Source organism: Acipenser ruthenus, chromosome 25, assembly GCF_902713425.1.
Source record: "Acipenser ruthenus chromosome 25, fAciRut3.2 maternal haplotype, whole genome shotgun sequence".
In the NCBI taxonomy this organism is placed as follows: domain Eukaryota; kingdom Metazoa; phylum Chordata; class Actinopteri; order Acipenseriformes; family Acipenseridae; genus Acipenser; species Acipenser ruthenus.
In genome coordinates, this window is record NC_081213.1 from 9,848,747 (window position 1) to 9,992,925 (window position 144,179).

General features: G+C 46.0%; 3 protein-coding genes and 1 long non-coding RNA gene across 11 annotated transcripts; 2 read left to right on the forward strand and 2 right to left on the reverse strand.

Annotated features, from left to right (window-relative positions):
• Positions 1-404: 404 nt before the first annotated feature.
• LOC117413822 (proto-oncogene tyrosine-protein kinase Yrk) lies at positions 405-66,835 on the reverse strand. Of its 2 annotated transcripts, none has more exons than XM_034906476.2 (13): positions 66,398-66,835; positions 36,927-36,987; positions 13,423-13,686; positions 12,629-12,731; positions 12,181-12,279; positions 11,680-11,783; positions 9,434-9,583; positions 7,615-7,770; positions 5,945-6,124; positions 4,910-4,986; positions 4,644-4,797; positions 3,488-3,619; positions 405-3,225 (listed from the first exon to the last, which is right to left on the reverse strand). In XM_034906476.2, the coding sequence occupies exons 3-13, from the start codon at positions 13,676-13,678 to the stop codon at positions 3,017-3,019; spliced, it is 1,620 nt and encodes a 539-aa protein (XP_034762367.2). In that variant the 5' UTR covers positions 13,679-13,686; positions 36,927-36,987; positions 66,398-66,835; the 3' UTR covers positions 405-3,016. The 2 variants fall into 2 exon arrangements, with proteins under 2 accessions (XP_034762367.2, XP_034762365.2); XM_034906474.2 differs by lacking the exon at positions 7,615-7,770 and adding an exon at positions 8,376-8,540 and having other exon boundaries at positions 66,398-66,833.
• Positions 66,836-73,327: 6,492 nt separating this feature from the next.
• LOC117414093 (sestrin-1) lies at positions 73,328-112,489 on the forward strand. 7 transcript variants are annotated; one of them, XM_059000334.1, is made up of 10 exons: positions 73,328-74,083; positions 101,978-102,043; positions 103,684-103,872; positions 104,314-104,496; positions 104,785-105,018; positions 105,870-106,053; positions 106,709-106,824; positions 107,509-107,699; positions 108,026-108,170; positions 108,840-112,489. In XM_059000334.1, exons 1-10 carry the CDS (start codon positions 73,706-73,708, stop codon positions 108,924-108,926), a joined length of 1,773 nt encoding a protein of 590 aa, XP_058856317.1. In that variant the 5' UTR covers positions 73,328-73,705; the 3' UTR covers positions 108,927-112,489. The 7 variants fall into 7 exon arrangements, with proteins under 7 accessions (XP_058856317.1, XP_058856318.1, XP_033879661.2 ...); XM_059000335.1 differs by having other exon boundaries at positions 105,915-106,053; XM_034023770.3 differs by having other exon boundaries at positions 73,329-74,083; positions 104,806-105,018.
• A 2,205-nt stretch (positions 112,490-114,694) lies between these two features.
• Positions 114,695-138,879, reverse strand: LOC117413745 (cartilage matrix protein). Its single transcript, XM_059000341.1, has 8 exons — positions 138,655-138,879; positions 123,500-123,846; positions 121,700-121,922; positions 120,277-120,399; positions 119,280-119,684; positions 118,763-118,915; positions 117,490-117,570; positions 114,695-115,679 (listed from the first exon to the last, which is right to left on the reverse strand). Exons 1-8 carry the CDS (start codon positions 138,758-138,760, stop codon positions 115,630-115,632), a joined length of 1,488 nt encoding a protein of 495 aa, XP_058856324.1. The 5' UTR covers positions 138,761-138,879; the 3' UTR covers positions 114,695-115,629.
• Positions 124,858-136,506, forward strand: LOC131701581 (uncharacterized). Its single transcript, XR_009308892.1, has 3 exons — positions 124,858-124,943; positions 127,276-127,355; positions 134,056-136,506. It is a non-coding gene; the product is annotated as an uncharacterized LOC131701581 (long non-coding RNA).
• Positions 138,880-144,179: the final 5,300 nt, after the last annotated feature.

Consider the following 144,179-nt stretch of genomic DNA (forward strand, 5'->3'; position numbering starts at 1 on the left):
TGTAATAAAGATTTGTATTTGACCTACCTGTCTGTATGCTGGATATTGGGAAGTCAGTGCTGGGTTACTCTGGGATTACTGCCAAATAAATGAATCTCCGTAGCTGGTGGACCTCACATTCATGCTCAGAAGCACTATGTCTTCTGTGGACACGGGCTCCATATTTGTTGGGTTGTAACATATTACTATTGTGCATCATGAGCTGAATCCGATACGATCACGACAAAGGTCAGTAATACAAGACAAATCCATGTATTAAATGAAGTCAGTGGTAATTAGTAATAGGCTTGGTGGTCCAGTGTTTCACACTTCACAGTTCAGTGCCAGTTTGTGTGCTTCAAGAAATCACTGCCTGGTGAAAACCGGCCCCTCTCTTAAATACAGAAAATAAGGGAAAAGTCCCGTCTGTTAGAAAGTCTTTATTTCACTTTTATTTACACACTAGGAAAATAACAGAAAAAGATACGATGTTGCACTTTGCAAACGCTCAGAAACAAACAAAAAAGAGTACATTAAAAACAACGTTAAATAATAATGATAATCATAATAATAATAATAATGATAATAATAATAATAATAATAATAATAATAATGATAATGACAACAAGAAGAATAATAGGAGGAGTAATTCAGAAATAAGCTGTATTGACACTTTCTGTTTCATTCCACCCATTCTCAGGGCTTCACTGTGAATGAATTGAAACAAACACAGGGCACGGAGATCTTTCATTATTGAACTCAGCAGAGCACAGCCTTGTTCCAACCAGGGCTCGGTCCATTCAAGGCTTATAGAGGAGCCATAGCTATACTTTCTAATGGCTATGGCACTGCTGTGATTTGGATCTAACTGAACAAAGCAAAGCAAGTCAATTATTAAAGACCTGGTTTAAAAAGGACTTGACAGGACTAAGAGTCTCCACTGGGCTCAGTCCTGGTGCTCTCTTAAAAAAAGAAAATATACCTTGAATTCACACAAAGCGTGTTCAATTCAGGAAAGCACACATTTTGTGTTAAATCTCTGACTAAGACCAGAATTACATTTAACACTGCGTCCTTAAATCAAACACAGTTTAAAAACGCACACTTTTCTTTTCAGAGTGGAGCAATACATTATTGTTTAATTTAGGAGAATTATAAGAAAATAATGGGTTGGTTTGATCAACCTAAACTAGGTTTATTTAGAGCATTTTACAGCACTGGAGAATCACACTAGATTGTATAAACCATTCATCAGTGGTTATCCAAAAACTCACTCAAACTAAAACTAGAAGATACTTGCCCAACCATATATATCAGTGTGTACCTGAACATACATTATTCATGAACACATCACCATCTTAATGAGTGACATATCCATTCAAACTCAATCTCCATAGGGAGGGTTGACGCAAGTTACACATAATGTCCCAAACTCACACCGATGAAGGCATTAGACAACACAATTGTCAACTTGGTTTCTTCTAGTTTTACCGGAGTAACACTGATGAAGGCATTCAACATTTGTCTTAAGTTTTTGAATTTGTGATTGAGCCAGGGATGTGCTGAAGAAGTTCTGGATGACATCATCAGCTGTGAAATCGATGCTGGCTGATTGGTTGATCTTGTCTGATTGGGAGGGGTTGTGGGTCACTCTGATCGGGGAAGTAGGAAAAGGCAGCAGTCCTCCAGACTGTTCTACAGAGTTTAAAATTATTGTACAGATTTACAATTTCAAATGAAGAGTAAGTAGAAGTTATATACAGATGCATGATAACAGGGACCAGCCGAGAGATTTCCAATGCGAGATCCACCTGGAGGGTGACATTTCCTCTCATTAACCGACCTGCTGCTTCCCCTATTGACTGACATGCTTTCAGCCAGTAACATGCTTTGATCCAGAAGACACTGCTGAAGAAAATGCATGTGCAACACATGACCTGACAGAAGGGCAGAAAAACTGAACTTCCTTTAACCTCATGGAGTAGCAGATGTCAAGCTCTAAACAGAAAATCCATGTGTGCTATAACATGCATTCCTTTAGAAAGCGCACATTGGAGACCTGTGAAGCTAGTGGAAGTGCTGGATGACTGATGGAATTATTTTGTCAGCCACACTATCTTCAAGAGCTTTGTAGCTTTAAGAATCCTGGGCTGCTCAAAGCACTAACCCAATACTTTCACACACCGTGACCGAGCATCTTAGCGCCTCTCTGTTGCTGCAGAAACTCGTGATTTCAAGGTGGTGGTGGAGACGTATGACTTTTAAAATCTTTTTCTACATCCAGACATTCAAGCACAAAATACTTGGCTTAAAAAACAGAAGAAATAAAAAAAGTCTTCTAGTCATCTATTCCAGCGACTTTCAGGAAAAGCAGCTCCACAGAAAACACATTGCAGCCTGTGCAGATGCTGTTTATTTTGAAAACAAGTAATTTCTGTGCGATTAAAAAAACACAAGATGAGGAGCGGGACCTTCATTATTATTATTATTATTATTATTATTATTATTATTATTATTATTAATACAAAGAAAAATAATAGCAGTAATAATACAAATTATGATTGTAAAAAAAAGAGTTTGAGAGAGAATATTTATTTATGCACCCACACCCTCCCTGAAATAAAAAATAAAGTTCTCAGTTAGTAAATGAAGAAGTTGACAAAAATAAATGCGCTCAACAATGTCTTCGCTTGAATAAAAAGACCCCACTCTCCCTGCCTCTCAATGCACTGTCCAGGACCAGAGTCTCCTCACCGGTCATCTGCAGTCTACTGAAGAGAGGGCTGGTCCAGCAATGGCTGTACGTCCCTTTTTAAACCCCTCGATGGCACCTGAATGCAGCAAAAGCTAAAAAAAGAAATGCTTGTGGTTCTGTCTGGGTTTTGGTTGGGGTAGGTAGGTACAGTTGAAGCGAGACAAGTTTTCTGTTCTTTAAAAAGGAGTTGTCGAGAGAGGACCATGCTTGACGAAAGTAAAGCCCCTTTAATGTGTGTGTGTGTGCATGTGTGTGCGTGCACGCGTGCGTGTGTGTCTGTTCTCAGAGGTTCTCTCCTGGCTGGTACTGTTGCTCGGTGGCTGTGAAGTAGTCCTCCAGGAAGCCCTGCAGGTATTCGAAGGTGTGCCTCTCCTCTGCGTCCTTCCTCCAGCACTGCACCATGAGCTCGTGCAGCGAGGCCGGGCACCCCATCGGGCAGGGCATGCGGTACCCCCGTTCTACCTGCTCCAGCACCTCCCGGTTATTCATCCCTGGAAAGAAACGCAGGAGGGGAGAGAGGCAGTGAAGAGGGAATAAGAGTTGCAAGGAGAGGAAGGGGCAGACATGGTAGATGGAGAGAAATTTGGAAAGAGACAGGACAGAGAGAGAGAGAGAGAGAGAGAAGCATTGTTAATGTTTGTCAATAACATACATCCCCCCACAAAACTATAAATAGGAAATGAGAAGCATCAGTATCTTCAAAAAATATGTGACCATGACTACAGTGCACTGCGCTCTTGAGGAGTCCGTTACCTGGGTAGGGCACTCTGCCCTTGGTCACCAGCTCAATCAGCAGGATCCCGAAGGACCACACGTCCGACTTGATTGTGAACTTGCCGTACAGAGCTGCCTCGGGGGCCGTCCACTTGATGGGGAACTTGGCACCTGCAGGGGAAGCACAGCCCTGGTCAGAAACAGAAACACTGGAAGACCTGGACTCAATTCAGTTTCCACTAAAGTGTCTTCAATGAAGGGAAAATCACACCGGTCCTGAAACCCCTGCTTACTGGTGAAACCCTTTAGAGACCCTGCTTACTGGTGAAACTCTTCACAGAGACCCTGCTTACTGGTGAAACTCTTCACAGAGACCCTGCTTACTGGTGAAACTCTTCACAGAGACCCTGCTTACTGGTGAAACTCTTCACAGAGACCCTGCTTACTGGTGAAACTCTTCACAGAGACCCTGCTTACTGGTGAAACTCTTCAGAGACCCTGCTTACTGGTGAAACTCTTCAGAGACCCTGCTTACTGGTGAAACTCTTCAGAGAGACCCTGCTTACTGGTGAAACTCTTCACAGAGACCCTGCTTACTGGTGAAACCCTTCAGAGACCCTGCTTACTGGTGAAACCCTTCAGAGACCCTGCTTACTGGTGAAACCCTGGCATTGCTGTGGTGTACGCCTCTTGGAAAATGCAGCTCCCTTGAGTATAAAACACTCTGAATACGGATACATTTAGACATTTCGAATCCTCTCGATCTGCCCTGTATGTAAACCAGTTTGGAGCTGAAATCAGGCTGGTGGTTTCAATGGTACTAAAGATTGCACAGGTTCATCGATTCCTCCTAACCCCACTGCCTTTGGCTTGCAAACTCTGCAAAACCAAGTACAAAAGGCTCGATGCCTTGTGCAGAGCCCTTCTAAAAGTAACCACGGTACTTTTGCAGTTGTCCCATGCTTTTCCTAGGGTTATACTCTGAATTTGCCATAGCTTGCCCTGATTTGCCATGTTTATTAATATGCTTTACTCTACCTTGCTATTCTTTACAGTGCTTACCCATGCTTTCGGTATGCTTATTAAAGTTTGCTATGTTTTCACGCTGATGAATGTGTAGAAGGGTAATAGTGTAGCACACACTCTCTGCTCTGTGCTAAGCTGGGATCGGGGTGAGGGGGCAGTGCCCGCTCACCTTGGCGCGCGGTGTACTCGTTGTCCTCAATGAGTCTTGCCAGTCCGAAGTCGGCGATCTTGCACACAAGGTTGTCTCCCACCAGGATGTTGGCAGCTCGCAGGTCTCTGTGGATGTAGTTCATCTTCTCGATATAGGCCATCCCCGCGGCGATCTGAGCACAACACAGGAGCATACAGGTCAGTCCCAGTGGCCTCGGTACAGGTTTGAGATGTGCTGGCAGTGTGAACCCTGTTCCACTGGTCTCAAAACCCGCTGAACCGTACCTGTGCTGCCATGTCCACCAGCTGCGGCAGCTTCAGATACTGACCCTCTCCATCCTTCAAGAAATCCAGCAAGCTCCCTGAAACAGACACAGCAACGAGGTCAGGGCTTGGAAACCAAGGACTGGGATTGCTCAGGTAGGCAAGGAATCACAAGACTTTATAAGAAGGAAGTGAGGTCTAGTGCTTAGAGCTGAGGGACAGCTCTAGTGCACAGAGCAGAGTGACTGAGAGGGAGGGAGTCAGTGTGACTATAGTGTTCAGAGTGGAGTGACTGGGAGGGGGGCAGGGAGTCCGTGTGACTCTATAGTGTTCAGAGTGGAGTGACTGGGAGGGGGGCAGGGAGTCCGTGTGACTCTATAGTGTTCAGAGTGGAGTGACTGGGAGGGAGGGAGTCAGTGTGACTCTATAGTGTTCAGAGTGGAGTGACTGGGAGGGAGGGAGTCAGTGTGACTCTATAGTGTTCAGAGTGGAGTGACTGGGAGGGAGGGAGTCAGTGTGACTATAGTGTTCAGAGTGGAGTGACTGGGAGGGGGGGAGGGAGTCAGTGTGACTCTATAGTGTTCAGAGTGGAGTGACTGGGAGGGAGGGAGTCAGTGTGACTCTATAGTGTTCAGAGTGGAGTGACTGGGAGGGAGGGAGTCAGTGTGACTATAGTGTTCAGAGTGGAGTGACTGGGAGGGAGGGAGTCAGTGTGACTCTATAGTGTTCAGAGTGGAGTGACTGGGAGGGAGGGAGTCAGTGTGACTATAGTGTTCAGAGTGGAGTGACTGGGAGGGAGGGAGTCAGTGTGACTCTATAGTGTTCAGAGTGGAGTGACTGGGAGGGAGGGAGTCAGTGTGACTCTATAGTGTTCAGAGTGGAGTGACTGGGTGGGAGGGAGTCGGTGTGACTCTATAGTGTTCAGAGTGGAGTGACTGGGTGGGAGGGAGTCGGTGTGACTCTATAGTGTTCAGAGTGGAGTGACTGGGAGGGAGGGAGTCAGTGTGACTCTATAGTGTTTAGAGACTGGGAGGGAGGGCGGGTCTGCTTGTGTACCTTGGCTCATGAACTCGGTGACGATGTAGATGGGCTCCTCAGACACCACTGCGTAGAGCTGCACCAGCTTGTCGTGCCGCAGCCTCTTCATGATCTGGGCCTCCTCCAGGAAGGCCTCAGGGGACATGGTGCCCGGCTTCAGGGTCTTCACCGCCACCTTCGTGGTGCCGTTCCACATGCCTGAGCAAAAAACACCCCCGCCACAGAGGCAAAGGGAAAAAATGAGTATCCCACTTTCTCATAACACCCTGACTGACGCAGGCCAATGGAGATTTGTACCACTCATTCGCTTTTACATGTGTTATATTAACTGGGCAATGATTAGCAGGCATGCTAGAGTATATGAACTTTTAAAATTCAATGAGAAACGTTTCGACTACAAGTCTTTCTCAATGTTTCAGCGACAAAGACTTTTAGTCAAAACGTTCGTCACTGAGTTTCTGCAAAGTTTCTTTGAGTATTTCTAAACTGACCAATATTGAGTGTCTTAAAGTTTTAATAACTAGCGCCTGCTTCGTATTCTAAGTGGTAATATTATCAGCGTTAATTGCATTGAACACCACTGTGTGGAATACTAATAAATAAACCCAGTAGAGTACAGATTTGATTCAGTGTAGAGAATAATACCCCCCCCCTCATCTCCATTGACAGGGTCACTAACAATACAAGTCATTGAATAGAGGGGCTACACCAGTGGGTTAGTATGGGGGTGCTGTGAGGAATGGAGGAGGGGGTGTGAACATGCTGTGAGGGGTAGAAAGGAATTCATTCTCTTGTAATGAATATCAAGTCAAATGTTACTGTACTTACTGAAAATAGGCTCTGCCACTTTAAATCTTGACCACGCCCCTTTGATGTCAGTGAGGCGAAGTCTGTATAAGCGCCAGTGAGAGTGTGTGCTGGACCAGCATATCTTCCACAGCGTGGAAGTATTTCAGTGCTAATCCTTGTCTGGGATCTCACTTTATCCTAGACTGTTTCTCCATAGTGTTTCTGTACTCTACTGACTGTGGAGTAACTGCTAAGTGATTGAGATTCAGACAGCTGGGACTTGAGTGGAAAGATGAGCCCCACGCTCTCTTCTCTAGAGCTGGACACTGCGCACAAACAGGCCAGCACAACGCCCACTGCGTTCATGCATGACAGGAAGGCCACCATTCAAGAGAGTACAGAGGGTACATAGGGTGTTGCAGAATTATTTTTTTCAGTAATTTCTATGAAAAAATGTTAGCTCTGTGATTGCTGTACTTTTATTGGAGGTAACAAAATGATTTTGTAAATATAACCTGCTGTGTATTTTCATCTGTTACATAGGTCTCAAAAGTGTATACTTATTTATAACATGATCCTGTACAGCTTAGTTAAATAAACAGCACTTTGTAAGCCATGCTTTCAGTTCGGGTTGCACTAGGAGTGTGAAATGTCCCACCCCTTCAATAGCTGCTTCCCCTATTGACTGACATGACCCAGAACACATGCTTTTAACTTAAAGCAGCACCAGATATCATGTGTTGAAACGAACATTCTTCTTTCAAAACAGCCCATTTAAGACCTATGTACACAGTAGCGAATAGAGACGTGTCAAACAGGTAATATTGAATGAATTATTTGGATAGTGGTGTGCTTTAAATCCTGGGCAGGGGGAGTGAGCCTGGGAGCCGGGGTCTTACCCGTCCACACGTCCCCGAAGCAGCCCTGCCCCAGCTTGGTGTCCAGTCTCAGGGTGTCTCTCGAGATCTCCCAGGCATCATGGCTCAGACCTAGAGTCTGAGGGGTCGCGTTGAGGCAGGCCTTGAGCAGACAGCTGCACAGACCATCGTTACTGCCTGGGGAGGAGGGGTGCAATGGAGGAGAGGAGAGGAGAAGAGAGGAGAGGAGAGGAGGGGAGGGGAGGGGGTGGTGAGATGGATTTGCATGCAAGAGTTACCCCACCGGAGAACAGTGAGGAGGGATAGAGGCACCTTCCCTAACCCCAACCAGTGGCTGAATGTGTTGAGCTTATAAATGGAGATGTGAAAATGCTTCATCACTAGCAGCTGCATTGTCACAGGCGTACTTTTGTGTTTTTAACTTTTACAAAAAATACAAATTCCTAATACCTAATATCTTCTCATACTGTAGGTCAGATTCACCCGATATAGACCGCTGCAACCAGACCATGTAACCTACAGCACAGGAAGTGATTAGGTCCCTGGAATCTTTAACATTAATTGAAAAACCTACATATCCGAGATTTAAAAAAACAAAAACAAGTAAAAAGGTGCAAAATATATTGAGCACAGTTGCTACTAAAAGGCAAGACAGCACTCCTGCTAAGCTGTGTGTTCACTGCCACCCTGAGCCAGAGAGGCGATGCTCGTGCCACTGGTTGTGTAGGGAAGGGAACCCCACTTCCCCTCCTGTCCCGGGTCAGTATCTGGGAGGGTCCTACCCATCCACACTTCCCCGAACTGCCCGTTGCCCAGCTTCTTGATGAGCTGCAGTGACTCCCGCGGGATCTCCCACACGTCTTTGGTTTTGACTGACAGGTCAGCAAGCTTGGGCATCCCCTTGTGACACGCCACCACCAGGCGACAGCACAGCCCTGCAGAGCGCTCTGAGAGGAGGAGGAGGAGGAGGAGGGAGAGAGACATGGAGAAGAGGAGATGGGAGAGAGAGAGAGAGAGAGAGAGAGAGAGAGAGAGAGAGAGAGAGGAGGGTGGAGAGGTAGAGAGAGATATAGGAGGTAGACATGAAGAAGAGAGGAGACATGGGGTGAGGGGATAGGGAGCGAGAGAGAGAGAAAAGGGGAGGGTGGAGAGGTAGAGAGAGATATAGAGGTAGACATGGAGAAGAGAGGAGACGTGGAAGGAGAGAGGTGAAGAGAGACATTGAGAAGAGGGAGAGGAGACAGGGAAAAGAAGAGGGAGGAGATAGAGGTGGAAGGAGAAAAGAGGGTAGTAGATGAGAACAACAGGGAGAGCAAGGAAGAAGAGAAAAACAAAAGGGAGAAAGAGAAAAGTAAGGAGAAAGAAGATAAGACAGACAAAGAAAGGAAGGGGAGTGAATCAGCACATAGTTAATGCATTGCAGACACAGCAGCACTGAACACAAGCAGCAGCACAGGCCGGCTGGCTCTCAGCTTCTCGGCACCTTGGTTTGGACCGGTTCACCTGGTTAGATTTATTTGTTACTGTCATGGCTGGCTCTCAGCTCCTCGGTACCTCGGTTTGGACCGGTTCACCTGGTTAGATTTATTTGTTACTGTCATGGCTGGCTCTCAGCTCCTCGGTACCTCGGTTTGGACCGGTTCACCTGGTTAGATTTATTTGTTACTGTCACGGCTGGCTCTCAGCTCCTCGGCACCTCGGTTTGGACCGGTTCACCTGGTTAGATTTATTTGTTAATGCCAAAACATAATACCAGACAGAGGCATTGCTCTTTGACTGCTAATGTTGTGAACACTGGCTTTACCCAAGTCACAGTCCAGAGAACAAACCTGCGACTCACCTTTATAGTGCTTCACGAGCTGCGACACCGTGTCAAACTGCGAGCGCGTGGTGATATAATAGCCGCCATTGTCCAGCTTGCGGATCTTATAGTGCTTGACGTGGTCCCCCTTCGCCTCGTCCCAGTCGCGGATAGACAGGGAGTATGCTCCTGAGAGAGAAGAGGCAGGCAGGCAGGGAGGGGGCAAGTCAACCACAGACAAAAACTTCAAACTGGAAAAAACAGTTCAGGACTTGGAAAGCTTCTGCCTGTTTGTCAACTAGACCAGTGGGGAGCGACAGCGTGTCAGGTCTGTGTGTGAGGTGCTGTATTGAGGGTAGTGACAGCGTGTTTGGTCTGTGTGTGGGGTGCTGTATTGAGGGGAGTGGCAGCATGTCTGGTCTGTGTGTGAGATGCTGTATTGAGGGGAGTGACAGCGTGTCTGGTCTGTGTGTGAGGTGCTGTATTGAGGGGAGTGGCAGCATGTCTGGTCTGTGTGTGAGATGCTGTATTGAGGGGAGTGACAGCGTGTCTGGCCTGTGTGTGAGATGCTGTATTGAGGGGAGTGACAGCGTGTCTGGTCTGTGTGTGAGGTGCTGTATTGAGGGGAGTGGCAGCATGTCTGGTCTGTGTGTGAGGTGCTGTATTGAGGGGAGTGACAGCGTGTCTGGTCTGTGTGTGAGGTGCTGTATTGAGGGGAGTGACAGCGTGTCTGTTCTGTGTGTGAGGTGCTGTATTGAGGGGAGTGAGTGGAGGCTGGTCTGTGTGTGAGGTGCTGTATTGAGGGGAGTGACAGCGTGTCTGGTCTGTGTGTGAGATGCTGTATTGAGGGGAGTGACAGCGTGTCTGGTCTGTGTGTGAGGTGCTGTATTGAGGGGAGTGACAGCGTGTTTGGTCTGTGTGTGAGATGCTGTATTGAGGGGAGTGAGTGGAGGCTGGTCTGTGTGTGAGATGGTGTATGGAGGGGAGTGACAGCGTGTCTGGTCTGTGTTTGAGATGCTGTATTGAGGGGAGTGACAGCATGTCTGGTCTGTGTGTGAGGTGCTGTATTGAGGGGAGTGGCAGCATGTCTGGTCTGTGTGTGGGGTGCTGTATTGAGGGGAGTGGCAGCTTGTCTGGTCTGTGTGTGAGGTGCTGTATTGAGGGGAGTGGCAGCATGTCTGGTCTGTGTGTGAGATGCTGTATTGAGGGGAGTGACAGCGTGTCTGGTCTGTGTGTGAGGTGCTGTATTGAGGGGAGTGGCAGCATGTCTGGTCTGTGTGTGAGATGCTGTATTGAGGGGAGTGACAGCGTGTCTGGTCTGTGTGTGAGATGCTGTATTGAGGGGAGTGACAGCGTGTCTGGTCTGTGTGTGAGGTGCTGTATTGAGGGGAGTGACAGCGTGTCTGGTCTGTGTGTGAGGTGCTGTATTGAGGGGAGTGACAGCGTGTCTGGTCTGTGTGTGAGGTGCTGTATTGAGGGGAGTGGCAGCATGTCTGGTCTGTGTGTGGGGTGCTGTATTGAGGGGAGTGGCAGCTTGTCTGGTCTGTGTGTGAGGTGCTGTATTGAGGGGAGTGGCAGCATGTCTGGTCTGTGTGTGAGATGCTGTATTGAGGGGAGTGACAGCGTGTCTGGTCTGTGTGTGAGATGCTGTATTGAGGGGAGTGACAGCGTGTCTGGTCTGTGTGTGAGATGCTGTATTGAGGGGAGTGACAGCGTGTCTGGTCTGTGTGTGAGGTGCTGTATTGAGGGGAGTGGCAGCATGTCTGGTCTGTGTGTGAGATGCTGTATTGAGGGGAGTGGCAGCGTGTCTGGTCTGTGTGTGAGGTGCTGTATTGAGGGGAGTGGCAGCATGTCTGGTCTGTGTGTGAGATGCTGTATTGAGGGGAGTGACAGCGTGTCTGGTCTGTGTGTGAGATGCTGTATTGAGGGGAGTGACAGCGTGTCTGGTCTGTGTGTGAGATGCTGTATTGAGGGGAGTGACAGCGTGTCTGGTCTCTGTGTGAGATGCTGTATGGAGGGGAGTGACAGCGTGTCTGGTCTGTGTGTGAGGTGCTGTATTGAGGGGAGTGGCAGCTTGTCTGGTCTGTGTGTGAGATGCTGTATTGAGGGGAGTGACAGCGTGTCTGGTCTGTGTGTGAGATGCTGTATTGAGGGGAGTGACAGCGTGTCTGGTCTGTGTGTGAGATGCTGTATTGAGGGGAGTAACAGCGTGTCAGGTCTGTGTGTGAGATGCTGTATTGAGGGGAGTGACAGCAGGTTTCTCTGGGGGTCTCAGCTGCTCTTACCCTTGGTGGTCTCACTCTCTCGTATCAGGAAGGTGCCTCGGGGGTTCCCAATGCACAACAGCTGGCGCTCCGCATCCTTGCGCCCCATCTTCCCGAAATACCACCTGAGGGGTGCAGATACCCGTTACAGTGCATTGCTACACACACACACACACACACACTAGGGGGAGTAAACATCCAGGGAGGACAAAGGGGTATTATCAGAGGAATTGCCACCTTGTTTGCTTCGTCCAAAACTGAAAAATGAGTTTCCAAAAGTATACAATATAATTTCCTTTTGTATTTCCGCTTCAGTGAAGTCCTGTTTTACCCTCTAATAAATGACTTGGTGTGCTAAAACATTATCTGCAAGTACAGCTGGTAGGTACACCAGAGTGTAACCATTAACCCTTCCCCCTGCAACACTGCCCTAGTGGGTATAAGAAATACATCAGGAGGAAACACCACCAGAACTGATGCAGAAAACACATCAGCAGGGTGCTGGTGTGCTACAGTACTCACTCCTCAGCCTGGATGGAATCCACTGGGGCAACGTAGTTACTGGGAATGTACCCAGTCCTCCCAGTATCCAGAGATCGGGCCTCCCACCAGTCCCCCTCCCTGAAAAATCAAGTGTTAGTCAATGTTCCAGGCTCAGACCAGACACTGCACTGAAACACAGACACACACACACACACACACACACACACACACACACACACACACACACACTCTGCAGGCCAAAACACACCACATTCTACCTGTTTCATCACTGAACAATAGGTATTCTGTAGTAGTGGTTGAAGCATCGTAGTTTACTACAATATAGTCTATAGTGTTCATTCTATATAGCATACCAGAGACACTGGACATTGTGTTGCCACTAAACTAGAACACTGCTGTGTTTCTATATAGAAAATGACAAGTCAAAGACAGTTTAAAGTTGCTGGGCCTCCTCCCTGGTACCTACGCGTTGTTGATGATGTGGAATTTCTCCCCCTTCATGAAGCTGAGGTCATCTTCAGTGCGAGCGTCATACTCGTACAGTGCCAGGAACAGCGTCACCCCCCCGCCTGCACGGGACAGACACACAGACTCACCATCACTGTGACCTACAGCGAACACCTGCATCCACAGTGTGGCAAAAACTGACAGAGGCACTGCATGTACCCCCAGATTACAATACTCAAAAGAATGTCCTTACCAAGTTTCATCCCGATTGGATCAGCTGTTCCAAAATCTGGACAAGCCCCCAGATCTCCCTCAGATTTGAATAACATGTTCTAAAGAATGTCCTAACCAAGTTTCATCCCAATTGTACAAATTCTTCTCTAGGTATATCTAAAGTGTGAGATATGTACATACTGACATCCACCTCCACTATCTTACTATAGTATAGAAAACCAACGGCATCTTTAATCTGGACTTGATGAGGTTCATCACAAGTTCAGTAAAGCTCTTGAGAGTAAGGCTCATTGATGCATTTTCAGCTGCGATCTGAAGAGGATTGCACTGTCAGCTGTAATGTTAATATTCTCAAATACATAAAAACATCAAAGAAGTCCTATGGAAGGGACTGAAAATGTCACTTAAGCCATACTGAATCATTTGATCTAAACTGGAGGAAAATATAATGGCGTCCATGTCTGTGTGTGTGTGTGTGTGTGTCTGTGACAGCGTGTCTGAGTCTGTGTGGGTGTCGGTGTAGCAGCATGTCTGTGTGTGTGTGTGTGTCTGTGTCTGTGTGTGACAGCGTGTCCTCACCAGTGAAAGCCCCTCCTCCTCCCGTGGACTGAAGCGTTGCGGAGGGGAAGGGGGTGGAACCTCCAAAGGGCATTGCCGTGGAGACGGGCGTGTTCTGGAAGTTGTTGAAGTCGGGGATGCGGGCGAAGCTGCCCGGCTGGCTCGGATTGGTCGGGTCAGGTCCGTAGCGCGGTTGCGAGGGTTGCTGGCTCCCATCTGTCACCACCTCCTGAGACTTGGAGGAAGAGCGCTTCTCTTTACAATGCACGCAGCCCATAGTGAGATCTGAGAGGAGAGAGGAGAGAGTAAGACTGGAGAGAGGAGCCCTTCTCTTTACAATGCACACAGACCATGGTGAGGTCTGAGAGGAGAGGGGACAGGGAGACCTCCAGTATCTGAAGAGTGATATACAGACTGAGAGACAGCTCCACCACAGATATGCATCCCCAGCATGGTAAAGAACACTCCGAGAGCTCAGTGCACAACACTACACTGCACTGGTTCACTTTCACCAGGTGAGGGCAGCAAAGCTTCACAAACGGCTTCTGTTAACAGGACGTTCCAACTCTGTCAACACAAGCAGGAAGTAACGAGAAGGGCTGCTGTACTGGAGCACAAACACAGGGTGAGAGCCGAGCCTCTCAAACACAGGGTGAGAGTGGAGCCTCTCAAACACAGGGTGAGAGCCGAGCCTCTCAAACACAGGGTGAGAGCGGAGCCTCTCAAACACAGGGTGAGAGCCGAGCCTCTCAAACACAGGGTGAGAGCCGAGCCTCTCAAACACAGGGTGAGAGCCGAGCCTCTCAAACACAGGGTGAGAGCCGAGCCTCTCAAACACAGGGTGGGAGCCGAGCCTCTCAAACACAGGGTGAGAGCCGAGCCTCTCAAACACAGGGTGAGAGCCGAGCCTCTCAAACACAGGGTGAGAGCCGAGCCTCTCAAACACAGGGTGAGAGCCGAGTCTCTCAAACACAGGGTGAGAGCTGAGTCTCTCAAACACAGGGTGAGAGCCGAGCCTCTCAAACACAGGGTAAGAGCTGAGCCTTTTTCTGATGTTTTGCGTTATTACTCTACTTTGATTGGATAGGGCTCTCCTGTGTGCCACGCTGATTGGCCGAATTTACTTTTCTGGATTTTAATTCAGAGGGAGAAGGCTGCAGAGTGTACTGGAGTGCAGAGGAGTGGCAGAGCCCCTCCCGAGACCCTAAAGGGTTCATCTCAACTCTCCTACTCCGTACACTGAGAGAAACTGCTGCGCTCACGCAAGAGGACATGACATCAGCCAGGATACAGTACAGGAAATGCAGTGAGCTCGCCCCCCAGCCTGACTCACAGCACGCCTCCCTCCCTCCCTCCCTCCCTCTCTGTGCTGTGTAGGTCACTCACATGATGTACAGCACTGTAGTTTCAGCTGCAGGTACACCATCCATCCTCTTATTAGCACTAGCAACAGTGTCACTGGATCCCCTTTAAGGGGAGCTAACCAAGATTTTAACTCCCCTTTTCCACCTCATATTAGCACAAGCACATTTCACTTCAAATAAAAATAAATAAAATGCAAAGTAAAAGTTGCTGCTGCTTCCTGGTACCCAATCACTTCCTGTGTTGTAGGTCAAACTCACTCCAATGGTCTAGCTACAATCAGACCATGTGACCTACAGTAAAGGTACCAGGATGCAGCATTTTATCTAGCGTGTTGTATTTGAATTATGTAAACATACTGAATTAACTTGTAATAAGTGACCACTAAATTGTGACCGCGAGTACAACCGAACATTTAGTAAAAAAAGCACCTCAGAGAAACCCTAAATCACAGATGATTCCCTCTTTCCTTGGGGTATTGAACTCCACACAATCACCGATTAATTTGGTAATCTAAGCAGTCTCTCAGACGCAACAAAGCATTACGCTAAAATGACACCAAGGTCAAATTTACAAGACCCAAATTCAAATAGACAGATGTTGGAGCTGGTGCCTTCAGACTGAAGACGTTTGTCTGTTGATTTGATCAGCCTATACCCCAGAGGAGGTTTCTCAGGGGAGGCTATGGAGGCAGCGCCTCCCCATTTTTAAATTATATACACTACCGGTCAAAAGTTTTAGAACACCTCCATTTTTCCAGTTTTTATTGAAATTTACGCAGTTTAATGTCTCAATGTACTCTGAAATTAACGCATAGAACAAATAAACAATTGGAGATAAAAAAGAAATCATGGAATCATTTTGTTTAACAAAATTTAATCTAAATTTTTGACTCAAAGTAGCCACCTTTTGCAGATATAACAGCCGAACACACTCGTGGCATTCTTTCTACAATGGAAATCAAATATTGTTCGGAAAGTTCTTCCCAACACTGTTGCAGAAGTTCCCACAAATGTGTTGCACTTGTAGGTTGCTTTGCTTTCACCCTTCTGTCAATTTCATCCCAAACCAGCTCGATGGGGTTTAAGTCTGGAGACTGTGCTGGCCATTCCATGATTTGAAGCCTACTGTCTTGTTCTTTTCTTCTAAGGTAGTTCTGACATAGTCTGGAGGTATGTTTTGGGTCATTATCTTGCTGTAGGATGAACCCCTGACCAACTAGGCATATACCAGAGGGTACTGCATGGCGCTGCAAAATGCTGTGGTAGCAGTTTTGGTTCAGGGTGCCACTCACTCACTGTGCAAGTCGCCGACTCTGGATCCAGCAAAAGAGCCCCAGACCATCACGCTTCCTCCTCCATGTTTGACAGTTGGTGTCACACACCGAGGAACCATCCTTTCGCCTACTCGACGGCGTACAAAAACCCTGCGTGATGAACCGAAGATTTCAAATTTTGATTCATCGGTCCCCAAGACCTTCTTCTAGTCTTCAGTAGTCCAATGGCGGTGCTTCATGGCCCAGGCAAGCCTCTTTTTCTTATTTTGCCATCTTAGCAATGGCTTTCTTACTGTCACTCGACCTGTCAAACCTGCAGCTCAAAGTCTTCTCTTCACAGTTGAAACTGAGACTTGCTTACTTCGACCAGTGTTAAGCTGTGCTTGAAGCTGTTGTCCTGTGAGCCGCCTATCACGCAAGCTGTTGACTCTCAGAAACTTGTCTTCTGATTCTGTTGTGGCTTTGGGTCTGCCAGACCTCTTCCTGTCAGAGTTTCCTCCAGTTTCCAAGTGCCTTTTGATGGTGTAGGAAACTGTACTCACTGACACCTTGGCTTTCTTTGCAATTTCTCTAAAAGAAAGACCTACACTTTTAAGGGTTATAATGGTCTGTCTGTCTTCCTTTGTTAATTGCCTTTTTCTCGTCATTATGAGAGCAATATACTACTTCCTGCAGTACAATACTGTCCAAATAATGCTCAAGAGGGTGTAGTAACACAGTCTGTTCCAACACTGCTTTTATACAGCCAGAGGGTTTGTAAGTAATCAACAAAAGTTGGGACACCTGTAGGAATTGTTAGCATCAACTTTCAAGGCTTAATTTACTTCCATTGCTGCAGAACAGCTGTAAGTTGTTAACCCATTACTTGTTCCCTGAAAAAGGCCTTTTTGTATAACTCTGAAATGTACATTATTTTTCAGTTTTTGGTAACCGAAACTTTTTTTTTTAACCTCTGGCAGTTTACCGCTTACCTTTGTACCATTTCAGGTTATTCACTGGACTTGAACTGCTTAAATTTCAATAAAAACTGGAAAAATTGGGGTGTTCTAAAACTTTTGACCGGTAGTGTATATATATATATATATATATAAAACGTATAGTACAATTAATAATACAAATATAAGTCTGTGTGTGTATGTGTGTGTTAACAGTGCAAAAATAGAGATTGCAAGCAATATATATCGCCCTCTGCAGGTGCAATTCTAATGGTGGCGCTTCCTCCATGGGCTTTGCCTATCTCGGTTTCTTCCCATTAAAATTGAAGACACATGGTGCTTGAAAGCGTTCTCTTATTGGATTAAGCACAGTAAAAGGGAGACAGCGCCACCGACCCTGTATTGCACATGTGCGAGAGAGCGAGGATTGAGAACAGTGAGAGAGCGTGAGAGAGAGAGAGAGCGAGAGAGCGCGGAACAGTGAGAGAGCGAGAGAGAGCGGAACAGTGAGAGAGCGAGAGAGCGAGAGAGCGTGGAACAGTGAGAGAGCGAGAGAGCGCGGAACAGTGAGAGAGCGAGAGAGCGCGGAACAGTGAGAGCGAGAGAGAGTGGAACAGTGAGAGCAAGAGAGAGCGGAACAGTGAGAGAACAAGAGAGCGCGGAACACAGTGAGAGAGCGAGAGAGAGCGGAACAGTGAGAGAGCGAGAGAGGGTGCAACAGTGAGAGAGCGCGGAACAGTGAGAGAGCGAGAGAGCGTGGAACAGTGAGAGAGCGAGAGAGCGCGGAACAGTGAGAGAGCGAGAGAGCGCGGAACAGTGAGAGCGAGAGAGAGTGGAACAGTGAGAGCAAGAGAGAGCGGAACAGTGAGAGCAAGAGAGAGCGGAACAGTGAGAGAACAAGAGAGCGCGGAACACAGTGAGAGAGCGAGAGAGAGCGGAACAGTGAGAGAGCGAGAGAGCATGGAACAGTGAGAGAGCGCGGAACAGTGAGAGAGCGAGAGAGCGCGGAACAGTGAGAGAGCGAGAGAGCGAGAGAGCGCAGAACAGTGAGAGAGCGAGAGAGCGCGGAACAGTGAGAGAGCGAGAGAGCGCGGAACAGTGAGAGAGCGAGAGAGCGCGGAACAGTGAGAGAGCGAGAGAGCGCGGAACAGTGAGAGAGTGAGAGAGAGCGGAACAGTGAGAGAGCGAGAGAGAGCGGAACAGTTAGAGAGCGAGAGAGCGCGGAACAGTGAGAGAGTGAGAGAGAGCGGAACAGTGAGAGAGTGAGAGAGCGGAACAGTGAGAGAGCGAGAGAGAGCGGAACAGTGAGAGAGCGGAACAGTGAGAGAGCGAGAGAGAGCGGAACAGTGAGAGCGAGAGAGCATGGAACAGTGAGAGAGCGAGAGAGCGCGGAACAGTGAGAGAGCGAGAGAGCGCGGAACAGTGAGAGAGCGAGAGAGCGCGGAACAGTGAGAGAGCGAGAGAGAGCGGAACAGTGAGAGAGCGGAACAGTGAGAGAGCGAGAGAGAGCGGAACAGTGAGAGAGTGAGAGAGCGTGGAACAGTGAGAGAGCGAGAGAGCGCGGAACAGTGAGAGAGCGGAACAGTGAGAGCGAGAGAGAGCGCGGAACACAGCGAGAGAGAGCGGAACAGTGAGAGAGAGAGAGAGCGGAACAGTGAGAGAGCGAGAGAGCGCGGAACAGTGAGAGAGCGAGAGAGAGCGGAACAGTGAGAGAGCAGAACAGTGAGAGCGAGAGAGCGGAACAGTGAGAGAGTGAGAGAGCGTGGAACAGTGAGAGAGCGAGAGAGCGTGGAACAGTGAGAGAGCGGAACAGTGAGAGCGAGAGAGAGCGCGGAACACAGCGAGAGAGCGAGAGAGAGCGGAACAGTGAGAGAGCGAGAGAGAGCGGAACAGTGAGAGAGCGAGAGAGCGCGGAACAGTGAGAGAGCGAGAGAGAGCGGAACAGTGAGAGAGCGGAACAGTGAGAGCGAGAGAGAGCGAGAGAGCGTGGAACAGTGAGAGAGTGAGAGAGCGAGAGAGCACGGAACAGTGAGAGAGCGAGAGAGCGTGGAATAGTGAGAGAGCGAGAGAGCGCGGAACAGTGAGAGAGCGAGAGAGCGTGGAATAGTGAGAGAGCGAGAGAACGCGGAACAGTGAGAGAGCGAGACAGCGCGGAACAGTGAGAGCGAGAGAGAGCGAGAGAGCACGGAACAGTGAGAGAGCGAGAGAGCGTGGAACAGTGAGAGAGCGCGGAACACAGCGAGAGAGCGAGAGAGAGCGGAACAGTGAGAGAGCGAGAGCGCGGAACAGTGAGAGAGCGAGAGAGAGCGGAACAGTGAGAGAGCGAGAGAGCGGAACAGTGAGAGAGCGAGAGAGCGCGGAACAGTGAGAGAGCGAGAGAGCGCGGAACAGTGAGAGAGCGAGAGAGAGCGGAACAGTGAGAGAGCGGAACAGTGAGAGCGAGAGAGAGCGAGAGAGCGTGGAACAGTGAGAGAGCGAGAGAGCGCGGAACAGTGAGAGAGCGCGGAACAGTGAGAGTGAGAGAGAGCGAGAGAGCGTGGAACAGTGAGAGAGTGAGAGCGAGAGAGCGCGGAACAGTGAGAGAGTGAGAGAGCGAGAGAGCGTGGAACAGTGAGAGAGCGCGGAACAGTGAGAGAGTGAGAGCGAGAGAGCGCGGAACAGTGAGAGAGTGAGAGAGCGGAACAGTGAGAGAGCAGAACAGTGAGAGCGAGAGAGCGTGGAACAGTGAGAGAGTGAGAGAGCGAGAGAGCATGGAACAGTGAGAGAGCGCGGAACAGTGAGAGAGCGAGACAGCGTGGAACAGTGAGAGCGAGAGAGAGCGCGGAACAGTGAGAGCAAGAGATAGACAGAGTGAGCTCGATGCAGTTGGAATTTTGAACTTGACAATTTTAATTATTTATCGCAGTTACACCAATTAGGAAATATTAATATACTTGGAAGAAGCCTCAGTAATTAGGGAGGTAGGAGAGGCGCTCCTTGTTATTATTTTATTTTTAATCAACAACTATTATAAATTTAAAATTGTCATGTTTACTATTAAATTCTTAATAAAGCCAACTTTTGTTTGTATAAGTCAGTTAGTTTTTAGTGTTGCCGTAACATTTGTGCTTAATTGTTATGTTTATTATTTATTATGAAATTACTACAATTCTACTGAGATGATACATTATACAGTTGTATGCTTATTTCTGGACATTTGTATGTGATCTACATTATAGTTCAAATACATTTATAGCTGGGGGAGTCTCTTTTTTTTCTTCTAATTACATCATTGGTGGTTAAATGCAGAACAAGGAAGCACGAGCTGGTGTAGGTCATGTAATATTAATATATTATTTAATTATATTTAACTAACTATAATTCTCCAAAGAAACTATTTAAAACAAACAAGCAAACATGCCATTTTTTATTAATACAGTAGATTATATTACATTATTATCTTGTTTATTACAGTAGATTACCAGCAGTGAAACAGTAAAGACAGGGAGACAGACCAGAGAGAGAGAGAGAGAGGGAGAGAAAAGGAGGGATTGAAAAAGACAGAGCAGACCTCAAACAGCCATCCACCCAGTCTGCCCTGCTGTGTGACGCCCTGTGATCAGAGAAAGGGAGGGAGAATAATACGTCTTCAGCTAACCACCCACCTAGAGAGCCTTTTCCACACTAACACCATCAACCTGTGAGCTGCTCTGTGACACCCTTATATACACAGGTAGGCTCCTCTGACACACACACCGACACACATAAGAGTGCTGTACAGGTGGATTCAGCCACAACTCAAACTCACTAATTCTACACTCGCGCTCCCGCCTCCCCTGCCACAGACCTCACCAGCCGCCACTGCTATACCCAGCCAGGATGAGCCACAGCTGGATTGATTGTTTTGAGTATTTTATCTGGATTGCATCAATCAATTATTTTTATGGGTAACCCTGAGGTACAATCCAGGGTGACTCCCCAGTGCTGTACAGTGCTCTAAATAAATTCAGCTGTGTTTAGAAATGATGAACTCAAATTCCACTGTCTACAAGCAATACAGCACAGAGCAAGCCTGTCATGAAACTAGACTGCTCTCCCAGTCTCATTAAGAGAGTGCTAATCTTCCTTTTCTTCCTTGTTGAAGAGCAATCTCACTGAACTGCCACTTTGGAGCAAACTTCTTTGTATTGTGCTGGCACGACTCTGAGCTCCTCAAACCCACTGCCTTCCACACTGCAGCCCAGTCCGTTCTCCAACCACTGAGCTCCTCAAACCCACTGCCTTCCACACTGCAGCCCAGCCCGTTCTCCAACCACCGAGCTCCTCAAACCCACTGCCTTCCACACTGGGGACCAGCCTGTTCTTTCTCTCTTTCATGCATATGTTCTGCAATTTAGTTTCTTTTTAATGCTTCCTTTTTCATAGTATTTAACCGCCTCACACGCAGGACACGACAACTAAAAATAATTCGAAGCGTCTCTCGCAGAGCGCTTGCGAAGGCACTTTTACAAAAAATGCATCGATTTTAAAACTGCAGCACGCTGTGCAGCATGTAAAGTAACCAGAGTCATACTGCAGCCCAAAAATAGAATACCGAGACGCATATTAAACAACTTAGAATATACAGCATGCTTTTGTTTTACAGAATGAATTAGAAAATGTATTTCCAGGGGTCAGTACTAATGACAAACAACTACATGTATTTGATTGTTACATTTTTATTGATCAGTGCATTTTTTAAATATTTTTGGTATGGTGTTAGCACAGCAGTCCTGTATTACTGCATAGTTCAATCATTCAAAGACTCAGTACCCTCAATACACTATAAAACGTTTTAACAAAACAATCAAACAGCTTGTTTAAATGATTGTGTGTTCTCCACAGCCTAAGATGCAACCCTGTTTAATAATGCAAGCAGCTACAAATGACATATTGCCCTTACCTGACTGCGATTCTTGTAAGTGCTTCTTATTGCAATCACAAGAATATAAGAAAGTTTACAAACGAGAGGAGGCCATTCGGCCCATCTTGCTCGTTTGGTTGTTAGTAGCTTATTGATCCCAGAATCACATCAAGCAGCTTCTTGAAGGATCCCAGGGTCAGCTTCAACAACATTACTGGGGAGTTGGTTCCAGACTCCCACAATTCTCTCTGTGTAAAAAAAGTGCCTCCTATTTTCTGTTCTGAATGCCCCTTTATCTAATCTCCATTTGTGACCCCTGGTTTCTTTTTTTAGGTCGAAAAAGTCCCTTGGGTCGGCATTGTCAATACCTTTTAGAATTCTGAATGCTTGAATCAGATCACCGCGTAGTCTTCTTTGTTCAAGACTGAATAGATTCAATTCTTTTAGCCTGTCTGCATACGACATGCCTTTTAAACCCGGGATAATTCTGGTTGCTCTTCTTTGCACTCTTTCTAGAGCAGCAATATCCTTTTTGTAACGAGGTGACCAAAACTGAACACAATATTCTAGGTGAGGTCTTACTAATGCATTGTAAAGTTTTAACATTACTTCCCTTGATTTAAATTCAACACTTCTCACAATATATCCGAGCATCTTGTTGGCCTTTTTTTATACCTTCCCCACATTGTATACAGTGGCTCTCAAAAGTATTCACCCACCTTGGACTTTTCCACATTTTATTGTGTTACAACATGGAATCAAAATGGATTTAATTAGGAGTTTTTGCCAATGATCAACACAAAAAAAGTCCATAATATCAAAGTGAAAAATAAAATCTACAAATTGTTCTAAATTAATTACAAATATAAAACATAAAATAATTGATTGCATAAGTATTCACCCCCTTTGCTATGACACACCTAAATAAGTTCTGGTGCAACCAATTGTATTTAGAAGTCACATAATTAGTTGAATGGAGTCCCCTGTGTGCAATTAAGGTGTTTCACATGATTTCAGTTTAAATACACCTGTCTCTGGGAGGTCCCACAGTTGGTTAGTACATTTCCTAACAAAAACTACATCATGAAGACAAAAGAACATTCAAAGCAAATCCGGACAAAGGTTCTTCAAGAGCACCAATCAGGGGTAGGATATAAGAACATTTCCAAGGCATTGAATATCTCCTGGAGCACAGTAAAGTCCATTATTAAGAAATGGAGAGAATATGGCACAACTGTGACTCTGTCTAGAACAGGCCGTCCTCAAAAACTGAGTATCCGGGCGAGAAGGGCACTAGTCAGGGAGGCCACCAAGAGGCCTATGGCAACTCTAAAGGAGTTACAGTCGTCCACTGCTGAGCTGGGAGACACTGTGCATATGGCAACAATAGCCCGGGTGCTTCACAAAACTGGCCTTTATGGGAGAGTGGCAAAAAGAAAGCCACTATTGAAAAAAACTCACATCAAATCTCAGCTAGAGTTTGCCAGAAGGCATGTGGGAGACTCTGAGACCAAGTGGAAGAAGATTCTATGGTCTGATGAGACCAAAATAGAGCTTTTTGGCCTCAACGCCAAGCGCTAGGTTTGCCGCAAGCCTAACACCGCACATCATCCTGAGAACACCATCCCTACCGTGAAGCATGGTGGTGGCAGTATCATGCTATGGGGATGCTTCTCTGCTCGTGAAGATAGAGGGCAAAATGGATGCAGCAAAGTACAGAGAAATCCTGGAGGAAAACCTGCTGAAGTCTGCAAGAGACCTGGGACTTGGGAGAAGATTCATCTTCCAGCAGGACAATGAACCCAAACATACAGCTAAAGCCACACTGGACTGGCTTAAAAACAAAAAGGTCAATGTCCTGGAGTGGCCCAGTCAAAGCCCGGACCTCAAGCCAATTGAGAATATGTGGAAAGAGTTGAAAATTGCTGTTCACCAAAGGTCCCCATCCAACTTGACGGAGCTTGAGCAATTTTGCAAAGAATGGGCAAAAATTGCAGTTTCCAGATGTGCAAAGCTGGTAGAGACTTATCCAAACAGACTCATGCTGCCAAAGGTGCCTCTACCAAATATTGACTCAAATGGGTGAATACTTATGCAATCAATTATTTTCTGTTTTGTATTTGTAATTAAGTTAGAACAATCTGTAGATTTTATTTTTCACTTTGACATTACAGACTTTTTTTGTGTTGATCAGTGGCAAAAACTCCTAATTAAATCCATTTTGATTCCATGTTGTAACACAATGAAATGTGGAAAAAATACAAGGGGGTGAATACTTTTGAGAGCCACTGTAGATGAAGACATTTCTGAGTCAGCATAAACTCCTAGGTCTTTTTCATAGATTCCTTTTTCAATTTCAGTATCTCCCATATGATATTTATAATGCACATTTTTATTGCCTGCGTGCAATACCTTACACTTTTCTCTATTAAATTTGCCATGTGTCTGCTCAGTTCTGAATGCTGTCTAGATCATTTTGAATGACCTTTGCTGCTTCAACAGTGTTTGCCACTCCTCCTATTTTTGTGTCGTCTGCAAATTTAACGAGTTTGCTTACTATACCAGAATCTAAATCATTAATGTAGATTAGGAATAGAAGAGGACCTAATACTGATCCCTGTGGTACACCACTGGTTACCTCACTCCATTTTGAGGTTTCTCCTCTAATCAGTACTTTCTGTTTTCTACATGTTTACCACTCCCTAATCCATGTGCATGCATTTCCTTGAATCCCTACTGCGTTCAGTTTGAGAATTAATCTTTTATGCGGGTCTTTGTCAAAAGCTTTCTGGAAATCTAAATAAACCACGTCGTATGCTTTGCAATTATCCATTGTCGATGTTGCATCCTCAAAAAAATCAAGCAGGTTAGTTAGACACGATCTCCCTTTCCTAAAACCATGCTCACTGTCTCCCAGGATATTGTTACCATATAGGTAATTTTCCATTTTGGATCTTATTATAGTTTCCATAAGTTTACATATAATAGAAGTCAGGCTTATTGGTCTGTAGTTACCTGGTTCGGTTTTGTCTCCCTTTTTGTGGATTGGTATTACATTTGCAATTCTCCAGTCTGTCGGTACAACCCCTGTGTCAAGAGACTGTTGCATGATCTTAGTTAGCGGTTTGTAAATAACTTCTTTCATTTCTTTGAGTACTATTGGGAGGATCTCATCTGGCCCAGGGGATTTGTTTATTTTAAGAGCTCCTAGTCCCTTTAACACTTCTGCCTCTGTTATGCTAAAGTTATTTAAAATTGGATAGGAACAGGTCGACATGTGGGGCATGTTGTCCGTATCCTCCTTCGTAAAAATAATTTAATATGTTGCTATTTTCTTCTCTTCATCTATGATTTTGCCATTTGTATATCGTAGACATTTTACCTTGTCTTTGAATGTTCTCTTGCTGTTATGGAAAAACGTTTTGGAATTGGTTTTAGCCCCCTTAGCAATGTTAATTTCTCTCTCTCTCTCTCTCTTGGCCTTTCTAACTTCCTTTTTGACTTGTGTTTGCAGTTCCAAGTACTCTTTCTGTGTACTTTGTTTTTGGTCCCTTTTAAACGCTCTGTAAAGTGCCTTTTTTTCGCTGAATTTTTTTGTTTGTTTTTTTTAATTGATCTATTAAAACATTTTGGCCATTTTGTTTTAGATTTAGATTTGTCTACTTTTGGGATGTAATTGTTTTGCGCCTCTAGTACTACATTTTTAAAAAAACAGCCATCCTTTTTCTGTGGATGTTTGCTCTATTTTACTCCAATCTACTTCTGTTAGTCTCTGTTTCATACCTTCGTAGTTTGCTTTTCTAAAATTGTAAACCTTAGCTTTAGTCATTACTTTGGGGGTTTTAAAAAGCACTTCAAATGAGACCATGTTGTGGTCTGAGTTTGCCAATGGCTCTCTGACCTCTGTTTTAGTTATTCTGTCTTCGTTATTTAAAAAGACTAAATCAAGGCATGCCTCCCCTCTAGTCGGTGCCTTGACAAATTGCGTTAGGAAGCAGTCATTTGTCATTTCCACCATTTCAATTTCATCCGTCGTGCTCCCCACCGGGTTTTCCCATTTTATACGGGGGAAGTTGAAATCCCCCATTAGTATGGCTTCTCCTTTTCTACACGCATTTACAGATACTATGGCTGCTGTAGCCTGCGTTACATGTATCTACAGATACTGTGGCTGCTGTAGCCTGCGTTACATGTATCTACAGATACTGTGGCTGCTGTAGCCTGTGTTACATGTATCTACAGATACTGTGGCTGCTGTAGCCTGCGTTACATGTATCTACAGATACTGTGGCTGCTGTAGCCTGCGTTACATGTATCTACAGAGATACTGTGGCTGCTGTAGCCTGTGTTACATGTATCTACAGATACTGTGGCTGCTGTAGCCTGTGTTACATGTATCTACAGATACTGTGGCTGCTGTAGCCTGCGTTACATGTATCTACAGATACTGTGGCTGCTGTAGCCTGTGTTACATGTATCTACAGATACTGTGGCTGCTGTAGCCTGCGTTACATGTATCTACAGATACTGTGGCTGCTGTAGCCTGCGTTACATGTATCTACAGATACTGTGGCTGCTGTAGCCTTCGTTACATGTATCTACAGATACTGTGGCTGCTGTAGCCTGTGTTACATGTATCTACAGATACTGTGGCTGCTGTAGCCTGCGTTACATGTATCTACAGATACTGTGGCTGCTGTAGCCTTCGTTACATGTATCTACAGATACTGTGGCTGCTGTAGCCTTCGTTACATGTATCTACAGATACTGTGGCTGCTGTAGCCTGTGTTACATGTATCTACAGATACTGTGGCTGCTGTAGCCTTCGTTACATGTATCTACAGATACTGTGGCTGCTGTAGCCTTCGTTACATGTATCTACAGATACTGTGGCTGCTGTAGCCTTCGTTACATGTATCTACAGATACTGTGGCTGCTGTAGCCTGTGTTACATGTATCTACAGATACTGTGGCTGCTGTAGCCTTCGTTACATGTATCTACAGATACTGTGGCTGCTGTAGCCTTCGTTACATGTATCTACAGATACTGTGGCTGCTGTAGCCTGCGTTACATGTATCTACAGATACTGTGGCTGCTGTAGCCTGCGTTACATGTATCTACAGCAGCCAGATAGAACTGAAGAGATGCAACTAGATCACAAGTGTTTGCAATAAGAAGCAAGAAGGAATGATTGCAAACACCAGAACAAATGAAGCAGACTGTAAAAAATACAAACCAGAAATAAAATGTAAAGCTACTTGCAATTTAAACAAGTGTCTTTTGATGGATTAATATGCATTTCCTTTAATATTACATATGAGCATGTATGTATGTATCCATCACTGTAAACACAGCTGCTGTTTTAAAACATAAAGGAAACAACAGTTAACAGTTAGATACAGATACAGCAGATAGACTGAAAGAGAAATAGAGACAGACAGACAGACAGGCAGGCAGACAATAGAGACAGACAGACAGATAGACTGATTGAAAGAGAAATAGAGACAGACAGACAGGCAGGCAGACAGACAGACAGATAGATAAATAAATAAAGAGACCGACAGATACAGCAGATAGACAGATTGAAAGAGAAAGAGAGACAGACAGACAGACAGGCAGGCAGACAATAGAGACAGACAGACAGATAGACTGATTGAAAGAGAAATAGAGACAGACAGACAGGCAGGCAGACAGACAGACAGATAGATAAATAAATAAATAGAGACCGACAGATACAGCAGATAGACAGATTGAAAGAGAAAGAGAGACAGACAGACAGACAGGCAGGCAGACAATAGAGACAGACAGACAGATAGACTGATTGAAAGAGAAATAGAGACAGACAGACAGACAGGCAGGCAGGCAGACAGACAGACAGATAGATAAATAAATAAATAGAGACCGACAGATACAGCAGATAGACGGATTGAAAGAGAGAGAGACAGACAGACAGGCAGACAGATAAATAGAGACAGACAGACAGATACAGCAGATAGACAGATTGATAGAGAAATAGAGACAGACAGACAGACAGGCACCAGACAGACCTACAGCAGATAGACAAACAGATAGATAGAGACAGATAGATACTGTATGTAACCTGACAAGTTAGTATTATTATTTATTTCTTAGCAGGTCTGTTCAGGTTTTAGATGTTTAAAAGCTCGAGGTGCTAAGCAGTAAATAGAAAATATCAGTTCTGTGAATGCTGCACTCCCGCAGCCCTGCCAGGACTGGGATTTTTACAATAAAGCGGATCCTTAGTCATGAATTCTGCGTCCACTCCCTTCTGCAATATTTCTATCAACTCTTTGAGACAATCCCTATCTTGGAAACACCAGCGTGTGCGCTCGCCAGCCATTGTTCTGAACTCCCAGGGCAGCTGTGAAACACAGACTCATAATGTGAATGCTACGAATACAGAGAGGCAGCCCATACACCACACACAGCATTCAGAGGCAAAACTACACACTGTACGAGTACAGAGAGGCAGCCCATACACCACACACAGCATTCAGAGGCAAAACTACACGCTGTACGAGTACAGAGAGGCAGCCCATACACCACACACAGCATTCAGAGGCAAAACTACACACTGTACGAATACAGAGAGGCAGCCCATACACCTCACACAGCATTCAGAGGCAAAACTACACACTGTACGAATACAGAGAGACAGCCCATACACCTCACACAGCATTCAGAGGCAAAACTACACACTGTACGAATACAGAGAGACAGCCCATACACCACACACAGCATTCAGAGGCAAAACTACACACTGTACGAGTACAGAGAGGCAGCCCATACACCACACACAGCATTCAGAGGCAAAACTACACACTGTACGAATACAGAGAGACAGCCCATACACCACACACAGCATTCAGAGGTAAAACTACACACTGTACGAATACAGAGAGACAGCCCATACACCGCACACAGCATTCAGAGGTAAAACTACACACTGTACGAATACAGAGAGACAGCCCATACACCACACACAGCATTCAGAGGTAAAACTACACACTGTACGAATACAGAGAGACAGCCCATACACCACACACAGCATTCAGAGGCAAAACTACACACTGTACGAATACAGAGAGACAGCCCATACACCACACACAGCATTCAGAGGTAAAACTACACACTGTACGAATACAGAGAGACAGCCCATACACCACACACAGCATTCAGAGGCAAAACTACACACTGTACGAGTACAGAGAGACAGCCCATACACCACACACAGCATTCAGAGGCAAAACTACACACTGTACGAATACAGAGAGACAGCCCATACACCACACACAGCATTCAGAGGCAAAACTACACACTGTACGAATACAGAGAGACAGCCCATACACCACACACAGCATTCAGAGGTAAAACTACACACTGTACGAGTACAGAGAGACAGCCCATACACCACACACAGCATTCAGAGGCAAAACTACACACTGTACGAGTACAGAGAGACAGCCCATACACCACACACAGCATTCAGAGGCAAAACTACACACTGTACGAGTACAGAGAGGCAGCCCATACACCTCACACAGCATTCAGAGGCAAAACTACACACTGTACGAGTACAGAGAGACAGCCCATACACCTCACACAGCATTCAGAGGCAAAACTACACACTGTACGAATACAGAGAGACAGCCCATACACCTCACACAGCATTCAGAGGCAAAACTACACACTGTACGAATACAGAGAGACAGCCCATACACCTCACACAGCATTCAGAGGCAAAACTACACACTGTACGAATACAGAGAGACAGCCCATACACCTCACACAGCATTCAGAGGCAAAACTACACACTGTACGAGTACAGAGAGACAGCCCATACACCACACACAGCATTCAGAGGCAAAACTACACACTGTACGAGTACAGAGAGACAGCCCATACACCACACACAGCATTCAGAGGCAAAACTACACACTGTACGAGTACAGAGAGGCAGCCCATACACCTCACACAGCATTCAGAGGCAAAACTACACACTGTACGAGTACAGAGAGGCAGCCCATACACCACACACAGCATTCAGAGGCAAAACTACACACTGTACGAGTACAGAGAGGCAGCCCATACACCACACACAGCATTCAGAGGCAAAACTACACACTGTACGAGTACAGAGAGGCAGCCCATACACCTCACACAGCATTCAGAGGCAAAACTACACACTGTACGAATACAGAGAGACAGCCCATACACCACACACAGCATTCAGAGGTAAAACTACACACTGTACGAATACAGAGAGACAGCCCATACACCACACACAGCATTCAGAGGCAAAACTACACACTGTACGAGTACAGAGAGGCAGCCCATACACCACACACAGCATTCAGAGGCAAAACTACACACTGTACGAGTACAGAGAGGCAGCCCATACACCTCACACAGCATTCAGAGGCAAAACTACACACTGTACGAATACAGAGAGACAGCCCATACACCACACACAGCATTCAGAGGTAAAACTACACACTGTACGAATACAGAGAGACAGCCCATACACCACACACAGCATTCAGAGGCAAAACTACACACTGTACGACTACAGAGAGACAGCCCATACACCACACACAGCATTCAGAGGCAAAACTACACACTGTACGAGTACAGAGAGGCAGCCCATACACCACACACAGCATTCAGAGGCAAAACTACACACTGTACGAGTACAGAGAGACAGCCCATACACCACACACAGCATTCAGAGGCAAAACTACACACTGTACGAATACAGAGAGACAGCCCATACACCACACACAGCATTCAGAGGCAAAACTACACACTGTACGAGTACAGAGAGGCAGCCCATACACCACACACAGCATTCAGAGGCAAAACTACACACTGTACGAATACAGAGAGACAGCCCATACACCACACACAGCATTCAGAGGCAAAACTACACACTGTACGAGTACAGAGAGGCAGCCCATACACCACACACAGCATTCAGAGGCAAAACTACACACTGTACGAGTACAGAGAGGCAGCCCATACACCACACACAGCATTCAGAGGTAAAACTACACACTGTACGAGTACAGAGAGGCAGCCCATACACCACACACAGCATTCAGAGGCAAAACTACACACTGTACGAGTACAGAGAGGCAGCCCATACACCACACACAGCATTCAGAGGCAAAACTACACACTGTACGAGTACAGAGAGACAGCCCATACACCACACACAGCATTCAGAGACAAAACTACACACTGTACGAGTACAGAGAGGCAGCCCATACACCACACACAGCATTCAGAGGCAAAACTACACACTGTACGAGTACAGAGAGGCAGCCCATACACCACACACAGCATTCAGAGGCAAAACTACACACTGTACGAATACAGAGAGGCAGCCCATACACCACACACAGCATTCAGAGGCAAAACTACACACTGTACGAGTACAGAGAGGCAGCCCATACACCACACACAGCATTCAGAGGCAAAACTACACACTGTACGAGTACAGAGAGGCAGCCCATACACCTCACACAGCATTCAGAGGCAAAACTACACACTGTACGAGTACAGAGAGGCAGCCCATACACCTCACACAGCATTCAGAGGCAAAACTACACACTGTACGAGTACAGAGAGGCAGCCCATACACCACACACAGCATTCAGAGGTAAAACTACACACTGTACGAGTACAGAGAGGCAGCCCATACACCTCACACAGCATTCAGAGGCAAAACTACACACTGTACGAGTACAGAGAGGCAGCCCATACACCACACACAGCATTCAGAGGCAAAACTACACACTGTACGAGTACAGAGAGACAGCCCATACACCACACACAGCATTCAGAGGCAAAACTACACACTGTACGAGTACAGAGAGACAGCCCATACACCACACACAGCATTCAGAGGCAAAACTACACACTGTACGAGTACAGAGAGACAGCCCATACACCTCACACAGCATTCAGAGGCAAAACTACACACTGTACGAGTACAGAGAGGCAGCCCATACACCACACACAGCATTCAGAGGCAAAACTACACACTGTACGAGTACAGAGAGGCAGCCCATACACCACACACAGCATTCAGAGGCAAAACTACACACTGTACGAGTACAGAGAGGCAGCCCATACACCACACACAGCATTCAGAGGCAAAACTACACACTGTACGAGTACAGAGAGGCAGCCCATACACCACACACAGCATTCCGAGGCAAAACTACACACTGTACGAGTACAGAGAGGCAGCCCATACACCACACACAGCATTCAGAGGTAAAACTACACACTGTACGAATACAGAGAGACAGCCCATACACCTCACACAGCATTCAGAGGCAAAACTACACACTGTACGAATACAGAGAGACAGCCCATACACCTCACACAGCATTCAGAGGCAAAACTACACACTGTACGAATACAGAGAGACAGCCCATACACCGCACACAGCATTCAGAGGCAAAACTACACACTGTACGAGTACAGAGAGGCAGCCCATACACCACACACAGCATTCAGAGGTAAAACTACACACTGTACGAGTACAGAGAGGCAGCCCATACACCTCACACAGCATTCAGAGGCAAAACTACACACTGTACGAATACAGAGAGACAGCCCATACACCTCACACAGCATTCAGAGGCAAAACTACACACTGTACGAGTACAGAGAGGCAGCCCATACACCACACACAGCATTCAGAGGCAAAACTACACACTGTACGAGTACAGAGAGACAGCCCATACACCACACACAGCATTCAGAGGCAAAACTACACACTGTACGAGTACAGAGAGACAGCCCATACACCACACACAGCATTCAGAGGCAAAACTACACACTGTACGAGTACAGAGAGGCAGCCCATACACCACACACAGCATTCAGAGGCAAAACTACACACTGTACGAGTACAGAGAGGCAGCCCATACACCACACACAGCATTCAGAGGCAAAACTACACACTGTACGAGTACAGAGAGGCAGCCCATACACCTCACACAGCATTCAGAGGTAAAACTACACACTGTATGAATACAGAGAGACAGCCCATACACCACACACAGCATTCAGAGGCAAAACTACACACTGTACGAGTACAGAGAGGCAGCCCATACACCTCACACAGCATTCAGAGGCAAAACTACACACTGTACGAGTACAGAGAGGCAGCCCATACACCACACACAGCATTCAGAGGCAAAACTACACACTGTACGAATACAGAGAGACAGCCCATACACCACACACAGCATTCAGAGGCAAAACTACACACTGTACGAGTACAGAGAGGCAGCCCATACACCACACACAGCATTCATAGGCAAAACTACACACTGTACGAGTACAGAGAGGCAGCCCATACACCACACACAGCATTCAGAGGTAAAACTACACACTGTACGACTACAGAGAGGCAGCCCATACACCACACACAGCATTCAGAGGCAAAACTACACACTGTACGAGTACAGAGAGACAGCCCATACACCTCACACAGCATTCAGAGGCAAAACTACACACTGTACGAGTACAGAGAGGCAGCCCATACACCACACACAGCATTCAGAGGCAAAACTACACACTGTACGAGTACAGAGAGGCAGCCCATACACCTCACACAGCATTCAGAGGCAAAACTACACACTGTACGAGTACAGAGAGACAGCCCATACACCACACACAGCATTCAGAGGCAAAACTACACACTGTACGAGTACAGAGAGGCAGCCCATACACCACACACAGCATTCAGAGGCAAAACTACACACTGTACGAGTACAGAGAGGCAGCCCATACACCTCACACAGCATTCAGAGGCAAAACTACACACTGTACGAATACAGAGAGACAGCCCATACACCACACACAGCATTCAGAGGCAAAACTACACACTGTACGAGTACAGAGAGGCAGCCCATACACCACACACAGCATTCAGAGGCAAAACTACACACTGTACGAATACAGAGAGACAGCCCATACACCACACACAGCATTCAGAGGCAAAACTACACACTGTACGAGTACAGAGAGGCAGCCCATACACCACACACAGCATTCAGAGGCAAAACTACACACTGTACGAATACAGAGAGACAGCCCATACACCACACACAGCATTCAGAGGCAAAACTACACACTGTACGAGTACAGAGAGACAGCCCATACACCACACACAGCATTCAGAGGCAAAACTACACACTGTACGAGTACAGAGAGGCAGCCCATACACCTCACACAGCTTTCAGAGGTAAAACTACACACTGTACGAATACAGAGAGACAGCCCATACACCACACACAGCATTCAGAGGCAAAACTACACACTGTACGAGTACAGAGAGGCAGCCCATACACCTCACACAGCATTCAGAGGTAAAACTACATGTGGACCCGTGACGGCGCTGCCTGGGAAACAACATGGTAACAAATGCATTGGACAGGTTCACATGGCTAATTAAGCAATGTATGTGTAGGGTACAAAATACGCTAAACAGCATCATGAACCGAGGGGGGGGGGTCCTGTGTTCCTTCAGTGTTTAAAAGAGAAACATTCACATGTTTGTTTTGGGTTGTTTTTTTCTGTGCTTCAAATAAGCTGCGGATGTGTGAGATAGTTCATGAAACAACTGATTCCCATGTAATAACAGAGAGGGCTCGAGGGAAGAAGCTTTCAGTAGAGCTCTGTGATGCAGTGTGTGATCACATCTTTACCTGCCCCACAGTCAAGCTCAGCTGAATAAAAAAATAATGTGATGCCATGGCTTATTAAATGATTCTATAGTCCAGCCATCTGTACAGCCCCTGCTGGCTTTCCAGCTGGTGTATGTTTCTGCTGCAGACACACAGTGGTCTTTCTGAGACTCAAACTAAACACAAGGGCAATGAAACAGGGATGCAACAAGCTCTTTGCTTTACACTGATACTGCTCAACAGGAAATGCATATTGTCACTCTGCGTCCCTGATAGATTATGTTTCATAAAATAATATATTGAAAAAATTAATTATTCATTAAGTGACATTTAGGTTATTTTTCGGTTTCTTTTTGTTTTTAATTAATTCTGATGATTAACGATATTTGCAAACTGAAACAGTGTAAAGAGGAGAGTTCAGTAGCAATGCAAGACAGATTATAGTTCCAGTGCAAATCTGTCACTGTATTTCAAAAGCTAAAATCTCTACTGCGACACAGTGACTCAATACCTTTAGAATTCCAGGCCCCACCCAAGCAGGGGGCTAGATTTAAGATCTAAGCCCAGCCACTGACTCACTGGCAGGCAGAGCCCCTGGGAATGGTGAAGTCACTTCTCCGAGTCCCACCCTCCTCAGAATAAATAAATAAATAAATAAATTACATTTCCCCTTGGAAATCGCATGACTTAGCTTTCTCACTGTCCCAGCCCTGCCCAGGGTAGAGTAATGGTTTACATCTGAGGGGCTGGGGATAGGGGGAGAGTGTAGACTATTGGTTAGAGTGGAGGGACTGGGAGGGAGGGAGGCAGTGTGGTCTAGTGCAGCTGAGGAAGCCTGGCTCAATGTGAACAGATTGATTATCGCTACACTGGAGCCTCAATGTGAACAGATTGATCATAGCTACACTGGAGCCTCAATGTGAACAGATTGATCATAGCTACACTGGAGCCTCAATGTGAACAGGTTGATTACAGTACCCTGCGTATGGTCGGTAGTATTTTGTTGTCCTAATGTAGTGGAGCAGCCAAAGGCCAGAGAGGTCAGATTGCTCTCCAGTGAAAACCACTGGTGCCGAGCACCCCCTCCCCTCACTGGGGTGTACCGAGGCACTGGTAATCATACACAACACAGGAATCCCAGAAAAGATCCCTGACCTACTTCTGAGCTGCTAAACAAGAAGAGACTAGCAAGATAGACACGGAAAGAAAGAAAGAAAAAGAGAGAGAGAGAGAGAGACTGGGGCGGAACCTAATACATGCTGACCACGAGTACTGCCTTAATTCATATACAATGCGCTTAAAGCAGTCTCACAGTCACGTTTAGCTTCATCCTAACATACAAACACTGTTTACTTGATTCAGCCGTTTACACGGTTGTGACATGCAGGCCTTGTTGGCTCTCCAGTTTGTTCAGACAGAAGAAACTCAAAGTCAAGCCGAAGAACAAGAGTGTCTGATTCATGTCTTCATCAGGACCCAAGGAAACACAACACTGACCACGGCAGGAGCCAAACACTCGTCTGCTTGAGTTTTACACCCTGACTCTGAACACATCGCATCAGATATAAAGAGTGACCACACACTCAGAAAAGCAAAATCCATCTGAAGTTATGTTTCCTCTGCCTCAAACCCTGCTGTGAACCCTACCAAGCACTGTGCTGTTCCAGTGACTGTCCTCCCCTCCCTCTGCAAGCAGGTTCATTCAGGTCTCAGCGAGTATGGGTGGTAAAGCACTGTGCTGTTCCAGTGACTGCCCTCCCCTCCCTCTGCAAGCAGGTTCATTCAGGTCTCAGCGAGTATGGGTTGTAAAGCACTGTGCTGTTCCAGTGACTGCCCTCCCCTCCCTCTGCAAGCAGGTTCATTCAGGTCTCAGCGAGTATGGGTGGTAAAGCACTGTGCTGTTCCAGTGACTGCCCTCCCCTCTCTCTGCAAGCAGGTTCTTTCAGGTCTCAGTGTGGAGAATGGGTAGTAAAGCACTGTGCTGTTCCAGTGACTGCCCCCTCCCTCTGCAAGCAGGTTCATGGTTCAACTAGACCCCACCTGAGAACAGTAACATGAAGCAACTGAAACGCAGCTTGATATTCAGCTGGGGGTCCCTCTGGAGCTTTTGAGAAGGTTTCCCCAAGGAAAATATTTCAGTAACCCCCCCACCCTTACAGCTCAGGGATGGAAATCAGATTCCTATTGCATAGCAGTGTCACCCATTCCAGGCTTTACTACAAGTTTGATTAGCCACAGTGTGTATAAGTAACAAGGCTTTATTAAACTCCTAGTCACACCAGGAATGGATTAGACTGCTCTGCAATGGGAGTCTTACTTCCACCCCTGCAGGCTCACTTACCAGGGATGCGGTTCGACCATTCAGATCATCTGTGCAGTCCTGTCCCAGCAGACTGGAGCTCCTGAGGGCAGAGAGACAGGGAGAGGGTGTGTGAGTCTGCACAGCGAGGGGCTGAAGCTTCCCTTTCACAGAGCACAGCAGGAAGCATTTCGTCAGCCAGAGCAGTAACCGGACCGGGTCATTGCACAAGGAGCTGGGCTGTGCCACTAACTGCCACTAACATGCATCTCCTGCCAGCTGCAAATCCAAAACCAAATCAACAGCATGGACAGAACAGAATACATAAACAAAATGGTAATGGACAGTTACCTAGATGTCATGAGGTATGCAAACGAGGAGGAGTCAGTATTATGGTGAAGCAGATTCATTCAAATGACTGTTTTATGTGACTTTTGTGTTCTCAAGTTGCTTCTTAAAATGCAAGTGCGACATACAGACGGACAGAATTTCATAGAAATGGAAACAGACCAAGTATGATGCGTGTCTGACAGCCTCCACTACATCCCTGTCACCAGTGACGCGCTGGGATAGCTTACTGCATGTACAGCTGTGCAGGGGGAAGTACACTCGCAAATACAGGGTTTCTTTTTCTTGTGGGAATTCCACATGGACATTCTGAAGTGATTTCCACCGTGTGCAAAGCTCATGCAACACAGATCCACTCTCCCCATCTCAGCAGCTAGTGGAAAAAAATGTAAAATGTTGATAAGTTACTGCAACAGTTGCAACAAAGTGTCCTGAGCTTTACAGCACACAGGTGGGGCTAACATGTTACTGACAAGCTTAGTACTGTATATGAGAACCTTCATCACACAAGCAGCTACAATCCCACTCTGAACCAGAAAGCATCAGAATGCACTCCAAAGAATCCGAATGCACTCCAAAGAAGCAGAATGCACTCCAAAGGCACAGGACATTCAGGAGGCATAATGTGGATGATGACGTCACAGCAGTAATCGCCGGTGTCATCACCTGGATACGTGTCATTTCTGTTTTCTTATCTGCACTGTTAACACCCTGTTGATCGGATGAAACGTATCACCACAAGTGTTAAGTAAGTGTTCACGTGCTCCTGTCTGAACAATCTCAACTCAAAACCCTTCGAAAACCAGACAGGAGGGCCACACCTCAGCTGTCAGAAAGGGACAGTAAGAAACTTCTTCTCTACTCAAGAGCAGCAGGAGCCACAGTACAGTCTACAGTGTGCAGTCTAGTGTACAGTCTACAGTGTGCAGTCTAGTGCACAGTCTACAGTGTGCAGTCTAGTCTACAGTGTGCAGTCTACAATGTGCAGTGTGCAGTCTACAGTGTGCAGTCTAGTGTACAGTCTACAATGTGCAGTATACAGTGTGCAGTCTACAGTGTGCAGTCTAGTCTACAGTGTGCAGTCTACAGTGTGCAGTCTACAGTGTGCAGTCTAGTGTGCAGTCTACAGTGTGCAGTTTACAGTGTGCAGTTTGCAGTCTACAGTGTGCAGTCTAGTGTACAGTGTGCAGTCTATAGTGTGCAGTATACAGTGTGCAGTCTACAGTGTGCAGTGTGCAGTCTACAGCGTGCAGTCTGCAGTGTGCAGTCTAGTGTACAGTGTGCAGTGTGCTGTGTGCAGTCTACAGTGTGCAGTCTAGTGTACTGTGTGCAGTCTAGTGTGCAGTCTAGTGTACCGTGTACAGTGTGCTGTGTGCAGTCTACAGTGTACAGTCTAGTGTACAGTGTGCAGTGTGCAGTCTAGTGTACGGTCTACAGTGTGCAGTCTACAGTGTGCTGTGTGCAGTCTACAGTGTGCAGTCTAGTGTGCAGTGTACAGTCTACATTATGCAGTCTACAGTATACTCAGGGCTGATACAAGGCAGGTGTTAGACAGGATCGACACCCAGCCTAGACTTCAGTCAGGCTGTCTTTCAGCTGGTCAGAAACAACACCTACCTGGCCTCTGCCTTTACTGGCAAGCTGTGGCACAATGAACAGGATTTAATGATGTTTCACTGAAGAATCCAAGCTGGCTCAAAATAAACACAATACTATAATGCATTCCTCACACACACACACACCTCTCTCTGGGGGGAGGCTGTTTACTGGTGCGCCTCTATCTCTCCCCATTGAGGGTGTGACAGGAAGCCAGAGCAGGAATGTAAAACGCTGCGCTTCCTGTTTTCCTGGAGATCAAACACTTTCTACCAAAAGAGTGGGAGCCCAAGGACAGGAATCCCATGAACGGTGATGAACACAGCCCAGGCACGAGGCCGGCTGGAGAGCACAGTGTACATAGCAGCTGTCCCAGGAGACAAGGGCAGGCACTCTGTAATCACTGGAGGAAAGAAATTAACAGTGGAACCCAAACCATTTGGATTCCAGAAGCTTTAATTACAGCAATTTGAGTGTGTGTTTAAACAACAGTGTCTGTTTGGAGAGCAGCTTCAAAATGTCCTCCCTATTCTATTCAGTGGCATCTGCGGACCTGGCTTCAGTTACTCCAACACTGACTTCATTCTCTCAAAATCTTTACCTGGCTTCAATTTCCTTTTATTTGCATTCCAGTTTAAAGTCTCCTTTCTGCTTTGAGCTTGTCTGGAGAAACCTAACTGCGCTGCAAAGAACAGCCTTCCTCATTCAACCCATCCAGGGCCAGAAGACCCCTGGAGCAGTGCATAGACAATTTAAATACGCCAAAAAGTATTTACTTGCTTAGTCTACGGTACGTACTGTACTTCCTTCCTTTGCACAACTAAAATACATATAAACTTGTCTTGCGATATTCTTAAATTAAATTAAAGCACTGAAAAGCATAGGGAAGCTCAGGGTACAGACGAGTAAAAACACAGAAGCGACTGCAGAATTATCGTGCAAATGATGGTAAACTTCCATATATAGAAAGAGGTTTGTTTTATTCATGCGTTCTGTTTTTGTGGACCGTTTATTTTAGATCTACGGTTTTTCTTTTTTTTTCTTTTTACTGTGCCAGGGTCTGTTTGCGCTTCCCATAATTAAATTGTAATGTTTACTTTACTTCCGGAAGGACGTTCTAAATCGCTGCGAATTCCTTTATAATGAGATGCAAACTCCGCTCTCTCGTGTATAATGAGCAGTATTTTATGCTGTTCGTAAACTTGTGGTGATTTTACTGTAGGTGTTCACAAAAAATAGATGCTTAGTACATCGCACGCAGAAATTCTACAAAGGCCGGAGGCTACGAATTCGCAGTATTTAATACATAGAGCCCAAAATGAAGAAATTAATTTTAAACAGATTACAAATATGTCAACTAAAAATAAAGGTCCCCACATCCTCTTCCTCAGAGCAGTCCGTAGCGAGTCTACAGCTACAAAGGAGCGAGTGCCTCAAATCTCATGACAGCTCAATAATTAAATATAGGACATTTATTAATGTCACTGCAGTCAAAACACCACACAGAACATACCACTGCACCGCCACTCAGTCAGACAAACAGACAAATGCACACACAGATAGTGAATCAAGTGTGTTTGAATGTTTTAACCCTTTAAGGTACAAGGGACATTTGTGTCCCACAAATAAAATGATGCTACCTTTCTTATTTTTACAATGAGGTGTACGAAACAGGGTTTAAAATTCACTGACAGATTGGACCTGGTCATCCGAATCGTCCGTTTTCTCGTGATACTTGAGCCATATAATACATTACTCTTGAATGTATTTTCAGAAGAAATCATTTGAACAGGCGCTCAGTTCCTTGTGTACTATAAATAAGTAATTCTAAGGGTGATAACTAATACTGTGAGACAAGCAGAGTACTGGCTTTCATTTCATAATAACTCACTGGATTTGATAGCCTTTCTCAAACCCGTCTTACCCGTTGTGCACTTGCATTAGCTACAGACTCTCAAATGTCCAGTTTTGAAAAGAAACTACACTAGGTTAAATAAATCTTTCCTGTTAAGTGCTTTCGAACAGCAACATGCTTTCACCCAGAATGCACTGCTGAGGTAAAATTACCCAGGAAGTGCAAGTGTAAAAGATTTCTGAGAACATAGAACGGATAACTTTCTTTAACCTATAGCAGTACAGAGTATCATGTCTTGAAATAAGAAAATACAGGTGCTTCTTTCAGAACTGCACATCTGAGCCCTCTAGTGACTGGAGGTGCACCACAGGTAAGAATAATTAGCTACGTGACGAAGGCGGCGCACAGCGAGCTGGGGGGTCTGAGTTTGTGGTTTCAGAGCGGACAGGGAGGCGAGCGCTGTGTCACTCGCCAACTTGTCTGCTCAAATGGAGCTGACAGCAGCTGCCTTCACTTCCCTTGTATGAACATTTTGATACATTACGAAATGCATTGCTTCAGGCTGATGAGCCAAGTACACTCATGTTTTGGCCCGAGATGGAATTTACTAGCTAAGATGGCGGGGTTCTGAGATTGCTAACACAACCCTCAGTAACACCTCCTGACACAGCACTCAGTAACACCTCCTGCAGACACAGCCCTCAGTAACACCTCCTGCAAACACAGCCCTCAGTAACGCCTCCTGCAAACACAGCCCTCAGTAACACCTCCTGCAGACACAGCCCTCAGTAACACCTCCTGCAGACACAGCCCTCAGTAACGCCTCCTGCAAACACAGCCCTCAGTAACACCTCCTGCAGACACAGCCCTCAGTAACACCTCCTGCAGACACAGCCCTCAGTAACGCCTCCTGCAAACACAGCCCTCAGTAACGCCTCCTGCAGACACAGCCCTCAGTAACGCCTCCTGCAGACACAGCCCTCAGTAACGCCTCCTACAAACACAGCCCTCAGTAACGCCTCCTGCAAACACAGCCCTCAGTAACGCCTCCTGCAAACACAGCCCTCAGTAACGCCTCCTGCAAACACAGCCCTCAGTAACGCCTCCTGCAAACACAGCCCTCAGTAACGCCTCCTGCAAACACAGCCCTCAGTAACGCATCCTGCAAACACAGCCCTCAGTAACACCTCCTGCAACCACAGCCCTCAGTAACGCCTCCTGCAACCACAGCCCTCAGTAACACCTCCTGCAACCACAGCCCTCAGTAACACCTTCTGCAGACACAGCCCTCAGTAACACCTCCTGCAAACACAGCCCTCAGTAACACCTCCTGCAGACACAGCCCTCAGTAACACCTCCTGCAGACACAGCCCTCAGTAACACCTCCTGCAACCACAGCCCTCAGTAATGCCTCCTGCAACCACAGCCCTCAGTAACACCTCCTGCAACCACAGCCCTCAGTAACACCTTCTGCAGACACAGCCCTCAGTAACACCTCCTGCAAACACAGCCCTCAGTAACACCTCCTGCAGACACAGCCCTCAGTAACACCTCCTGCAGACACAGCCCTCAGTAACACCTCCTGCAGACACAGCCCTCAGTAACGCCTCCTGCAGACACAGCCCTCAGTAACGCCTCCTGCAAACACAGCCCTCAGTAACGCCTCCTGCAGACACAGCCCTCAGTAACACCTCCTGCAAACACAGCCCTCAGTAACACCTCCTGCAGACACAGCCCTCAGTAACACCTCCTGCAGACACAGCCCTCAGTAACACCTCCTGCAGACACAGCCCTCAGTAACACCTCCTGCAGACACAGCCCTCAGTAACACCTCCTGCAGACACAGCCCTCAGTAACACCTCCTGCAAACACAGCCCTCAGCAACACCTGCAAACACAGCCCTCAGTAACACCTCCTGCAAACACAGCCCTCAGTAACACCTCCTGCAGACACAGCCCTCAGTAACACCTCCTGCAAACCCAGCCCTCAGTAACACCTCCTGCAGACACAGCCCTCAGTAACGCCTCCTACAGACACAGCCCTCAGTAACGCCTTCTGCAGACACAGCCCTCAGTAACGCCTCCTGCAAACACAGCCCTCAGTAACACCTCCTGCAGACACAGCCCTCAGTAACACCTCCTGCAAACACAGCCCTCAGTAACGCCTCCTGCAAACACAGCCCTCAGTAACGCCTCCTGCAAACACAGCCCTCAGTAACGCCTCCTGCAAACACAGCCCTCAGTAACGCATCCTGCAAACACAGCCCTCAGTAACACCTCCTGCAACCACAGCCCTCAGTAACGCCTCCTGCAACCACAGCCCTCAGTAACACCTCCTGCAACCACAGCCCTCAGTAACACCTCCTGCAACCACAGCCCTCAGTAACACCTTCTGCAGACACAGCCCTCAGTAACACCTCCTGCAAACACAGCCCTCAGTAACACCTCCTGCAGACACAGCCCTCAGTAACACCTCCTGCAGACACAGCCCTCAGTAACACCTCCTGCAACCACAGCCCTCAGTAACGCCTCCTGCAACCACAGCCCTCAGTAACACCTCCTGCAACCACAGCCCTCAGTAACACCTTCTGCAGACACAGCCCTCAGTAACACCTCCTGCAAACACAGCCCTCAGTAACACCTCCTGCAGACACAGCCCTCAGTAACACCTCCTGCAGACACAGCCCTCAGTAACGCCTCCTGCAGACACAGCCCTCAGTAACGCCTCCTGCAAACACAGCCCTCAGTAACACCTCCTGCAGACACAGCCCTCAGTAACACCTCCTGCAGACACAGCCCTCAGTAACACCTCCTGCAGACACAGCCCTCAGTAACACCTCCTGCAAACACAGCCCTCAGCAACACCTGCAAACACAGCCCTCAGTAACACCTCCTGCAAACACAGCCCTCAGTAACACCTCCTGCAGACACAGCCCTCAGTAACACCTCCTGCAAACCCAGCCCTCAGTAACACCTCCTGCAGACACAGCCCTCAGTAACGCCTCCTACAGACACAGCCCTCAGTAACGCCTTCTGCAGACACAGCCCTCAGTAACGCCTCCTGCAAACACAGCCCTCAGTAACACCTCCTGCAGACACAGCCCTCAGTAACACCTCCTGCAAACACAGCCCTCAGTAACACCTCCTGCAAACACAGCCCTCAGTAACACCTCCTGCAGACACAGCCCTCAGTAACACCTCCTGCAAACACAGCCCTCAGTAACACCTCCTGCAAACACAGCCCTCAGTAACGCCTCCTGCAAACACAGCCCTCAGTAACGCCTCCTGCAAACACAGCCCTCAGTAACGCCTCCTGCAAACACAGCCCTCAGTAACGCCTCCTACAGACACAGCCCTCAGTAACACCTCCTGCAAACACAGCCCTCAGTAACACCTCCTGCAAACACAGCCCTCAGTAACACCTCCTACAGACACAGCCCTCAGTAACGCCTCCTGCAGACACAGCCCTCAGTAACACCTCCTGCAAACACAGCCCTCAGTAACACCTCCTGCAAACACAGCCCTCAGTAACACCTCCTGCAGACACAGCCCTTAAAACAAACGTGCTGCTGCTGTGTTAACAATGCAATCACAAAGACACTCCTGTGTCCCGTTTCACAACTACATTCTGTTTCAATTCAAACTATTCAAATACTGACTTTGTTAGTTCGCTACCAGTATACACATTAATCACACAAACACGTTACAATGTTGCTGCTTTGGAACCGAGGTGTGCAATTCATGGACTACCAGTTTCTGAGGCCGCCTGTCACTCTTCTACTTGACTATTCAGCGCTCCCCCTGCAATGTATTTAACTGTGTAATGAATTGGCATCTCAGCCCATTGAATTGAATGGGTAGGCAAGGTGCACAACTGGCCGAGCACCGCCCGGGTGGGGAGGGTTGAGGTTGGCAGGGTAATCCTCGGTTCACCGCGCACCAGCGACTCCTGTGGCTGATCGGGCACCTGCGGGTCTGCTGTGGAAGCCACTCAGATCTGTGCTGTCCTCCTATGAGTCTGGTGGCTTCACAGTAGACCTGTAACGCGAAAAAAGACGGCTTGTCAGGACACGTTTCGGAGGACACGTGTGTCTGCCGTCATTTCTCGAGTCGCCGGGGGGTTGCAGCGGTGAACTGGGATAAAAATAATAATTGGGCATTCCAAACTGGGGAGAAAACCGGAGTAAAAACCATTGGCGATGACTAAATTAAAAAAGAAAAAACAGCATTACTGTTTGAAAGGTCTGGATGGTTAGACTGTGGTTCTGTTATTTTGAGCTGAGGGATAAAGGACAATGTAAATGTGTCCTAACTGGCTGCACACTGCATGCAACAGAGTTCCTATGCAATGTATGATTTTTTCACCAAGATATTTAACCACAAGGAGACATGGATGACAGACGGCAGGTGTTTGTTTTGAAGTTATGAAAAAAATCAAAGGATCCAAATTCTAATTACTGTATAATGAACAGGAACAGGTAAAGAATATTAATTCATATTTAACTAAAAGCAGAAAAATACCTAACATTAGAATACCATACATTTCTGTTGTTGCGAAAGATGTTATTGTAAACATGGAATTACTAGTACAACTGAAAAACAATACAAAAAACAAAACAATGGTGTGGTGGAATCTCTCACTGTTTCCATGGAGACCAGGTCTGAACTGCTGCCATGTTGACATGCAGCATCTCCCTCCCCTGTCACCATGGAAACAGACTGCTTCCTGTGAGACAGGAGTACACAAGCATACAGCGGCCCTGGAAAACAGCGACTGTGTGGAAGTGGCAAGATAAAGAGCTTCATATTTGAGGTAAAAGACAATATCTAATATGGATTTACCCAGTACAGGGAAAGGGAAACACTTTCAACAGGCATGCTGGCAAAGAAAACAATACTGTGTGACTGGAAAGAATCAAACCTCCCTCTGTTGCTGAATGGTGCAGTCATGTGACTGAGATTACAAACCAGGCACGCACGCACGCACACAGGGTCCTCAATCGCGTGGTAAAGATTACAATACCTGTATAAAAATCAAGACTCCGAGGAGTTGAAATGGTTTGATGCAGTGCCGTTACAGATTCAGAGAGGGGGTAGAAGCTGTAGAACCAGGAATGCCGACGGGCCGGCTCTGTTTCAGCGTGGTTCAGACGCTTGCTTGCGTTGTGCGAGGGTCACGCCCAGCAGTGGAAAGAAAGAGTACGCTACTGGGATCAATAAACTACTAACAACCAAACGAGCAAGATGGGCCGAACGGCATAGAAACATTGAATGGTACAGTACAGCAGTTGTCAGTACCACAGCTATGTACTCAAATATAATTTACATATATGGTCAAAAGTTTTGCATGCACGCACCCACACTGCAGACGGCTACTCTGTCACAAGCATAAATACCCTGTATCTTTCTAAACAGGGGATTTAGGGGGGCTCCCTAATAAAAGCTGAATCTCAAAACAATGATTGTGTGAATATAATGTAGCGCCGTCCCTTTTCTTTGTGGCGCCAGCAATAAAGTCGCTGACAAGGTGAGTGTCGTTCAGTCTTTTATTTATTAAGCATAGATAACTGTAGCTGGCTTCCAATCTCACACTGTAGGTACTGCCTCTCACTCCACTTCTCACACACTAACATCTCCTCCTCCTCCACTCAGACACACAGCCGTGCAATCTAATGAACCCTATTCACTCCCGGCTGCGCATACACACTCACATGCATACCAGCCTAAAAATACACACAACGCGTACAACACACAACAACCACAGCAGCGGCTCTTCTGAGCCCCCAGGTGTCCCAGTCGCTACAGTAATAATTGTTACAGCAGTGTATCATGGTATTTAAAACAGGATTCATTTATCCACCCTTACTCTGGTCTCACGGCAGGCTGATATGCAACGGATTACTGTAGTACAGTATTTCATGTTAGATTTCAAAATGTCACATTTTTCAGTTTTTGAAAAACTACAGAGCAATATGTAATTTCAATGTGTCAGTGTAACATTATTAATTCTAAAGGGCGTGATGGATTATTGCCCACATTATCAACAGGTAACACAGCAATAACGATACACGATGTGGTACCGAACAGAAAAGCCAGAGCACTTGTTGTTTTAGTTTATTTATTTTTAATCGTTCTTGTAGCAACACGTGGGGATATATAATGCTATATTTTTCAAAACCACACTACTTACTGCTTAAGGTCACCATTTTTGGTTCAATTTCCATAATGTTTCTCTCAGAAAATACACAAAAATTACAAAATGAAAACCCCTATTTCCTGTGCTGCTGCAGTATTGCACTTACAGGTCCCCTTGCTATCAAAAATCAAAAACATGTAAGAAACATGTTAGACAAAAACCCCAACTCATAAAAGAACATGAACACCCAGCAAGATATCAAAATAACTAGGCTTCGCAATGCTTGATATGGCATTACAGCAAAATACATTAAACCAAGGCAGGTTTTTTTTGTACAGAAAAATCTACAGATATTTAAAGAGATTGCTGTTGAACAGTGAGGGAGGTAAAACTATTAGAGCCAATGGGATAAATGTTTCAGCTAATAACTTCATGTAAAGAACTCTGAAACCACAAAAGGAGAATCCTTTATTATAAATTACTCATTCATTCTTTCTCTAATGACAGAGCTCCTCAAACCCACTGCTTTCCACACTGCAGCCCAGCGCTTTCTCCAACTACTGAGCTCCTTAAACCCATTGCCTGCCACACTGCAGCCCAGCGCGTTCTCTCTTTATTTCTCTCTTGGAGAGCCACTAGACTGGACTATAGGACACTCTGTGCCTGATTCCAGCTGCTGTAGATGGATGTGTTAATCTGCAGCTGCTTTAATGAGGTGCTGGAGGAATGCGAGTGTCAATAGCCAGTATAATTCAGATAACATTTCACTGTGATTGAGAGGGAGTGAACAAACACCACTTTTTCAGGAAAGAAGCTCCCTGCTGCCCTGTTGTGTGTAATAAACAGTGGTGCTTGTGTGTGCGTGTGTGAGAGAGCGTGCGGGGACTGAGAGGACGCTGGGGTTCTGTTTGTGTGTGTGCGTGTGTGAGAGAGAGTGCGGGGACCAAGAGGACGCTGGGGTTCTGTTTGTGTGTGTGCGTGTGTGTGTGAGAGCGTGTGGGGACTGAGAGGACGCTGGGGTTCTGTTTGTGTGTGTGTGCGTGTGTGAGTGAGGGGACTGAGAGGACGCTGGGGTTCTGTTTGTGTGTGTGTGCGTGTGTGAGTGAGGGGACTGAGAGGACGCTGGGGTTCTGTTTGTGTGTGTGTGCGTGTGTGAGAGAGCGTGTGGGACTGAGAGGACGCTGGGGTTCTGTTTGTGTGTGCGTGTGTGTGTGAGAGCGTGTGGGGACTGAGAGGACGCTGGGGTTCTGTTTGTGTGTGTGCGTGTGTGAGTGAGGGGACTGAGAGGATGCTGGGGTTCTGTTTGTGTGTGTGTGAGTGAGTGAGGGGACTGAGAGGACGCTGGGGTTCTGTTTGTGTGTGTGTGAGTGAGTGAGGGGACTGAGAGGACGCTGGGGTTCTGTTTGTGTGTGTGTGTGTGTGAGTGAGGGGACTGAGAGGACGCTGGGGTTCTGTTTGTGTGTGTGCGTGTGTGAGTGAGGGGACTGAGAGGATGCTGGGGTTCTGTTTGTGTGTGTGCGTGTGTGAGTGAGGGGACTGAGAGGACGCTGGGGTTCTGTTTGTGTGTGTGTGAGTGAGTGAGGGGACTGAGAGGATGCTGGGGTTCTGTTTGTGTGTGTGTGAGTGAGTGAGGGGACTGAGAGGATGCTGGGGTTCTGTTTGTGTGTGTGTGTGTGTGTGTGTGTGTGTGTGTGTGTGTGTGTGTGTGTGTGTGAGAGAGAGTGAGTTAGAGGACTGAGAGGATGCTGGGGTTCTACAAGGGCCTCTGTTTGGGGTTAGGACTCCTGCATGCTCCCATCGACCCCAATGCACTACCCCACAGTCTCCACTACTCTTGTAAAAATACACTGCTGTAATAGGGGCACTGGGGTTCTTTCCATGTGTTTTTCTCTCTTAGCAGGTTGTGTGGCCGAGGCACAATCCAGTGCCTTAAGGGAAGCACCAGCCCACAGCCCCACTGTGTGAAAATATCACAATATCACTATTCTACCAAGTTGCCAAGGTAAAAAGGGGAGCAAACTGGGTTTTATACTCCATGTGTGATGTCACAATAGCGGCTTCGCAGGCCAGTGCTTTTCCCATGGTTACAATGCTTACCTATGCTTTCAATATGCTTTATTACACTATGACTTTACTATGGGAAGCAGCACATAACAGAGTCTTTATTAAAGTCTTGAGAGTGTCTCAGATTTTCCACTCGGAATGCTGTTGTGTTCTTGTACACTCGATGCACCCTGCAGCTGTTGCTTACAGTAAATACCAGTACAGGTTCAGGTTCTGTCAAGCGCAGGTAAAGCACACGCAGCTGATATAATGTAATGCCCTTGTTTGGGGTGGGGATTGATCAGCCCTGGAGATATCAGGACAGGGTCACTCTCTGATGTATTCATTAGCACAGTAACGGGATGCACAGTGTGGATGATTTCTCATTCATTATGTGCTGAATGGGAACAGTGTTAAATGACAAGGAAACTTCTTAACCCTTTCCTGGCTTGACAAGGACAGCTGGATTCAGCAGAAGTACACTGAGGTCAGATCTCTTGGACAGCTTGCAATAAAATAGAGAACTTTTACAAAGAATGCAGATGTTTGTGTTTAACAGAAACAAACTAAACAAATAACTTGAGAGGAAAGACGATGCTGTGAAAACAGAAGTGGCTCAGTGGTGATACAGAGGACTGGTCCACCGATTCACTTAGAGCAGGGGGGGGGGGGGGGGGGGGGGGCGGCAATGCTGGCTGTACTGGTCCTGGTTCCAACCCTGTTCTAAACTGTTTGATTGAACTGATTAAACTTCCTTCATACTTCATGATCTCATTTTACCTGTTAAACTTGGAGTGGAGTGGCCCTCCAGGACCAGGATGGGACGCTCCGGACTTGGAGGTTAAACTACAGACAGGCCCAGATTAAAGGATGCGGGACCCATGCTATGCCATGTTTTGGGGACCAACTGCATACCCACTCTTCAAAAACAACCAGGAAGGCTTTTTAAACTAATAATGCCTTTACTGCCACGTGACAGAAATCACATGCAATTGATAACAATTCCATCTCATGATTGTTCAGGACATCCCATGATTGATAATGATAATTATAAATTTACATTCAAACATCTATGGGACTGTAGAACATAAAACTATGCAGTCCAGTGTCAAAGAAATGACAAGAACCTCCAGTCCTAGGCAGTAGAGTACAAAAGAATGCTTAAGAAACACAACACAAGAACGAGCCCTTCACTAGCAGAAATAAAACAAGCTCCCGTCCAAGGCATTATTGAAGCGTATTGAAATGCAACACAAGCACTGTAGCTTCACTCCAAGGCAGACATGTAGACGTTAGAGCTGCTTCCTGCGTGAGCTCTGTGTGGCAAACGTGGCCATTAGTCTCTTGTTACTACACTCTAGTAAACAGAAAGCTTCAAAATATTTAAAGAGGCATACTGTGCACATATCAGACAGGACAGGTTTTTAAAGTTGTCCCTAAGCTGAAAGAGATGAAATGTGCAAACTGAGCAGGATTCACACATCTACAGTCACTTTATCATGCGCGGTGTAACTGATAAACCAAAATATGCAGTTTTTGTAAAATGTCCCAAAGCTACAGCATAATTAGCTTCAGTTAAAACATCCCGGACTATAGGCTGACTGTTTTAAAGATTTTGTTTTATGTACAATCCAAATATTCATTTCTAATCTGAATTTGCTTCCATTAGCCATAAAAAAGACTGCACTATGAATATTCATGATCACAAATTAAAGGTTTACCACAACTCAGCCTCCAGAGTTCAAGGGTCAAGAGCCTGTTCCTTGGCGGCCGCCCACTCCTGATCATTCCCAGAATTATTCCAAACTGGAGAGGGGGAACAATGGCGAACCAGAGCGGAGCTGCACGCTTCTGCAAGCCAGAAGCCCACACACATTCCACTGGGAGATTGCAGAGCAGACAGCTGAGAATACCATCCCCAGCAAGCAAACACTGACCGAACAAAACAAGCGCACAACACCATCCCCAGCCAGCAAACACTGACCGAACAAAACAAGCGCACAACACCATCCCCAGCCAGCAAACACTGACCGATCAAAACAAGCCCAGAACACCATCCCCAGCCAGCAAACACTGACCGATCAAAACAAGCCCACAACACCATCCCCAGCCAGCAAACACTGACCGATCAAAACAAGCCCACAACACCATCCCCAGCCAGCAAACACTGACCGATCAAAACAAGCCCACAACACCATCCCCAGCCAGCAAACACTGACCGATCAAAACAAGCCCACAACACCATCCCCAGCCAGCAAACACTGACCGATCAGAACAAGCCCACAACACCATCCCCAGCCAGCAAACACTGACTGAACAAAACAAGCCCAGAACACCATCCCCAGCCAGCAAACACTGACTGAACAAAACAAGCCCAGAACACCATCCCCAGCCAGCAAACACTGACTGAACAAAACAAGCCCAACCCTTACAGCCAGAGACACACGGCACAGAGACACGCGCTGCACAAAGACACACACTCAGGGCTGGTGTCAGGGGGGGTGCAAGGGATGCAACTGCATCTGGGCCCAGCCTTGAGTCAATTTCTTTGTTTTTCTGAGACCAGTGTAATGACTAAACGTAAAAAATATATAGGCGCCGTCTAATCTACTGGGATTAGAAAAATAAACTGCAGCAAGGTAGTATTGGCGGACTGTCAATCAAAACACAAATTTGCAAATCAGAGCTAACAGATGGTCTACCTGGAGGCGGGATGCAGAGAGAGCGCTCTGGCAATTGGTCCGTGTTGTTAAAGTCATGTGATTGCTCTGCTGGCAGATGTGATACTAATCAACAGATAGTACAAATTCAGTATTTAAAATAATGACATGCTGCTGGGATATTCATTTGTTAAGTGTGTTGATTTCTGCTTATGAGTTGTGGTGAATGAATTTGTACTATGGGCTAAGTTTTGAAATGCAGACAGGTTTCTTTATAGAATTTTTTTAGGTTGTGCTGCACGTTTTACCTTTTTTTTGGATCTATTTCACACTCTTGCACCAGGGCCCAGTAAATCCTAGCGCTGGCACTGCAATGCACGCCTCCTAGGCCGGGGCTCAGCTCAGTGTGTGTGCAGCCTGGGTACAGGGTCTGAGGCTCAGAGTCACAAACATAGCTTATGGTTTTTGTGGTTGAGGGGGGGAGGGGGAGATGTGGACTGAGCTGAGGTTTCCGTTTAACATTTTTTAATGCAAGTGTGAAGCGCTGGGGAGCTGTGCAGTCCTCTGCTTTCACAGGCCTTTACTGTCACACAGGCAACTTACTGTCAATGTGTCACCAGCTCCCAGGGGTGGGCGTGTTCTCATGCACACACTGGGTACCAGAAAAGGCCTTCATGAAAGAAATAGCACTTTTGTTCTGTACAATATTTCTTACTGATGCATTTCTTACATCCATTATTAAATTGGTTCAAACTTCTGCTTCGATGACTGAAACAAAAAACAACTCAACAAAGTGGATCTAAACAAGAGAAGATATTAGTTCAGATAACTCGGATATCTCAAACCTGATCCCAGTTTATAACCATAAATGAACCGTCAATAAAACCTACTTAAAATGAATTCGATCCATCAACAGCAGATATAGATGAAACAGGGACGGGCCCGAGGGCCACATCTGTAAAAAGCTCCGTCCGATTCTGTGCTGATGATTGTGCAGCATACAGAGAGCTTGTCTGTGAAGGCAGGACTGACACCTTCCTAAACGTCTGTGACGTTCTGCTGTTAAACAGAACAAAATTTCAAATGTCTTTTCATTTATTTTCCCCTTTCCCTTGCCTTTTCATGTTTGTAATTATGTTGAGTGGTTTTGGGTTCTCTTACTCTAATACTGACTTTATTTTGTTTCTACATGTCTGTCCACCATCCTTCCTCATTCCATTCAAATCACATGATAGCATGGCCTTTCGAACGGGCTGGCGCAATTGAAAGGCCACATTGTCACGTGATTTGAGTGGAATTCAGAGACGGATTCTTAGGATTCTGCACTCAACGATTGCAAACACATGAGAAGACAAGGAGAGAATATCAATTAATTTGAAGCTACTTGTTACTTAATGATTGTGAAGCACAACCTTCACCAGGCGTTCCTCTGAAGTCATGACTGTGAAATACCAGGGGGGTTAAAAAAAACGTGATCAGAGAGACCTGCAGCCGAGTGTCAGAGGAAACAGAGCCGTGATCAGAGAGACCTGCAGCCGAGTGTCAGAGGAAACAGAGCCGCGATCAGAGAGACCTGCAGCCGAGTGTCGGAGGAAACAGAGGCGTGATCAGAGAGACCTGCAGACGAGTGTCAGAGGAAACAGAGCCGTGATCAGAGAGACCTGCAGACGAGTGTCGGAGGAAACAGAGCCGTGATCAGAGAGACCTGCAGACGAGCGTCAGAGGAAACAGAGCCGTGACCAGAGAGACCTGCAGACGAGCGTCAGAGGAAACAGAGTCGTGATCAGAGAGACCTGCAGACGAGTGTCGGAGGAAACAGAGCCGTGATCAGAGAGACCTGCAGACGAGTGTCAGAGGAAACAGAGCCGCGATCAGAGAGACCTGCAGCCAAGTGTCAGAGGAAACAGAGTCGTGATCAGAGAGACCTGCAGACGAGTGTCAGAGGAAACAGAGCCGTGATCAGAGAGACCTGCAGACGAGCGTCAGAGGAAACAGAGCCGCGATCAGAGAGACCTGCAGCCGACTGTCGGAGGAAACAGAGGCGTGATCAGAGACCTCTACAGTAAAGGAATGTGCTAGCCTGCCCTCCTGCTCTTCTATTCACAGCACGCACTCTACATTGCATTTAAAGTAATAGTAGTTAATTATTCCATGCATCTTAGCCATTTTGCACTTCCATTTGCTACATACGTCTCAAGGGTGCAATTTTAAAAGGATCTCAAGTTATATATAGCACACATGTTAACTACAGTATCTGCTACTACTAGGTTAAAGGAAATGCAATTTCTAAGTCTTATTCTTGAGTTATCTGCAGTGTCTTCTGGGTCATGTTACTGGCTGAAGCATGTCAGTCAATAGGGGAGGCAGCTGATTGGTTATTGACAGGAAAGATGGCAGAGAAGGGGTGGGGACAGTTTCACTCTCCTGGTGAAATGATCCAGGAAGCACAACACCAAAAAGCATGGCTTCCAAACGGAGTTTTCTTTAACCTGGTGTAGCATCAGACATCATGCTTTGAAATGGAAAAGCATGTTGTTATATCATGTGTTTCTTTCAAAACTGCCCATTTCTTGAACTATTTTGTGAGCTACAGTTCATGTAAGGGTTGTTTCTTGAAGTGTAATTATTTTACTGTAGTAATTCCATCATCCAAAATGATTTTACTAACTCCCCCTAGTTTGGGTAATCACACAAGATGGCTCTACACCCTATTGACAGTGTTACGGCAGGTCTTTTCAGTAAAAACATAGACTTCATTTAGTATTCATTGTCATTGTTCTATTTCTTTTTTGAATTGGTATCACATTTTACAATCGTTTTGCAATCAATAATATATAAATATTGAATTTTTTTTCTCTTAAATCAACACAGGTAAACAGGTCATTTTCAGCTAAACGCTAACTGAAATACCACAGCCATTTAGGATTTATATGTTAAACATTTAAAGCTTTACAGCCTTCGTTTGTTTCATCTCAGCATTGAAACTGTGCATCTCTGATCATGTTGCCAATGAGAGAGAATCAGTCTGGATGATTTAGTTAGCAGTCCTTCCACACTGCAGACCAGCACCGTCTTCATCTCCTCACAAAGCCTCTGAAACACCTTCCACACTGCAGACCAGCACCATCTTCATCTCCTCACAAAGCCTCTCAAACACCTTCCACACTGCAGACCAGCACCGTCTTCATCTCCTCACAAAGCCTCTCAAACACCTTCCACACTGCAGACCAGCACCGTCTTCATCTCCTCACAAAGCCTCTGAAACACCTTCCACACTGCAGACCAGCACCGTCTTCATCTCCTCACAAAGCCTCTCAAACACCTTCCACACTACAGACCAGCACCGTCTTCATCTCCTCACAAAGCCTCTCAAACACCTTCCACACTGCAGTCCAGCACCGTCTTCATCTCCTCACAAAGCCTCTCAAACACCTTCCACACTGCAGTCCAGCACCGTCTTCATCTCCTCACAAAGCCTCTCAAACACCTTCCACACTGCAGACCAGCACCGTCTTCATCTCCTCACAAAGCCTCTCAAACACCTTCCACACTACAGACCAGCACCGTCTTCATCTCCTCACAAAGCCTCTCAAACACCTTCCACACTACAGACCAGCACCGTCTTCATCTCCTCACAAAGCCTCTCAAACACCTTCCACACTACAGACCAGCACCGTCTTCATCTCCTCACAAAGCCTCTCAAACACCTTCCACACTACAGACCAGCACCGTCTTCATCTCCTCACAAAGCCTCTCAAACACCTTCCACACTACAGACCAGCACCGTCTTCATCTCCTCACAAAGCCTCTCAAACACCTTCCACACTACAGACCAGCACCGTCTTCATCTCCTCACAAAGCCTCTCAAACACCTTCCACACTACAGACCAGCACCGTCTTCATCTCCTCACAAAGCCTCTCAAACACCTTCCACACTACAGACCAGCACCGTCTTCATCTCCTCACAAAGCCTCTCAAACACCTTCCACACTGCAGACCAGCACCGTCTTCATCTCCTCACAAAGCCTCTCAAACACCTTCCACACTACAGACCAGCACCGTCTTCATCTCCTCACAAAGCCTCTCAAACACCTTCCACACTGCAGACCAGCACCGTCTTCATCTCCTCACAAAGCCTCTCAAACACCTTCCACACTGCAGACCAGCACCGTCTTCATCTCCTCACAAAGCCTCTCAAACACCTTCCACACTACAGACCAGCACCGTCTTCATCTCCTCACAAAGCCTCTCAAACACCTTCCACACTGCAGTCCAGCACCGTCTTCATCTCCTCACAAAGCCTCTCAAACACCTTCCACACTGCAGTCCAGCACCGTCTTCATCTCCTCACAAAGCCTCTGAAACACCTTCCACACTACAGACCAGCACCGTCTTCATCTCCTCACAAAGCCTCTCAAACACCTTCCACACTACAGACCAGCACCGTCTTCATCTCCTCACAAAGCCTCTCAAACACCTTCCACACTACAGACCAGCACCGTCTTCATCTCCTCACAAAGCCTCTGAAACACCTTCCACACTACAGACCAGCACCGTCTTCATCTCCTCACAAAGCCTCTCAAACACCTTCCACACTGCAGTCTAGCACAGTCTTCATCTCTTCACAAAGCCTCTCAAACCCATATATTGGCTGTGCGTGTAATTATGTGTACCAGTTAATTAAGCTGAATTAGGCCAAGTACCCATTTCCAATTGGATTATAGTAGGAGGATTTTGTGAACAGAAACATAACCGCTCCGGGGCCCTGTCGAAGGGGAACGGGCTCCTCTGATAAAAAGGTTTGTAAAATGGAAGTTAATTAAAGTGTCTTGTTACTGTTTTTTGAAATCTCCAAGTGTGTGGTCTGTATCATTATTATGGCTGGAGGTTCAAACAATTTCAGTGGAAAACACTGGTAATGGAACATGAGTGACAGAACCATAGAAAACAGCTGTGTATCAGATATGAAGACATTATCTCAAAATAATGAGGAAACACAAAAATCTAATGAGCTCAATGTGGCAGCTACTTAGGTCCCATGTCTTGTTACATTTTGTCCAACCTGTGAAGTCTTTATCTTAACTGGTTCGCGAGACACAAGTTGCTGGAAATGAGTCTTACAAACACATATAAGCGAGTCTGGTAGACAGTGTTACAACACTGCCCCTCTGCTTCAGCAAGACATTAATCAATGCATTCCCTGCCTCTCCAGTGAGCCACATCTCTCCCCACGCGCTCGCTGCTTTCCTCTGCAGCTGGGGGAAGTGACATCGTAGAGGAAACAGGATGGGATTTCAGGGGATGCATGACTTCATTGTTCCCAGAACTGTTGGTCTGTCTGTCTCTCTCTCTCTCTTTCTCTCAATCTCTCCCTCCACCCCCTCACTCCGTCCCTTTCTCCTCTACTCCTACCTCTCTCCCTTCCGTCCTTTCTCTCTTTGCCTACCCCTCCCCTCTCTTTCTGTCTTTCCCTCTCTCCTCTCCCTTTCCCTGACGTTTGGTTGTATGAATATATTCAGCTGACGTCACCCTGATTAGCAGCCAGACAAATGTTTTACTTTCTGTCTCAGGTTTACGTATTGAAAACTGCACTGTACGTGAGACACTGGCTGTACACACGATCCCTTGATGGTGATGAAAAAAAAAAAAGATTTCATATTCTCTTGAATGCATCGGTAGGGGCACAATACAGCCAACCAACCGTTTCATGATAATGATGATGAACAATGTAACGGTTCCTGAATGTGCCCAGAATTGTGCTTCTGTGTCAATGTGGCCTTATTGATACGTTCGTTTACAAGTAAATGTGGAAACGTTCGTTTGACCGTTTTGGAAGCTTTGCTGGTTCTGAAACAAAAACAATCCAAAAACTGGAAAAAGGATTTCCTCCATATTCTGTGTCCTTTTTGAAGAAGAAAAAATAAAACACCTGAAAGTTACTGACTGACACACACACACACTGACTGACTGACACAGACAGACTGACTGACTGACTGGCTGACACACATACACTGACTGACTGACTGACACAAACACACAGACACACTGAATGACTGACACACACACACACACACATAAGGACACACACACAGATTGTCACACACAGACTAACACACATTGCCCAGAAAAACAGTTTTTGCGCAATTGATCCAGATTGAAAGGTTACTTCACTTACCAAGGTCTTTCACAACCCAGCTTTGCAATATTGCCAGGAACAGGCTTTAAGAAAAGAGAAACTAAGGCTAGAGGAAGTAACAGGAGGCAGACCAGCAGCACGGTCACTCTGCTGCACCTCACATTCTGTGCAATGAAGAAGCTCACAGCACTATGTTAGTTCAATCCCTGTCAAAGCCATAGTCTCATACAATTTCAAAGTTGCAGCTTGTAGATTCATAACCTCCTTCTGCTGCAGGTAGATCTGCCATGGCATGTTGGCCTGGTGGAGGAGAAGTGACAGGCAAGAGGGTGATGTCAGTGAAGTTCATGTGATGTCAGTGAAGTTCATGTGAAGTCAGTGAAGTTCATGTGAAGTCAGTGAAGTTCATGTGATGTCAGTGAAGTTCATGTGAAGTCAGTGAAGTTCATGTGAAGTCAGTGAAGTTCATGTGATGTCAGTGAAGTTCATGTGAAGTCAGTGAAGTTCATGCAAGGTCCAGCGAGGCGGGATGTCTTTTGGATGGTGTGTGGTGGACATGCCAACTAGAGACAGGAAATCACTTTTCCAAGCAATCAATGGAACTAGTCAACATGACGTGGCAGCAATACTAACACACTAAATACCAAAACAAGCATGTCTGTGACATTCAACTCATCGACAACCTCCTAGTACAACATGAGGAGCTGGGAAATCACAGAGACCAACACCCAGACATCATACAGACAGACAGACAGACATCCAGACATCATACAGACACACAGACAGATATCATACAGACAGACACCATAGAGACAGACAGACAGACATCATAGAGACAGACAGACCGACATCCATACATCATAGAGACAGACCGACATCATACAAACAGACAGACAGATATCATAGAGACAGACAGACCGACATCCATACATCATACAGACAGACAGACATCATAAAGACAGAGAGACATCATAGAGACAGACAGACAGACACACATCCAGACATCATAGAGACAGACAGACATCATAGAGACAGACAGACAGGCTCCTAATACAACATGAGGTGCTCGGACATCAGAGACCGACATGCAACCCCAGATTCTGATACCGTCCATAAATTGTAGTACCGAATGGTCAAACACACTTTCGTCACACTCGAATAAGCCTTTCTCTAGATAAGGCCACAAGTGTTGCCTCATCCTATAGAATTAGCTCATTTTACTTCATAAAGTCGAATAAAACCTGCTGATAATGTTACGTTAACATATAGAATTACACACCGCTTTGTAGTTTTCCATATACTTAACAAAAAACTGACAAATTGAAAAATGTGACATTTCGAAATCTAGCATGAAATACTGTACTGATAAAGGTTGTCTGCGGTTTGGTTTGGAGGTCTGTTCTTCAGTATACTGACACACAGCACAGTTGTTAGTTGTTTTGCTATTAATAAATGCAGTTCTCTGACAACTAGACGCTTGCAATGGTTTGGTTTCGGTGCAAGGTTGTTTTTCACTCGTTTGATGATCCGGCTTCAGATGGCACACAGGTTTGTTGTAAAATTCAGATTAACAGAGCAGATCTTGACAAGTTACTTGCAGGAGGCTCTTGTCAATAGCATGTCGAGTTTGATTTGACAACTAAACTTGAAGAGTATGTATATATGGTAAAGACAGACAGACAGATGGGTAGATATATAATTAAACATTATATAATGTTAGTGTGACATCATTTCTGATTCAAGCTATCTGACACAAACCACTGGAAACGTGGGCATTGTATGTATTGGGTTTGGAATAGGGCTGCTGTTCATGTTGTAAGTGCTGACCCCTGTGTACCGAGGCGGGGGGCTGCACTGCCATGGAATAGCCTGACTGTTTCTCAGTGACAGAGTGGCGGGGGGCTGCACTGCCATGGAATAGCCTGCCTGTTTCTCAGTGACAGAGTGGCGGGGGGTTGCACTGCCATGGAATAGCCTGCCTGTTTCTCAGTGACAGAGTGGCAGGGGGCTGCACTGCCATGGAACAGCCTGCCTGTTTCTCAGTGACAGAGTGGCAGGGGGCTGCACTGCCATGGAACAGCCTGCCTGTTTCTCAGTGACAGAGAGGCAGGGGGCTGCACTGCCATGGAACAGCCTGCCTGTTTCTCAGTGACAGAGAGGCAGGGGGCTGCACTGCCATGGAATAGCCTGCCTGTTTCTCAGTGACAGAGTGGCGGGGGGTTGCACTGCCATGGAATAGCCTGCCTGTTTCTCAGTGACAGAGTGGCAGGGGGCTGCACTGCCATGGAACAGCCTGCCTGTTTCTCAGTGACAGAGTGGCAGGGGGCTGCACTGCCATGGAACAGCCTGCCTGTTTCTCAGTGACAGAGAGGCAGGGGGCTGCACTGCCATGGAACAGCCTGCCTGTTTCTCAGTGACAGAGAGGCAGGGGGCTGCACTGCCATGGAACAGCCTGCCTGTTTCTCAGTGACAGAGAGGCAGGGGGCTGCACTGCCATGGAATAGCCTGTCTGTTTCTCAGTGACAGAGAGGCAGGGGGCTGCACTGCCATGGAATAGCCTGTCTGTTTCTCAGTGACAGAGTGGCAGGGGGCTGCACTGCCATGGAACAGCCTGCCTGTTTCTCAGTGACAGAGAGGCAGGGGGCTGCACTGCCATGGAACAGCCTGCCTGTTTCTCAGTGACAGAGAGGCAGGGGGCTGCACTGCCATGGAATAGCCTGTCTGTTTCTCAGTGACAGAGAGGCAGGGGGCTGCACTGCCATGGAATAGCCTGTCTGTTTCTCAGTGACAGAGAGGCAGGGGGCTGCACTGCCATGGAATAGCCTGTCTGTTTCTCAGTGACAGAGTGGCAGGGGGCTGCACTGCCATGGAATAGCCTGTCTGTTTCTCAGTGACAGAGTGGCAGGGGGCTGCACTGCCATGGAATAGCCTGTCTGTTTCTCAGTGACAGAGTGGCAGGACGGCGGAGAGGGAGGATGCTTGTCTTGCTGCAGCTGAAACTCCTCTTAGGGTATGTAAACAAACTGGACAGCCAACAAGGTCTGCCCGGTGTTGTAAACAGACTCAGCTGAGTGAACCAGACTGCGGCTTGATCATCTGCGAATGCTCTGGTACCTCCAAGCTCAGGGCAGTACAGAGAGACTGGACACATACTGGCTTCACTGGGCTGTGTACAGAGAGACGGGGCACATACTGGCTTCACTGGGCTCTGTGCAGAGAGACGGGGCACACACTGGCTTCACTGGGCTCTGTGCAGAGAGACGGGGCACATACTGGCTTCACTGGGCTCTGTGCAGAGAGATGGGACACATACTGGCTTCACTGGGCTCTGTGCAGAGAGACGGGGCACATACTGGCTTAACTGGGCTCTGTGCAGAGAGACGGGGCACGTACTGGCTTCACTGGGCTCTGTGCAGAGAGACGGGACACATACTGGCTTCACTGGGCTGTGTACAGAGAGACGGGGCACATACTGGCTTCACTGGGCTCTGTGCAGAGAGACGGGGCACACACTGGCTTCACTGGGCTCTGTGCAGAGAGACGGGGCACATACTGGCTTCACTGGGCTCTGTGCAGAGAGACGGGGCACACACTGGCTTCACTGGGCTCTGTGCAGAGAGACGGGACACATACTGGCTTCACACTCGATTCACTGCAAGTTAATATGTTGTGTCTAGGGTGTGAAGCGTGTGGGTCTTGCTGCTCAAACAGCGTGAAATGATAGTAAGAGACACTGCACACAACGCATTCACTTATTACAAATCACATGAATGAAGGCTGCACTCAGGAACAGCTTTAAAAGGCACACATTTAATTTCTTGCCTTTCGATTTCTGCAATGTCAGTAATGTTTTCTTAAAGAGTTAGGTGTGGTGATCTATGCACTGGACGACATCTCTACACAGGACAACACGTACTGGACTTGGCAAATACTTCACTGTGATTGGTCAATTTCTGATATGTGATTTCTAACTGCTGATGCAGACAGATGATTTCATCACACCTGGTTCTCTTTATGTTTAACAGGGTCTTCAGAAAATAGGTTCATTTAGGAGTTAAAGGGTACATCAGCACTACATGAAAAACAAAACATAACTATCCCACCTTGCTGTTCCGAATGTATTTGGTCATTGTATAATAATCCGTATGCGTCCAAACAGCCGCATATGCCACACTGCTAATGTCCGAAATCACTCTTCCCGAGCACCTCTGAGCCAAAAAAGATGACTTCCGCCTGTACGCTGAGATGTACCGGCGCATGTCCAGTGAAGCGTTGAGTAAGCTATATGACCTCCGTGCATAAACACTCTTCTCTGTGTGCCAAACGTGGTCTATGTGCTGTGTTAGTGGTCGCGGATGTATAACCAATACATAATAAACAGTGATTAAAGTGGGGCGGTATGAGCTGGTGTGCATAGCGGTAAAAATAAAAATAAAAATTGAAAATTATACTACTGCGGCAAAACTTCCTACTCGCGCCTCTTAACGCAATAAAGCGTTCGTGTTTCTCAGCGAGTATGCTTCCTTTTTAAAATGCATTTTACATTGATCTTTTGCATGAAATATTTGTAATATAATTTAACATTTAATTTCTATGGACCTTTTCATGACGCATAATCTAAAAGCTTTTCACAGGAACACTTTGTATACTTTATATATAGATAAAAAGTCAATTGATAAAGTTAAATAATAAAATATTGTGATGGTATCAGTGACCCCCCCAAAAAAGCAGAGGACAGGAAAGGCCCTTTTCTAATTGTAGAGCAGCTTCCGAGTCTCAATCAGATGAATGATTACCCCAGTTAAAATGTAAAATAAACAGTATCATTGCACATTTTATTCAGTTTGTAAATACCTGGAGTTAGCCATACTTTATCATGGCTTTGCGCATCGATGGGCGGGTGTGCTGCATGTTGTGAAATCTTTCCCCAAGGCCAGTATGTACATTTTGTACATGATTTATAATGCCTCGCCACTTGCCAAACTGCCATATCATGTGTTATTAATTGTGTCGTTACATACACATTGTTGTTTGTAACACTGCATTGATTACAGACCTCCGGCGGAGCACATTAGTTTCACTATGACATCCACATGCAATCACATCAAAGTGATCACTGCAGATAAACTGGCTTTCATATCAAAAGCTGGATCAGTGTGTATGCTATGTGATTGTGCGTGTGTTGTGTCAGGAAATGCAAACGAATAACCAAATACGAAGAATGAAAAAATGCAATATTTCTATTTTTTGGTCAAATCACGATCCTCAAAGACCTCAATCCGAAAGGAAATCCATCGTTTCCGAATCTCACTTAAGTTTTTTTGATACGTGTCCATTCTGCAAACATACCGGATAGTGAAATCTACCGGGTTGTCAAAAACTTCAGTGGTAATGCTGACATGGTCCGCGAGTCAGTGGCGAGGCATTATAAATCACATACAAAATGTACATGCTATGGACAGACGTACAGCTCCCCCATCCCCCTGACCTCCACACACGGATGCTTTTGGAGTCTTGTGCAGGGGTGCAAATCGTTTTGAAAATTGGTGCTCAACTATTTTGAAAGTTTAGCACCAGAGAGCTTGCTGGTGTTGAATAATCAAACCCCCTCACTACCCTCCAATGAGTTTTCACTGTTTTGTGTTCCAGTACATATTTAACACAATGTACTCCCCATCTCATCACACCCATCTCTGTAGTCATACTTACATGCTGTATATTTTGTAAAAAGGAAATTCTTCGCCATCCCCTCTCATCCACAGCAAGACTCAGAGCAGTATTTTGATTTCTGGTAGTCATGCAAGCTCTAGTCAATCTTCACGTATTTCATCACAGAAGAGACTCTTCTCATGTCTACTGGTGCCAGGGTCTAGCAGTCGCTAAACAGCCCGATGCACAGTCGGTGCCCATTGCAACCCTCATTATCACGACTGCAGATCATTATTTGTGCGGGTTGAGTAATTTGCATTGCTCTTAAGCTTACAGAACGCAGTGCAAAATAACTGCCTTGGATTTTGCAGCCCTGTTATGTACTAAAGAAGAGTAACACAGAAGAGTAGGACTCTCATGTTTTTTCACACAACTTCAGTAATAAATGAGTGCTCTAAACTTTTATGTAACCCCTAAATTATATATATATATATATATATATATATATATATATATATATATATATATATATATATATAAAATAAACATAGCTGTTGACAGATGAAATGGTAGCCGTATCAGTCCAGAGATGACAGACAAAGAGAAGGAGATGTGATACCTTTTATTGGACTAACGAAACAATAATTTATCACAAGCTTTCAAGACCTCAACGGTCTCTTCTTCAGGTGAAGGTCTTAAACTTCCGTTTACCTGTCTTTTATTATGTGCCTGAGTTCACTCTCTTGGCTATTTAACGGTAATTTCTGTCTCCAGTCTTGCAATAGCTGGCTTGCTACACTATTATTCTGTAACTATTTTTTTTTTTTACTATTTTTACTTTATTGTTACTATCACTAACCTCACTGTGATCAGAGTAAGTTTCACCACTGTCTTGGTCTGGCACAGTTTCGTGTCCATGTTCGTCTTCCAATAACTCCTGAAAGTACTGCAAGACCTACGCTGTACTGGTCTATTCATTTTCACTGCACAATATGTATTTTTACAGGTGTTGATAAACAAATCACATCTGAAAAAGTCTCCAGTTGTAGCTATTCAAAATAAACCCGAAGCTTTCAAGCTCAGCAGCTCAATCATGAGATCGATCTCACGCGCACCAAGCCAACCCCACTGTTTACTATGACGGTCAAAATGACAGCTCCCTTAGTTCTAGGTGCATAATGTGTCATATCTCCATAAGTTTCACAACCCTGGGTCTACTGATGCTATGAGATGTTTAATACATCTATTTAGGAAAAGTCAAAAAAATACAGGCGCCTAGCTGCCAGATCAGTGGAGTAAAATTCATTTAAAAACCGTGATCAGTCAGTCAAAAAAAAGTGATCAGTTTAGTGTTAAAGGGTATTAATGCCCCTCCCCTAGTCATCTGCATTCGTAGAAAATACTTTTGTGAATTAGTGATGAATTAATTTACATTAAACAATAATTTAGTATAAAGCATTTTTAAGCCCTGCTGCTGCCTTCCCCCGTGCACGCTACACTCTCCCCTGCCAGCCTCAAGTCCGCCCAGTCCGATGACTGCGTGCCGGGGTACCTGCATCCCACTACTGACACCAATGTAGCGATCTCGGTTAACGCAGGCAGGTGCATCACACAGGGTGAGGCAATCTACACACAGACGGAAAGCGGGCGCGAACCCGGGACCTCTCGCACTAAAGCATAGCGCCTATACCGCTGTACAAAAGAGCCGGCTGCCTTGCAAGGAGCCTATATCGGGCGTCACCTACCAGCTCTGCTGCTGCCTTCCCCCGCACACGCTACAATACTACTACTACGACTACTACTAACAATAACAATAACAATAACAATAACAATAACAATAATAATAATAATAATTAGAAGAACAAGAAAGCACCGACATAAATTATTATTATTGTTATTATTATTACAGTGTATTATTACGAGCCCATCACACAGAGAATCGTAAGTGGCCGGGAGGGTGGGATGTTGCGCTGACCCGGACTGAGCGCATCCTTATCCGGCCCATCATTAGGGGGAACAACCGGGGAAGCAGCTGCGACCTAAACCCGACTGGAGCTGGGAAGGGGGGTTTCCGTCACTCTAAAAGCAATTCCCGGATCTGAAGACAGCGGGGGGCGGAAATTCACAACAAAACACAGCGACAATAACGAGAACAAGCACCGGCTCGGAGCGGGTGCAACCTGCCAGGACGAATAATAGCAATACTCTGGAGAGAGAATAAAATATGTCAGCGGCGAGCCCGCATACCTCACAGCCAGCTCACCAACACATTATTACAGAACACACCGTTTCATCATCCCAGCCTTTTAATCTCGACATTATCGTATCAGATGGCTTTTCTTTTCTGACAGAAAACACTCCGCTGGTTTTTGCTGACAGGTTGGTCCGATTTGCGTGTTTGATTTTTTTAACATACCGCATCAATTGACGAAATCCGTTTTGCCGAGGAGGAGTAAGAAAGCACTAAACTAAAAGAAATCAATCTGTTTAACGGGCTGGTCAGATATATTGTTGCAATCAACGTAACCGTTTAACATATTTCTGATAGATGCTTCCAATGATACATTTCACAACAACAAAAAAACGACAGACTAAATGAAATTCAGAAAATACACTAAACACCATTACAGCGAATCGAATTTAGAAACCAGCCAATAATCGAGTCACGGTTTAGGAAAGCGACACCATTGCTAATAACCAAGACACAACCCATAGTTAGCTCCAGACTACAGTGCGAACATGATTTTCGTACCTGTTATAATCGATGTACTGACTGTTTCTGAGCACATCGTAAACAGAATAACTTATGTATTGTCATATTAAAATTAAATCCCCTATGGAAAACACACCATTATGAGACCCAGCCAGGCAGTATGAACCCTCGGTGTGAGACTTGAAGATACAATTCATTTCGTTATTAAACCCCAGCGATGAGCAATACTATTCCAGCGCGTCTCTTTGCCGCACTTGTTTCGCATGGATATCAACATAACAGAAGGCGCACACACTCAGCCCTCTCCGGCGTCCACAGCGTTACCGACGGGGGCAGAAAAACAATGCAATTGATAAACAATCAACTGTAAAACCTTACCTGATTTGTAATCCGTGGGGATTCCTCTACATACAAATTTGACAAAAGAGAGAGATACGGTGTGTGTTTTAACTCCTCCCGAATCGGCTTTCACAGCTCGCTCTTTGAGTATCTCTACACCTCAACTCAGTGATCGGCGTGCTCGCTTCCTCTGCAGATTGCATCGTATAGAAAGATTCATCTCGACAGCAGTCCAATGATAACGTGCAGCGCGCTTCCCCTTCCTCTCTCTCTCTCTCTCTCTCTCTCTCTCTCTCTCTTCTTCCCTCTACGCTTCGCTGTTTCTCCTCTCACCCACACACCTCAAAACCCTTCAACCAGAGGCACTGACTGTGTCTGGGAGTATGCACAAATAAAATAATAGCATCGATTATTCTGCTATCGTGCCCCGCGGCGTCCTTGCGTCCATCTGGTCAAAGCATAGGCACAGATTGCCCAGCATCGTGCTAGCAACAGGATACGAGGAAAGATTAGCAAAGCGTGCGCCTCGTTCTTTTTAATTAACTCCTGTTATTATTATTATTATTATTATTATTATTATTATTATTATTATTATTGAAAGGAAAATTCTAGCTGTTATTTTATAAACTAAAACCAACCCACTAAGCAATATAATTCAAGATTCTCTTAAACGCTGTGAATTGTATGCCATCTCATTCTGTAACATTGATGTGATCAGCTTAAAAAAGGTGTCCTATTTAATATACACCGTTCAAATAAATTCAAGTTAATGAAATACCAATTTATTGTGAAATGTTCGTTTTTTAAACCCCAAAGCCTCAAAAGAGCTGGTACCATATTACTTCCTGTGTCAGACTCACTTTGTGGATTTTGACCTTAACCACAGGAAGTGATATGATACCAGGAAAACATTCATTTGCTACAGCACTGTGCTTTACAAAGCTTCCCTATGCGCAAACCAGACCTCTCTGTGCTTTACAATGCTTCCCTATGCGCAAACCAGACCTCTCTGTGCTTTACAATGCTTCCCTGTCCTTTACCATACCTCTCTGTGCTTTACAATGCTTCCCTATGCTTTACCAGACCTCTCTGTGCTTTACAATGCTTCCCTGTGCTTTACCATACCTCTCTGTGCTTTACAATGCCTCCCTGTGCTTTACCAGACCTCTCTGTGCTTTACAATGCTTCCCTATGCTTTACCAGACCTCTCTGTGCTTTACAATGCTTCCCTATGCTTCACCATACCTCTCTGTGCTTTACAATGCTTCCCTGTGCTTTACCAGACCTCTCTGTGCTTTACAATGCTTCCCTATGCTTTACCAGACCTCTCTGTGCTTTACAATGCTTCCCTATGCTTTACCATACCTCTCTGTGCTTTACAATGCTTCCCTATGCTTTACCAGACCTCTGTGCTTTACAATGCTTCCCTATGCTTTACCAGACCTCTCTGTGCTTTACAATGCTTCCCTATGCTTTACCAGACCTCTCTGTGCTTTACAATGCTTCCCTGTGCTTTACCATACCTCTCTGTGCTTTACAATGCTTCCCTGTGCTTTACCAGACCTCTCTGTGCTTTACAATGCTTCCCTATGCTTTACCATACCTCTCTGTGCTTTACAATGCTTCCCTATGCTTTACCAGACCTCTCTGTGCTTTACAATGCTTCCCTATGCTTTACCATACCTCTCTGTGCTTTACAATGCTTCCCTATGCTTTACCATACCTCTCTGTGCTTTACAATGCTTCCCTATGCTTTACCACACCTCTTTGTGCTTTACAATGCTTCCCTATGCTTTACCAGACCTCTCTGTGCTTTACAATGCTCCCCTATGCTTTACCACACCTCTCTGTGCTTTACAATGCTTCCCTATGCTTTACCAGACCTCTCTGTGCTTTACAATGCTTCCCTATGCTTTACCAGACCTCTCTGTGCTTTACAATGCTTCCCTATGCTTTATTATGTGTTCACAGTGCTTTATTACACTTTGCTGTGCTTTTACTATGGGAAACTTTTATAGGGGTACAGTTGTATTGTAAAGGTGTCTCATCTTCCTATATTAAGACCCACACATTGTGGTAAACAGATATTTGATATTTTGAATAGTATTTTATTATTTTGTTTCTCATACTAATGACCTCATTCCCAGATGGCTCTCTTCCAGATATTCCGATGCTGCACTTACTCCGTGCCCCTGCTTCTAGTTCAAGAGGTCACAGGAAGGAACACACAAGCAGGTGATTGGTTACTGAGATGGAGAGGCAAGCGCGAGGCTTCTGTGAGCGCAGGGTCACACCACCACAGAAACAGAAAAAGAAAACGTGGAAGCATCAATCAGTATATCAGCATGGTTTTGTGGTTTCAGAAATGATGACCATCACATTCTGGGCAATTTTTGCACGTTACAAACTTCTAGTCACCCAGAGATCCTGTACAGCGTAATACACAAGGGAAGAGATTTCAAATCTATGCAAAACTACCAGCAGCCAATGCGAGGAGCTGAGACCTGGAGTAATGTCATGGATAGAGCTTGGCATTGTGTGCAGTCTTTCTGTAGCCTTGTCACACACCACAAGTGAATGAGCCATTTCTGAACCAGGCATCCCAAACGACTGAGACCTCACTCAGCCCTACTGCTCTCAGAGACTCGAGACCTCACTCAGCTCCACTGCTCTCAGAGACTCGAGACCTCACTCAGCTCCACTGCTCACAGAGACTCGAGACCTCACTCAGCTCCACTGCTCACAGAGACTCGAGACCTCACTCAGCTCCACTGCTCACAGAGACTCGAGACCTCACTCAGCTCCACTGCTCACAGAGACTCGAGACCTCACTCAGCTCCACTGCTCTCAAAGACTTGAGACCTCACTCAGCTCCACTGCTCTCAAAGACTCGAGACCTCACTCAGCTCCACTGCTCTCAAAGACTTGAGACCTCACTCAGCTCCACTGCTCTCAGAGACTCGAGATCTCACTCAGCTCCACTGCTCTCAGAGACTCGAGACCTCACTCAGCTCCACTGCTCTCAAAGACTTGAGACCTCACTCAGCTCCACTGCTCACAGAGACTCGAGATCTCACTCAGCTCCACTGCTCACAGAGACTCGAGATCTCACTCAGCTCCACTGCTCTCAAAGACTTGAGACCTCACTCAGCTCCACTGCTCACAGAGACTCGAGACCTCACTCAGCTCCACTGCTCTCAGAGACTCGAGACCTCACTCAGCTCCACTGCTCTCAGAGACTCGAGACCTCACTCAGCTCCACTGCTCTCAGAGACTCGAGACCTCACTCAGCTCCACTGCTCCCAAAGACTCGAGACCTCACTAAGCCCCACTGCTCTCAGAGACTTGAGACCTCACTCAGCTCCACTGCTCTCAGAGACTTGAGACCTCACTCAGCTCCACTGCTCTCAAAGACTCGAGACCTCACTCAGCTCCACTGCTCTTAAAGACTCGAGACCTCACTCAGCTCCACTGCTCACAGAGACTCGAGACCTCACTCAGCTCCACTGCTCTCAAAGACTCGAGACCTCACTCAGCTCCACTGCTCCCAAAGACTCGAGACCTCACTCAGCTCCACTGCTCTCAGAGACTCGAGACCTCACTCAGCTCCACTGCTCTCAAAGACTCGAGACCTCACTCAGCTCCACTGCTCTCAGAGACTCGAGACCTCACTCAGCTCCACTGCTCTCAAAGACTTGAGACCTCACTCAGCTCCACTGCTCTCAAAGACTTGAGACCTCACTCAGCTCCACTGCTCTTAAAGACTCGAGACCTCACTCAGCTCCACTGCTCACAGAGACTCGAGACCTCACTCAGCTCCACTGCTCTCAAAGACTCGAGACCTCATTCAGCTCCACTGCTCTCAAAGACTTGAGACCTCACTCAGCTCCACTGCTCTCAGAGACTTGAGACCTCACTCAGCTCCACTGCTCTCAGAGACTTGAGACCTCACTCAGCCCCACTGCTCTCAGAGACTTGAGACCTCAGCTCCACTGCTCTCAGAGACTTGTGACCTCACTCAGCTCCACTGCTCTCAGAGACTTGAGACCTCACTCAGCTCCACTGCTCTCAGAGACTTGAGACCATCAGGGCGCTGACCAGACACAAGACTGCTGAGCTGCTCAGCCCAGACCTGCAATGCAATAATCACACACTCCAATAGCACAAGCAAAACAACACTGAAGAACATGTGAAAACTTGGGAAAGCATTGCAGAATGACTGTGCAGATGTACTGTGGTAATGTTTAATAAGGGCTGTTCCCCATGATAAGGCTACTTGTGGGTTTGAAGCCGTGTTGCAGCAAGCACCCCAGGAGGAAGCTGCTGTTGCAGGTCACTATCTGTTGCTTGAAATTGAGTTTGCATACATGGGGCTCCTCACATTTCTAGATGTGGGAACTTCCACACTGCTGTGGATGGGTTCTTCAATAGAAACGATGTGCTGGATGAGGCTTCATTCGTAAATGCAATAAAAATAGATGACAACATTGAAATGTCTGTTGAAATAAAGCATTATGAAAAGCAGTTCCCCGAGATTCTTTAAATAAAATAAATAAACACTTTGATGTGTAACCCTGTAGAAACGGCTCATATCTGAAGATAAAGAAATGCGTTGCTACCTCTTCACTCTTCTTTTATGATTTCCTATTCTGTGAATAAAGTTTCTGCACGGCTCCAGTAGAAAATATTTGTTTCCTTCCCAATCAAACTTTATTTAAAAAAAACTGTCATCTAACAACTAGAGCCCACTGCCTCCCTCCCTTCCAGTCTCTCAGGTCTAACTCCTAGGTTACACTGCCTCCCCTCTCTCCCGCCCTCTCTCCGCCCCTCAGCTCTGAACACTGGATCACACTGCCTCTCCTCTCTCCCTCCCTCCCTCTTTCCCAGTCCCTCAGCTCTGAACACTGGATCACACTGCCTCCCCTCTCTCCCTCCCTCCCTCTCTCCGTCCCTCAGCTCTGAACACTGGACCACACTGCCCCCCCCCCTTTCAAATATGTCTCTGTGAGTTTTTTTTATTCATTATAAATTTAGCACAATATATTTCTGACCGCATTCTCATGCTAACAACAAAGTGAAACCAGGGAAACTCCAGTCGCCTCTCTGTCAGCCCGCACGCGATCAGCTGACAGACATGTGAGGCAGTGTGTGGGCTGGCTGCTGGAGGGAGCTGCTGAGACAGCTCTGTGTGTGGATCTGTACAAGTCCCTTATTGCATTGCTGTGGATCCTTTTGTTTTCAGACTTTGCAGGAGTCCGTTTTTTGAAAGGAACAGACCCACTGTTCTGAGTAGCTTCTTATCAGCTGTATGCAGTTCAAATCATTTGGACCCGAGTTGAGTTTCACTCACAGTGAAACTCAACTGTAATATTGGCAAGACTTTAGCGCCCTCTGCTGGTGAGATTGTAAAATTGTTTTGTTTTTTTAAAGCTGGCAGTAAGTGTCTTGTTATAAGATGTCTTTCTTTGGTGTTGGATCAAACCATTCTTCCATTAACCCGTCTTACACTGTCAAATCAAAAGGATTAGAAAGTTGTCTGCTTTGTTTACATTCCTCCCAATGTAACTTTAACTGTCGGGACACAAGCTCCCCCTCCTTGAAACAGAACGGACTCTAAACAGCCCCCCCCCCCCCGATATTCATGACAAAGACAAGCTTCGAAACAGAAATGATAAAACACCTTGATAATATAGTACACACGTTCATTATTTTTATTATGAAATAACGCGCAAACATGTCTGCAAATGAGCTTGTTAATTACACACAGCCTGTCTGCTAAATCCAGGGTTGTTGCTGTTATGGGTTCATTGAAAGAATGCTCTTTTCAAAGCCTGTTTTTTGGAAGAACAAATACAGTTTTATATTTGTGAAACAGTTCAAGATTGTTGATGGAGTAGCAGTGTGGAGTAGTGGTTAGGGCTCTGGACTCAATCCCAGGTGGTGGACACTGCTGCTGTACCCTTGAGCAAGGTACTTTACCTCGATTGCTCCAGTAAAAACCCAACTGTATAAATGGGTAATTGTATGTAAAAATAATGTGATATCTTGTAACAATTGTAAGTCACCCTGGATAAGGGTGTCTGCTAAGAAATAAATAAATAAATAATCTAGCAATACAGCATATATATATATATATATATATATATATATATATATATATATATATATATATATAAATTAATGTCCAATAAACCACGCCCACAATATGACGTGTCCCCTCTGAGACCCAACACGCCACTCCAAGCTCACGAACAGCCTTTCATTGCAGGTCTCCAGAAATTACACACATCGACCACCAGAGGGAGACAGTTTTGCTGCATTCAAGGTAACAGAAACACAGCGCCAAATCAATATGTACAAATAGTAAGAGCTTCAAACACATTGCTCTACATAAAAGCATTTCCTTTTTTTTTTTAACCAAAATATCCCTTTTAATCCCCGTTGTAATGTATTTTATTACAAAGAGCCTGAGGGCGTCTTGCATCAGAGCCTGCTACCGCTGTGGGTCTAGCTCGTCTGATACAATTATTTTGTTTAATGAAACAAATTAAACATTTAATTAAACAAATTAAACAGACTACAGTTTTAATTAAATGTGCAGCAAAAAAGGACTGGTGACGTTTTAAAATCTTATGAATCGTTTTTTCAGTTAAGCATGCGTTACATTAAAACGATAAACCAATTTTTTTTTTAATTAAGCCTATCTTAAACCAACAGATCAACGCCACTGTAATATGATAATACAGGACCAGCATGGATTCTATTAATAGACGCAGCGTTTGGGATTGGCTGTTGCATTCAGAAGGCAAGCCAATCAAAAGCAGAACCGGTTTGGTAGCACGGTATTCTAGGAGTTGTAGTCATTTTTAGTGCGCCGAGGCGTTGATTAGGTTGGGGAGGGCCACCTTAAAAACTACAATTCCCTTATACGCTGTGCCGCCTGATTACAGAGGTTTTGACATAAGTTGCATCAGCTGTGCCTTCTCACAGAGATCTGAGCGCATTTGTGTGCAGGTATAGAATTCCGTCTCCTTGTGTTTGAGGTCATTTAAAAGCGGTGAGATTTCAGTCAAGTATATTTCATACGACGCAGAAGAATCGCCATGGCGACTGTGGTTTAGTTTAACTGGATTGGAAGCGGCGCATGAGTTAATTTGCAGGAATGCTACCGGAGGTGTCAGTTCTGTTGCTTATGATAGAAAACTATGTGCTCGCTTATTAATTCTGTGTTTAGTAACTTAAACGCAAACATATATTTACCCGTTACTTCTCACGAACTGCACTACACCGCTGCTATCAAATACGATAGCTTCCAGTTTACTGTCAGGATAGTCAAAACAGCGGAACATGCTCAAGATGTCTCCTGTGACGAATAGTGTCGCAGCCTCGGAATGGAACCGGGCCGCCGAGTCGAGCCCAGCTGACACGGACTCTGAGCCGGTGTGCGACTGGAGAAAGTTCGGCAGCCTGTGCAGCCGAGACGAGAAGGAGCGAGCGGCGGCGCTGGGTGTCCTGTCAGGGACCGTGCTGGCGTTTCTCGACAGAGTCGCGCCGGCCCGAGCGGAGAACGGAGCGGTCAAAGACGGGACGCCGCAGTGGGAGAGGGAGAGCCCGGGAGGAGGAGGCATCGATAAGGCGATGCTGTTGCTGCTGTTAAGGCTGTCTCGGAACTGCCCCTTCAGAGACATCAGTGAGAAAACATCGCAGCTTCTCCAAACAGCACAGGTAAGAGGAACGCTAATCTAGCAGCGCACCGCGAGTCCGATTGTACGTTCCGAGGTACAGGCTGCTGTGGTTTGCACGCACGGGTGCAGTTTGTGTATGCTACCCGTGTAACGTGCACTGCCTCGTCAAAATCAGATACCTGGCTAAAATCTGATACCTGAACCACAATTTCATTTGTAACGGTGAACATTATTTGTTGGGTCTAGTTAAATCAGAGAGTTTAAAAAGATTATAACAATTATATAGCATAACTAAAATAATGTAATATAGTTTACTTACTGATTTTCAAACTAATAACATGACGAATTATCACCAGGCAAGTAGCTCCCATATACCAAATATAGTTCCCATATACCAAATCCTGTGTGTTGTTAGATTGATTGAAAATAGAGCCTGCTTGCTCATGTTCCTTTGAAGGCAGCACAATGTGATGGGTGCAGGTCAGCTGTCACATTTTAATTCCTTGGCAGTTCTGTGTATGTTTGAATCTATTCATTCGAACTTCCTGGTTTCCTTGCTCTGAACTCCACTGACATGGAGATTTCTGTTTGTTCAGCCCCGGTGTTACTGGCAGCGGTCTTTGGGTGAATCTTTACTGGCAGTTGTACTGCTGTGCCCTGGTAATCTAAGAAGCCTCATTTGCAAGTCAGTCTCTTTAGGTGATGTGTACACAGGAAGTTTAAAGGACAGCGATGGACCAGTCTCTTATCAAGATTTTCACAGGAAAGCATAGCAAAGTGTACGAAGCATAGTGACAGCATGGTAAAGCATTTCAAGAAACCTGCCCAACAGGGTAACCTGTGGTAAATGTCACTACAACCAGGGCTGGGGGCAATTCCTGTTCTTCAATAACATTTATTTTTTTCAAATCAATTTCCAATCCATTTGAATCAATTCCAGCAGATCACTGATCACAATTGCAGTTGGCTGTATTGTGTTAGGAGCTCCTCACAGTGGCAACACATTACTTAAATGGAAGCCACTGTTAGTCAATTAACTAAAAGCAGCTGAACAATTATTTATCTGAAATATAAATGCAATTCCTTTTGAAGGAGTGGGAATTGATTTTACAATGGAACGGGAACTCTAATCTCAATCATACTGGCTTCCTTATCTATCCCGACGCGGTTTATTATTTTTGAAGTTTATCCAAAAATAAGAAAACAGAAACGTCACGGTTTGAAAACACAATATACTAGAAACAGAACACTTTGTCCTTCTGCACATGATCAGGTGCCTGAGGAGAGGTCTAGGAGTATTCTGACAAAGCAGCAATAGCCTTTCTCATTTAGTGAGGTGTAAAGTTACATTTTATTGATAAGGTTCCAGTAAATCGCATTATAGTATAGTGAACCTCTTTTTAATATCACTTCAAACAGAACTTAGCAAAATGTTCACCAGTTTAGAAAGGGCTCTGCATCACTGTTTCACATGTGCTGTTATTGAGGGTTTAGAAAGGGCTCTGCATCACTGTTTCACATGTGCTGTTATTGAGGGTTTAGAAAGGGCTCTGCATCACTGTTTCACATGTGCTGTTATTGAGGGTTTAGAAAGGGCTCTGCATCACTGTTTCACATGTGCTGTTATTGAGGGTTTAGAAAGGGCTCTGCATCACTGTTTCACATGTGCTGTTATTGAGGGTTTAGAAAGGGCTCTGCATCACTGTTTCACATGTGCTGTTATTGAGGGTTTAGAAAGGGCTCTGCATCACTGTTTCACATGTGCTTTTAGGGAGGGTTTAGAAAGGGCTCTGCATCACTGTTTCACATGTGCTGTTAGGGAGGGTTTTGAAAGCAGGCTTATAGGGGATCGGGGGGGCTGGGTCTGACCCTCCACTGGAAGAGTCTGAGAAATGCAAACACTATCCCCTTCAGTCACTGTGTGCACAATCGCACCAGATTCAGTTTTTCTATCTGTCTATTTTATAATGCATAAAGAGTTTTTTTCAAAGTTATGGTAGGGCCGAGTTCACACAAACTGTTTTAAAATTCCCATAAAGGAAATACAAAGGGGATATACCAGACATGTGTTAATTAGAAAGCGGTGAGCAGAAAAAACAGGAAAAAGAATGAGAAAATGAAAGTGCAAACTAGCGAAATGCCAGACTCTGGTCATCCAGCATTAAGATAAGGGGAGCTGTTGAAAGAGGACAAAGCTGTTCCATCACTGCTGCGCAAGTCAAAGCAAATCTCCTGAAGGACCTTCAGACAGAAGCAGCTCTGTGCGTACAAAAAACAAAAACAACCTTTCAGTGTATTTTATCACAACGCAGTAGAACCCTCAGAGAGCTTCACAGTGTGGCAAGGCCCTTCTCGTTGTGTTGGTCACCCTCACCTTCCGCTCGGGGCACTGCAGGAGGCAGCCTCGCCAGTCCTCTTCATTGCCCTGCAGGAGGCAGCCTCGCCAGTCCTCTTCATTGCCCTGCAGGAGGCAGCCTCGCCAGTCCTCTTCATTGCCCTGCAGCCTCACCAGTCCTCTTCATTGCCCTGCAGGAGGCAGCCTCACCAGTCCTCTTCATTGCCCTGCAGGAGGCAGCCTCGCCAGTTGCCCTGCAGGAGGCAGCCTCACCAGTCCTCTTCATTGCCCTGCAGCCTCGCCAGTCCTCTTCATTGCCCTGCAGGAGGCAGCCTCACCAGTCCTCTTCATTGCCTGCAGCCTCACCAGTCCTCTTCATTGCCCTGCAGCCTCGCCAGTCCTCTTCATTGCCCTGCAGGAGGCAGCCTCACCAGTCCTCATCATTGCCCTGCAGCCTCGCCAGTCCTCATCATTGCCCTGCAGCCTCACCAGTCCTCTTCATTGCCCTGCAGGAGGCAGCCTCGCCAGTTGCCTTGCAGGAGGCAGCCTCGCCAGTCCTCTTCATTGCCCTGCAGGAGGCAGCCTCGCCAGTCCTCTTCATTGCCCTGCAGCCTCACCAGTCCTCTTGATTGCCCTGCAGGAGGCAGCCTCACCAGTCCTCTTCATTGCCCTGCAGCCTCGCCAGTCCTCTTCATTGCCCTGCAGCCTCGCCAGTCCTCTTGATTGCCCTGCAGGAGGCAGCCTCACCAGTCCTCTTCATTGCCCTGCAGGAGGCAGCCTCACCAGTCCTCTTGATTGCCCTGCAGGAGGCAGCCTCACCAGTCCTCTTGATTGCCCTGCAGGAGGCAGCCTCACCAGTCCTCTTGATTGCCCTGCAGGAGGCAGCCTCACCAGTCCTCTTCATTGACCTGCAGGAGGCACCCTCACCAGTCCTCTTCATTGACCTGCAGGAGGCAGCCTCACCAGTCCTCTTCATTGCCCTGCAGCCTCGCCAGTCCTCTTCATTGCCCTGCAGCCTCGCCAGTCCTCTTCATTGCCCTGCAGCCTCGCCAGTCCTCTTCATTGCCCTGCAGCCTCGCCAGTCCTCTTCATTGCCCTGCAGCCTCGCCAGTCCTCTTCATTGCCCTGCAGCCTCGCCAGTCCTCTTCATTGCCCTGCAGCCTCGCCAGTCCTCTTCATTGCCCTGCAGCCTCGCCAGTCCTCTTCATTGCCCTGCAGCCTCGCCAGTCCTCTTCATTGCCCTGCAGCCTCGCCAGTCCTCTTCATTGCTCTGCAGCCTCGCCAGTCCTCTTCATTGCCCTGCAGCCTCGCCAGTCCTCTTCATTGCCCTGCAGCCTCGCCAGTCCTCTTCATCGCCCTGCAGCCTCGCCAGTCCTCTTCATTGCCCTGCAGGAGGCAGCCTCACCAGTCCTCTTCATTGACCTGCAGGAGGCAGCCTCACCAGTCCTCTTCATTGCCCTGCAGGAGGCAGCCTCACCAGTCCTCTTCATTGCCCTGCAGCCTCGCCAGTCCTCTTCATTGCCCTGCAGCCTCACCAGTCCTCTTCATTGCCCTGCAGCCTCGCCAGTCCTCTTCATTGCCCTGCAGGAGGCAGCCTCGCCAGTCCTCTTCACTGCCCTGCAGGAGGCAGCCTCACCAGTCCTCTTCATTGCCCTGCAGGAGGCAGCCTCGCCAGTCCTCTTCACTGCCCTGCAGGAGGCAGCCTCACCAGTCCTCTTCATTGCCCTGCAGGAGGCAGCCTCACCAGTCCTCTTCATTGCCCTGCAGCCTCACCAGTCCTCTTCATTGCCCTGCAGCCTCACCAGTCCTCTTCATTGACCTGCATCTTCCAGTGGCGGAGGGGGCGAGAGGGGGTGTAAGGAGAAATAGTCTGAAGGTAGGAGGGTGTGAAAAGGTTGAGACAGTGATAGGCGAGTACAAGAGTTGAATTGAATGCGAGCGGCGATAGGGAGCCAGTGGAGGGAGTGGAGTAGTGTGGGAGAAACAAGCAAGGGAAAAGACAAGGTGAGCGGCAGAGTTTTGGGTGAGCTGGAGCGGACAGGTAGCAGAGGCAGGGAGGCCAGTCAGGAGGGAGTTGCAGTAGTCAAGGCGGGACAGTACCAGGGCCTGAACTAGGAGCTGCGTGGAGTAATCTGTGAGGAAGGGGCAAATTCTGTGTAGTTGCTGGGGAAGAAGCGACAGGAGCGTGCCAGAGTAGAGATGTGCTGAGAGTAGGGGGGGGGGGGGGGGGGGTTGAGGGGGACACAGAGGTTCTTGGTGGATGAGGAGGGAGAGAGGGTGGTGGTAGATAGATCAGCGGTAGGGGAGGCAGAGGGGGGGAAAGAAAAGGAGATCTGATTTGGAGAGGTTGAGTTTGAGATGATGTGAGTGCATCCAGGAGGAGATGGCCGAGAGACATGTAAGGGGTTCGATTTCTTTTTAAAAAATAAGCCAATTTTTTTTCAGGTAGTTCCAATCAAAAATAGTTTTTCCAGGAATCTAAATGCAAACAGGAACAAAGCAAATCAAAGGTGATACATCAGTGATCTCACACACATCAGTGATCTCACACACATCAGTGATCTCACACACATCAGTGATCTCACACACATCAGTGATCTCACACACATCAGTGATCTCACACACATCAGTGATCTCACACACATCCGTGATCTCACATACAAGTCTCAGCTGATGCTGTTCTGAGCTGCATCAGGGTATATGTTAATTACTTCTGAGCTGAGCTGTGCTTTCATGGCATCAGAGATGATTGCTGTTTCCTGAGCTGGCATGGCACAGAGGTGTTAGTTTTTGAGCCGCCATCAGTGTAGATGTTAGTTTCTGAGCTGACCAAAGAAAGTACTTTGTACAGCACAGATATACAGCTAGCTTACGTAATTTCCTTGACCAATTTTGGTCTTATTTCCCTGGCATGATGCATGGCGAGACACAGCACATTAAAAGTTAACATGTGCGTTTCTTCTTCACTTTACCAATGTCAGCAGAAACCCAGATAACAAGAAGTTACATTTAACTCACAGGCAGCAAAGACAAAGGTCGAGCGACAAGACTGCAAACTGCTGATGTACACCAGCTATGTACAGCTTAAATTTTAAGAGTTTATTAACCCTGCACTGATTCAGAGCTTCCATTAAACACAGGAAAATCACACAATGTTTACAGACAGTTTCAATGATTTCTCACTTATTATTATTATTATTATTATTATTATTATTATTATTATTATTATTATTATTATTATTATTATTATTTATTTCTTAGCAGACGCCCTTATCCAGGGCGACTTACATTCTTTCACCATTTAAATGGGAAGCATAAGCAATAGTAGTATAATGGAAAAGAACAGGTGGCTGATGAAACAATAAGAGCTTGTGCAATTTAACTGGAAGAACCTGGTGTACCCTGCCCCACACAAGGGTTGTGGCCATCAGAAAAAAAAGACTCCCTGTTCCAGTAGTGTGGTGTTCTGTGACACTTACCTAAAGTTATAGCGTGTCACTTTTAACAAAAGTGGTTTTAGAACCGGTTTTAATTGGTTTGATTATGGTTTGTACATAGGCTCAAAACTAGCTTATTAAACAGAAACAAAGGTTGTATCATCCTTCTGAGGTCACAGCTGCACTCTGAGTTATGAAACGCCAGTCACTCTGACATGGGTGTATTTCGGGCCACATGCCAAGCCAAAGAGCTACACGGTCAGGGAAGCAAGTGTTTTAAAGTCCTTACAGATAGATAGAGATGCAGGAGGAGAATTGGGAGTCAGAGAGGGGAAAGGAGAGGACGATCTGGGCATCATCAGCATAGAGATGATATGAGAAGTCAATGGGAGGAGATGTGGGGACCCAGGGAGAGGGTGTAGAGAGAAAACAGGAGGGGTTCCAGGACTGAGCTTTGGGGGACGCCTGTAGAAAGAGAGCACGAGGCAGAGGGTGAGCCACGCCAGGGCACCGGGTACATGCGATCGGTGAGGTAGGAGGAGAACCAGGCAAGAGCAGTGCTGGGGAGTCCCAGGTCAGCGAGGGAGGACCGGAGAATAGAGTGGTCGACTGTGACAAAGCCAGCATAGAGGTCAAGGAGAATTAGGACAGAGGCGGCAGGGACGCTAGTTCTGGCGGGATGAGGGATCAAGGAAGGATTTTTTTAAGATGGGGGTGATGCATGCCTGTTGGAAAGCAGAGGGGGAAAAGCTAGAGAGCATAGAGGTGTTGAGAAGTGAGGAAATGAAAGGGAGTAGAGCAGGGGCAGCAGTCTGGAAAAGGTGAGTGGGGAGGGGATCCAGAGCCCACATGGTGGGTTTGTGGCCCTGGAGCAGGGGGCAAAGATCAGTCTGAGAGGGGTGAGAAGGAGGGTAGATTAGTAGGGGTTGCATAGGGTGATGGGGAGTAAGTGAGCAGAGGACAGGGGGTTGGTGGGGAAGTAATATAATGCATGCATTGAGAAAACCTATTCAAGCAAGATGTGAAAACAATGGAGCCTCTTCACAAACCCCTTGAAGTAATAATAATATATCATATATGTGAGGCTCCAAATAGGGCACCAGTGCAATTAATCAATTAATGAATGTTGAAAAGAGGCTGGCAAATTAAAATCCATGCCAATCAATAATGGATTAGCAATACAGCAGCCTTTCTCTTTCTCAGTTAGTAATGGTTAGATTGAGGCTGGGGTAATTGCATGTAATAATATTAGAGGGTGAGTTCGCATCAGTGGTATTTAAATCACTCTTTGCGCAGCGCAGTGCAGACGGGAGGGCTGCCCTCCCAGGCTGGGCAGCACCTTGTCAGGACCTCCCAGGCTGGACAGCACCTTGTCAGGACCTCCCAGGCTTATTCCAGCACAGCACCGGCTCGCATTGTCATGAAACCCATTACCGGAAAACTCCACATATCAAACTGCAGCTCCAAGCTACTGTATTTCCAAGAATGACACCAAATTCAGACCTGTGGCTTAACTGGATCCTGAGTTCTACCAAATTGAACAGCAGTGGATCTGCTCAAAATCTACAGAACTGTGACCCTCTGTAATTTCTGAACTGCTGGCTTATGAAAGTGCTGTTTGAAATACTGGGGTTTCCTATAAAAAGCACCAGAGACAGACCCACCTGAACATGTTTTGTTTGAAGAGCAAAAGTAAACTGTCCTGAAAGCCAGAGGCACAACTGAATAGTATTAATTTGGAGACCAACCAGATTGAAGAGATAATGTGATGCTGTAGGGGGTTGTAAGGATTGCAGGTGATTTCCAGTGAAGTTAAATACCTATTTTTTTATTTTTTATTTCTGTATTCAATACTACCCTTTTGCTAACTGAAGCTAATAGGTGTTTAAATTAAAGCATCTTCTCTTATCTAGTCTTTCTAGATGCAAACCGGTGACCAAGCGGTTTAACCACTATGCAAAAGAGCCAGGCTCCTCTGCGTTCGTGGTTATAGAGCATTTAACCTCGTCTCCTGTCTCAGAGTCTGTGATGGTAGTGTGTCACACAGCACTGTGCATTACACATGCAATCCCTCATAGACCCCTGAGAAAGAACTAGCCCTGCTCCTGAGCAGAGTGGAGGCAGAGCTGCCGAGCACTCTCTGCAATGACAGCTTTCACCCTTCCCTTCCTCCCGCAGTATCTGCTGGACTCTTGTACAGGATCTACTGCACATGCAGAGCCTGTAACCGTGTCTTTGTACAGGACGTACTGCACATGCAGAGTCTGTAACCTTGTCTTTGTACAGGATCTACTGCACATGCAGAGCCTGTAACCTTGTGTTTGATATAAATCGCTGTTCTAGTACATGGGATCCTGTGTACAGTGATGTTAGTGTGTGAAGCACATACACACAGTTGTGTTGACCCACACAGCTTGGGCAATGTCTTCGCACTTTCCACCTGGGTTGGCTGTCTTTAGAAGGGGTGTGGTATCTGCTTATTTTAGATAATGTAACTAGGGATTGGGTTTTGTTTTTTCTCAGATGGTGGCAGGTTTTGCTGTGAAAGCATTCATTTTAAAGCTGATTTCTATACCTTGAGGAATTGGTCTGCAGTGCAGTAATACGTTCAAAGTAGTCCCAAGTGAAAATGAGTTGGAAAGTGCAGGGTTAGAAACTCACACTGGCCTGGTGTTTCAGAACTAACCTCTATTTATTATGTATTTTATTTATTGAATTTATATAGCGCTATTTATACAAAAGTATCGCAAAGCACTGTACAATACATAGCAGAAAAAAAGAACAAACCACAATACATTTGTATAGCATGTCACACATACAACTGCCACAATCAGACCATTTAGATAACAGTATACACATACAAAAGCAGCAAGAAAAAGTGTTTTGTTGACCCTAGGAATGGGGAGCCAACTCCAGGGCTGCGATATACGAACCCACAGTATAGCGAGGGGCGATATTACATACACCAATGTGTTGGGAATGGATTCTTTCAATGCAGCGGGTTTGTGCATTTGAGAAAGGAGAGGAAGACTCCTGAAATGAATTGGAGACTTAAGTTGATGAGAAGCTGTTACCCTCCGCAGTACCAATTGAAACGGGCCCTCGATATATAGCAGATTTATACTGGACCTCGACACCTGCGCTATATCGAGTGGGTGGTGTACATTGTTCTACCCTTCTGGCTGCATTAACAACTCCCATTAGTCATCCTACAGACTCGTGTAAAACGCACTGTATTCATGCTGTGATGTGAAGTGCGATCAGTTCAGAGTACATTAGGCCTGATTGCTGGCACTGTAAACAAGGGCTGTTCTGAGCCCCAGGATAGGCATTGTAAAGCATATCCAAAACATGGTGAGCTGTAGTAAATGCATAGTGTAACCATGTGAAAAACATGAGACAACTGCGAACACATGTACTGTGGTGAACTTTTATTAGGGTTTTCATTTCCAATCCGCTTGTGGGCTCCCCTAAGCACAGTTACGTGTGCACAGTAAACACAGCCTTCATGCTGTTATATACAGCCCTGGAGAGGCATAATTGAGAGGCAACAGATGATCTGCCGGGAAACAGGATTAGGAGTCTATTCTTAACAGCCGTGAGTGGAATGTAGGACAAAACCTCATAGCAGAGCTGAATTGCATCATAGCGCTGCACAGATCAGAAACAGCTGAATTGCATCATAGCGCTGTACAGATCGGAAACAGCTGAATTGCATAATAGCGCTGCACAGATCAGAAACAGCTGAATTGCATCATAGCGCTGCACAGATGAGAAGCAGAGCTGAATTACATCATCGCGCTGCATAGATTGGAAACAGGCAAGGCAGTTGGTTGATCCTCGATATCAGATTGTGTGGTGTGTGTGTGTGTGTGTATAATGTCCATACCACACCTGGCTGTAGCCGTTGGTTCTAATCTCCCAGCATCCTGGCTGAGCAAATTGCTTGACTTCACTGGGCATTCCACAAGAAGCATTGGCTGTGGCACGATCGTCTGGGATGGAGCATTTCCTCGCGCTACAGCGCACCCTGCTGGCCAGGAGCCTGGTGACTTTAGGTGGACACCTGCAGGGCTGGCTGCCTTCCTTCAGGGGCCAATGGAGAGAGAGTGGGGAAAGTAAATTCAATTTTATTTTTATATAGTGCCTTTTGCAACCGGTCGCCACAAAGCGCTTTACAAAGGCAAAAACAATCCATATTGCTGAACAACAGTAAACATTTTAAAAAAAGAACAGAATAAAAACAAAACAGAATATATAAGCTGTATTATAAAAATATAATTAATCGAGATAAATAAATAAGTAAGTAAATAAATAAATAAAAAACAGTGGGAACAATATGGGGGCAAGAGGATATCGGCTCATCTGGATGAAAATGCCAGGCTATAGAAATGGGTTTTTAGTCTAGACTTGAAGACCTTGACTGAAGGGGCTTCTCTAATTGTGATAAGCAAGTTGTTCCATAATTTAGGTGCCATATAACTAAAAGATCTGCCACCTGAAGTTTTTTTCTGAATAATAGGTACAGACAGTAGGCCAGCATCCAGTGATCGGAGCGGCGATTGGGGGCATGGGGTTCCAAAAGATCTTTAAGGTATTGGCTACCAGTTAAAACTAACTGGTAGCCAATACAAAAATGCCAGCACCGGGGTGATGTGCTCTTGCCTCTTGACCCTAGTTAAAGTTCTAGCTGCAGCATTTTGTACAAGTTGAAGGCAAGAAATAATGTTGTGGTTAGTCCCAATGAAAAGACCATTGCAATAGTCAATCCTAGAGGATATAAAAGCATGCATTAATCTCTCTGCATCCTGCCTGGAAAGAATACCTCTCAGTCTTGCAATATTTCTTAAATTACATTTTTAAAGTTCTGTATCAAATATAACACCTAGGTTTTTTACTTCTGCCCTAAAATCTGTACAGAGTCCATCAGATAAAACATCAATCAAATGTGTATCTTCATGTTTTCTCTGAGGCCCCAGTATCATCACTTGTTTTGTCTGAATTTAACATTAAAAAGTTATTAAACATTCAGTTCTTAATGTCAGCAAGACAGGTATTCAGAATGTAATGCGGAAGATATACAGTGCCTTGCGAAAGTATTCGGCCCCCTTGAACTTTGCGACCTTTTGCCACATTTCAGGCTTCAAACATAAAGATATGCAACTGTAATTTTTTGTGAAGAATCAACAACAAGTGGGACACAATCATGAAGTGGAACGAAATTTATTGGATATGTCAAACTTTTTTAACAAATAAAAAACTGAAAAATTGGGCGTGCAAAATTATTCAGCCCCCTTAAGTTAATACTTTGTAGCGCCACCTTTTGCTGCGATTACAGCTGTAAGTCGCTTGGGGTATGTCTCTATCAGTTTTGCACATCGAGAGACTGAAATTTTTGCCCATTCCTCCTTGCAAAACAGCACGAGCTCAGTGAGGTTGGATGGAGAGCATTTGTGAACAGCAGTTTTCAGTTCTTTCCACATATTCTCGATTGGATTCAGGTCTGGAGTTTGACTTGGCCATTCTAACACCTGGATATGTTTATTTGTGAACCATTCCATTGTAGATTTTGCTTTATGTTTTGGATCATTGTCTTGTTGGAAGACAAATCTCCGTCCCAGTCTCAGGTCTTTTGCAGACTCCATCAGGTTTTCTTCCAGAATGGTCCTGTATTTGGCTCCATCCATCTTCCCATCAATTTTAACCATCTTCCCTGTCCCTGCTGAAGAAAAGCAGGCCCAAACCATGATGCTGCCACCACCATGTTTGACAGTGGGGATGGTGTGTTCAGGGTGATGAGCTGTGTTGCTTTTACGCCAAACATAACGTTTTGCATTGTTGCCAAAAAGTTCGATTTTGGTTTCATCTGACCAGAGCACCTTCTTCCACATGTTTGGTGTGTCTCCCAGGTGGCTTGTGGCAAACTGTAAATGACACTTTTTATGGATATCTTTAAGAAATGGCTTTCTTCTTGCCACTCTTCCATAAAGGCCAGATTTGTGCAGTATACGACTGATTGTTGTCCTATGGACAGAGTCTCCCACCTCAGCTGTAGATCTCTGCAGTTCATCCAGAGTGATCATGGGCCTCTTGGCTGCATCTCTGATCAGTCTTCTCCTTGTATGAGCTGAAAGTTTAGAGGGACGGCCAGGTCTTGGTAGATTTGCAGTGGTCTGATACTCCTTCCATTTCAATATTATCGCTTGCACAGTGCTCCTTGGGATGTTTAAAGCTTGGGAAATCTTTTTGTATCCAAATCCGGCTTTAAACTTCTCCACAACAGTATCTCGGACCTGCCTGGTGTGTTCCTTGTTCTTCATGATGCTCTCTGCGCTTTAAACGGACCTCTGAGACTATCACAGTGCAGGTGCATTTATACGGAGACTTGATTACACACAGGTGGATTCTATTTATCATCATTAGTCATTTAGGTCAACATTGGATCATTCAGAGATCCTCACTGAACTTCTGGAGAGAGTTTGCTGCACTGAAAGTAAAGGGGCTGAATAATTTTGCACGCCCAATTTTTCAGTTTTTTATTTGTTAAAAAAGTTTGAAATATCCAATAAATTTCGTTCCACTTCATGATTGTGTCCCACTTGTTGTTGATTCTTCACAAAAAATTACAGTTTCATATCTTTATGTTTGAAGCCTGAAATGTGGCAAAAGGTCGCAAAGTTCAAGGGGGCCGAATACTTTCGCAAGGCACTGTAGTCCTGTTTGAGGGACCAGTAAAGCTGAGTGTCAATATTCTGTGCATCAAGAAATCTATTGAGTTCAGCCAGTACTCTAACACTGGACAGAAAAGGGAGATTGGAAAGAGGCCTGTAATTATTAGGAGCAGAGGGATCAAGGGTGGGCTTCTTAAGAAGAGGTTTTACTACTGCAGTCTTAAAGGAGTCTGGCACAATGCCTGGTAAAAGAGAACTCTTCAGAATATTTAAAACAGTGGTGTTTATTTTTTGGATATGTCTCTTTTAAAAGTATTGTAGGAATAGGATCTAATGTGCAAGTTGTGGGTTTCACGTTTCTAAATAAGGAATCCAGCTCTACTTCAGACGTCAAGGAAGAAACCTCAAGGATCTGTTTCGGTTCAGTGAGTAATTTTGTTTGCTGACAAGTCTTGATTTTAATACAGAGTTAATGATCTGATTTCTAATGTCAGTCACTTTTTCGTTAAAGTGATTCATAAACTCGTCACAGCTTACTCAGAGTATTCTGGGTGACACATTCCGATTTGAGGAGTTGTTAATTTTGCTGTTGACTCAAAGAGAAATCTTGGGTTAGTCCTGTTTTATCAATAAGATTTGATAGATAAACTGATCTAGCTTGAGACAGTGCAGTTCTATATTTAGAAACACTGTCTTTCCAATTCGCACATTTAAAATCACCTGAGTAAAATCCTATCGTGGTTCACAACAATCATAGATAAAAACTCACAAAACTGACAAAAAAAAGAGGATTTGATCCAGGGGGGTGATAAATTACTGAAACTAGAATAGGGTTATGGCCAGGGATCATAAGACAGAAGCTCAAATGTGGTGTAGCGCTTTCCTTTTTTTTTTTTTTTTTTGTAGGACAGGCCTCTACAAGGGGTACGTTATCATCTTGTTTTAACCACGTCTCGACTACAGTTAAAATGTCTACTTTTTCTTTTGAGGATAAAATCATGAATTAAAGCAGACTTGTTAGCCTGTGATGTTGTATTCAGCAATGCACAGTGAAGTATGGTTGATGCAGGGCACGGTACATTGGCAGTGGGTGGTGTTGTAATAACTTTGATTAGATTCTCAATACATGATCCCTGTAAAGAAGGTAGAGACTGGCAGCAGGGGATTGACGCTACTTCAGTTGGCTAAGTCATTTTAAAAGGGGCAGCAGTGTGGAGTAGTGGTTAGGGCTCTGGACTCTTGACCTGAGGGTCATGGGTTCAATCCCCGGTGGGGACACTGCTGCTGTACCCTTGAGCAAGGTACTTTATCTAGATTGCTCCAGTAAAAACCCACCTGTATAAATGGCTAATTGTATGTAAAAATAATGTGATAGTCGCCCTGGATAAGGGCGTCTGCTAAGAAATAAATTATTATTATTATTATTATTATAAAAGACTGATCAGGTGGTAGAAGAGAAACATCCAACAAGAGTAATTCTCTATATTTTCTGCTAATCTAATTGTACCTCTCCTGTTTGGGTGTAAACCATCCTTCCTAAAGAACCCTGGGCTTTCCCAGAAAATATCCCAATTGTCAATAAAACCCAAGTTTTCTGAAGCACACCAATCTGCCAACCAATTAAGAGAAAACAGTCTGCTGAAGGCTTCACAGCCCCTCCTAATGACAGGTGAAGGACCAGAAACAATTATATTTTTACCCAGTGTTTTTAGTTTTTGATTACGGGTTTTAAAATGCTTCTTAGGGTCTTGGATTCTCCTGAGTTTAATATCATTGGTGCCCACATGGACAATCACAGTAGCCGCTTGATTATGACTCCCCACTAAGTTTTCCATTTGAGAAGCAAATTCAAGGGTTTTGGTGCCTTGGAGACATTCAACCAAACATTTCTGAGTTGACCTGAAAGCTTTACTGACATTCCTGATAATCGAATCACCAACCAAGTACTGTATCAGAATTGGTTTAGATTTGATGCTTTGACTGTCAGCCAAAGCATCAAATCTATTTCTAATAGCATGTTTCGGGGACAAAGATGAGCCAACCCTTGCTTTTTATCCCCTTCTAGCCGTTACCCAGTGATTTCCACTTAATTGGGGAGAGCAGTCAAAATGTTCAGGTCAATCCCTGGGGTTAGATGGGCAAGTCAGAGGGGATGGCGGAGCCCCCAAGTCGATTACAGACTCACCCTGCCAGAGCACAGCTCCACACTGAGGGCAGGATTGGAGACCGGGACTCACCCTGTCAGAGCACAGCTCCACACTGAGGGCAGGATTGGAGACCGGGACTCACCCTGTCGGAGCACAGCTCCACACTGAGGGCAGGATTGGAGACCGGGACTCACCCTGTCAGAGCACAGCTCCACACTGAGGGCAGGATTGGAGACCGGGACTCGCCCTGCCAGAGCTCAGTGTGGAGCTGTGGGCAGGATTGTAATGGTTCAAAACTAGTGTGGCAGGAGTCTCTTTTATTTCAGTTTGTCCACCCCGGTACTGTCAGGGCATTGAAAAAGACTTCTAGACAAAACATTTTGTCATCGATCTTTCAAATTCAATGTATGAATGCATCCTGGAGTCTGTCGCCTTTTCTCTTTTTAATAAGCCCTGCCAGACACAGAGGCTGACTCAGACTTGAAGCCTAAGACTTCAATGAGCCATGAGTTATTACAGCGATTTTAAAAAAAAGAAAGACTTTCATACGGACAGACTAACCAAACCCTCATTCTCAGCATGTTGCACAGCCTCATCTTGATAAGATATAGTCTTCAAGACAAACCAATTGCAAGTCAGAGCTAAGTAGGCCTAGAAATTGCTAAAGAATTTTATACCAAATTTCCTCACAGTTTGATTGGTAACATGTACAGTATAGATATTCCTCCACAATCTAATCAATTGCTGGATATAAACGACTTGTACTTTATTTTGTAAAACTGCTGTTTAATTTAGTTCTAGTAGTGATTCCCCACCTGGGAGACTAACACGCAATACTGAAAAATGAGCAAGACTTTCCGCGGTCACCACTGCGCCACAGTGAAGATGTGCAAAGAGCCAGGGACCCAGGCTCCAGTCCCATCGTAGCTGCTGACCTGGTCCTTGTTTATTTAACCAGGAGATTTACCCATTGAGACGAGGCCTCGTTTACAAGGGAGTCCTGGGAAACAATAGAAAGACAAGTACAAGCAACACCATGAAAACATGCGTGCTTCAAACTTAATCAGCAGCATACAGAAATCAAAGAACAGAATAAACAGGACATATCTGTGTGTTCATGGGGACTGAAGGAGAACCATTGGCAGGAGGTTCTAAGCAATTCCCAAATACAATCTTTAAAACTAGAGAAAGAAAATGTATCAGATTCCATCTTCATACTATGATGGAAACCATGCCATTACTTCTGAACTGAGGGGAAGACCAGAGAACGTCCTGTTGCTTCAGCCCTTTTCCCAGATGGGAAACTGGGCAAAGCAGCGAGCAGGCTGTGGAGTCCCATCTGGGAGCAGCGAGCAGGCTGTGGAGTCCCATCTGGGAGCAGCGAGCAGGCTGTGGAGCCCCATCTGGGAGCTGAGAGCAGCGAGCAGGCTGTGGAGTCCCATCTGTGAGCAGCGAGCAGGCTGTGGAGTCCCATCTGGGAGCAGCGAGCAGGCTGTGGAGTCCCATCTGGGAGCTGAGAGCAGCGAGCAAGCTGTGGAGTCCCATCTGTGAGCAGCGAGCAGGCTGTGGAGTACCATCTGGGAGCTGAGAGCAGCGAGCAGGCTGTGGAGTACCATCTGGGAGCTGAGAGCAGCGAGCAGGCTGTGGAGTACCATCTGGGAGCAGCGAGCAGGCTGTGGAGCCCCATCTGGGAGCAGCGAGCAGGCTGTGGAGTCCCATCTGGGAGCTGAGAGCAGCGAGCAAGCTGTGGAGTCCCATCTGTGAGCAGCGAGCAGGCTGTGGAGTACCATCTGGGAGCTGAGAGCAGCGAGCAGGCTGTGGAGTACCATCTGGGAGCAGCGAGCAGGCTGTGGAGCCCCATCTGGGAGCTGAGAGCAGCGAGCAAGCTGTGGAGTCCCATCTGTGAGCAGCGAGCAGGCTGTGGAGTACCATCTGGGAGCTGAGAGCAGCGAGCAGGCTGTGGAGTACCATCTGGGAGCAGCGAGCAGGCTGTGGAGCCCCATCTGGGAGCTGAGAGCAGCGAGCAAGCTGTGGAGTCCCATCTGTGAGCAGCGAGCAGGCTGTGGAGTACCATCTGGGAGCTGAGAGCAGCGAGCAGGCTGTGGAGTACCATCTGGGAGCAGCGAGCAGGCTGTGGAGCCCCATCTGGGAGCTGAGAGCAGCGAGCAAGCTGTGGAGTCCCATCTGTGAGCAGCGAGCAGGCTGTGGAGTACCATCTGGGAGCTGAGAGCAGCGAGCAGGCTGTGGAGTACCATCTGGGAGCAGCGAGCAGGCTGTGGAGCCCCATCTGGGAGCTGAGAGCAGCGAGCAAGCTGTGGAGTCCCATCTGTGAGCAGCGAGCAGGCTGTGGAGTACCATCTGGGAGCTGAGAGCAGCGAGCAGGCTGTGGAGTACCATCTGGGAGCTGAGAGCAGCGAGCAGGCTGTGGAGTACCATCTGGGAGCAGCGAGCAGGCTGTGGAGCCCCATCTGGGAGCTGAGAGCAGCGAGCAAGCTGTGGAGTCCCATCTGTGAGCAGCGAGCAGGCTGTGGAGTACCATCTGGGAGCTGAGAGCAGCGAGCAGGCTGTGGAGTACCATCTGGGAGCAGCGAGCAGGCTGTGGAGCCCCATCTGGGAGCTGAGAGCAGCGAGCAGGCTGTGGAGTACCATCTGGGAGCAGCGAGCAGGCTGTGGAGCCCCATCTGGGAGCTGAGAGCAGCGAGCAAGCTGTGGAGTCCCATCTGTGAGCAGCGAGCAGGCTGTGGAGTACCATCTGGGAGCTGAGAGCAGCGAGCAGGCTGTGGAGTACCATCTGGGAGCTGAGAGCAGCGAGCAGGCTGTGGAGTACCATCTGGGAGCTGAGAGCAGCGAGCAGGCTGTGGAGTCCCATCTGGGAGCTGAGAGCAGCGAGCAGGCTGTGGAGTACCATCTGGGAGCTGAGAGCAGCGAGCAGGCTGTGGAGTCCCATCTGGGAGCTGAGAGCAGCGAGCAAGCTGTGGAGTCCCATCTGTGAGCAGCGAGCAGGCTGTGGAGTCCCATCTGGGAGCTGAGAGCAGCGAGCAGGCTGTGGAGTACCATCTGGGAGCTGAGAGCAGCGAGCAGGCTGTGGAGTACCATCTGGGAGCTGAGAGCAGCGAGCAGGCTGTGGAGTACCATCTGGGAGCTGAGAGCAGCGAGCAGGCTGTGGAGTCCCATCTGGGAGCTGAGAGCAGCGAGCAGGCTGTGGAGTCCCATCTGTGAGCAGCGAGCAGGCTGTGGAGTACCATCTGGGAGCTGAGAGCAGCGAGCAGGCTGTGGAGTACCATCTGGGAGCTGAGAGCAGCGAGCAGGCTGTGGAGTACCATCTGGGAGCAGCGAGCAGGCTGTGGAGCCCCATCTGGGAGCTGAGAGCAGCGAGCAAGCTGTGGAGTCCCATCTGTGAGCAGCGAGCAGGCTGTGGAGTACCATCTGGGAGCTGAGAGCAGCGAGCAGGCTGTGGAGTACCATCTGGGAGCAGCGAGCAGGCTGTGGAGCCCCATCTGGGAGCTGAGAGCAGCGAGCAAGCTGTGGAGTCCCATCTGTGAGCAGCGAGCAGGCTGTGGAGTACCATCTGGGAGCTGAGAGCAGCGAGCAGGCTGTGGAGTACCATCTGGGAGCTGAGAGCAGCGAGCAGGCTGTGGAGTACCATCTGGGAGCTGAGAGCAGCGAGCAGGCTGTGGAGTACCATCTGGGAGCTGAGAGCAGCGAGCAGGCTGTGGAGTACCATCTGGGAGCTGAGAGCAGCGAGCAGGCTGTGGAGTACCATCTGGGAGCTGAGAGCAGCGAGCAGGCTGTGGAGTCCCATCTGGGAGCTGAGAGCAGCGAGCAGGCTGTGGAGTCCCATCTGGGAGCTGAGAGCAGCGAGCAGGCTGTGGAGTACCATCTGGGAGCTGAGAGCAGCGAGCAGGCTGTGGAGTACCATCTGGGAGCTGAGAGCAGCGAGCAGGCTGTGGAGTCCCATCTGGGAGCTGAGAGCAGCGAGCAGGCTGTGGAGTCCCATCTGGGAGCTGAGAGCAGCGAGCAGGCTGTGGAGTACCATCTGGGAGCTGAGAGCAGCGAGCAGGCTGTGGAGTACCATCTGGGAGCTGAGAGCAGCGAGCAGGCTGTGGAGTCCCATCTGGGAGCTGAGAGCAGCGAGCAGGCTGTGGAGTCCCATCTGGGAGCTGAGAGCAGCGAGCAGGCTGTGGAGTCCCATCTGGGAGCTGAGAGCAGGCTGTGGAGTTCCATCTGGGATATGAGAGCAGCGAGCAAGCTGTGGAGCCCCATCTGGGAGCAGCAAGCAGGCTGTGGAGCCCCATCTGAGAGCAGCGAGCAGGCTGTGGAGTACCATCTGGGAGCAGCGAGCAGACTGTGGAGCCCCATCTGAGAGCAGCGAGCAGACTGTGGAGCCCCATCTGAGAGCAGCGAGCAGGCTGTGGAGTCCCATCTGGGATATGAGAGCAGCGAGCAGGCTGTGGAGTCCCATCTGGGAGCCGAGAGCAGCGAGCAAGCTGTGGAGTACCATCTGGGAGCAGCGAGCAGGCTGTGGAGTACCATCTGGGAGCAGCGAGCAAGCTGTGGAGCCCCATCTGGGAGCAGCGAGCAGACTGTGGAGTACCATCTGGGAGCTGAGAGTAGCGAGCAGGCTGCAGAGCCCCATCTGGGAGCAGCAAGCAGGCTGTGGAGTCCCAGCTGTACTGTACCTCACACAATCAAACCTGTACACCCCAAATCAACAAGGCTTTCAGCTGTACTGTAACACTGTACTGTACCTCACACAATCAGACGTGCAGCAGTCCCAACGCTGCGGTATTGTTGATGTGTTTGTACTACAGTAATAGTGCATAAGTACAGTAAAACCTGTGTATTGGTGCACATTTCCGAGTGGATAGGACGCTTCTGCGGTGAAATCCTTGTTTATATAGTGGAGAAAGTAAAAAGAAAATGAATGCAGTCCTTGGGTGTACCTGGACAGTGTTTGTAGTGTGCCGGGTTGAGGGTGTACCTGGACAGTGTTTGTAGTGCGCCGGGTTGAGAGTGTACCTGGACAGTGTTTGTAGTGCGCCGGGTTGAGGGTGTACCTGGACAGTGTTTGTAGTGCGCCGGGTTGAGGGTGTACCTGGACAGTGTTTGTAGTGCGCCGGGTTGAGGGTGTACCTGGACAGTGTTTGTAGTGCGCCGGGTTGAGGGTGTACCTGGACAGTGTTTGTAGTGCGCCGGGTTGAGGGTGTACCTGGACAGTGTTTGTAGTGCGCCGGGTTGAGGGTGTACCTGGACAGTGTTTGTAGTGCGCCGGGTTGAGAGTGTACCTGGACAGTGTTTGTAGTGCGCCGGGTCGAGGGTGTACCTGGACAGTGTTTGTAGTGCGCCGGGTCGAGGGTGTACCTGGACAGTGTTTGTAGTGCACCGGGTTGCAAACGTACTGTTTCCAAAGTGACATTGCAGTACTGGTGCGTCTCTCTTGCTGCACAGCCTGTTAATACACTGATCCCTGAAGGTAAGAACGTTTCCAAACGAGAGGAGGCCATTCAGCCCATCTTGCTCGTTTGGTTGTTAGTAGCTTATTGATCCCAGAATCTCATCAAGCAGCTTCTTGAAGCATCCCAGGGTGTCCGCTTCAACAACATTACTGGGGAGTTGGTTCCAGACCCTCACAATTCTCTGTGTAAAAAAGTGCCTCCTATTTTCTGTTCTGAATGCCCCTTTATCTAATCTCTATTTGTGACCCCTGGTCCTTGTTTATTTTTTCAGGTCAAAAAAGTCCCCTGGGTCGACATTGTCAAAATCCTAAAAGGTATTGAATGCTTGAATCAGATCGCCGTGTAGTCTTGTTTGTTCAAGACTGAATCGATTCAATTCTTTTAGCCTGTCTGCATACGACATGCCTTTTAAACCCGGAATAATTCTGGTCGCTTTTCTTTGAACTCTTTTTAGAGCAGCAATATCCTTTTTGAGGTGACCAGAACTGAACACGATATTCTAGATGAGGTTTTACTAATGCATTGTAAGGTTTTAACATTACTTCCCTTGATTTCACTATGTAACACAATTTTTGTTCCTGGGTAGTAAGTGTTATTTGCTAATTGCTTATGCCTTAAAAGTATAGAAAATGGCTATTATTCCCCACAAACTTTGCTTTTGTGACCAGGACAGTGATATTTTGAAATTTACCTATTTCCAATGAGAAAATGGGCGAATTTGTGTCTTTTCGTTCACATAGTCAGAAAAAAACAACATATGAATCCAAATAAACATGTATTTATACTAAAGTAATACAAAAATGACTACAAAAGATTTAGAAGTGAGTAGTTTTTCGAGATTTACGATTAATACTATAAATCACTTTCACAAATCAGTCCCCAAATGTAGTCTCCCATCATGTTCTTGTTATACTGTCCTTGGTAGCGGCGTTCAAAGTCCAGTATATCCTGGTGGAAGCACTCGCCTTGCTCCTCCGAGTACGCTCCCATGTTCTCCTTGAATTTATCAAGGTGAGCATCAAGGATATGGACTTTGAGGGACATCCTACAGCCCATTGTGCCGTAGTTCTTCACCAGAGTCTCAACCAGCTCCACATAGTTTTCGGCCTTGTGATTGCCCAGGAAGCCCCGAACCACTGCGACAAAGCTGTTCCAAGCCGCTTTCTCCTTACTAGTGAGCTTCTTGGGGAATTCATTGCACTCCAGGATCTTCTTTATCTGTGGTCCGACGAAGACACCGGCTTTGACCTTTGCCTCAGACAGCTTAGAGAAGAAGTCTTGAAGGTACTTGAAGGCTGCCGACTCCTTATCTAGAGCTCTGACAAATTGTTTCATAAGGCCCAATTTGATGTGCAGTGGTGGCATCAGCACCTTCCGGGGGTCCACCAGTGGCTCCCACTTGACGTTGTTCCTCCCCACAGAGAACTCGGTCTGCTGTGGCCAGTCCCGCCTGTGGTAGTGCGCATTGGTGTCCCTGCTGTTCCAAAGGCAAAGATAGCAGGGAAACTTGGTAAAACCGCCTTGGAGACCCATCAGGAATGCCACCATTTTTAAGTCTCCTATGACCTCCCAGCCGTACTCGTACTTCAAGGCGTCCAGCAAGGTCTTGATGCTGTTGTATTCCTCTTTGAGGTGCACCGAGTGAGCCAGGGGAGGAGACGGGTACTTGTTACCATTATGGAGCAGCACGGCTTTGAGGCTCCTGGATGAGCTGTCAATGAAGAGGCGCCACTCATTCTGGTTACAGGCGGTTCCGATTGCCTCGAACAGACTGGTCACATTGTGGCAGAAGCAGAGCCCATCTTGACGGGTGAAGAAGCAGGAAAAAGGTTGGTGACGCTTCCTCTGATCTGCGACTTGCACACTTTCATCCAACAAGTTCCACTGCTTGAGCCTAGACGTCAAAAGCTCGGCATTGGACTTCGTGAGACCAAGATCTCTAATCAAGTCGTTGAGGTCTTTTTGGTTGGGGTAGTATGGGTTTCTCTCCTCAGCTCCACCTCTGAAATTGTCATCTGGATCTACAACGTCTTCCTCGCTCTCTGACTTGCTGCTCTCTTCTAAAGACGGCTGCTCTCCGGAGGAGTGGGTACTGGGAGCTCATGGCAGTGTGGCACCGGGGCGATGGATGAAGGAAGGTCCGGATACGTGATAGCAGGTGCATTCTTGCCAGTCTGACATTTGGAAGGGTCCACCATGCAGAAGTAGCAGTTGCTTGAGTGGTCAGTGGGTTCCCGCCAAATTCTTGGGATAGCGAACTTCATGGCTCTCTTTTCCCCTCTGTACCATCCTACAAAAATACATTTATTTCACCCATGACTAATGTGTAAGAGATTCTCGCAACATTTTTCATATATGATATATTTTTTCAATAACATTGAAAATTGTAAAACATTTTAAAATTAAATTTTATTTTATTTAAAGTGATTTATGAAATTTTAAAAATTAACAAATTTTATAACATAAAATTCCGAGCAACAATTTTAAAAATTAACTAATTCTATAACATAAAATTCCGAGCAACAATTGTCCATCTTACCTTCCAGAGTTTTTTTGCAGTGCTCGCAGGTGAAATGAGATGCCCAGGGTTTGTCTTGATCCCCGACAGGCATGCCGAAATATGCCTTGTAGGCCTCGCACATCTTAGCAGATGCTTCCACTGAGTACTTTTTCGCTCTTGTCTTGATAAATTGGCCGCAGACGTAGCAAAATGCGTCTGCCGGATGCTTGCAGCCTCTTGATGCCATCTCAGAAAAATGCAGATATGTATCCACTTAGGCAGCTGGAACTAAACTGAACTGGTGGGCTTAAGGCCCCTGCATTTATACTACTATTTATATTACTGGAAAGTTCTAGAAGTTACTCCAAGTTTACTCCACACTGAATCTATCTGGAATGTTCTGGAAAATAGGTAAATTTCAAAATATCACTGTCCTGGTCACAAAAGCAAAGTTTGTGGGGAATAATAGCCATTTTCTATACTTTTGAGGCATAAGCAATTAGGAAATAACACTTACTACCCAGGAACCAAAAAAAAAAAAAAAAAAATTGTTACACGGTGTTTTAAATTCAAAACTTTTCACAATATATCCGAGCATCTTGTTGGTCTTTTTTATAGCTTCCCCACATTGTCTAGATGAAGACATTTCTGAGTCAACGTAAACTCCTAGGTCTTTTTCATAGATTCCTTCTTCAATTTCAGTATCTCCCATATGATATTTATAATGCACATTTGTGCGTGCAGTACTTTACACTTTTCTCTATTAAATGTAATTTGCCATGTCTGCCCAGTTCTGGATGCTGTCTAGATCATTTTGAATGACCTTTGCTGCTGTAACAGTGTTTGCCACTCCTCCTATTTTTGTGTCGTCTGCAAATTTAACGAGTTTGCTTACTATACCAGAATCTAAATCATTAATGTAGATTAGGAATAGCAGAGGATCTAATACTGATCCCTGTGGTACAACACTGGTTACCTTGCTCCATTTTGAGGTTTCTCCTCTAATCAGTACTTTCTGTTTTCTACATGTTAACCACTCCCCAATCCATGTGCATGCATGTCCTTGAATCCCTACTGCGTTCAGTTTGAGGATTAATCTCTTATGTTCACGTCTCGGTGTGCGTGTGTGTGTGATCACGCTCTCACAGCCCGCTTTGAGACGTGCTGTATGCAGCGAGACATGTAGCAGCCAAGTGCGAGATGCAACATGTGCTGCAGAAATTGAACAAATAACCGGAGACTGGACTCCCTTCATCACTAGACTTCAAAGGAGACGTGACTGTTCGGAACAGAAGATTAAAACACAGCATTCCATTACAGTGCATTCCGAAAGTGCCGCAAGCAGGAACAAATCGACAAGACATGCCGATAGAAACGCTGCTTTTTGTTTATAACTCGTATGATTTAAACCGTTCGCATTTTATTTAAAGTGATTTATGAACTGTAATTAATTGTAAGAACAAAAATATGTGAAACACTTTATATTCAAATGGAGCTTATGCTGTCTGCTCATAACGCATTTAAACCCATTTCGGATTTATTTAAATGAAGTATTGTAAGTAATAGTATTGTACCAAACCTGTTTCAACCACAGTAATGATCTAACACTGTAACATTAATGGTGCATTCACGTTTTTTGTAATCGCTCTTATTTGAAATCGTTCTTATCCGTGTACTGTACTCACTACTGGCTCTTAATGGAATTTACTCTTCTAAGCAAATTATTAAATTCAACCGCCTCATTCATTGTCAAACCTAATTATTTACTGTGTTTATTTTCTCTCATTTGAATGCGCTCTTATTTACTACTGATTGTACTGTATTTTACAACTGCTCTTATCTGTAATGAATTTGTAACGACTGTAAGTCGCCCTGGATAAGGGCGTCAGCTAAGAAGTTAATAATAATGAATACAGCTGCCTAAATCATGCAGTGTGTAAACTACATGTACTTAAACAAGTAATTGATTGTAAATGATGTGCAGGTTAGGCCAGCCTGGGACGTATTCATCTCTGCGTTAACTAATCAAGGTTAAAGTTGACTCAGTTACGTATATTGCGCATACCCCCCAAAACACTGCCAAGAGTTATACAGTTTAAATGGCTTGACGGGTAGTGTCTGTGAATCCCTATAGGATCCACAGTCGTGTAATTGGATCCAATAAATGCGTCAATAGTTTTGAAGTGTTGGTAGGCCCCCACTGTGCAAACTCCGCATAGCTGGAATCACTCCCCCGCGACGCGCTGTAATGTATCAGTCTGAGACCGGCCCTTGAGGGCGTGGATGCGGTGATGAGAGAGCCCGCCCGCTCTTACACAGTCCGAGGATACTGATTTCAAAGGAGGGCGAGCGAGGCGCACGAGGCATTTCAAGAATTCAGAAAGAAACATGAAAGATGCTAATGCTGAGTGTACCTTGACGAGCAACAACAGCGTCCATTACGCAGCCGACATCAATGTTTTAATAACAAGCGGCTATTTACCACGAGAGCGCTGCGAGGGGACACGGACACGGACACGGACACGGACACGGGTACAGGTACTGCACACCGCGTTTAATTCACAAGCCAAGTTAATATGCCACTATTTACCATGTTAGATTGAGTTACTGTCATTGTAAACTCATTCCACGAGAATGGTTTTGTGTCTGTGTTGTGTTCTTTAAAGTACCAAATACATTTATTAAAAGAAAAATCAGAACACAAGTTATATTTGTCATTTGATACGTTACATTTAGACATTTGCGGTTAAAAAAATAAGTACTTTGTCAGTAACAATCTAATTAAGAGAATTACGATAACAGATACCAGTTAAACATGCTCCGCAAAAGAACAATGTAGCCAGTCCTGAAATTAGGGCGATGGCAGTAATGGGTTAGCACTGCTCCTCGGCTCGTTTCACAGGGTGGACGCGTTTTAACTGCGTGTTCTGTATTTTAATTCAAGACCCGCTTTTAAACAACATTGTTTTATTGCACAGCTGCGTTTTATTTGATGTTAAGGTCCGTTTTTTATCTTGGTAGAATCGCTACTATGTTAGTTTCGTTATTTGTAAATGCTTCGTGCAGCTGATCTAGTTTACAAGCACCTGGGCATATTGGTACAGATCTTTCCATGTACGTACAAGTTGATCGCGTTGTTATTCGTTTTTATGTAAAGGAACATGATGAAGACGGCAGTGTGTTTCGCGTTAGGTTGAAGGGACTCTGTGTTAAGGGAACTCTCGGTCGCAGTTTTCATTTCAGATTAATGGGAATTCCCGTGTGGCTGTTTCGTTACATAGAAGTAGCGTGGGCAGGGAATCCAAAGGGTTTATATTTTACCTTTAAAAAAACAAACTGTAGGGCGTTTCCTTGTCTTTATAATTGGAATAAAGTCATAAGAAAAACAAATCACTTTTATTATGACAATGGAAGTTACACATCAAATCAAATGTATTAAGGCCCTGCGTATGCAGTCAGTGTGATGGCTTTCAATCGATTCTATTAATTTGCGCTTCTGCGTCATACAGGTGGGATGACGGAAGGCGGCTTCTCCGCCAGTGTGAGTTCATTCCGTGTAAGACCGTAGTGTTGGGAAGAAGCACTTGTGACTTTGTGTTTTTTGTTTTGTTAAAGAAACAAAGGGAGTTTGAATTAAAACCATGAAGGTAATGTCATTTTAATTTCTTGTTTATTTTTTTAAACAGTTAGAATAACGATTAGACACATTTAAGTTTTGATTCTGTACAGCTATGGCCGATTAGAATTAACTGGTGTGTCATAAAGTCGAATGAAAGCTGCTGAATAATTTGACTAACATTGAATTGCATACCGCTTTGTAGCTTTCTACTTAACGAAAAACAAACAGAATCATTAGACATTTTGATATCTAACCTGGCTGAAATACTGTACACTGTTATGGCTCCCGGTAGACTTCTGCGATATAATTTTGAAGTTACTTTGATTTACATGCTGTTTTAAAAAAAAAAAAAAAAAATCATAGTTGTGATTGAGATACACAAATGTCTTAACAGGTATCAGTTGCATTCTTATCGGAGAGTAGAACATTCAGGGTGAAACAGAGACCCTGAAGCCCTAGTTGTGTAACACAGGCAAACTCTGCAGTTACAGGAAGGGAAACAGGTGTTTAAATGGGACCTCCGAATTTCTGTGTTGGACTGCACTGATGCAGAAGGGTTTTCCCGTGGTGGGACGTCCTGCGCGGGTCTTGTGCAGATCTCTGGGGCTCCCTGTCCGCACGTTCCATAGGGAGGGACGCTCTGAAACGTATCCCTGGGCTTCCACGAACAAAAGAAACTGGTGGTTTTTGTTGTGATGAATGCAGGCTGCAATCCAGAGAGAGACAGAGCTGCTCCAGGAGGCTAGTGTGGTCCAGTGGTTAAAGAAAAGGGCTTGTAACCAGGAGGTCCCCGGTTCAAATCCCCCCTCAGCCACTGACTCATTGTGTGACCCTGACAAGTCACTTAACCTCCTTGTCCTCTGTCTTTCGGGTGAGACGTAATTGTAAGTGACTCTGCAGCTGATGCATAGTTCACACACCCTAGTCTTTGTAAGTCACCTTGGATAAAGACGTCTCCTAAAATAAACAAATAATCTGAACCCCTGTGAAAGAAAGGCAGAGGTTTAGGTCTTTATTGAATGTGGGGTGAGACAGACAGCAAGGCTCTGGGTTTATTTACCCTGGAGTTCAGAGAGAGATTCACAGACCTCCTTGGACTGGATTGTTTGATCATTTAACAACATATCCCTCAGTGCCAGGGGAAGCCACTCTTCCCTTTGTTCTCGGGTGCATTGATCCAGATAAACAGCACTTTAAATATCTGTCAGCTCTAAGGGGCGTGCTGTTGGTGCAGCCGGTTTTTTCCTCTGTGTTTTTAATCTCACTCCTGTGCTATGGTGCTCAGTACCCCCTACACATGCAAACCCTTGCCACAAGTTGCATCAGCTGTATGGAGCAGACCCGCCCTCTCATACCAGAACACACCGTATTGATACCCTGTACAACTTCAGTGAACTGCAGTTCTTGTCAGTGTTGTTAATGCATGCTTGTGTTTGATGGCTGTCCTCCTATACTTTGATTGAATAGCGCTATAGAACAGGGACATGAAGTGCACAGCGGCGCTGTGTGTGTTTGATTGCCGCTCCATTCAGACTGCCAAGTGACGATGTGTGCAGCGTCTGGAGCAGTGCTTTGTTTTAGTGTTTAAAAAATGAAAGAGTTGGAGCAGCTCTGTCTCTCTCTGTGTCTGCTTGGTGATGCAGTCAGCTCGCAGTGTTTTCATGTTTCTCAATCCGCTGTTCTTGCTTCGTGTACAGAGGTTTGATAACATGTTAGACCCTGACCCCCCCCCCCCCAGATCTCTTAAAGGTTTTTTCTTCTCTCCACAGGAGCGCGGTGTTCAGATCCCACAGGCGCTGGGGCAGGGACCCAGCTTCTTCATCCCCGTAGAGGAGGTAGGGTGCACTCTAATTCTGCGCACCAATACCTTCCCCCAGTGTGTTACAAGTGCTGATGCACACTAACTTCATAGAGGTTTCCGAAAGGACTGCTGTAGCAAATTACGTGTATGATTCCAGTCGCCATTTATCTTATGGTGAATCTTCCTCCCTCCCAGTCCCTCAGATCCAACCACTACACCACATTGCCTCCCTTCCTCTGTCTCTCAGCTCTGAGCACTACACCACACTGCCTCCCTCCCTCTTTACCGCTCAGTCCCTCAGCTCTAAACACTAGACCACACTGCCTCCCTCCCTCCCTCTGTCTCCTTAGCTCTAACAACTACACCACACTGCCTCCCTCCCTCTGTCTTTCAGCTCTGAGCACTAGACCACACTGCCTGTCTCCCTCACTCTTCTCCCAGTCTCTCTGCTCTGAGTACTACACCACACTGCCTGCCTCCCTCTGTCTCTCAGCTCTGAGCACGAGGCAGGCTTCACTCTTCTCCCAGTCCCCAGCTGTGATGACCGTGCCAGCCCAGTTGCTGGTAGGCATTGGAATCCTTGGTGCTGATGAGCTGCCTGTCCCAGCTGAGTCATCAGACAGCCAGTGGGGCTGTGCTCAGGAATGCAGTTTCTCAACCAGGTGCCTTGCAGCACTGAGGACAGTGATCTGATGCAAGCTTGATCCAGCATTTCAGAAGAAAAGCATGGGCTTCATTCAAACTCTGACCTGCCAGGAAGCGTATTCCTTCAGACCAGGCAGGCAGGCAGGCACCCTGTATAACCGGGGAGGAGCTGGGCTGCTTCCAGAAGCTTTCTATATAGAATAAACACTATGTCCTTGAGAGAGTCCTGTGAGAGCATGTGTTGGTGTAAACAAATGTATACTAGTAAGGGTTATGACGGCCATTGCATTGCACTGTGCTCTGAATTCGATCCTGTCCACACGAAATCATCCACTAGCTAAATAAGCACATGGTTTAAGCACATGTTGATTGCACAGTGCTGTTTTATTCAGTCACGTTTTTGTGCATTGTTTAGGTAGTGTGAGCAGGCTGTTCATCACCTCCAAGGTTATTTAGACTTCTAGTGACTGCCTACTGAGACGTGGCTAATTAAGCATTAGTAAAGGAAATGGTTTAAACTGCTTAATTTATTAATTCTATCAGTTTTTAATACCTCAGCTTTGTCCAAACTGACATATGATGGTTGGATGACTAAAGGTGCTGTCTCTCTCTCTCTCTCTCTCTCTCTCTCTCTCTCTCTCTCTCTCTCTCTCTCTCTCTCTCTCTCTCTCTCTCTCTCTCTCTCTCAATGTAATGGTGCTTTATTGGCAAGACTTACAATAGCAGGTGTTGCCAAAGCAATTATACAATACAGACATGTGTATATATACAATGCATCATGAATACATATATATAAACAAACTGATTTATAAAGTACAGTTAAAAAAAACAAACAAACAAAAAAAAACATATCACTACTAACAATAAACATGTATCAGGACAATAAGTATTTACATAATACATACATGCCTACATACACAACAACATACTCTCTCTCTCTCTCTCTCTCTCTCTGACCCTGTGTCTCTGTGTTGAGATGGTGTCTCTGTCTCACTCTGACCTTGTGTCTCTGTCTCTGTCTGTGTTGAGATGGTGGAGGAGGGCGTGGTGCAGCCGATCCTGAGGGAGGCCTTCGTGTCACTGGGCCGCCTCGATCACGTCACCATGGTGATGGGTCTGCACACTGAGTACCTTGCCTGCTTCCTGCGCACTCAGCACTCCCTGCTGCGGCTGGACGGGCCCCTGCCCTACCCCTGGAGACACTTCATAGCCATCATGGTGAGTCCCCTATCCCTGCGCACACTGCATCCCCAGCACGGGGAGTCCCCTACCCCTGCGCACACTGCATCCCCAGCACGGGGAGTCCCCTACCCCTGCGCACACTGCATCCCCAGCACGGGGAGTCCCCTACCCCTGCGCACACTGCATCCCCAGCACAGGGAGTCCCCTACCCCTGCGCACACTGCATCCCCAGCACGGGGAGTCCCCTACCCCTGCGCACACTGCATCCCCCTGAGTCCCCCTTCAGTCCCCTGCTATGCTGTTTAGTATTGTCTAAGTTTTAAGTAATTTTAAATTAGCGTTTGAATAACTTCCCAGAGCACTGTGTATACATCTTGCAACAATGTGGCCTTTGATGGGATTGCTAGCGTTCTGCGTCGGTGGAGTTTCTTTTGAAGGGCTTGTAAAGGCGTGTCTCCCCTCTGTCTCTCTATCCAGGCCGTGGCCCGTCACCAGTGCTCCTACCTCGTCCAGCTGCACACCGCAGAGTTCCTGCAGGTAGGGGGGGACCCCCAGTGGCTAGGCGGACTCTCCTGTGCCCCCCAAAAGCTGCGGAACCTGAACGAGCTGAACAAGCTGCTGGCACACCGGCCCTGGCTCATCACCAAGGAGCACATCGAGGTGAGCGCCCCCGACAGGACGGGCAGGGAACTGCTTTAACCTGCAACGACAAACTATAGATTACAAACCTGCAAAATCAGTTTAACTTGCGTACAGATGCGGTACAAAACTGGAGCTGTGGGGATCACGAGAAGGTCGGTCTCCATTACCGACATACGCATTCAGTGGTGTTCAGAGGGGAGTGTGTTTGGCATTATAAATGCATTTTAAATCATGCCTAACACTCCTCCTCCTAGAGATGTTGCAAATGAGACTGTATTGTTTGGAGCAGTGTGTTCATTTCAGTAGAACTCTCTCCTCCTCTCCCAGGTGCTGTTGAAGCCGGGTGGTGAAGGCTGCTGGTCCCTGGCTGAGCTGATCCACGCTGTTGTCCTCCTTACTCACTATCACTCGCTGTCCTCCTTTGTGTTCGGCTGCGGAGTCAACCCTGAGCCTGACCACGAGGGGGGCCACGCCTTCCGACCACCGTCCCCCTGCCCGACCGACAGCCCCAGGGGTGAGGGTGGGGGCAGCGTGCCCAGGGTGAGTCTCATCGAATCACAGTAGGCCAGCGCTGTTTTAAAGTATGGCTCTTGACCCATCTACAGTGCTCCCTCTTTATAATGCTGTAGCCGGAGCCATTGATAAGAGACATAGCCATTGGTGTCCTGTGCCCAGTACAGCAGTACAAAGGGACGCTGTATAATGAGTGAGCACTGCATGTCTCATGGAGCTACCACATGTATATCTAGCGTGGGATATGTGGAATAACATGCTTACGAATGTGTCTGTGCTGTCATTCCAATCCAATGGTGTGCTGCTGAAACTGACAGACTGAGCTCAAGGTTCTGTCTAAAGACGTTTTGTGAAGCGGCCATAAACAGGGTTGGAAATGAATCCCTGTTGAAGCACAGTCCGCTGAAAATGAAAGATCTGCTAGGCAAAATAACCCATGATTTAATTGATGCAATATTTAAAAAAAAAAAAAAAAAAAGTTATTGCTATTTATTTTAAATATATACTTCTGGTATAAGCAGAATGTTGAACGTTCGTTCGTTCGTGGTGTACGGTTTTTAGGATGTCCTGAATAAACCACTCTGTCCTGTCGCGGCTTGTTATTTACTGGGACATCCTCCTGCAGAGAATACAGCCCGTATACCAGGAATAATCATTCATTTTTTGGTTAAGGTCACTCTGAAATGCTGAGTGGTTTTGTCGCTCTCTTGGAATCCGTGCTATATCGCTTGACAGTAATATTTGAGATTATTGGGTAGCACTTGTCTCCCCCTGACTGTCCCTTCTCCCCAGACGGAGGCCCTGTGCGAGGCTCTCATGGCTGCCCCTTCCAGGCGGAGGCCCTGTGCGAGGCTCTCATGACTGCCCTTTCTCCCCAGGCGGAGGCCCTGTGCGAGGCTCTCATGACTGTCCCTTCTCCCCAGGCGGAGGCCCTGTGTGAGGTGGAGGCTCTCATGAGGAAGATGAAGCTGCTGCAGGAGCAGGAGGAGGAGGCGAGCCAGGAGGAGATGGCAGTGCGCTTCGAGAGGGAGAAGAGAGAGAGCCTGCTGGTCACTCCTACTGGTACGCACATGACCCACTGCTACACACGCACACACACACGCATACGACCCACTGCTACACACACACACACAAGACTCACCTGCTACACACACACACACACACACACACACACACACACACACTCACACGACCCACTGCTACACACGGACACGACCCACTGCTACACACACACACATGCACGCACATGACCCACTGCCACACACACACACACAAGACTCACTGCTACACACACACACGCGCACATGACCCACTGCTACACACACACGCACACGACCCACTGCTACACACGACCCACTGCTACACGCGCACACAAGACCCTGCTACGCACACGAGACCCACTGCTACACATGCATACGCACACACGAGACATACTGCTACACGTACAGCTGGCTCAGACAATTCAAACTTGTGCTGTGCTTTTTTTAGCTAAGAACTGTAGATTTTTATTATTTTGTAATTGTAATCTAATAATTCTGTATTTTTCAAGCTAGCTAGCTAGCTGTGTGCATGATTGACGCTGGTGCTTGTGGTTTAGATTGAACATGCACATTGCCCTCCTTGGAATACCGCAGTAAGATTGTACAGCCCTGTGCTTGGAGATGTTGAGCCTGGACCACACTGTAATGGGCGTGTTTTTGTCACCCCCCTGGTGTAGATGACAGCAAGAGGCTTCCCCTTGCCAGCGTGTCCCGCTTCGTGGAGGACCCTGATTTTGGGTATGAGGATTTCACACGCAGAGGGGAGCAGACGCCCCCTACCTTCCGAGCACAGGTACTGATGCTGCTGCTTTCACGGTGACATGTGAGCACCACTGTCTCTGGGCCTCAAATTAACAAAGGGTTTTGTGTTTGTTTTTTTCAAATGGTTTTCATAGTGCAATCGTACTGTGCAAAGTTTCCAGTTGTTCAGTAATGGTCAACTTAAAATCTATGCAATAAAAATAAGGGGGAAAAGAAAATAATTCAAAGCATGCTTTCCACCTCATAGTAAGTAAGCAAACATTCAGAGGTGTTTGTAATGTTCAGGCTGGTTCATACTTCATGTGTCACTGTGAGGGTGATTTGAGTCTCTCTAGTCCAGTGAGGAGACTGGTTGATAGAGCTGAATTTTTCTTGGCTCTAGCTGGTCACTTTGCACCACCGTCTCCTCGTAGACTGAAATATCAACCACCTGTAAGTGCTCTAGGACTCTGCTTACCTGTGCTGCAGTCTGAGCTGTAGTTTTAGTGCAAGTGTTCTCCTCTCTCTCCTCTCCCTGTGCTGTAGTAAGTGCTCTCCTCTCCCCTGTGCTGTCGTAAGTGTTCTCCTCTCTCCCTGTCTGTGCTGTAGTAAGTGTTCTCCTCTCCCCCTGTGCTGTAGTAAGTGTTCTCTCCCTCTGTCTGTGCTGTAGTAAGTGTTCTCCTCTCCCTGTGCTGTAGTAAGTGTTCTCCTCTCCCTGCTCCCCTGTGCTGTGCAGGATTACTCGTGGGAGGATCACGGCTACTCCCTGATGAACCGGCTCTACCCAGACGTAGGGCAGCTCCTGGATGAGAAGTTCCAGACCGTCTACAACCTCACCTACAACACCATGGCTATGCACAGCGGGGTGGACACCAAAATGCTGCGCAAGGCCGTGTGGAACTACATCCACTGCGTCTTCGGAATCCGGTGAGCGAGGCCCAGGGAGATATAAAGAGCTGGGCTGCAGAGAGGAAGGCAGTGGCTTTGAATAGCTCAGTGGCTTGAGACTCGGTGGTTAGAGCACCGTGCTGCAGTGTGTTCGAGTATCTCGGTGGTTAGAGCACTGTGCTGCAGTGTGTTCACGTTGCTCCGTGGTTGGAGCACTGTGCTGCAGTGTGTTTGAGTAGCTCCGTGGTTAGAGCACTGTGCTGCAGTGTGTTCATGTAGCTCCGTGGTTAGAGCACTGTGCTGCAGTGAGAATGTTGCACCAGTTAAAGTAAAGCCCCTTTTTAAAGCCCTCGTTGTGTCGGCAGGTTTGACGATTATGATTATGGAGATGTGAATCATCTGCTGGAGCGCAGTCTGAAGGTGTACATTAAAACGGTGGCGTGCTACCCTGAGAAGACGAGCTACAGCATGTACCATGCGTTCTGGAGACACTTCCGGCACTCAGAGAAGGTAAGGGCTCCCGCCTGCTCCAGCTCCACACGCTCGCTCCATTGAGAGCTGTGCTTTTGTAATACACTTGCAATAAATAAATAAGCCACCAATCAAACATTATACCCTCACTAGTGCTACATTTAGAAACTCTAAAAGACTTGAATTAGTTAAATTTATTAAGTTGCTTTTAGTATTTTAGTGTGTATTGCATATTATCAGCTCACTGAAGTTAGCATTGGGCAGCCCAAGACCAGTGCTGATTGGGCTCTGTGAATCCCACGGTAACGGTACAGCCAATCCCAACAGGGGAACTGGAGTGAACCAGGGAGCAGTGATCTGTATTGATTGACTGCAGAGACAGATACCTGCTAGTAGAGTTCTCCAGTCTGTAACCCAGACTCTTCATCATCCAGAACTGTCATTGGAAGGATTACATTTCTTGTAATATTTCTCAATGACAATCATTTCAACTAGAGGCCTGTTTCATTGCTTTAAATGCTGGAAGGGTTTTGGATTCAGATATTTGTATGACATTGAGAAAGACTTCAGATTAAACCATTGAACTTTGTATGTTTTTGTTTTGGTATTTCTATGTCCAGAATCTCCACACTTTATATTTATTTTACCCTCAAACTGCAAAACAAAGTTAATAAAATAATAATAATACAATCCTATTACCTCTTTCAGGTCCATGTGAACTTACTGCTCCTGGAAGCCAGAATGCAGGCAGCCTTGCTGTACGCACTGCGAGCGATCACACGCTACATGACATGACACCCTCCCCTCCCTGCAGAGTGATCACACGCTACATGACGTGACGTGACGCCCTCCCCTCCCTGCAGTGATCACACGCTACATGACACGACACCCCCCCTCCCTGTAGAGTGATCACACGCTACATGACATGACACCCTCCCCTCCCTGCAGAGTGATCACACGCTACATGACGTGACGTGACGCCCTCCCCTCCCTGCAGTGATCACACGCTACATGACACGACACCCCCCCTCCCTGTAGAGTGATCACACGCTACATGACACCCTCTCCTCCCTGCAGAGTGATCACACGCTACATGACATGACACCCTCTCCTCCCTGCAGAGTGATCACACGCTACATGACATGACACCCTCTCCTCCCTGCAGAGTGATCACACGCTACATGACATGACACCCTCTCCTCCCTGCAGAGTGATCACACGCTACATGACATGACACCCTCTCCTCCCTGCAGAGTGATCACACGCTACATGACATGACACCCTCCCCTCCCTGCAGAGTGATCACACGCTACATGACATGACACCCTCCCCTCCCTGCAGAGTGATCACACGCTACATGACGTGACGTGACGCCCTCCCCTCCCTGCAGTGATCACACGCTACATGACACGACACCCCCCCTCCCTGTAGAGTGATCACACGCTACATGACATGACACCCTCCCCTCCCTGTTTCTGAACAGCTGTGCTCCGTGGGGCTCACTCCAGCAGAGACTCTGACGAGGCACACAGCATTGCACAGGCCTGGAGCTCCGCGCTGCCCTCAGCCTGCTTGTTCAGGAGGAATTTCTTTCAACTTTTTGTTCTTTTTATTTTCCTATTTCATTTTTATTGTTATTGTTAATGTGCTTTTTGTTGTGTGATTTTAGTTTTTTTTTTTAAAGCCTGGCTGCTCTGAAATTTGATTTGTCTTAAACATCTGCGTGTGTTTGTAAATCAAGCGAAATTGAGAAGTATAAAACAGACCTGGTGAATAATGACACAAGATTTGACTAGAAGCCTTTTTCCGTGCCTTCTAGTCAACATGTCTGTCACTTCAGTTTCGTGTAGTATTTTTAAATGTTCATCAACAGGCTTGTCTTTTGAATGTGAACGCACTGTAGGACAGTCGGCATATTTGGAAGGGATGTGACATGTGTCGCTGTGCCCGCTCTTCTGTCTAAGAGGGTTGCACCCTCATTGAATAGAGCAACATTTCGAAGTTTAGAAATACTAAAAGAACCGTAATGAATCTAATGGCACTCATTTTGAAGAGGCTGCCCCCTCATTGAATTCAGTACAGCAATCCTGAACCCCGCTGTTCTCCACTCCCTATAAACACTAAATACAGGACAGGGTGCGGGAGCTCCAGTCAGGTTCAGCTCATCACAGCCTTCACGGTCCAGCCTGCAGCGGCTCTCCTGTCTCAGTCTGTGTGCTGTGCAGTGGGGGAGAAGCAGGGCTGTTTGTGCAGGTGATTATTCGTATTGCTGTCGCATTTCCTGTCTGTGCATGCTCAGGAATTTGTTTGCAGAGGCAAAGAGCTTGAATCACTAGCTCTGCAGTGAATTGTTTGCTGTGTTTCTCAGTGGAGCAGCAGTGGGTGCAGTTGAATTAGGACACCTGTTTAATAGCAGGAAGTTCAGCTCTTAAATTCATGGTGTGAAAGAGTTTGAGGAGCTGTCAGCATTGTGTCTTGGACGCACGCGTCTCCATCCTCTTGTTAGTTTATGTCTCCACTACAGTGTTGTTCACTTGAAGCCCATGTGTCCTTGGTCGGCATGTTTGGCATCTTTTGCGAATACCAAAGAGCCCCCATTTCATTTTTTGGTAAATCGCACCCTTCTAGCAGTATTAACTGAAGCAGCCACACCACCAGCTACAGAAGTGAAGGCCCAATGTTTGGTATTCCAAAGCATAATTACAAAGTCAGAAACCTAACCTCCCAATATAGATGTGTGTAGAATTTTATACTGATATAGATATATAGATAGATGACCTGTGAAAGGGCAGCATTGAAAAGTGTGGATTGGAGGACTCTGTACACGCCACAATGAGATTATTAGTGCAGTCCTGGTATTTGTCTGTTCATGTTGACACAGACCCCCTTCACCTCACTGCTTCTAAACCTCCACCCTTCCCTTGCTTTGATTTGCACAGCTGCTGTTGTTTTCAAAAAATAGTTTGTGTTGTTTTGCACAGTTATTGATGGGGTGTGTTGTATATTTTGGTTGCATTAAACAGTATTTTTTTAAATGATTATTTTTTTCACGTTGGTCCTCAGTTGCATTTTCTCTGGGGTGTTTCCCTGCACAGAGAGGGGCGCCGGTACATGCTGTCAGTGTTCTTTGTAACAATGTTCGTTGTACTGTTTGCAGTGTCATTGCACTGGGAATGTTTTGTTGGGTCTCAGTTCCAGGGAATGAGAGAGGCAGGTTTCAGTTTCCCATGTGCTCTGTGTTTTGAGAGGCTCACAGCAAACGTAGGTTTCCCAGAGCTCTGGGAGCTGCATGTACCCGGATGGGAGGGTTTCTCTGTGTGCAGGACGGGGGCTTGTCCAGTTCTAATGTCATGCACAGTGTGATTTCTATTTATTTATTTTTTGTTTTTTGTAACTGAATTTGAAGAGATAGGATCTGAATTGAGCTCTTGTCTATGCAAATGGGAGGTTTCTATTCACTGAAGACTGTTCTGTCTAGAACAGGGAAGTGATACAAGGACACTGTGCTCTTTCATTTAGAAATACAGAAAGAAATGTAATAAATTCAGTGATTTAATTTGAACTAGAAGTCTTTTTCAATGTCTTCAGTGTTGATTCCACAGTTCTGGATGTTTTGATTCAGCCTTGCCTTGGGAAATATAGGGCCAGGGAGAAGTGATCCACTCTCATGTCGAGAGTTGGTGTGTGTGTGTGTGTGTGTGTGTGTGAGGGGGGGGGGGGGGGTACTCGGAGTCCTGATCCAAACTCGTGTGCGTGTGTCTGCAGTATTGCACTTTAAACACAGGAATGTTTTCTGCATAGCCTTTTTTAATTTCTTTGTATTTTTTTTTTTTTTTTATATATATATTTTGTGAAATGAGTAGCGTGTCTCCGTGTCGTCTCCTGGAAGCTGAGCTGGATCGCACCGAGGAAGAGGGAGGAAGGAGGAGGGCTTCAGGGTCTGGTTAGAACTTCAGATGTTGAAAGAACGAAACCTAGCTGAGGTTTTTGGTCCAATTGCAAAACTTTTATTTAACACTAGATTTCAGCTCAAGGTAATAATTTCTAAATGATGCTATTAGGAATGCAAAGAAAGACATTGAATTCCTTTGCAGTACTTTGTTGCTGGCAGACCCCTCTCTCCTCCTCTCTCTCTGGTGTCATTCAGGAGCGTGTGCCGTGCCGCGCCTCTCCAGACAATGCTGAGTCCCACCTCTCGTCTTCTGTTTTGATTGTAGTTTCCTTTTGTTATTTAAATGTCATCATGCTGAGTTGTATATTCTGAAAACGTGTTGTACAGAGTGCAGTTTGAGACTTTGTAATTATAACTACCTTTAAATAATAAAACAAGTAAATAAAAGTTTTATTCTTCAGTAAAACCTGACGGCAGTGGTGTTTTTCTTAAGGAAGTTGACTTGGATGGAAGTACTGTACTTTTAGAGTAAAGAGAAGCACATTTAAAATGTTAGTCCTTTATAAGAAATTTGAATTGTTTTAAACTAAGCCAACATGCGATACTATATAGTAATGTCTTTCTAGCTGCTGTTTGTTTTTCAATTGCTATAGAAAGTCTGCAATACTCCCCGTGGTGGAGAATACTAGAACATGTTAGTTGGCAAAAATCACAATGTTTTATTCTATGTGTTATTTCTCTGACATTTCAAAACACTTTTCATTTGCAAAAGAATCGCTGAAAACGAGAAGAAACAAATGTTTTCAACTCCTTCCACGCACGCTGCTCCGATCCGTCTGCAAAGTGACAGGAATTAGGAGGGACTGAAAAGTGAAAGACTCAACTTGGATACTGAAAGACACTTGATGACTCAATGGTAGACTAGGAAGATGTTTCTTTTATGAATTAAAGAAAAATCTAATGGAATGTTTTATTCAGACTTGCATTTCCATCTAATCGCTGACCTGATGAACTGATTTAACAGCACACACCAGAGATCTTACTGGCTGTGTTGGGGTGCAGCAGTCAGACAGGCTCTCCTCACTGGTAGTGTCGGGGTGCAGCAGTCTGAAAGGCTCCCCTCGTGCTCCCGAGTGGCGCATCCAGTAAAGGCGCTCCTCGCAGGATGTGCCCTATAGCCTGGAGATCGCTGGTTCGAATCCTGGCTATGTCACAGCTGACCGTGACCGAGAGTTCCTAGGGGGCGGCGCACAATTGGCTGAGCGCTGCCCGGGTAGGGAGGGCTTAGGTCGGCAGGGGAATCCACGGCTCACCGCGCATCAGCGACCCCTGTGGCCGATAGGGCGCCTGTGGCTCTGCAGCGGAGCCGCCAGATCTGTGTTGTCCTCCGGCACTATAGGTCTGGTAGCATTGCTGTGGATCTGCAGTGCGAAAAATGACGGCTTGGAAGGAGCACGTTTCGGAGGACGCGTGTTTCAGCCTCCGTTTCCTGAGTCGGCGGGAGGGGTTGCGAGCGGTGAGCCGGGGATACAGATAATAATTGGGCATGCTAAATTGGGGTGAAAACCGGGGTAAAAATAATTGGCGACGACTAAATTTATAAAAAAAAAAGGCTCCCCTCACTGGTAGTGTCGGGGTGCAGCAGTCTGAAAGGCTCCCCTCACTGGTAGTGTCGGGGTGCAGCAGTCAGACAGGCTCTCCTTCCTTTGCCTGCTCTCCTATCCAGCTTCCTCATACGAGATGTTAATGTGAGAGAAAGGGGGCGTATCGGACTGCTTCACCCCAGCACTCTGCTGCCATGTATTCTGTATGGAATCAATTGCTTTATTTATCAAGTACCAATTAGAGGAAAATGTAACGTATAAAAATGCTTTATTTCATGCTGGACAGAAATTTTCAGGGGTTCATTTTATTAATAACCCTTTGAATAAATGTTTATATAAAGTCCCCAGTGGTAAACCGGTCCAGAAGAGGTCTTGCAGTTTTCATTTACCATTGAAAGCTCATGTTGAAATGCAGAGATTTAAAGCAATCCCATCTTTTGCATGTATTGAAGATTCATTTTATATGCAGGGATGCTGAGATACTCTGGGGGCAAGCAGGAGGCAAAGTGGTGTGGTGATCTGGATGGGGAATCTCCCACTGCAGTCCTACTGCCTTCATCCAGCTCCCAGAGCAGCTGCAGCTTCTCAACACGGCTCCCAGGTGAAGCCTTCAATACACAAGGAAGCGAGCGGCTTGAGAGCGACTCGACTAGCAAGAGGAACCAGACGATCGGCATGACTGGATCACGCACCTCCTTCAAAGCTCTTCTCACAACGTCTGCTCTAGTGGGCGTTTTGAAAAGAGCTTTGAAATGGTCTTTAAAGTTCTAAGTGTAAAAAGTTGTCAGGATGTTAACAATGAAAAAAAGTGACAGGTTCATTATTTAAACAGTTGTAGCAACACGTGGGAACGTGTAACACTATTTTTTGGAACAGCGCTGCTTCCTTTTTTAAGGGTACTTTTTTGGGGGGGGAGGGGGGGTTACATTTAAAAAAGAAAAATAAACTGAATAAAACAATCAAGTTTTCCAAATTTCAGCAGACGCTTTAATATTTTGTTCTGTCCTGAAACAAACACTTTTGTCAGTTTTTATTTCTAAGTTTCTCCCACTACAGTGACAACACAGTTAAGTACAAAAGCTTCTTTTTAATCATGAAAGTTTGGAAAGTCAGTGAATAAAGATCCATGGTTATACAGAGCGTAACGGAATGAAGGAAGCAGCCCAGCGCACCCCTCGCACCCTCGCAATGAGAGCTCACAGCGCCTGGCTCCTGCTGGGAGCGGGGACTCAATACAAACACACACACTGGCAATGAACAGACATCTCCAGCATCAAGCTGGAAGTGGCAGCCTTTGTGGTTACACTTTTGTTTTAAGAAAACAAATCAAACATCTAGAGAAATGGCATTAGAAGTAATGACAGTTATTAACAAGGATCACACTACGTCTTCCAGCTTCACCTGCTATTGTAAAGCTCAGGAAAGCATCATGTTTATTCAATGCCTTGCATGCTCTTTTAACACTGTGTACAAGAACCAGTTATAAAAAGTATTGCACACTTATAGGGGCGTTATTATCGTTTAACCTAGAGTGTTGCCTATATTTTTCTTTGTACAATTATTTTTACGTTTGTCATTAAAAAAATGCATCCACAACTTTGCAATGTCCAATCATATATTAAATTATTTGTATATATATATATATCTATATTACATATAATAGATACTTTAGTGTTTTACAACTTAAAAGGACAGAGATGTAAGCAGACACACAGAAACAATAACACTAGAATCGTCATCTCTGTATATCAATAAATATCTCGATGTGCAGAGACACATATTAAGCTTTAAATACGTTGCTATTTCTGCATTTATACAAGGTTTCTCGCTCAATGGCACTCTATACAATGCTCAAGTCTTCCACCCCAGAGGCTTGTGTGAAGGCAAAGCTGGACAGGGTTGGGATACAATAGGGAAAGCTGAGTACATGCCAGGACTCTCAGTATGTTACAATATGATGTTTAAAACAAGGACGAGGACGGGGAGGGGGTGCTCGACGTCTTTAAACAATCCTGTTCTCCAGCGTGGCAATCCTCTTTGTCACGGCATCCAGTAAGCGAGGGGTTAAGGACAAACTCAGTCACAGCATTCACAAAATAGTATTGCTATAATCATCAGGGACACAGGAATCCCTTTGAATGCAGAACAAAGGAGAAAAGCACAAATCTGACACCACTACACCCTGCGCTCCAGCAGTGCAGATCTGACACCACTACACCCTGCGCTCCAGCAGTGCAGATCTGACACCACGACAGCCACCCTTCCAGTGCAGATCTGACACCACTACACCCTGCGCTCCAGCAGTGCAGATCTGACACCACGACAGCCACCCTTCCAGTGCAGATCTGACACCACTACAGCCTGCGCTCCAGCAGTGCGGATCTGACACCACGACAGCCTCCCTTCCAGTGCAGATCTGACACCACTACATCCTGCGCTCCAGCAGTGCGGATCTGACACCACGACAGCCACCCTTCCAGTGCGGATCTGACACTACTACATCCTGCGCTCCAGCAGTGCGGATCTGACACCACGACAGCCACCCTTCCAGTGCGGATCTGACACTACTACATCCTGCGCTCCAGCAGTGCGGATCTGACACCACGACAGCCACCCTTCCAGTGCGGATCTGACACTACTACATCCTGCGCTCCAGCAGTGCGGATCTGACACCACTACAGCCTGCGCTCCAGCAGTGCGGATCTGACACCACGACAGCCACCCTTCCAGTGCAGATCTGACACCACTACACCCTGCGCTCCAGCAGTGCAGATCTGACACCACGACAGCCACCCTTCCAGTGCAGATCTGACACCACTACAGCCTGCGCTCCAGCAGTGCGGATCTGACACCACTACAGCCTGCGCTCCAGCAGTGCGGATCTGACACCACGACAGCCACCCTTCCAGTGCAGATCTGACACCACTACACCCTGCGCTCCAGCAGTGCAGATCTGACACCACGACAGCCACCCTTCCAGTGCAGATCTGACACCACTACATCCTGCGCTCCAGCAGTGCGGATCTGACACCACGACAGCCTCCCTTCCAGTGCAGATCTGACACCACTACATCCTGCGCTCCAGCAGTGCGGATCTGACACCACGACAGCCACCCTTCCAGTGCGGATCTGACACCACGACAGCCACCCTTCCAGTGCGGATCTGACACCACGACAGCCTGCGCTCCAGCAGTGCGGATCTGACACCACGACAGCCACCCTTCCAGTGCGGATCTGACACCACGACAGCCACCCTTCCAGTGCGGATCTGACACCACTACATCCTGCGCTCCAGCAGTGCGGATCTGACACCACGACAGCAACCCTTCCAGTGCGGATCTGACACCACTACATCCTGCGCTCCAGCAGTGCGGATCTGACACCACGACAGCCTCCCTTTCAGCAGTGCAGATCTGACACCACGACAGCCTCCCTTCCAGCAGTGCAGATCTGACACCACTACAACCTCCCTTCCAGCAGTGCAGATCTGACTGAGATGCCACAGTCCCAGGGGGCACATTTAGAGAGAGCTGCACAAACTGGTTATTCCATTAATAGGACCGAGCTCTCCACAGATGAGGGTCATTGGTGATGATCAGTCTTACTTGCTGTTCTCCACAGCCTGTGAAAAGCAGCACTAATCATCACAAACCCAAGTGGCTGTTTCTTCACTTGCATCACTTTCACTAAATCAATGACAGCTTAATCAAACAAGTGATTCACCATGTCAGTGTTCACGCACACGCATGCACACACACGCACACGCATGCACACACACGCGCACGCACGCACGCTCGTGCTCCCTGCCACCCTCTCTCGGGTAGCTCCATCCCCTCACTCTCTCACGCTAATAAAAGGATATATTTTTTCGTTAGTGCTGCTATGTCTTCTTCTATCTTGGTGTTGAACTTGACGATGGACTCGCACTCACATGGGTTCTCTTCTGGAGGAGAAATAAAACAGCAGCAAAGCGATTAGGAGAATAAAGGAGCGACAGCCGACACTGCGGGCCTGACCTCTCCCTTACTCCCCCCCCTCCCCATTCACCTCTCCTCCACACCCTACTCTCCTCAGTTTCAACTGGAGCAATTTCAACTGGAAGCATATAAAACGTGTTCCAAATATTTCTTAGCCCCATCATTCTTATGAAGTTTCCTTTAGTATTTCTAAATGTAGCACTATGGATGAAAGATCAGCAGCACATTTTCTGGTTCTTCACAAGATACATATTGTACTGTAATAGAGGAATGTATCTTTGAATATTGTATTGCAATAGAGGGATGTAGCGTTTGAATATTGTATTGTAATAGAGGGATGTATCATTTGATTCTAGACTGGAAGCACAACATCTCATTGAAGTTGAAAAATAAGTGTGATTTATAGTTAGCTGAAATACAAACTCGCCCTGTCTTTCGTGTTTTAACAAACAGTCGACTTTTAAATGAACATCTTATTATGCATCATACAAGTATCTTATCAAGCCCAATGCATGCATCGTGACTCACCCTTGCACCCTTTCAAGTGCCAGCGCGTGCATCGTGACTCACCCTCGCACCCTTTCAAGTGCCAGCGCGTGCACCGTGACTCACCCTCGCACTCTTTGAAGTGCCAGCGCGTGCACCGTGACTCACCCTTGCACTCTTTGAAGTGCCAGCGCGTGCATCGTGACTCACTCTCGCACTCTTTGAAGTGCCAGCGCGTGCATCGTGACTCACCCTCGCACTCTTTGAAGTGCCAGCGCGTGCATCGTGACTCACCCTCGCACTCTTTGAAGTGCCAGCGCGTGCATCGTGACTCACTCTCGCACTCTTTGAAGTGCCAGCGCGTGCATCGTGACTCACCCTCGCACTCTTTGAAGTGCCAGCGCGTGCACCGTGACTCACCCTCGCACTCTTTGAAGTGCCAGCGCGTGCACCATGACTCACCCTCGCACTCTTTGAAGTGCCAGCGTGTGCATCGTGACTCACCCTCGCACTCTTTGAAGTGCCAGCGCGTGCATCGTGACTCACCCTCGCACTCTTTGAAGTGCCAGCGCGTGCACCGTGACTCACCCTCGCACTCTTTGAAGTGCCAGCGCGTGCACCGTGACTCACCCTCGCACTCTTTGAAGTGCCAGCGCGTGCACCATGACTCACCCTCGCACTGTTTGAAGTGCAGCTTCTTAGCGATCTGGTTGATGGTCTTGAAGTCAGCTGTGTAGAAGTAATGCTCTGCGATGGGTTCGGAGGCGATCTCCTTCAGCTCGTCCTCCACTGCGTTCCCCACCCCCACCGCGTACATCTTGAAGCCTTCGAGGAAGGAACACACACAGCTCCTTAGCACCTCCACAATATACACCTTATACAGCTGGATTTTTATGCATTTTATCCCAGTGCAAAGTTAGAAAAGAAAAACATCTGCATTACGAAAAAAAAACACCCAAGAAGGTTCAATTAAGAGCACCCACGCTATTGCAGATGCTCCTTCCTTTCTGAAAATACAACTCAAATGAAAATATGATTCAATATTCTGAGTCATGTATTTATTTATATATTTTTTATGTTATCCCAGGGATCCGCAAGGAGGTTGAGAAACACTCTTGTCTTGAATGCGTTGATATGAAAGCAGCATAGGGGAGGAGCAAACAAACCCCCGTGCAGCAGCAAGCCGTACCGAGCTCCTTGGCCTTCTTGGCGGCCTCTCCGATGTAGTCCTGGGATCGCCCGTCCGTGAAGACGATGCCCACTTTGGTCACGCCGGGCCGGGCCCCGTGGTTGGGGGTGAAGCTGCTGTCCAGCAGGTAACGCAGGGCCTGACCGGTCATGGTGCCCTTCTCCATGTAGGACATCTTCTTCACTGCTTCCTTCAGGTCCTTCTTGGTGTTGAAGCGGCCCAGCGGGAACTCCTGCCTCACCGAGCTGGAGTACTGCACCAGCCCCACGTGCGACTTCGTCTCCGACACGTCCAGCTTGTCCACGATCTGGTTGATGAACTTCTTGACCAGCTCAAAGTTCTCGGGCCGCACGCTCTTGGAGCCGTCAATCAGGAAGACCACGTCTGTGGCTTTAGCACTGCAGGCTGAGAGGAGGGAGGAGGGAGAGAGTAGAGAGGGGCCAAATAGGGAGAGGGGAGAAGGAGGAGAGTAGAGTGTGGAGGAGAGGCGAGTGGGGAAGGGGAAGTAAGGGAGAAGAAGGGATATAAGGAGAGAGGGGAGAAGGAGGACAGTAGAGTGTGGAGGAGAGGCGAGTGGGGAGGGGGAGTAAGGGAGAGGATGAGAAAGGGATGGGGAGAGGAAGGGATGTAAGGAGAGAGGGGAGAAGGAGGAGAGTAGAGTGGAGGAGAGGCGAGTGGGGAGGAGGAGTAAGGGAGAGGATAAGAAAGGGATGGGGAGAGGAAGGGATGTAAGGAGAGAGGGGAGAATGGGAAGAATGGTAGGAAAGGAAAAGCAGGGAGGAGAGTAGAGAAACAATATATGTCATTACATTGCATTTTTAAATATAGAATAATCAATATATGATCCCATATATGGAAAGAGGCAATGATATTTTCCCTAGATTTCACAACACTGTGCAATAGAAAGTTATACACTGACATTCATCCACTATAAGATTTTATTTCAGCGCCAGGTGCCTCTGTAGATGAGGACAGGGCTGCGTTCGTCCTGACTTACCGCTGCAGGTCTTGCCGTCCTCCTGAAGGGTGAAGCTGTCGTTGCAGGCACACTTGTAGGAGCCGGGGGTGCTGACACAGATCTGCTCACAGTCGTGGTCTCCGGTGGCACACAGGTCAGACACTGGTGGAGGAAAGGGGGGGGGGGGAGTTTAAAGAACAATACTACAGGCCTGTCGCAAAACAGATTCCTGGAAGAGTCGTCTCCGTGGACATGCACACTCACAGATACAGAGTCAGATCCAACGGAAGAAGAGTCTCCGTGGACATGCACACTCACAGATACAGAGTCAGATCCAACGGAAGAAGAGTCTCCGTGGACATGCACACTCACAGATACAGAGTCAGATCCAACGGAAGAAGAGTCTCCGTGGACATGCACACTCACAGATACAGAGTCAGATCCAACGGAAGAAGAGTCTCCGTGGACATGCACACTCACAGATACAGAGTCAGATCCAACGGAAGAAGAGTCTCCGTGGACATGCACACTCACAGATACAGAGTCAGATCCAACGGAAGAAGAGTCTCCGTGGACATGCACACTCACAGATACAGAGTCAGATCCATTGGAAGAAGAGTCTCCGTGGACATGCACACTCACAGATACAGAGTCAGATCCAACGGAAGAAGAGTCTCCGTGGACATGCACACTCACAGATACAGAGTCAGATCCAACGGAAGAAGAGTCTCCGTTGTTCCAAAAATGTTCTCCATCATGCACATAAATTCACAATATAGGTCTGAAATGTGCAGCTTTGAAAGAAAAACACATTTTAGCAAACGTTCATTTTGAAACACGATTTCTGGTACTATGCTTGGTTAAAGAAATCTCTGTTTGCAAGCCTGTCATGCACTTCCTAGGTCATTTCATCTGAAGAGCCAAATTGTCCCCCTGCCCTCTTTCCTGTCAAAAACCAACCATCTATTGCTTCCCTTATTGACTGACATGTTTTGCAGCCAGTAGGATGCTTTGATCCTGAAGAGACTGCTGGGGTGAAAGGACCATACATGACCAGTCTTTCTGGAAAGCACAGCTGGCAAACTGAAAGCTTTCTTAACTTAGTATGGTACCACATGTCAGTTTTAAAATTAAAATAAATGTTTGCTATAACATGTGTTTCTTTCAAAACTGCACATTTGAGACCTATAATACAATGAATGGACGTGCATGGCAGGTAAGATTTATGGGAAACAGTTCATCAAGTATCGAGGCATTGTGATATGTGATAAATGATGAAGAACATATATTCAGTTATATTAATGCAAGCTTATAAATTACCTTTTTCACAAAATAGTCCATCTCCTTGCACATCATTCAGCCCGCCAGGACCATCTAATGAATGCTTGCAAACATCATACAAAGTTAGGATGACAGAAGGCAGCCCCAGAAACACGTTCCCAGTATCGGGGTGCTGGCTTACCGCAGAAGGCCTCCTGGAACTTCAGTGCGAGTTTCTCGATGAAGCTGTAGCTCTCCACATAGTCAGTGTGCTCCTCCAGCGGCTCGCTGGCGATCTGCTTCAGCGTGTGCATGTCCACGCGCCCCACGCCGATCGCAAACATCTCAATGCCAGCTTCGCGGGCGCGGGCGGAGACGTCCTTCACGTTGTCCTGGGGGCGCCCATCCGTCACGATTATCGCCACCTGGGCACAGGAGTAAGCGTGTCAGGGGAAGCATGTCAGGAGGGAAGCGTGTCGGGAGGAAGGGTGTCGGGAGGAAGCGTGTTGGGAGGAAGTGTGTTGGGAGGAAGTGTTGCAGGAGGGAAGCGAGTCGGGAGGAAGCCTGTCGGGAGGAAGCATGTCAGGAGGGAAGTGTGTTGGGAGGAAGCATGTCAGGAGGAAGCGTGTCAGGAGGGAAGCGTGTCGGGAGGAAGCATGTCGGGAGGGAAGCATGTTGGGAGGAAGCATGTCAGGAGGAAGCGTGTCAGGAGGGAAGCGTGTCGGGAGGAAGCATGTCGGGAGGGAAGCGTGTTGGGAGGAAGCATGTCAGGAGGAAGCGTGTCAGGAGGGAAGCGTGTCAGAAGGAAGCATGTCGGGAGGGAAGCGTGTCAGGAGGGAAGCGTGTCGGGAGGGAAGCGTGTCAGGATGAAGCGTGTTGGAATGAAGCGTATCAGGAGGAAGCGTGTCGGGAGGAAGTGTGTCAGGAGGGAAGCATGTCAGGAGGGAAGCGTGTTGGGAGGAAGCATGTCAGGAGGAAGCGTGTCAGGAGGGAAGGGTGTCAGAAGGAAGCATGTCGGGAGGGAAGCGTGTCGGGAGGGAAGTGTGTCGGGAGGGAAGCGTGTCGGGATGAAGCGTGTTGGGATGAAGCGTATCGGGAGGAAGCGTGTCGGGAGGAAGTGTGTCAGGAGGGAAGCGTGACGGGAGGAAGCCTGTCGGGAGGAAGCATGTCAGGAGGGAAGCGTGTTGGGAGGAAGCATGTCAGGAGGAAGCGTGTCAGGAGGGAAGCGTGTCGGGAGGAAGCATGTCGGGAGGGAAGCGTGTCGGGAGGGAAGCGTGTCGGGATGAAGCGTGTCCAGAGGAAGCGTGTCGGGAGGAAGCGTGTCGGGAGGAAGCGTGTCGGGAGGATGCGTGTCGGGAGGAAGCATGTCCGGAGGAAGCGTGTCTGGAGGAAGCGTGTCTGGAGGAAGCGTGTCCTGGGAAGCGTGTCAGGAGGAAGCATGTCAGGAGGAAGCATGTCCGGAGGAAGCATGTCTGGAGGAAGCGTGTCGGGAGGAAGCGTGTCCGGAGGAAGCGTGTCAGGAGGAAGCGTGTCGGGAGGAAGCGTATCGGGAGGAACGCTCACTGCTACGAGTTAGTCAACAGCACATCTCACAGAGGTCATCCCGTACAACACAGTTCTACAAAAAAAACACCTTTTTTATGTTTAGTAGTTCCTGAGTACAAACTTCATTTTTGTCATTTTTAATAAGTTAATGTCTCTGATTATAACAGAAATCATCTGGCACAGTTTAAGCAGCCAGAACATTAAGAGACACCCTCCACACAGGGATTCATTTATAACAGACATTGACTTAAGCAGCCACACACCCACACACACCCAAGGATAATTTTTTAATCATTGTGTTATTACATATTTATTTTGACATCATCAGAGTTGCTACAGCTCAGTGACTTGAAGAAAAACTAAATGTCCCGGTTTTTCACTCTGGAAATCTGTTAACCCTAAACATCATGCATCACGTTTTACTACGTCACTGATAAGGAAAGTGCAGAGCGGGTACCTTGCTGACGTCTGGGGAGCGCACCCGGGCACCCTCGCCCTCGCTGAAGGCCACGTTGATGGCGAACTGTATGGCGAGGCCGGTCATGGTGCCGGTGGACAGAGGCTCGATCTTGCTGACCGCCTTCAACAGGGCCGCCTTGTTGCGGTGGGTCTTGAGCGACACCTCATTCTTCACCTGGCTCGCGTAGTTGACCACGCCGACGCGGGTGGCGTTGGGGCCCACGTTGAGGGACTCGATCACCTTGGACACGAAGACTTTGACCTGCTCGTACTCGGAGGGGCGCACGCTGCGAGACGAGTCGAGGATGAATACCAGGTCTGTGGGGTGCGTCTGACACAGGCCGGCTGCAGGAGAGAGACAGAGAAACAGACAGAGAGAGAGAGGGAGAAGTGAGACTATTTGGTCCAGACTATTTGTGGCGGCGGCGGCAGGGGGTGGTGGGGATTGTACATACAATCCAGGGGCATCATTTGCTGTAAGGCAGCAGTGTGGAGTAGTGGTTAAGGCTCTGGACTCTTGACCGGAGGGTTGTGGGTTCAATCCCAGATGGGGGACACTGCTGCTGTACCCTTAAGCAAGATACTTTACCTAGATTGCTCCAGTAAAAACCCAACTGTATAAATAGGTAATTACATGTAAAAAATAATGTACTTGTATGTAAAAAATAATGTGATATCTTGTAACAATTGTAAGTCGCCCTGGATAAGGGTGTCTGCTAAGAAATAAATAATAATCCCCCACCCTTGGTTTGACCATCCAGACGACCTACATGACAGTCTTCCACTTTTTGAACCCCCCCCCCCCCACACACACACTCACACACACACACACACACATATAATATAACCACATAAAGATGGTCGAAGTTTTCTTCCCAAACTAATAAAATGAGTTTTCAAATATTATTCTCTTCTAATCGAACCCGGATCCGGAATGAAGTCGGCCATGGTTGCCATGGTGATGATATTGCTCGCGCTCAGAGTCTCAAGGCGTCGGCTGCTCATTCATTTTGATTGATAGTTCATTGTTGCCCAGCGATTATATCGACAACACAGAATGGCATTGCATTGTATTGTACTGTTTCTGTAATATCATATTATTGATATCATGAGTCAAAGGGAAATGTCAGATATGTTTGCCACAGGAGCTGGATAACGGAAGAAATGAAACACAGTGAGACAACAAAGAGGGATTCACTTGCGGAAGAAACTATTAATATTGCTGATACATTATTTATACATTGTCTAAAGCAAAAGTATCATAGATTTTCAAATTAGATTTAGGCTGATGTGTAGGGCTGTGCGGCCCTTTATCTGGTTTGGTACAGGTACGTCTTATTTTCAGCTACGTGGATAAAAAACGGTACGCAGCGCCCTGCGCTTGCTCGCGCATGCCTAAACAGCTTCCACTTTGAAAACACGGTAGTGCCTGTTCAAATCTGGTACGTTATGCTGTTTTCTGTCTTTTTCATCTTTTTAAATTGCATTTATCATATTTTTCCATATATTGATCATATGCAATACATTGGGTCTTGTACATGTTTTTACTTGTGCAGCTTTGCGGTGGATTTCTCATTTTGTCTTGTTCGTCGTGAATAGTTTTTTCTTTTTAGAGAAATTGATTGTCTGTTTCCAGTTTAAGTTTGCAAAAAATATGTTTAATTAACTTATCATTTGTTTTGTGTTTTTACTACAAACCTTATGGCTCTATAGCTTCGCCTGGAGGACGCTAAATCAGACGATTTAAACTAATCTCGAGATAGAAGTAAAACGTAGCTACTACTGTACTGTGTGCAAAGAAAATGTATTGTAACGTGCTATCACCTCCATTGTAGAAACAGGGGAAACAGGATTAGGGACCCGCCTGCCTATAGCACATTAGGGGGGTCTTGATTGACAAGTGGGGGTCCCATGAGTGTTTTCGCGGGTTTAATATGGGACTATGATAGGGGATTGACTCTCGTGGGCGGGATAAGAGAATGATTATATAGGGGTGCGCGGGGTTAGCCCCGGCAGAGCTGAGCTAATTGTGATTTTCCGGTACACTGTTAGAGTGGGCTGGCACAGTGTAAACAGTTAAAGGGCAATAAATATTTATTTGAACCTGAACAATGTGGTCCGGAGTGCCTCTGTGGGGTCAGTCAATGGGGAATGCTACAGTATCAATAACTCCCGCAGAGAATTAATTTTTCTTACTACTGATAATAATGGAATGAATAACTATTATTTTATTTATAAATATTTATTTTAAACAATGTCTTGTAATTTGCCCAAACATCAATATTTTTCAAACAAACCTTCAGGAAGTATTGTAACGTCTGTTGGGTCATAGAATAACGCATTTTTTATCCATGTATCTCTAAGCAGAATACATAATAAAAAATACTTTTCATAAACAAATCTGAACTATTGGTCCTGAAAGGGTTAAATAAGCATGTGCCACTTCTGCACAGCTGCAAAACACTCATTTGAAAGTGCACCATATGCCTCCTTTTCACATTAGAGAAACACCCATTAGATCGCAATTGATTGCACATGTACCGAAATCTGACAAGGTACCACCTTCTGACAGGTTATATTTTGGTATGCGTACCACTTTCTGACAATGTACCACTTTCTAACATTACATTGCTCTCTAATGTCTTTCACAGTGGATTGGCAGAAAATTATATTTAAATTAAGGTGGTATTAGATACACTCTGGTTGAAATGTACTGAAGATATGATTAGGCAATGTTATCCATGAAAATCAATGGATTTCTTTTTATAACACATTTCCCCGTATGCAAATCTTAGTTCAACAAATGAAAGGTTATTTTCGAGCATGAGAAGGGTCAAAACATACCTGCGTACAAATACTGGGGATGAGAGATTGAGCAATCCTTTGGTTATTGAGAGCTAACCCGACAAGCAAAAACATTAGACTTACACATACAGGCTGGTGTTGATAAATTTGCCAAGATGAAAGGGAGACAACCTGTTTTTTTTTTAGTTTATTCGTGATTATCATGTGTAAACATGAAACCTTGCTACTTTCGACAGTCACAGAATTGTGGTGCTTATTTAGCAGTTTGTGTTCATTGGTTTATATTTGATACAAAGTGTCGTTCTTTGTGGAAAGCAGGTGAAATGTATCAAACTTAACTCCAGGTTGTAAGCATGTGTCAAATCTGTATTCGGATGGGCGCTCTATAATAAAGAGTTAAACCGCGTTCTTACCCCCGGCTCTTTTTGTACAGCCCAAGCATGACACGTTTTTTTCAGTGATCTGAGATAGTCTAACGTCCCTAGCTGCTACTGTAAAAAAAAATGTTGCAGTAGTTCAGTATGCAACTGTGAAACGTTTACTTAACTGGGATATCAAAAGCTTGCAACAGAGCAATTCAGTGAGCGTTGAAGCCTTTACCCACAAGTTTCAGTGAAACGACTACCCTAACCTTACACACTTTATTACTATAAAATGAGACTTAGTGGAACGACAATTTTGAGTTTGTTATAAGTCAGTGCCGTGCTTTAAAAATACTTGAATTGCACATTTTGTTTAATTCATTTTAAGAATAAGAGCGATGTTGTAAACTGGCACAATTACTGCCTGTTTTTTTTTTCTCATTCATGATGCTAATTGGGACAGAGAATGTTCAATGTTGACAGTACTTTGCTCCCCCCCATTCTTTCTGAAATGACGCCCCTGCACAGTCATATGTTGATAGTGACACACTTCTGTTTTTTACATCACCCAAGCAGTGATCTGATACATATACATTTTACTTTGCAGGTCTGAAGGTTTTAATGTCAGTATACTCGTCACTTGGGTGGTCTGCTACAGGGAACTAGCGGGCGATTTGATCAACCAAGGTATGGGAACGCATATTCAGAAAACAAAACCGTGGATGGTAAACTAACCTTTATAAAAGGCTCCCATGTTAAAAGCACAGCAAAGTGTAATAAAGCACAGTGAATGCATAGCAAAGCATAGGGAAGCATGGTAAAGCACAGAGAGGTATGGTAAAGCATAGGGAAGCATTGTAAAGCACAGAGAGGTATGATAAAGCACAGGGAAGCATTGTAAAGCACAGAGAGGTATGATAAAGCACAGGGAAGCATGGTAAAGCACAGAGAGGTATGATAAAGCACAGGGAAGCATTGTAAAGCACAGAGAGGTATGGTAAAGCATAGGGAAGCATTGTAAAGCACAGAGAGGTATGATAAAGCACAGGGAAGCATTGTAAAGCACAGAGAGGTATGATAAAGCACAGGGAAGCATGGTAAAGCACAGAGAGGTATGGTAAAGCATAGGGAAGCATTGTAAAGCACAGAGAGGTCTGGTAAAGCATAGGGAAGCATTGTAAAGCACAGAGAGGTATGATAAAGCACAGGGAAGCATTGTAAAGCACAGAGAGGTGTGGTAAAGCATAGGCAAGCATTGTAAAGCATGGAGAGGTCTGGAAAAGCATAAGGAAGCATTGTAAAGCACAGAGAGGTATGATAAAGCACAGGGAAGCATTGTAAAGCACAGAGGTGTGGTAAAGCATAGGCAAGCATTGTAAAGCAAGGAGAGGTATGGTAAAGCATAGGGAAGCATTGTAAAGCACAGAGAGGTCTGGTAAAGCACAGGGAAGCATTGTAAAGCACAGAGAGGTATGATAAAACACAGGGAAGCATTGTAAAGCACAGAGAGGTATGGTAAAGCATAGGGAAGCATTGTAAAGCACAGAGAGGTATGGTAAAGCATAGGCAAGCACTGTAAAGCACAGAGAGGTATGATAAAGCATAGGGAAGCATTGTAAAGCACAGAGAGGTATGATAAAGCATAGGGAAGCATTGTAAAGCACAGAGAGGTCTGGTAAAGCACAGGGAAGCATTGTAAAGCAGAGAGGTATGATAAAACACAGGGAAGCATTGTAAAGCACAGAGAGGTATGGTAAAGCATATTCAATACAAGCCGTGGTAAGCTGTGTTAAAACAATAGGTGAAAGGTATAAGGTATAAGCATGGTGAAAGCTGCAGAGTCACTGTGCAGATTTACTGTGGTAAACTTTTCTAAGGGCTGGGCTATACCCAGCAGTGTGATTGAGTAGCTGGACAGTGTAATCAGTTACAGGGCTGTAGGCTGGCGGGGAGTGAAAACAGACCTTGTTCTCGTGGCCAGGGCTTGGATTTCATGTTTTCTTTCACCAAATAATGTGTAAACTAAAATGTATTTGTTCTGAGATCGCTGTGGCACGCAGCACAATGGGACGCAGTGCTTCAACTGGGGAAACCTAAACCAGCAGTGAGAGAGAAATCAGAAGAAGCATTCACAGAACTGCAGCCAGGCTTTCTATTCCCATTGGAATCCAGTGTATTACCCTGAAGAAACCATCACACATCACAGTGTTAACAGCTGTGCCGCTGCATTGAAAGAAATAGTGTGATACAGTATCACACTGTCTGTCTGGTACTGATCTGGTACCGTGATACTGCAATGGATTACCAGCAGTATGTATTGGTTCCTACAATCAATAGGGATTTCATTGGTAGGTCAAAATATGAAGTGTTCCCTGTGTACTACCAGTGGCAGCCTCATATACTTGTGCTACCATATCCCATGCATGCAGAAGCATTGCACTGCTATTGAAAATCATTTTGTAAGGGCTTTTTGAATACATTCATTGGATCAAAGTGCAGCACAGATTATGCAGACGGGTTTGTTGTACAGAGCTATACAGATCTGAACTTTTTCCCTGTAAAGTAATAAAGGTAACAAGTACATTACTATACTGTAGAATGGCATTGGAACCTTGCATATAGCATAACAACATTCTCCCAAACTCTTGCTGCTTTGCTTTTTCACAGACTAAATATTATCTTTGGGGATGCCAATTTAAGGTTAGGTTCAGGGTCAAGGTGAGGGTCAGGGTTAAAGTTAGGGTGAGGGTCAGGGTTAAAGTTAGGGTCAGGGTTAGAGTCTCATGAAACCGTGGTGAAAGCAGGACAACTGTTTGTATCAGGTCAACATTACAAAAAAATTATTTGGGGAGTGAAAAAAGGGTCTTTGCCATGTTTTGATTTCTGTGTTTTCTCCTAAGCTGTAACAGAACTGCTGTCTAAATTTCAACCTTCTACTGCTGCAGGGGTTTCAGGACGGGAAAGACTTTCTATAGTTTATGATCGCGCGTGAAGGTAAGCTGTGGATGATTGACCTGCTCAACACGAGAGGAGACAGACACAGTGTCCCATTGTGAAACACAACCGTATTGGCTGGCACACCAGTCCACTTCACAGGGAAACTGCAGTGAATTCCCTTGTGCCAAGTGAGGAATCCAGACTAATCGAATAAACCACATAGAATTGAACTCAGACGCCAACTCACCCACATTCACTGTTCTGATAGCAGCCAGCCTAGGAGTTCCACTGTCAGCACAGTTTAATAATTACTACGTGTACACCTAGCATGTTCTGTGATTCGGACGATGGTCCAGTCATGGATTAACACACGTTAAGAATGTATCAAACATGGGTATTCTCGCGATGCTAGTTGAATGTAATAAAACAAAAGTGTAACAGTGAGGCTAATGTACCTTTCATCTTAACTTAATCCTCCCTTTTAAAAATTGACCATAGTCTGTTTGAAATGTAATTTTGTAGTTTACTATAATAATAATAATAAGAAAAAAACTGAACGACAAAATATGTATTAATCCTAAAAGTAACTCAATAAAATGAAATGGCAAACGTTTTGACTAGAGCAGCTGTCATTGGTCTATTCTTAATACACAGCCATATGATCCTACAGCATTGCTGCTTTCATATTTGATACCTTTTAAAATGAGTGGTCAAACCACAGTTCATTGTGACTGGGGAGAGTGGAGTGCTGTCTGCACACCTCACTGTCCCCAGTCACAGCATAGAGTCCAGTATAACTATTTCAGACTTAAAACTAGATATTCTGACCTTAGTTGAGACTTGGCTTAAACCAGATGATGCAGTACCCTTAGTGGAGGCTTCTCCTTGTGGTTCCCCTTGGGTCGGGGTGGCGGTCTAGCCACAGTTTATGGTAAGGAGTTTAGCCTTCACTTTGGAAGTTTAGATGGATACTCATTATTCGAAATTCTATCTTTTAAAGTTAATGTTTAAACTCCAGTTCAGCTTGTAGTCATGTATCGGCCTCCTGGTCCCTATTCCTGAACTCTTATCAACTCTTGCTATTCAGCATGCTAGACTTGTGATGTTGGGAGATTTTAATATACATGCTGATGTGGAGGGAGATCCCCTTGGAAATTACTGTCTGAATGTACCTGATTCTGTGGGCTTTCCTCAGCACGTATCTGGTCCCACCCACACTCACAATCACACGCTTGATTTAATATAATCCTGCTCTGCTGTAATCCTGTACTCTCAGACCACTCCCCTATCATTCTGAACACTTATTGATTCGGGATCAGGCGATTGATGTAACTTAAAAAAGAGGATGGTGAGTAAGTAGATTCAAGAAACTGCACAGAGTCCTTTTCTTCAGTCAGTTGTTAGGTTTATTGAAATATGCAGGGAGTCTGGTCCCAGGTACAGGACAAACAGAATACTTGTTCTTACAATCGTTGCATGACATTAAATACCCTTCTGCATAGGTGTCTCTCTCCTCCTCTTTCTCTGACACTTAACCAATAGAAAAGGTACAACTCATTATCCTGTTACCATATATTCCATTTTGTGTGAGTGTGTGTATGTGTGTGTGTGTGTGTGTGTGATCTAGTGTGACGACCTCTGAACTCAGTGCATTCTTCAGACCCTGGTGCCACAAAGGTCCATACATCTGGTTTTTGTCATCTTCCTTGTTCCTATCTCTCCGATTTGCCTAAGACCCTTTGATTCCAGTGGCATCATCTCTTTGGATCTCTCTGAAGTCTTAGAGCCTGGTCTCTTCTTTTGGTCCCCTTGAAAACTAGCTTTATGACCCCCTCATAAACCAGCTGTATTTTCTAAGCAAAAACCTGTTTAACTAGTTTTATACCCAAGTGGACTCCCCGAAGGGCAAGCTTCTTTCATGTCAGGGCTGGAGATCAAAGGACTTGTTTGTACAGCCGTGTGCTGCTGGCCAGCCATTTGCTTTGACACAAAAGAATCTTAACTTCTCTACCATATTGCAGCTTTCATCTATCACAGCAGTGCTTGCATTTTTGGAACTAACAGTTTTTTCTATCCAATGTTAAATCACTTTTCAGAAAAATAACATGAATACAGCCGTCATTCCTCATGCGTAGCAAACTGCTATTCAATACTTGTTCCATGTTTTCCAACAGCGATGCTTTAGTAGACAATTACAACACTACCTTAGGGATTGTAGCTCCACTAAACATGAAAAGAGTTAGAACGTAGATGGAAAGACACAAAACGACAGGTTTCTTACCTTGTCTGGAAAGACAGCGTCGGGACTTACAAGGCTGCACTGTCCTCCGCCAGGTCCGCCTACTACTCAGATTTAATAGAAACTAATAAAAGTATCCAAGATTTCTTTTTAACACCATAGCTCAGCTTACTAATCAGCAGAAAGAGCCTTCAGTTAAAACTATCACTAGCAAGTTGTGATGACTTTATGAATCACTTTAAAGGAAGTTCTCTCTAGAATTGAAATTTCTATTCTATTAACGGCTCCCTTTCTTCGTTCCAAATTCCTTTAAGATTGCAGTGATTAAACCACTACTTAAAAATCCTTCTTTGGATCCCCTGTCCTTTCCAAGTATAGGCCTATATCTAATCTCCCCTTCTTATCAAGAGTTTTAGAGGGAGTGGTGGTTAATCAATTCTAGTCATTCCTTACAGCCAGTAATATCTATGAGAAATCTCAGTCAGGCTTTCATCCCGGTCATAGTGCCGAAACGGCTCTCGTCAAAGTAGTAAATGATGTTCTATTGCCCTCTGATTCAGGCCTTGCTTCTGCCCTAACCCTTCTACATCTAAGTGCAGCTTGTGATACATCTCATTTGAATTGACCGCCTTAAAAACCTGTCAGGCTCTGTCCTATCCTGCTTTAAATCCTACCTATCAAATAGGCTACAATATGTCCAAATTGAGGAGGAATCCTCCTTCTTATCTGGAGTTACGTGTGTTGTTCCGCAGGCCTCTGTCCTTGGTCCTATTCTGTTTTGCTGGTATTTGCTCCCCCTGGGTGATGTTGTGTTCTGTTTTGCTGGTATTTGCTCCCCCTGGGTGATGTTGTGTTCTGTTTTGCTGGTATTTGCTCCCCCTGGGTGATGTTGTGTTCTGTTTTGCTGGTATTTGCTTCCCCTGGGTGATGTTGTGTTCTGTTTTGCTGGTATTTGCTTCCCCTGGGTGATGTTGTGTTCTGTTTTGCTGGTATTTGCTTCCCCTGGGTGATGTTGTGTTCTGTTTTGCTGGTATTTGCTCCCCCTGGGTGATGTTGTGTTCTGTTTTGCTGGTATTTGCTCCCCCTGGGTGATGTTGTGTTCTGTTTTGCTGGTATTTGCTCCCCCTGGGTGATGTTGTGTTCTGTTTTGCTGGTATTTGCTTCCCCTGGGTGATGTTGTGTTCTGTTTTGCTGGTATTTGCTTCCCCTGGGTGATGTTGTGTTCTGTTTTGCTGGTATTTGCTCCCCCTGGGTGATGTTGTGTTCTGTTTTGCTGGTATTTGCTCCCCCTGGGTGATGTTGTGTTCTGTTTTGCTGGTATTTGCTTCCCCTGGGTGATGTTGTGTTCTGTTTTGCTGGTATTTGCTTCCCCTGGGTGATGTTGTGTTCTGTTTTGCTGGTATTTGCTTCCCCTGGGTGATGTTGTGTTCTGTTTTGCTGGTATTTGCTCCCCCTGGGTGATGTTGTGTTCTGTTTTGCTGGTATTTGCTCCCCCTGGGTGATGTTGTGTTCTGTTTTGCTGGTATTTGCTCCCCCTGGGTGATGTTGTGTTCTGTTTTGCTGGTATTTGCTCCCCCTGGGTGATGTTGTCCGTAGACACTGTGTACATTCCCATTGCTATGCTGGTGACACACAATTGTATCTATCTGTCAAGCCAGGTGATTCCACATCTCAAAATACTCTTAACTGTCTGTCTCGTAGATATTAAAAACATGGATGTCAACAATTTTTAATGCTAAATTCTGATAAAACAAAGGTCAAAGTTTTGGGTTTTAAAAAGCAGCATGAGAGCATAAACCCATGTGTCTGTAGAGTGGACAGCAGCCCCATTGGGCCAAAGCCAGAGACCAGAAGTCTGGGTGTAATTTTTTACTCTGATCTTTCATTTTAAACACATTAAGAACGTAACTCTCAGTACATGATGCTGAGGGACTGATTCACACCTTTATAACTTCCAGATTAGACTATTGCAGTGCCCTTCTCTCTGCTATTCCAAACTGTGTTCTGTCCAGATTGTTGCTTGCGCAGAACGCTGCGGCCAGGATCTGACCTTCAACAAAACAATATGATCATATTACGCCGGTTTTGGTGGCACTACACTGGCTCCCAATTCGATACAGGTTTGATTTTAAAGCTCTACTCCTCACATATAAAGCCTCCCATGCCTGGCTCCATCCTACCTGAGTGACTTACTGCTCCCATATATTCCAGGGCAGCCGCTCCGATCCCAGGATGCTGGGTATCGCACCATTCCAAACATTTAAAAACAGACATGGGAGGGAGAGCATTCGACTATGAGGCCCCGAAGCTATGGAACGAATCGCCGGTTCCTGTTTGGAAAGCTCCTACTGTAGCAATCTTCAAAAGCAGGCTGAAGACACTTTTTCATAGTTTAGCATATTTATCAAATTGACTTTTAATTTACTGTCTTTATTGTTTATACTGTTTTTTGTTATTTTATTGTATTGTTTTTTTTGTATTTAACTGTACAAAAATGATTTATTTTATTGTAATTGTTCTTTGATATTCTGCATATGTTAAAGCACTTCAACTTGTTGCGAAAGGCGCTATACTAAGTAAAGATGTGATTGATTGATTGATTGAGAAACACCACCTCTCAGTAGAAGCCTGTTATACTAGACTCTAATTAAAACACTGGACTGCATTCAAGGACCATCCACATGCCGGTAAATACATTGCTGTTCATGCATTCAAGGCTTTATGAATACACGGCAGTGTTCTCCAGTCTCTAGAAAGCTGCACAGTACAAGCACAGTCTCTGCACTGCAAGAGTGATCCTGCACGTACTGCACTGTACAACAGCCTCACTGCAAGAGATATCCTGCACGTACTGCACTGTACAACAGCCTCACTGCAAGAACAATCCTGCACGTACTGCACTGTACAACAGCCTCACTGCAAGAGATATCCTGCACGTACTGCACTGTACAACAGCCTCACTGCAAGAACAATCCTGCACGTACTGCACTGTACAACAGCCCCACTGCAAGAACAATCCTGCACGTACTGCACTGTACAACAGCCCCACTGCAAGAACAATCCTGCACGTACTGCACTGTACAACAGCCCCACTGCAAGAACAATCCTGCACGTACTGCACTGTACAGCAGCCTCACTGCAAGAGCAATCCTGCACGTACTGCACTGTACAGCAGCCTCACTGCAGCCTGGGATTCATTTGGAAAAAATACAATTCAGTGAAGGATAATGACTACAAGTAAAACAAATATGTTAAAAATGAAAAAAACAAATGTGAAAATCAACAAAACTAACTCTAGAGATATTATTGAAAAAATGGCAAACTTACTGAAGTATTTACCTGTATGTATAAAATACAGAAAGTCTAACCGATGTAAAGAGCAGTCCAATAGTGCCTGTATTTTAGCCGCTATCATTTTTCTTTAGGAGACTTGCAATCCATACCACTAGAGCCTCAAGAACGTATTAATACGACACTTCTCAAAGAAAAGGATGCAAAAAATAGTACATACTTTTCTATTTGTATGTATTTGTTTTTCAAGCTGAAACTAATAGCTAATAGCATAAACTAATAGCTATCTGTTGGGTATAGTTTTATACACTTTCTGCTTTTGGGGTATTAACACATCTTGCGATTTCCACCATCCAAATAGTTATTTTCTGTTCAATTAAATACTGCAAAATATTATACAACTCCCACAGATTACCTAAACTAAAAGCCACACCATTCTGCATGGTTCAAGATTCAATGGTACGTTTATGTTCCCCCTGCATATACAAATCTTACAGCAATGCCAAGCACATGAAATGCAGACTAAAGAATATACACATACAGACTAAATAATGTACTTCCCACCTAAGAACATTATAAACACAACAGCATGTACTGTAGTACTAAGTGCTGTGGACAAACTCCACGAGAGATCAGACCCTGCCCTGTATCTTTACTGAGTGTTAGTGCAGGGAGCTAGCACAGCAAGGTGAAGCACTGCCCTGTATCTTTACTGAGTGTTAGTGCAGGGAGCTAGCACAGCAAGGTGAAGCACTGCCCTGTATCTTTACTGAGTGTTAGTGCAGGGAGCTAGCACAGCAAGGTGAAGCACTGCCCTGTATCTTTAGAGTGTTAGTGCAGGGAGCTAGCACAGCAAGGTGAAGCACTGCCCTGTATCTTTAGAGTGTTAGTGCAGGGAGCTAGCACAGCAAGGTGAAGCACTGCCCTGTATCTTTAGAGTGTTAGTGCAGGGAGCTAGCACAGCAAGGTGAAGCACTGCCCTGTATCTTTAGAGTGTTAGTGCAGGGAGCTAGCATAGCAAGGTTAAGCACTGCCCTGTATCTTTACTGAGTGTTAGTGCAGGGAGCTAGCACAGCAAGGTGAAGCACTGCCCTGTATCTTTACTGAGTGTTAGTGCAGGGAGCTAGCATAGCAAGGTGAAGCACTGCCCTGTATCTTTAGAGTGTTAGTGCAGGGAGCTAGCACAGCAAGGTGAAGCACTGCCCTGTATCTTTAGAGTGTTAGTGCAGGGAGCTAGCATAGCAAGGTGAAGCACTGCCCTGTATCTTTACTGAGTGTTAGTGCAGGGAGCTAGCATAGCAAGGTGAAGCACTGCCCTGTATCTTTAGAGTGTTAGTGCAGGGAGCTAGCATAGCAAGGTGAAGCACTGCCCTGTATCTTTACTGAGTGTTAGTGCAGGGAGCTAGCACAGCAAGGTGAAGCACTGCCCTGCATCTTTACTGAGTGTTAGTGCAGGGAGCTAGCACAGCAAGGTGAAGCACTGCCCTGTATCTTTAGAGTGTTAGTGCAGGGAGCTAGCATAGCAAGGTGAAGCACTGCCCTGTATCTTTAGAGTGTTAGTGCAGGGAGCTAGCATAGCAAGGTGAAGCACTGCCCTGTATCTTTACTGAGTGTTAGTGCAGGGAGCTAGCACAGCAAGGTGAAGCACTGCCCTGTATCTTTAGAGTGTTAGTGCAGGGAGCTAGCACAGCAAGGTGAAGCACTGCCCTGTATCTTTAGAGTGTTAGTGCAGGGAGCTAGCACAGCAAGGTGAAGCACTGCCCTGTATCTTTACTGAGTGTTAGTGCAGGGAGTGAGTGTTTGAATCTGGGCAGAGCTAGCAGGCTGCGCAGGTCTCCAGCTAGTCATACTGGATCAAGACTTTCCAATACTGGACAGCAAACTTAAAGAGGCAGTACAGATATTGATTTAACACTGAGATGTTTTTCCATTTGTCTCTGTGTGTAGCGTTACTCTGTGTTTTATCAGGAAGCAAACCTTGTGGACATATCGCTTTGTTCCTGAGTTCTAGTTTTAGCAGGAGGGACTTAAGATTCCTCGTCCTCTTGAAACCTGCTGTCCACTGTATCCACCATATGGGCAGTGCTGCTTGCAGCAATGGGAGGTTATGCATTATACAAGCTATGCTTATATTCAGTGTTAGACACCAGCAAGAAACAGTAAGTAGCTAACAAACCTGCCCTGGCTAGGATTCTTTCCATGCACACCAACAATATGTAACATCTGTATTGTCTATGGGGTGTATTATAGTTTGTAAATAAATAGAAGAAATGTACAGTAAATGTAGTAAAAAAAATTATGTGTTTGTCAATATGTTACACAATATAGTACAAAATATTGACATTAAATATATGATCCCATAGATAGAAAAGCAGCAGTTATGTGTTTTTCCCTATACACTTCACTATATGTTTTACATTACTGACCAATAAAAAGCTATACACATAACAATCCCATTAGAATCATTGGGAAACAACAACAGAGTTAAAGGGAAGTGATTACAGCCACAATATTCAGCACTTTGCTCATCTATATCCGTACCCTTAGAAACGTTTCCCACAGTAATTGCAATACAAAGTGTAAACAGCACAGTGCAAGCGTGGTAGAGCATAGATTAGCATTGTAAAGCACAGAGAGGTATGGTAAACTATGGTAAATACACAGTATAACCAAGGGGAAAGCACTAGAAAACTGTAACATGGCTGTAGTGAACTTTTATAATAGTACCTAGTAAAAGATAGTATATGCAATGTCCAAAAACACCTTAAAAGTGGAAGCAATTTTTTTTAGCCACAATATTCTACATTTTCTCCACTTAGTATATACAGCACCTTGTCATCAAAGTCAAACAACGATACCTAAATGAGAATCGATTTAGCCAGGTTAGCTGTTTTGTAGCCAGGCTAGCTGTTTTGTAGCCAGGCTAGCTGATTCGATTTAGCCAGGCTAGCTGTTTCGATTTAGCCAGGCTAGCTGTTTCGATTTAGCCAGGCTAGCTGATTCGATTTAGCCAGGCTAGCTGTTTCAATTTAGTCAGGCTAGCTGTTTCTCACCTTTCCAGCATAGTGAGAAAGTGTATTTGACACAATAGAAGGTTTTTGTCACTCGTACTTGAATAAAGCTGGAGCGCCATGCTGCAGAAGAAAAAGCTGGGATCCTGCTCCATCGGGACCTTTACTCATCTCTCCCTCCTCATCAGAGTATTGCAGGCAGATCAGCAGACCAAAGAGGAGGCAGTGCTCGGCTCTATCTTCTCCCATCCCTTCTCCCATTTGCACTGTAGTTTTGCATTTTGCTCTGCCTTGCCCATGCTATGCATTTACTGTCAAGGCTGTTGCAAATAAATTAGTCTTCACCCTAGTTTAAAAAGCCTGTCTAATGATATTATTTAGCATGTGTTGCCATTCTGTCACTATGCTTGCCTGCACTCTGCTGTTGTCCTGCCCTGGTGCACCACAGTAAGCCTGTACCTGGGGGTCTCTCTCCACGCTCGGCGGACCCTGCTCAGGGCTCTCTTACCTGATATGGCGGCGGCGTGTCGGAGAGTCTCTGTCCCCAGGGCTCCATACTCCTGACTCAGGAATAGCAGGCTGAAGAGCAGCAGCGCTGACGATACACTCTGCATGGCTGGTGTTGGAGAGTCGAGGGCAGGCTAAAGAGTGACTGTCTGGGGGCCTGGCACGGAGGTATTAGCACACCTCTCCTTTCAAGAGGCAGAGCTAGACATGTGGGAAAGAACTGACAATGCCAACTTTCATTTGAGGGGAGGGGAAAAAAAAACTTGGGTGTGTGTCCGTGCCAGAGAGATTTCCTTAGCCTGCTAATCAATACACTGAAAAAGGGAAGTGGAGAATTAGACAAGGTTAGGAGTGAAGGAAGGGGGGAATGTAAACAGAGGAGAAATATTTTTTTTATTTAGTTTTTTCCATGTTATTTTTATTTTGAAAACTTTTTCCTGCATACAGTAGCTGGCATTGTACTGGAGATTAATGAGGTGTTGTTTTAAGAAGGGAGTCAGAAGCAGGTTAAGAGGGCTATGGGCCACCCCTCACTGCACCCAGCACTTACCACAGCAAGGACCGAGAGTGTTAGCATCATCAGTGTTTAAATGTTTAGAACTTAGCCATCGTCAAAAAATATGTCAAATATAGGAACCCTGAAATCAACGTCACCCTTGAATAAACGCCACAGGAAACAGATTTATGAAGGTCGCTGGCCTTGAAAACCGTGCTACTGCCAATAAACACCACCTTTGAAAATGCAGTTTTTAGGCAATTTAAAATAAATGTATCGGTACGGTACGCATCACGATATGCAGGTCACTGTATGATATGTACCACAATAATAGTGATGGTCCTGATGACCTACTTATAAAGATCAATGATGGGGAGGGGAGGGGAGGGGAGGGGGCTTTATACTCCGAAGGTGACACTGGTTTTGGGTGAATGGAACCTGTCAAGCTAGGCAGAAACGCCTGCTTTCTGGAATGTCAGCCCTGCTTTCTGATAGCATGATGGAAGAATGCTGTAAAAAGGGTTAGGGTTAGCCCCTGCTTTCTGATAGCATTATGGAACAATGCTGTAAAAAGGGTTAGGGTTAGCCCCTGCTTTCTGATAGCATTATGGAACAATGCTGTAAAAAGGGTTAGGGTTAGGGTTAGCCCCTGCTTTCTGATAACATTATGGAACAATGCTGTAAAAGGGTTAGGGTTAGGGTTAGCCCCTGCTTTCTGATAGCATTATGGAACAATGCTGTAAAAAGGGTTACGGTTAGGGTTAGCCCCTGCTTTCTGATAACATTATGGAACAATGCTGTAAAAAGGGTTAGGGTTAGGGTTAGCTCCTGCTTTCTGATAACATTATGGAACAATGCTGTAAAAAGGGTTAGGGTTAGGGTTAGCCCCTGCTTTCTGATAGCATTATGGAACAATGCTGTAAAAAGGGTTACGGTTAGGGTTAGCCCCTGCTTTCTGATAACATTATGGAACAATGCTGTAAAAAGGGTTAGGGTTAGGGTTAGCTCCTGCTTTCTGATAACATTATGGAACAATGCTGTAAAAAGGGTTAGGGTTAGGGTTAGCCCCTGCTTTCTGATAGCATTATGGAACAATGCTGTAAAAAGGGTTAGGGTTAGGGTTAGCGCCTGCTTTCTGATAGCATGATGGAAGAATGCTGTAAAAAAGGCACTTTTGGAGTTTGACGTCGGTGGAACATGAACATGAGTGTGGGGAGGTTGTTTATTTCAGTAGGTATAGTGGCCTGCAGGCTCGCTAGCAGCCAGAGAGACTCCTACACTGGGGGATCACAGTCCCGCTCTCTAAGCCTTCTGAGGGACAGATGAACAGTAAAGGAGTTGGAATGAAATGCCTCCCTTGTGCTGTTTTAGGAAGGGGAGCCTGAACAAACAAGTACTTTGAATTCCAATGAAAGCCTGTCTTGCTTTTTTTTCTTAATGAAATGAAATAGCTTGGAGCTGAAGGAGCAAACAGGAAGTGAGGGTGGCTGGTGAAGTGGTGCACAGTTTTCAGCGTGGCTCGTCTCAGCGCTGATTCAGAGCTTCTTTATACCTCTGAGAAGGAGGCTCTACAGTCCTGAGCTTGGGGGACTGCTTGAGAAACTACAAACGCGTCGGCTAACGCTTCATCGGTGTGTCTGCTTGACATTGTCAAAATGGAAGTATACGTGACAGTTGTAAGAGTTCCATGACCAGTATAAAGTATAATACCATTTTTGAGAAACCTTGCCAACACACTAAAAATATCCAAGCGGGAACACTAACGGAACATAAATTTAAAAACGACATTCCCATTTTTGGCAAAGAGGATTATTTTTTTTTCTAAGAAACCTTGAGAACTTATAATGAACTGCTAAGGTGACAGCCTCCTCACACCCTTCAATATAGCTTTTTAAAAACTGCACAGGAGCACACCTGTACCTGGAGTGAACGTGTTTCACATTCACTCTAACTGACTCAAACTGCCCTGCAGTGTGTGTGTGTATCCGATGTTGGAGTTGTGTCCCACTGGTGTCGTTGCTTCCCATACAGAAAGGACTTATATTTCACATATATAAAAAGCAATATATGTTACACTTATATGCTGTTATTTCTCTTCATTTGGTTTTTATGTGTACACATATATGTTCATATATAAATTATATATGGATTGGTTATGAAATTGGCCTGATTTTATAGTATTTTCAATATAAGGATTTTATGTGTTAGTATCTGTAACATATATTGCTGTCCATATATGTTTTTTATACTCCCAATGGGTATCGTTCTACTTTAAATATATGTTTTTTTAACCTACATGTGTTTTTTTATAATCTAAATATGTTTTTTTATATATAATGAAAATATATCCCTTCATTTGGTGAATGTTTTATACAAATGACTACATATGTTCATATGTTATCCATTGTCCAATTAAGAAAAATGTGAAAATGAATATTAGAATATACACACAATTTATATAACACATATACATACTTACACACTGTAACCAGAATATAAAATGCAACACTATAACACTTTCATATAGATATAATTCATAGGATTTGTCCTTTACAGCAAAGACAACCCTGGAAGAACCATATATTTCTAATATATGGAAATATATGTTGAAAGTCCTGTTCATATGTGTTTAATATATTAGATTAATGGCCAATATGTTACATATAAAGACTCCATATATGGGAAATGTATTTATAAATGTACAATGTAATTTAAATATGCTCCATTTACATGAAATAAATGACTGATATGTATGGGCCATATACTTAAAATGTATGTTTTCCTATATGTGTTCAATATATGTTCCTTCTGTATGGAAACACAAGATATATAGATAGGAGTTAATAAAGACTGGAGTAAACACTTTGAAAATATGTCCCTGTGTATTGTAGTAACTGATAGACAATCGAATATTTATTCAAGGCTTGTTCCTTGGTAAAATGTTACAATGGTGTATGATAAAAATATAAATTGATCATTTTAATTTTTTTTAAATTGTTTTTTAATAAAGAAAACACTCTTGTAATTCTTATTGTCGTTATTTTCATATTTGGAATCCGTGCATTAACTCACATGCTTGTATATAAACGTGTACAGCATTTTTGTGAACATTTTTAACGTATTCCTTATTTGCTCTATCTGTCTGTATACACACACATTCATCTATCATTTTATGGCATACAAGTTGCATGATATCATTCATTTTGATCATGCATGTTCCTGTTTTTCTTATATTTAAAACACATTAAGAACATATGTTCTTGGCTACGCTGCACTGCATGCCCTGCGAACCTGTGTCAGGGTGATAACTATCTGTACTGCAGTGCGTGTCTGAGTGTCCTGCGAGCCTGTGTCAGGGTGATAACTGTATCTGCACTGCACTGCATGTCTGAGTGTCCTGCGAGCCTGTGTCAGGGTGATAACTGTATCTGCACTGCACTGCATGTCTGAGTGTCCTGCTAGCCTGTGTCAGGGTGATAACTGTATCTGTACTGCACTGCATGTCTGACTGCCCTGCGAGCCTGTGTCAGGGTGATAACTATCTGTAACTATGGGGAGGAGTGTTGCATCCCCGGTGTGTTTGAAAGCCGCAGTTTCCCCACAGTGTCGGGCTGGCTGTGCAGAGAGAGAGAGCGCCGGCTCCATGAATGGAGGCCTTTCAGCCCGGTCACATAAACAGGCTCTGTGCAGGATGCTGCTTCAACAGCACAGTCTGAGGTTACTCTGTAATTTCTCTGTTAATTAGTGGAGCAAGGTAAATAGAGGCTGGCTCAGGTTTCACAGGCAGGCACATCAGCGGCTCACACCACCAGGACAAGCAAGCGGCCGCAGAAATGATTCCCAGAGATGAATGGGGAAGGCCATGCTTGTGATTCAGAATGACACAGTTGTACTTTTTATTTTTTAACATTAAAGGAGTGCTAACTACTTTTTGTTTTTTATTCTTTGCACACTCCTTTGCACTCCTTGATAACGCACACTCCTTGTTTAACGCACACTCCTTGTTTAACGCACACTCCTTGTATAACACACACTCCTTGTATAATGCACACTCCTTGTATAACGCTTGAGTAAAGCATAGAAAACCACGTGGGGCAGAAATCTTTCCTCACAGTCATAGCAGACTACTGGTGTATGTGGAGTTGTTCTGTCTTTGTCACACTTTTTACATTTATCTAGAAAACCTCTTGTCCAATTGTGATGAAACTTGCTTAGGATATCCTTAAGTCAAAGTAAATACATATTATCAGAATGTGGGGGTATATGAAGTCTGTCTGTCTGTCTGTCTGTATCTCACTGACAGCCTTGTGTACCTCTGTGCTGCTGGGGGTTCTGGAGTATCGGTATATATTTTAGTACAGTATAGTATAGCTGCATTATATTTATCATGTATAACATATATGAATACATTTTAAATACAACTGGCAAGGTGAAAACACTGAATATAAAGAGTGTGTGTGTGTGTTGGGAATATAGGGTTGGCAGGGAGGGGGTTAAAATCCTCCCTGCCATAAATCATGTGAGAGTGTGGCTGGAGCCTTAATTAAATGATTAATGGTTAAGTAGGCTCCAGCCACGTGGGATGTTGGAGTAGGTAACTGTGTGTAACTGTGCTGTGTAAGTAGTGAAGGTGAATGGAGGTTGGTGTTCAGGTGAGTGTTGGAGTAGGTAACTGTGTGTAACTGTGCTGTGTAAGTAGTGAAGGTGAATGGAGGTTGGTGTTCAGGTGAGTGTTGGAGTAGGTAACTGTGTGTAACTGTGCTGTGTAAGTAGTGAAGCTCCTACCCTTCCTCTCCAAAACCCTCGAGCGGAGTGTACACCGCCAGCTCTCTGCTTTCCTGTCCAACCACTCTCTGCTTGACCCTCTCCAATCTGGCTTCCGCTCTGCTCACTCCACTGAAACCGCCCTCCTGTCTGTCACCAACTCACTTAAGTGTGCCCGAGCTGCCTCTCTCTCCTCTGTCCTAATTCTCCTTGACCTCTCTGCTGCCTTTGACACTGTTGATCACTCTATTCTACTATCATCTCTT

Bases quoted from the DNA above. Each gene is read 5' to 3' on its own strand.
- LOC117413822 (XM_034906474.2), bottom strand. From the start codon at position 13,678: ATGGGCTGCGTGCATTGTAAAGAGAAGCGCTCTTCCTCCAAGTCTCAG. The intron at 4,987-5,944 runs GTACACAAGCAG...TGTCTGTTTCAG, and splicing joins CACCGAGTTCATGAGCCAAG to GGAGCTTGCTGGATTTCTTG. The intron at 3,620-4,643 runs GTGAGCGGGCAC...CTTCCCCTGCAG, and splicing joins CGAGTACACCGCGCGCCAAG to GTGCCAAGTTCCCCATCAAG.
- LOC117414093 (XM_059000334.1), top strand. From the start codon at position 73,706: ATGCTCAAGATGTCTCCTGTGACGAATAGTGTCGCAGCCTCGGAATGG. The intron at 105,019-105,869 runs GTGAGTCTCATC...CTTTCTCCCCAG, and splicing joins GTGGGGGCAGCGTGCCCAGG to GCGGAGGCCCTGTGCGAGGC. The intron at 108,171-108,839 runs GTAAGGGCTCCC...TACCTCTTTCAG, and splicing joins ACTTCCGGCACTCAGAGAAG to GTCCATGTGAACTTACTGCT.
- LOC117413745 (XM_059000341.1), bottom strand. From the start codon at position 138,760: ATGCAGAGTGTATCGTCAGCGCTGCTGCTCTTCAGCCTGCTATTCCTG. The intron at 120,400-121,699 runs GTAAGCCAGCAC...TTCCTCCACCAG, and splicing joins GTTCCAGGAGGCCTTCTGCG to TGTCTGACCTGTGTGCCACC. The intron at 117,571-118,762 runs GTGAGTCATGGT...TTTCTCCTCCAG, and splicing joins GCACTTCAAACAGTGCGAGG to AAGAGAACCCATGTGAGTGC.